Source organism: Nuphar pumila, chromosome 6, assembly GCF_984573655.1.
Source record: "Nuphar pumila chromosome 6, dmNupPumi1.hap1.1, whole genome shotgun sequence".
Classification (NCBI taxonomy): domain Eukaryota; kingdom Viridiplantae; phylum Streptophyta; class Magnoliopsida; order Nymphaeales; family Nymphaeaceae; genus Nuphar; species Nuphar pumila.
In genome coordinates, this window is record NC_143254.1 from 102,556,754 (window position 1) to 102,690,385 (window position 133,632).

At 39.1% G+C, this 133,632-nt stretch overlaps 3 protein-coding genes across 4 annotated transcripts; 2 read left to right on the plus strand and 1 right to left on the minus strand.

Moving 5' to 3' along the window:
* The first annotated feature begins 1,563 nt into the window (after window positions 1–1,563).
* LOC149835458 (reticulon-like protein B21) lies at window positions 1,564–6,251 on the plus strand. The gene is made up of 9 exons (XM_090009588.1): window positions 1,564–1,973; window positions 2,076–2,185; window positions 2,462–2,564; window positions 2,666–2,740; window positions 2,824–2,974; window positions 3,092–3,161; window positions 3,303–3,368; window positions 4,852–4,974; window positions 6,100–6,251. The coding sequence occupies exons 1-9, from the start codon at window positions 1,564–1,566 to the stop codon at window positions 6,249–6,251; spliced, it is 1,260 nt and encodes a 419-aa protein (XP_089865714.1).
* Window positions 6,252–63,496: 57,245 nt separating this feature from the next.
* On the plus strand, window positions 63,497–65,894 carry LOC149835459 (BTB/POZ domain-containing protein At2g24240-like). Its single transcript, XM_090010538.1, has one exon. It carries the CDS (start codon window positions 64,293–64,295, stop codon window positions 65,649–65,651), a length of 1,359 nt encoding a protein of 452 aa, XP_089866664.1. The 5' UTR covers window positions 63,497–64,292; the 3' UTR covers window positions 65,652–65,894.
* A 720-nt stretch (window positions 65,895–66,614) lies between these two features.
* LOC149835460 (omega-6 fatty acid desaturase, chloroplastic-like) lies at window positions 66,615–121,686 on the minus strand. Of its 2 annotated transcripts, XM_090008533.1 has the most exons (10): window positions 121,361–121,686; window positions 121,184–121,238; window positions 119,775–120,013; window positions 119,552–119,695; window positions 119,308–119,459; window positions 76,636–76,758; window positions 76,330–76,507; window positions 76,025–76,143; window positions 66,941–67,055; window positions 66,615–66,826 (listed from the first exon to the last, which is right to left on the minus strand). In XM_090008533.1, exons 1-10 carry the CDS (start codon window positions 121,397–121,399, stop codon window positions 66,665–66,667), a joined length of 1,326 nt encoding a protein of 441 aa, XP_089864659.1. In that variant the 5' UTR covers window positions 121,400–121,686; the 3' UTR covers window positions 66,615–66,664. The 2 variants fall into 2 exon arrangements, with proteins under 2 accessions (XP_089864659.1, XP_089864658.1); XM_090008532.1 differs by lacking the exons at window positions 66,615–66,826; window positions 66,941–67,055; window positions 76,025–76,143; window positions 76,330–76,507; window positions 76,636–76,758 and adding an exon at window positions 113,269–114,340 and having other exon boundaries at window positions 121,361–121,673.
* Between the last annotated feature and the right edge of the window lie 11,946 nt (window positions 121,687–133,632).

Here is a 133,632-nt window from a genome sequence, read left to right on the forward strand (position 1 = left end):
GAGGAGGAGAAACGTGGATTGGTCAGTCAAAAGCACAAAAGGACTGCAAGTAGAGCAACTATAGAGTTGGCTCTTGTGCAGGACAAAAATCATGTGTTGAAGGTCGTGCTTGCTGCAAAGGATTCCATTACATAAAATCAAGTTGAGCATATTAATTATTATGCTAGAGTCATCGAGGAGCAATGAGTGTACCTGAGGAGCTATGAGTGAGTATATTCATTTTTGAATAAATGATTGCTAGGTTCATTTTTGAATAAATGAATATATAAGTAGGTTTACTTTTTAATAAATAAATTAATGTATACATGAGCAGGTTTATTTTTTGAATAAATAAATGTATATATGTATGAATAGGTTTATTTTTTAATAAATGAATGAATGTATGTATTAGCATGTTTATTTTTTAATAAATGAATAAATGTATGCATGAGAATATTTATTTTTTGAATAAATAAATAAATATATGTATAAGCAGGTTTATTTTTTAATAAATGAATGAATATAAGTATGAGGATGCTCATTTTTTAATAAATGATTGAATATATGTATGGACAAGTTTATTTTTTGAATAAATGAATAAATATATGTATGAGCAGATTCATTTTTTGAATAAATAAATAAATACATATATAAGTAGATTTTTTTAATAAATGAATGAATATAATTATGAGGATAATTATTTTTTAATAAATGATCGAATATATGTATGAGCAAGTTTATTTTTTGAATAAATGTATGTATGAATTGGATCAATATTTAATAAATAAATAAATGTATTTGTGCATATTTATTTTTTGAATATATGTATGAACATATTTATTTTTTAATAAATAAATATATATATGAATAAGTTTACTTTTTAAATAAATAAATAATTAAAAAATTAAGTAAGAAAGTGTGTTTTGAATTGCTATTTTTTTTTTTACTTTGTTTACTTGATGTAATACCTATTTACTCTCTCTCTCTCTAAGTGTTGTAATAGACTTTGTTCTAAAGTAGGCTACGGAGTCGTCGTCCGTTTATACCCTTCCAGTATAAACTCTTTGTAAAAAAAAAAATGTATTATGTCTTTTGGCTCTTTGATTAAAAGTTGTCAGTGCACGTCGCCTTGTGGTGAGACGTTGCACGTCAAAACCAGTGGTACGTTGAATAATATCTGGCCAGCTCGCCTTAAAAAAAAAAAAACTAGCACACTACAAAACAAGGGAAGCATTGTGGTCACGACGACGCTTGTAAGGCACCCCAACTCTACTCTTCTTCTGTCATCTGCCCTTTTGGCACTCCCATGCATGTGCGACTTCCAGGTGGAGACCCGCTTTGTGAATCACTCTCTTTCTCTCTCTTCCCAAATCCCTATATGGCTTTTTTTTCATCTCCCTCTTATAGAGGAAAAGGGGGTGGTGGCGGCCCACAGGCGGGGTTCTTGGGAGCCCTCTCCTTGACTTGACCCCAACCCTCAATGCTTTGCATTCATTACCCATAGAATCCCATGTTTCCTTTTCCATAAGGCACAGAGCCGTTAAACCCCGCTTGTTGCTATCTGATCTCTGTTGAACGAACACCATGAATCAGGCTTCTAAGAGAAGGACAACTGTGAAAAATGTGGGTGGTAGGAATGGGGTTCATGAGATCAGTGAAGGCAAAAAGGGTGGTGTAGGTGGTAATTCTCCTTCCCACGGTAGTTTGGGGAGGAATTCTAATCTGGGTAGTGCTGAAACCAAGAGGAAATTATGGTCAGTGAGCGTTGATGGGGGAGAGAGAAGCCCTCTGCATCCCAGCAAACTCCGATCCAGTTCTCATAATGAGAGGAGTTTGCACGGCTCCAGAGAGATTGGGGTGTGCAGGGAGAGCAAGGTGGTTTCCAGGAGTTTGAGCGCCAGATTTCTCAAAGAAGAGGTTGGATCTGAAGAGATTGACTGCAAATCTAAAGAAACGACGAGGGACGTGGAAGAGAAAGAAGATGAGACACATGTGCATGAAGAAGAAGAAGGAGAAGGAGAAGAGGAAGCAGAAGCAGAAGCAGAGGAGGAGGAGAAAAGATTGGTGGTTATGGAAGTCAATTTATCGGCATACAGAACAGCGAAGGTCGTTGAGGATATCAAGAACACCCAAATTCCAGCAACTGCCACCGTCGTCAAATCCCACCCATCTGAAATATCTTCTGATTTTGCAAAACCAATTTCGTGTAAGCGGTTTTTCTGCGTCACCAAACTGGCCTCTCTCTCTCTCTCTCTCTCTCTCTCTCTCTCTCTCTCTCTCTCTCTCTCTCTCTCTCTCATCTACTTTGCAATTCAGGTCAAGAAGCATATGAAGGCGCACTAGAAACCCAACAAAGAATGCAAGCCCTAGGTAGATTTTTGGCCTTTGCGCTATTAATTCCTCTTGTCCTTTTTTCAATTTCTGCGTTTCTACATGATCAGAATTACCTCTCATCCTAAAAAGTGCTGCTTCTTTCCTGCAGTGGACGTGGTATTGTGGAGAGACATTTCAAGATCAGCTTTCGTGTTTGGATCCGGCACATTTCTACTGCTGTCATCTTCTTATGCTACAGATCTCAATTTCAGGTGAGGTCCCTCACATTGTCTCATTCCCTTACTAATTCTCCCTGGTGGCTGAAAGAAATTAAAGTGTTTTCTCTAATCTGATTTTAATCTCCTAATTGCAGCTTCGTTTCTGCAATTTCCTATGTTGGTCTCCTCTACCTCGCCGTAGTCTTCATCCACAAGTCCATTCTGTGCAGGTTAGCAATCACAGACATGTGTTTAGATTCTTTTTTACCAATTTTCTCTGTACACATTTAAAATTATGATGAGCTCTGTTCAGGGGAAGCATGAACATGGATGAGATTGACACCAGAAACGCACTGAGTGAGGAAGATGCGGTCTGGTTATTGAGACTCGTTCTACCTTACTTGAATGAGATTCTGTTCAGAGTGAAATGCGTTTTTTCTGGTGATCCTGCAACCACCATGAAGGTAAAAACAAAAAACAAACAAATTTCCCCTATTTCCATCCCCACCCTTATCATCTTAATAATTTCTGAATTCTGCCATTGTCGTTAAAAAGTGGAAGCGTGTCGGTGGATGTTTCAGGTGGCAGTGTTGCTGTTTCTTCTAGCGAGGTGTGGGAGCTCCATAACAGCGTGGACATTAGCCAGATTTGGTAAGATCTCATCTTCCATTCAATGACATCCATGCACCAGACATTTAGTCCCTTCTTCTTGCCCCCCACCCCTTTCTTTCTTTTCCTTTTGTTTTTTTGTTTACTTAATCAGGGCAAGTTGATGCATATGATCATGTGCAGGTTTCTTTGGGGTGTTTACGATTCCCAAAGTTTGTGCCTCCTACTCTGTCCAGCTTAGCAGATACGGTGAGGATATCATTTCACATTCACATGCTCTCTGTAGCGTCGTAGATACATGTCTACTGTTATGTTACCCTTAAAAAAAAAGAAATTACCCACCACGGCCCTCTTTCCTTGAAATTACCACTCACTAAAAGCCTAAAGATTAGGTTCCCGTTGTAAACGGTCATATTTTTTGCAGCGGCGCTGCATGCGCTGCTAATCACAAAGAAATGCTAAGATGGGTGGCTGTCAATCAGGTCACCAACGCTGCATATAATGTGAACACTTGTGAAAATTTGCCAACATTTTTTTTTTTGATAGGCAAGCTGGGGCTAGGCAGATCCCACCAGTTATGCATCATACCTTTGGGATTTGAACTTGCAACGTCCCAACACAAGGTGACGTGCACTAACAGCTCCTACCAAACATACGGAGCCTCGTTGGTAAAATTGCCAACATTTGAGTTATTACATTCAACAGCTTACTGTATTTGAAGGCATTTCAGATACCCACCTGAAGAACATGAGCTTTTGGGTGCCCGGCTTGTGCTGCTTAAGCTCGATAAAAGTTGCACCCATCCCGGCACGACTAGTAAACAGGCCCGAGTCTGAATAGATGCAAAGTGGCAACTCAATGTAGTCTGGCCTGGACCGACCCGTTTACTAGTTGGACTTAGGGCCCAGCCCAAACCTGACCTGACAACAGTTGGGTCCAACTTTAAGCGGCCCAGGGGGTGGGTCGGGCCAGCCTGATGTCTGCCACTACTTGAGAGGTATACACTGACATTTTGACCTTTTTAATAGAACAGCTGATTTGATGTTTTCTTGTGATGTTTTGTTAAGGAAAACCGTTATGAGGGAGTTTTGTTAAATATAATAACTGAAATGTTAAGCAGTTTTTTTGTAAATAGCTAATAAGATAGACAGCTTTATAAATTACTTTTTTTGTCTCTCGTTCTTGAAAATGGTCGATATGGTTGGAACCAGAATCACTTGGATTTATTAGTTTTTGCAAGAGCCACATTCTTATTTTTTTATGATGAAGAACCCTCACCCAAAACCGGGTCACTTAATGGATCCGCCTCCCTGCAAGGTGAACTTTTGGGTGGCATCACTGACACTCAAGTCCTTACGGAGCCTACCAGTTAAAGGGGTGCACATTCGGTGGGAGTCGAACCTGGGATGGTGGGAGCTGCATTCATGTTCATATTCATCATTACACAGTATATCACATGTTTGGATATGGATCATACCCATTTTCCGGGCCGTCCAATCTCCAAGATTGGATGGCCTCCGCTTATATATATTAACAATGAATTATGCTTACCATGAATCAGACTTTGATTTACTTCACCAGGTTTCTTCAAAAAGTTTCATACTTAAAGGAAAAAATACAGAAATCAGTAACCTGAACATTCCTCTGATACAACACCCTCTAATCGTCTTAACTAATTTAATTCTTGAGTGCTCAAATGGCAAAATACTTATTTTGGCCCTTTTCATTTCAGGGAGATTTTGGATTGGTCGTTTTCGCGATGCTTGGGATTCCTGTTCCCACAAGAAAGCTGCAGCAATCGCTATTTTTACAGTGATATGGAATTTATCATCTGTTGTTGCTCGAATTTGGACTGGTACGTGTGATGTATAATTAGTAGGTCCTAACCCAGTTCATCCATCCATCCATCCTAATCGTCTTGACTGATTCCAAAAATAACTCATCAGATTCGAACCCCTTTGGTTTAATCTATACTTGCAAAGCTATTCTCTATAGCTTATTAGCTGTAACATATCTTAGATTGGGTATATCTCATGCTCTATTGAGTTCTTAGCAAGAATTTTAAGGAACAATGGCTTATATTATATTGCATCAAAATTTTGAGAAAAAATCATGTTTTTTTAGCTAATTTGATCCAAAACATGTAGAGTAAATAATATAAAAAAGCATGAACGAGGGTAGTCTTTGCCAAAAAAATTGATTCTTTATAACCTTTTTTAAATGATATTTCGTGTACACATGTATATGCAATTGTAATGTAATTTTAAATTTGTTTGGGCATGTGTATTGAAAAAACAAAAAAGTTTCACTCACTTACTACGCCTGTCATTTTTGAAAACTCTCTCTCTCTCTCTCTCAATGGTCACTTTTGGAGAGTTATCATTGAAATTAACATATATTTGGCATGCTTTATTTAATGGCCTGATTATTTTTTTCTCATAAAAATTTTAATGTAAACAGGACTTATCTAGGGCCCGGTCATATGGATGGGCCGTTAAACTTTGCTAATTGTTTAGTGTAGAGAGAGAGAGAGAGAGAGAGAGAGAGAGAGAGAGAGAGAGAGAGAGAGAGAGAGAGACCCACATCTATAAATGGTGATTATACAAATGATGTGGGACATGTGAATAGTGTACCAAGTGGTGCGTCCATGTGTGGTGTCGTGTCTCACAGAGATGGTACCAAGCGTGTCTCCAAGACAGACAGAGAAATGAACGTGTCAGTAATCATACACAAGAGCGACACTCTTTATCAATTGGAAAAGAAAATACAAAATTTAAATTGGTTTGTACCGATATATATATATATATATATATATATATATATATATATATATATATATATATATATATATATATATATATATATATATATATATACTTTAATTACGGGGCCGGACAAGAAACAAGCAAGCTGATGCTTGCATGCACACGTTATAAAGCTACAGTAGTGGTTGACGGATACGTTTTGGTGTATTGTGCAGCGTTCATCCTGATCGTGGCCGTGCGACTGTACCAGCAATCCTTGAGCTCCGACTGGCACCAAGAATCGGCAGCAGACGCAGACAAGTGCGAGGGCCAGCAGAGCTTAAACGACAAGAAGAAGCCCCACAACCATGCAGCTGCTCTCGGTTAAAAGTGTGAAGGAAGCTCTACCAGTAGCTCTTGATAAGGAGTAAAAAGATGAAAACAAAGGTTCGACAGCCTCATTTTGCTGGTGGGTTTGTGGGGGGAAAAGTGTAAATGGGAGAAAAAAAGGTCACGTGCCCATGTGCCAATGTCCGGACCATTATTCTTTTTTTCTGAAATAATGCCCTCCTGACGTTTCAATCAATAAGAATCCCCCACTTGTGCTCTCGGCTTCTCTCTCTGCGTCCCTTTAGTGTATCAAACTAAAATTTAAAAAAAATAAAAAGCAAGAAAATATGAGGGAGAGGGGGGTTGGGTTCATCGAGGTTGCTGACGCCCAAGGCCACCACGTCAATAAATTTAAATTTAGGCTACTCAGCTTGTCGGTGGGTGGGCTCTGACTTGGCTCTAGTGACATGATTGTTTACAGTGGTACGAAATAACTGACCTGATTTCGCTGGTTCCATAATTATTAAAGACTTATAAAGAGTTGGCTAAGCTCAGTTTTTTTGTTGCTGACATATGCGAGCGCTGTGATGGAAGTGCATTTGTGAGGGTTTTTTTTTTTTTTTTTTTTGTGTGTGTGTGTGTGTTAGGCAGACGCCGAGGTGATATCTCTCATGCACCGACCACTGGCGGATCCAGGATTTTGCTTAGGGGGGGGGGGGGGGGATTTATAATAAAATAAAATGTAAAATTAAATTATCCAGGATTTTGCTTAAAGGAAGCAAATTTATAATAAAATAAAATATAAAGGGGAGCAATATAATTTTTTATAATAAAATAATAAAAAAATTTGAAACTTTCTTAAAGGGGGCAAAAAATTTTATAATAAAATAAAATATAAAACTAAAATATATCCAGCATTTTGCTTAAAAGGGGGCAACAAAATTTTATAATAAAATAAAATATAAAACTAAAATATAAAATGAGGTAATATAAATTTTTGTAATAAAATAATGAAAATTTTCAAAACTTTACTAGGGACTTGAGCCCCTCCTCCCACCCTCGGATCCGCCCTTGACTGCATGGGTATTTTGTATATTTACATAAATTGTCAAAACTTGATCAGAGACATATAAAATATCATCTGTCCGAATTTCGGCAGAGAGGTATTAGATTGGTTGCATCAATCTTGAATTCCATCCCAGGGAACCAGAGAGACATGCCACTAGTGTTCAGTCAGCCACACGCCATCGACCTCGACACAGGATGAGCTTAATTAGTGTGCTCTACACTGTTGGTTCTGATAAAGAAGAGGGCATTTTTAAGCAAAGAGAACTTGGAAGGTCAGAAATAGAAGGCCATAGTGAACGTAAGCTCTGACAGGCAGATTTAGACTCCAAGCGCTTAGTTGAGTAGCCTACAGTAAAGCCAGCTTAATTAGAGCCAATGTTTACAAGCTGCAACCATCGCCTCATGACGAGAAACAGGAAAATACGCCCGAGTTCTGTTCTCAAATTCATCAACTGGAACTGAAGAGAAGCTATTTTCAGTGGAGGAACATTCAGCTTCCACTACATCATCCCATAAACGACGAGGGGATGGTGGTGGAAATGGTGTCATAGTTTAAAAAATCGATGATTTCATGCCAATGTAGACAGACTGCGTACGTTTTCCACCGAATGTGTTAGGGTCTAGTATAATACGTGCGGTTTACAATTCAGTGCTACGGTCGCTATTGTGCGTGTGCGTAAAGCTTACGTAATTGCGATCTCTTTATTCTTCCCTTTTTTTTTTTATTAAGGAGTACGGGTGTCAATGGGTCTGGTTTATCGAGACCAAACTCTATAGGGTCTGGGTATGGTGATAAATAAGAAGACTCCATTAAGACCCCGGTTCAGACATGAATGTTGGATTAATACATGGATCCGGGTATAATTTATAAAATTTTATAGCAGACTGGGGGCCGACTCGAGTTCAGATTAAGACCCACAATTTTTATGGTCCAGGTGTGGTTCATGTAGTTCTTATCAGGTCTGGGTATGGTTTTCAATTAGACCTAAGTCCAGACCCAATACCATACCCAAAAATCAGGTCCAAAAGTCTGATTCTACCTGGGTCCAAATCAAACCCGACCCATTGACACCCTTAGTAGTGAGGTGTTGTTGGGGGGCCTATACCACTTTTATCAGTATCAGTGTGTATCAGCAGATACTTTATTATACTGACCTTTTATTTATTTACAACCCGAAGAAACTGCACTTGGCATGAAACTTCAAAACTAGGACCCCTGCCCCCGAAGCCTATGCTATGCATTAGCTTGCGCAGAGAAGCAACACCCATGAGAATCGAACTTTGACTGCCCAGTTAAGCCAAGGCCCCACCCCCATTATGTCAAACCCCCTTGGGGCTTTTTATAGTAACTTGAATAAGCTATCTTTTAATAAATATAAAAAAATAACTTAAAATTAATTATTTTAATAGATTTAACATGTAATATTTTTTAAATTATTTTTTAGCCAATTCAAAACGATTCAGTTGTGAATCGGTATCGGCTGATTCACCCGAATCGTTGGCCAAACGATACCGCATATACTGTAGATTCTCACATGGCCAGTTTGTCACTTTGGGTGCAGAACATGGACCGACGCTAGACTCTTTAATGCGTTTAACCAACCGAGCCATCTCTATCACGTGCGTTCTTTAACGCACGTGACGGAAGCTGTCTAATCCACGACCCAACGTTTTTCCACAAAGTGCCTGCATCGCACGTGACAAGTGTTTTAGCCCTACATTTAGCCAAACTCGTCCTCGGGAAGTCTCTTCATCGCCAAATCGTGATTAATCGGCAAAAGAATCGGCTAACCTTGGCATTCATACTCTTCTATTGATCGCGATTAATCACAAAAATCGCCATTCACATTTTGACAATAAAAAAGACAGTATTTGGATATGGGGTATAAGAGAACTCTTGAAAATTTTGTAAAAATATAACAGCTAACGTAAAGAACATAAAAGGTGTAAAAAGGCATACAAAGTGTCAACATTATATTACAAAACCTGGCGTGCTAAAACAAAAGCCAAGGATTTCACTGGATGAATTGGTGGATCCCTTTGCTTTGCAATGACTTGGACAGAAAACATGACATAAAAGAATCCTTTAATTTTCAACTTTAATGCATCACAGAATTGACGGTACAGTCTCTTTCATATGCCATTAGAAATGGCATTTCCAATATTTTTCAAGGGAGAAAAAAAAGAATTCCATTAAAAACTCACCAAAAGGATACAGACAATCAGGTGGTAGAGAATCCATCCTGTAAATCTTTCAAAAATAACATTTTCAATCTTGAAACTAAAGAGAAAAGAGGAGAGAGAGAGAACAAAAGAAAATGCATGATATACTTGGTTTGGATATGAGTATCCTACGTCCGTGGCAAGAGAGGAAACTATTTTTGATATTTTGATAGAGGAGTGTGCATGTGCTTAAATAGAAGAAAACAATAAAACATCAAGGCTAAGAGAGTCCATAGATCGGTTTTCTTTTGTGGTAATCGACTCCTTCACTTGTGTAATCGATCCCTCCATTTTTGTTTTGATAATATCAATATCCATCATTTTAAGGTTTTTGATAATAGCCAAATTTTTCATATGAAGCTTATTGTTCTTGACGATAAATAACCCCTTCATACGTTGAACTAACCCCTTCATATGTGGAACTAATCCCTTCATTTGTGGAACCGGTTTATTGAATTGAGGTTTATCAATAGTCGACATACTCATCTTATCGATAATTAGTTCAGGTTCAACCATCTCTTTCAATAATCGAGTTTTTATGGTTGGTTGTGATTTCATATCCACAGAAGTAGCCACAAATGTAGCATTTGATTTAACCAAGCCTTTGACATCTTTTTTTCTATCCAACATATTGTTATACTCCTCATTAACGTAAAATCTTTTAGTCTCTCTCAAACTAAGCTGACTGCATATGCCAAGTTTGCCCCTCAAGACTCTGAAATGAGATTTTCCCAAGGCCTTGGTAAAAATGTCTCCAAGTTGTCTATCCGATTTCACGAACTTTGTAATGAGATTTCCATAGGCAACCATCTCCCTCACATAGTGAAAGTCTATCTAAATGTACTTAGACCTGTTATGAAAAACAAGATTAATGGACATATGAAGAGTACTAATGTTGTCACAATAAAGAGTAGGTGGCTTTACAACAGAAACCTCAATGTCACACAATAAGGAAAGCAACCAAGTGAGTTCAGCGGCAATAGACGCCATGGCATGATATTCTGCCTTAGAACTTGATCTGACAACTGTGTTCTGCTTCTTTGCACTCCATGAGATACAATTGCTTTCGAGAAATGTACAAAACCCAGTAGTAGATCACCTTGTGATAGGATAACCTGCCCAATCTGCGTCGCAAAAAGCATATAACTTCAGGATGCTGTGAGATAAAAATTTCATCCCGAAATCGATGGTGCCCTTAACGTACCAGAGGATTCACTTCACTGCTTGAAAATGTCCAATTTTTGGTGCATGCATGAACAAACTGATATAGTTAACTCCAAAAGAAAGTTTTGGTCTCGTGATGGTGAGGTATTGCAGGGAACCAACAATGCTTCTCTATAGAGTAGGATCTTTAAAATCTTGATCACTTTCATTGTTCACCTATCCCTTGGATATCATGGGTGTGTTCATAGGCTTGCAATCAAGCATTTTAGACCATTTTAGAATTTCTTTAGCATATTTTGTTTGACAAAGAAATATACCACCTTCAGTATAGATCACTTCGATGCCAAGAAAATAATAAAGGTTGCCAAGGTCTTTGATAGGAAACACCTTTTGTAGTTCACCAAAAAAATTGTTAAGAAGATTATTGTTGTTACTCGTCAAAACCATATCATTGACATAAATCAACAAAATCATGATGTCCTGCTTGGAATGGAAAGTGAATATAGAAGGATCTGACAAAGCTTGAAAAATCGTAGGTAAACAAGAAATTTCTCAGTCTTTCAAACCAGGCACGAGAAGCTTGATGCAGACCATATAAAGCCTTTTTGAGTTCATAAACATACTTGGGATATTTTTTTTAAAAAAAAATTGGGTGGTTGTTTCATGTAAACAACATCATTCAGGGCACCATGGAGGAATGCATTTTTGACATCTAATTGTTTGATATTCTAGTGTTTGACAGTGGCCACCGTGAGGACAACTCTAATACTGGCAAGCCGAATAATAGGAGAAAAAGTCTCTTGAAAATCAATTCCTTCGATTTGATTAAAACCACAGGCAACCATATGTGATTTAAGTCTATTCAAACTTTCGTCAACCTTCATTTTGGTTTTAAAAACCCATTTTGAACCGACTATATTCATGGACGGTTTCCATTGGACCAAGTCCTAAGTGTGGTTAGCAGCTAAGGCTTCAATTTCTTCATCCATGGCAAGTTTCCATCCCTTATGAGTCAAAGCCTCTTTGATGGACTTTGGATCACGGGGAATAGAGTCATACAAAATGTGAAGATTAAGGCATTTGGGATTATGCTTGATGATACCTGTCATACTTCAAGTTACCATATGGTGTGGAGTTCAAGGTTGATCCGAAGTAGGCAAAGTAAGAGTTGTACGGTTGGCTGGTTCATCCTCACTAGTATGGATCAACACATCAATTTCAATAGGCAACTCATCAATAGTAGGGATGTTACTTCCATGATCAAGACTCTCATAATGACTAATAAGAGGTTGATTGATGTCATTCTCCGCTCTGGTGCCATCATGAGCGAGGCTATCATGACCCTTCATATTCTCAGGAATTTGATCATAACAACTAACATTATGGGGGTCAATGGTCGATAAATCTTCAATACCCTCAAGAGATTTAAAATTTCTATTGGTCACCCAGTTTAAAAAAAAAAACTTCTGGTTTTCATTCTTTAATAACAAAAAAATCTCCAAAAATATTTTCATCTTTATATAATGAGGTCAGGTCATGATAAGGCATATTATACTCATCAAAGACAACATGTCTTGACATGTATATGCACCCAGTACCAGGGTGAAGACACTTGTATCCCTTATATTGGACACTATATCCAAGAAAACGGGATGTGATCCAAACAAACAAAAATAAGGGGAGTCCATGTTTAAACTGGATGAAGGAAGGCGATTAATAAAAAAAACGACCATAGAGAAAGCTTCAACCCAATATCGTTTTGGCACAGAACTATGAAAAATCATAGTAAGTCCCAATTCAGTGATATTATGATATTTTCTTTTTGCAACACCATTTTGTTGAAGAGTCATGGGACACAATATTTGGCGTTTTATACCAATATCATTAAGATACTTAACAAATTTGCAATTGGTAAACTCATCATTGCCATCCGATTGGAACACTAATTTTTTTCTCAAACTGGTTTTCAACATGTTTATGAAAATGAACAAAACTCTCATAGAAATTAGACTTTTGCTTTAAAGGATATATCCACTTGAATCCGGTATAATCATCGATGAAGATCACATAATAACTATATTTATCACGAGACAGCACAAGGGCAGGTCCACATATATCAGATTGGACCTTTTCAAATGGTTCAAGAGTTCTATTATCTGAGTCCAAAAGCGGTAGGCGACAAGCCTTACCAAACTGACAACTAGCACAAATGGTGCTTTTATTACTGGAAATAATATCAATAAGTTTATTTTTATTCAAAATCTCATGATACTCATTTGAGGATGTCCAAGTCTTTCATGCAATTTTTCTTCTGAAACCTTTTTGAATCAGGTAGAGAAAAATGCCTCTGGACTTGCACAAATCGCCTTTCCTACTCCCCTTGGCCACTATTCTCCCCATTTTTCTCATTCTTTATCACACATTCAGATGAAGAAAATTCAAAAACATATGGCAAGTCACTTGTCAGCTGCTGACGAACATAAGATCTCTCTTGAGAGAAGGAACATATAAGACATTTTGTAAAGGGATGAAAACATAATTAACATTTATACTAGCGTTTCCAGTGTGAGTGATAGGCATTTTTTCACAATTCCCTACCATCACAAGATCATAACCAGTATAAGGTTTCATGTTAAGCAATTTACCTGAGTTTCTGGACATGTGCGTCGTGGCCCTAGTGTCAGCAAATCATTCATCATCCTAACTTTCTTTTATTGTCATTGCAGCCAAAGCTTGAGGCGCATCTTTAGGTTGGAAGGTAAGATTGAAATGATTGAATCACCTCAATTTGACAAATGACACCTGCTTCTTTTCCTTTCATTTTATCATTTTATATTTGAGGTTCGCTAGTTTTTCTAAAATCATTAGAATTTTTATTTTGAAAAAAATGCCCCTTTGAATTAAACTTGAAATTGTTATTTCCATTCCTTTTTCCTTTGTTTGATGCATGTTGTCTGTAGAAAGCCATTTGTGGCTGACTAGCCTCATGCATCTTGTTTCGCTCTTCTCGACTTTGCAAGAGAGGAATAATTTTCTTATATGAAGGAACGAGTGGCTTCGACATGGTCATTATAAATGACTCGTATTCAGGACCAAGCCCTTGTAATAACCAAAAAACCTTTTTGTCATCTTTGACAAGTTTGCCAATGGCAGCAAGATCATCGCAAATGGACTTGAATTTTTTAATGTAAGGGTCTATCATGTGTGTACCTTTTTTATAATAGCCATCATGTGTATAAGGTAAAACTCCCTTTCTTGAGATTCCTGAGTGAAGGTGTCAACCAATGTTACCCATATTTCCTTTGATGTTTCTAATCTGACAACTAGGAACACTTTCGAACAAGGTTCCAGTGATCTAGCCTTTCAAAAGGCGGTCTGACTTTTTCCAAGCCAAGTATTGGGGATTGTTTCAATTCAGGATTAGTATCAGTGCTAATATGAATCATTGTAGGCAACATAGGTGTCTCATCGAAAAGAAATCCCAGCATGTCTTGGCTTTCGATCAAAGCTATGATTTGGGTTCTCCACAAAAAAAAAAAATTGGAATGAGACAACTTCAAGGAAATGAAATTTGACACATTCAATATCGCAGGATATAGGTAGGTCAACGTTTGAGATGCAGAGGAAGCCATGAAAGATGAGATGCACAAATCACCTTGATGGCTCTTATACCATAAAGAGAAAAGAGGAGAGGGAGAACAAAAGAAAATGCAAGATATACATAGTTTGGATATGAGTATCCTACATCCATGGCAAGAGAGGAAACTATCTTCGTTATTTTGATAGTGGAGTGTACATGTGCTTAAATAGAATAAAACAATAAAACATCAAGACTAGGAGAGAGTCCATAGATCGATTTTCATTTGTGGTAATCTACTCTTTCACTTGTGGAATCGATTCCTCCATTTTTGTTTTGATAATATTGATATCCATCATTTTAGGGTTTTTGATATTAGTCGAATTCTTCATATGAGGCTCGTTGTTCTTGACAATAAATGACCCCTTCATATGTGGAACTAGCCCCTTAATATGTGGAACTAATCCCTTCATTTATGGAATTGGTTCCTTGAATTGAGGTTTATCAATAGTCGATGTACTCATCTTATCAATGATCACTTTAGCTTCAACCTCTTTTTGGATAACCGAGATTTTATGGTTGGTTGAGATTTCATATCCACAGAAGTAGCCACAAATGTAGCATTCGATTTAACCAAGCCTTTGATGTACTTTCTTCTATCCAACGTAGTGTTATAATCTTTATTAATGTAAAATCTTTTAGAAACATCAATAGTCATTTGCCAAAAGAATGAAAAAGAATTAATAAAGAAACAAATAACAGAGAACTGAAAAGCACATCGATATTTCTTTATACAGATGGTATTTTCTCAAAAAAACACAAAGTATTTTGGGAAACAATGAATGTTTTCACACCCATTCAAGATTTTAGAAAGAAAAATCTTAAAAACGTGATTTTTTAATCAATATTTAACATTTTTCATTATTTCCTTACCTTTTTTTAGAGAAAACATTATTTTTTAGGTGAATGGCGATAAATGGTCACTTTTGCAGTCTGATTTATCGCAGAGTTGCCATTAAGGCAATTTATGCATAAAATCGGGAGTTTTCCCTCGGTTGGACTTCCAATCATGGCTCCTCGACGGTTTAAGTGATTTATCGTTGATGACAACTATATTGTGGGGCAAACCTTGCCTCATGTCATGCTCAATCATGTGTTCTCAGCTATACTACGAGACTTGCGGTAAAGATTGAAAATCGGCAAAGATGACATTTTCATGGGCCCCACCTTGGTGAGTAGGAATGCAAAACAGTTTTAATTTAGGTTGGATGTCGCTAACACCAGCTCATACTATATCCAATTTTTTTTTACATGTGACTGATTTTAAATATGTATCAAATTTAAATATTTGTTGAATTCACTAGCAAAAAATCAAAACTATATTTGTTTGTACTAGATTATAACTGGATACCATTTTAGCATACCAAATTGGATATCAGACAAAAACTGATTCATTGACATTCTTATTGATGCATCCCACTAAGAGTTATGCTAAGGTCAGAACTAGAGTCATTCCATTAGGTGGTGTTTGGATGCAATCACTTATCCAGATGAATAGGAGAAGTTGGGATCTTCTGTTATGAATGATAATGTGATTTCTTAACTTATCCTGGTTATTTAGGAAGTGGGTGCACCCAAACACCCTCTTAGAGTAAGAAAAGAAAAAAATACCTCCGATCACCACCATCTGTAAGAATTAGAATGATTGGATGCAGAATTGTTATGGAGTGAAGAACACGATGTTACGCTCGAAATCGCTAGGGCGGTCCACACTCTCAACTCAATTATAATTTGAATGCCTTTTTTGTAACTGTATGTTTCCATACCATTTAACTGCATTTATAAACTTGTAAAGAGTTCAAGTTTGGGACACGTCCCTAGAAGAAATCTCTTCAGCCCCAAGAGACACGTTTATTTATATTTTAATCATTGTGACTATTGAAATAGCCCCCAACAATCACCTTATGGCCATATAGCCTTACATCTCCCACTTGGCCATAAGGGATTTCCTATGTTTATATGCTTGGTCTCAACCAAAACCTTGCATACACACTTTCTTAGTGATTTTTACTCACTCACCACTTAGACATATCTAAGTCCCATCTAACGCATATGTCTAGTGAAAACATCCTCAGGCCTTAGTTAGCGAATCTACTACCATGTCATTTAAAGGAATATAGTCCACTGTTGTTTCATTTTTCATAAACATATCATGAATATATTGATATTTAACTTCAATATGCTTACTTTTAGAGCTATCAACTCCTGTTTGTATTAGTCTTATAGCAGCTTTATTGCCACAATAAAGTTGAACTAGATCTTTTGGAACATCTAATTTTAACTCATTTAGGAAACAATTTATCCACACCAAATGTGGTTGCCATGTTACAAGCAATATCCTCAGCTTCTTGGGTATATTGTGCCACACACCCTTATTTCTTGCATGACCATGCAATTGTCCCACCTCCTAACATAAATACATAACCAGCATTGGACTTTGTTTCGTCTCTATCACCGACAAAGTTAGCATCTGAATAGCCTACAAACTTTAAACTATCAGACTAATAACATAGTTTGAGTTTCTTAGTTATCCTTAGATATCAAAAAATCTTTTTCACTGATTCCTAGTGAGAGAGCTCAGGATTACTTTGATATCTACTCACTAAACTTACAACAAAACTTAAATCAGGTTTAATGCAAAGCATTGCATATATCAGGCTTTTAACTGCCTGAGCATAGGGAATATTCAACTTTTCTTATCCATCTTTTGGGTAGTCATTCTTACTTAAGTTTGGAACTTTTACTACAAGAGTACCATTTGCCTTGATACTTTTCATTCTAAATTTCTTTAGAATATGGTCAAGATATTTTTTTAACTTAGACATAGCAATCTCGATTTTTTGTCTCTTTATATCTTAATTCCAAGGATATATGAAGCTTCACCCATATCCTTTATTTCAAATCAAGAACTTAACCATGATTTAATCATATTTATCATATATATATCATTTCTTGCAATTAATATATCATCAACATAGAGGGATAATACAGTAAACTTGCTCTCACTGTTCTTGGCAAATACATAATAGTCCAAACTATTTACCTCATAACCCAATTTGGTTATAGCATTATGAAAAATTCAATACCATTGTCTTGGTGACTGCTTAAATCCATACAAGAATTTATTCAACTTGTATACTTTATCCTCTTGACCTTCAATTTTAAAACCTTCTGGTTGCTGCATAAAAATAATTTCATTTATCGCGCCATTTAAAAAGGTTGTTTTTCACATCCATTTGATATAGGTTAAGATCAAAATAAGCTACCAATGCCAAAATAATTCGAATAGATACCAGTTTGGCTATATGAGAATAAGTTTCTTCATAATCAATCATTTATCGTTGAGAATAGCCTTTTTCTACTAGTCTTGACTTGAATTTATCAATAGATCCATATGCCTTGAGTTTTTTTTTTTGAAAACTCACTTACCACCAATTGTTTTATATCCATTAGGCAAAGTGGTTGGTTCTCAAACTCCATTCTTTTCTATAGAGTCCAAATCATCTTACATTGCTTCCTTCTATGGTTCAGACTCATTGGAAGCAACTGCATCTTCAAAACTCAAGTTGTCAGGAGTTTTATCCAAGTCCATGGAATAACATAATTCCTCACACATGAATGTATAATAATTATTCAAATAGGATGGAGAACTTCTTGTTCTTTTCTGCGCAATTATTGGTTGTGAGTTTTGCTCATTATTCACAATTGGATTGTTATGCTCTAAATCTTGAGTAGGTATCCTAGGATCATTTATGATATTCAGAAAGACACCATCATCTTCAGGATCAAAATTATTTTCTTTAGTTTTTAGGAATTCTACCTCTACTTTCTATAAATTCCTTTTCAGGATTATATAGACGATATCTCTTTTAAACTTTTTAGTATCCCATGAAGATGAATTTGATAGTTTTGTTATTTAACTTGTCTCTCATTTGACTAGGAATCAACACATAAGCAGGTGATCCTCATTTTTGCAAATAACTCAAATTTGGCTTCCTACTAGTTCATAATTCATGGGGTGTAAGCTCTATAGCTTTAAAAAAAACCTTATTTAGGATATACATGGCAGTGCAAATTGCTTCTCTCTAAAAAAATTTAGGAAGATTTGTATGTGCCAACATGGACCTTATCATATCCATTAAGGTTTTATTCCTTTGTTCTGCTACACAATTCTGTTGTAGTGTATAAGGTATAGTTGTATAAGGAGTTATATTATTATCATTGCAAAAGGTCTTGAACTCATAAGAGTAATATTCACATCCTCTATCAAATCTAATAACTTAGATTTTTCTTCTTAGTAATCTTTCAACTTCATGTTTATATGCCTTAAACTTTTGTAGAGCTTCAGTTTTCTTAAAGATTAGGTATATGTATTCATACCTTGAATAGTCATCTATAAATGTGATGAAATATGACTTTTTTCATGTGTTTCTACTATTAAGGGTCCACATATGTCTGTGTGTACTAAAACTAGTAAGTCACATGATCTACATTTCTTAGGAAAATGTTTTATAATCATTGTACATAATGTGCATGGTTCACATTTTTTAAATTCTATATTTTTAAGAGAAGGTAATAATTCTATGCAAATTATTTTTTTTTATTTTATTGACATTTACATGTCATAACCTTAAATGACATATATATACATCAACATTAAATGCATAATCATTATAACCAGAAATATTCATTGCATTATTTATAGAAGGAGTTACATTTAAACGGAAGAGACCATGGTTAGTATCATAGCGACTCTTGAGCTTCATTTTTTCATCTTTCCCAATAATGACTTTGTCACCTTGGAAGCGGATTTCGAAGTCTTTTTGAGCAAAATCTCCTACTGCTAAAAGATTTCTTCTTATAGAAGGTATATAAAGTACATTTATTAGTAGGAGATTGGTCCCTTCTACTTGAAGCTTGTATGTCTTATGCTGACCACATTTGTAATGCCCTAAAAATACCATCTTGAAAATCTGTGATTTTTTTTGTAAGGTTGCACAAGTGGAAAATCAAAAGGGAGAAACAGTTGGAAATCTTTGAGCGGGTTACAGGCCTAGAGTTTGGCAAAAGGAAAAAATACAAAATGAACTTTCTATTACAAGATTGAGACAACGAGATATACAATTCTTTTTTATAAAATTGTCTCTCACATTGGGACATTCCCCTAAAATGATTGCCAAAATCACAAAAGTTTAGAAGTGTGGGTCCAGTCCTCAATGCGCATCTACCCCCATCGCACAACCTATCAAACATTACCTGTACCTCATAAAATGGGGTCAGTACTCTTGCGAGATGGTGAGATAAAATCCATAACTTGTCATTTTATGAAAAGCATAAGCATAACTAGCATGATTGAACATTTAGAAACATTTATACATTTCAGTAACTAATATGTGAGCAATATAACTGTAAGCAGGAAAGTACAACTTTAGCAACATGATCAAAGATAAGCAGTAAGAAACATTATCAAGCGGCTATCATACTTATGTGATTAAAATCAACATTCAATTGCAATAATGAATATTTCAGCAATTATTACTATGAGCAGAGAAATACAACTTTAATCACAGAGTTAACACTAAGCAGTGAGTGACATCATCGTGTAACAAGCATGTGTCTCGATTCATAACCTGGTGTAATTAAGCAATTATTATATTATGTCCAGATAGATGGCATGGATGGCTAGATGCAACGTTATTATGGACACAGTAACCAACCTTACTAAAGTTGTGTAACAACAAGTGGTTGCAATGTAACATATGGGTGCGAACCTCCAACATGTGGCCCAATATAGGCAAAACATAGGTGAGGTCACCTATAAGCACTTTATGGAAATGGATCCTTCTGCTTTTAAGGGTAAGACGAACCCTAAAGCTATTGAGACATGGATGCGTGAGATAGAACATATTTTTCGTGTTTTGAATGTTTCAAAGGAGCAAAAGGTGAACTTCGGTACTTATCATCTGAAGGACCACACTGAGAAGTGGTGGGACACAATCTATGCGGTTAAGTTCCAAAATGGTAATGTTATGTGGGACGAGTTTGTAGAGGTTTTTAACTCCGCATATTTTCCTAAGCATGAACGAAGTAAGAAGATGCAAGAATTTTTAGACCTACAACAAGGGCTAACAACCCTAATAGACTATATTACTAAGTTCCGTTGTCTGGAGCGATATTGTTCAAATGTGTACATCCTGGAAGAGGATCGAGCAATGAAGTTCGCTCGTGGGTTAAAGTCAGCTCTGAGGACCAAGGTATTCACTCAAGGGCCAAAATCACTCGATGAGTCCATCAGTGTAGTGACCATGTTGGAAGAAGACTAGGTCGAGGAGTAGAAGAACCAGTGGAATAAACCCGAACAACCGACCAAGGTTCATATGAGTATTAGTGAGAAGAATCCTAGTGGAAGGGAGTTCACACCACCTGCTAAAACACAAAAGCGTCAGGAAGGCTACTAGGACCGCTAGCAACAGAGGCAATCGTAACAACCAAATGTCCAACAAATGTGTTGACGGTGCAATGAAGATCATCCTTTCAGAGTTTGCTTTCTCTATATTGGCAAGTGTTTCAAGTATGGGCAGCCAAGGCATATCGCTAAGTTTTGTCTGAAGAAGTCTACTGAAGATTTAGTTTATACTGATTAGACTCCATCAGAAGAGAGGACTCGACAATAACCAAGAAACCTATCAAGATCGTTGATCCTCGAAATCAAGTTTTGCGTACCAAGACCATTGCTTTGGTCAAAGTGTGTTGGCAACACCATGACATCGAAGAATGCACATGGAAACCCGTAGCGAGTATGCAAGAGAAAGACCCTGACCTTTTTGTTGATTGATATTTATGAATTCACGGATGAAATCCTTTTTAAGGAGAGTAGGATGTAAAACCCGTGAATTTTTTGAAAAAAATTAATACATGATGGAATTTTAGAAATTCTTATGTAGATGAACATATATATATATATATATATATATATATATATATATATATATATATGAATCCCAAGAATAAATACATGGATTCATATTAATCGAGAATTATTTGAAAAACCTAAACCTATTGTATTTTACATAATTGGACAAAAAGTGGTTTTTAAGAAAAAGCTTGAGTTTTTCTGGAATTTAGAAAGACTTTCCAAAACCTCTCTGTAACTTCAAAAGAAAATAAATAAAATAAAGTGAAGTGAATGAAATAATGAAGTATAAGGGGGGGCCTTCATGAATAGTGCATGAATAGTGCCCTACAAGGGTACTATTGAAAGGTGTTTCAAAAAAAATCAAAAGAAATAGAGGGGTTATTTATGAAGGTGACTTATGAAAGTGCCACTACCTAGAAGGGTGTGACACTTAAGTGAATGAACCACAACCGTTCATTCTCTTGATTAAGTCCCAACTGTCGGATTGAAACCCTAAACTTATAAAACCCTAAGAAGGAGAGAGAGAGAGCTCATTTTATCTCCTCTCTTTCTCTCTCCTTCTCTCCCAACCGTGGGATTCACTCTCTCCCTTTATGCTTTTGTGTAGTGGTGGGTACCGATTGGGACTCCCCTCTACACTCTAAGCAAAGGGGAGTCGTTGCCTTCCTCACCCTTTTGAAAAGAATCGTGAGGTGAGATTTTTTTTCCGTAGATCCCATTTCTTGAAAAAAAAAAAAGGGATTCAAATGCTAGCATGAAGAGCTCACCAATGCATTTCATGAACGCATGGGGGATAGGCGGATTAAAACTCTTTATGGTTGTGTTTGTTCTTTATCTTATGTATGGGATGCACATTGTAAGAATACACATGTGCAAGATTTTTATTTCAATGCATTTCGTTCTTTCCTTTTTGCATTTGTATTATTTTTTACCCACACCATGGCTGGGTGCCCCATGACCTCTCCATGGTCATGTGGACCCCAAGCTCATGGGACAAACGTCAGTGGGGTGGCTGGAACGCACCTTTGCTGCGTTGAGAGCAAGGGATGCCATTTTTGGCACCCTAACATATATATATGTATATATATATATATATATATATATATATATATATATATATATATATATATATATATATATATATATATATATATATATATATATATATATATATATAACAAAAAAGGGGACTAGGTTTTCTCTTTTTTTAAAATTTTTGCATCATACAAGTAGGCCTTAGTGGTTGAGTAATGAAGTTGATGTTTGTTTATGTTCTTAAGCACCATTGAAAGTCATTCAACCTCCTGCAAGTTGTGATTGTGTGTGTCACTGTTTTCTGTCATGGAACAGATCCCGGTTCTGGAGTTGTCATAGATGACTTCAAAGAATCGACCGTGTCGGCCTCGATACTGGTCGAATTCTGACGTTCTTGGGCTTTCTGAAAAGCCAAGACACAGACCTGCAACTTTTTTGTTAAGGTCGCAGTCTAATTCAGCCGACAAGATTCCAAAAAAACCCTATCAAGCCATCGGTCGGACAGAGCCTATCAGCTTCTGGCTAGTTTAGAACACTACAAACAGTGTTTCGTATTTTGGAGATTTCTCATGATTCTCTCCATAAAAGTTGGATCCGTTTGATCTTATGGAAAGTTAAGACACAGATCTATAACTTCCATGTTCTAAAGTGGACAGGAGCTTACAGGCTCTGTCTGATCGATGGCTTGACAGGGGGGTTTCAGAATTCTGTCGGCTGAATCAGACCGCGACCTCAATAGCAAAGTTGCAGGTTTGTGTCTTGTCTTTCCAGAAAGCCTAAGAACACTGGAATCTGACCAGTATCGAGGCCGATACGGTTGATTCTTTGGAGTCATCTCTGACAACTCTAGAACCAGGATCTGTTCCTTGATAGAAAACAGTGACACACACAAGCATGACTTGCAGGAGGTTGAACGACTTTCAATGGTGCTTAAGAACATAAACAAGCATCAACTTCATTACTCAGTGTCAGGCAACACCCCCGACGACAATGATGAAGGGAACCACCATTATTTTTTTCTTTTATTATTTTTTGGCAATGCGACCCCTGCCATGAAACTAAGTGGTCCAGGCCAAAAGAACCCCTGTCATCGACGCACAATGAGAGAGAGAGAGGAAGATCGGGCCACCACTGGTGGTGGTGATCTCTTCCTTCTTTACCCGAAAAACAAAATTAAAGAGGGACGAACCCTCTTCCTTTCCGCTTTTTTTTTTTGAGTTTTAGCAAATTGGAACCCTTGGTTCACTGATTTGTCTAAAACATAAATTAAAATCGACCTTTTTGCTCTTTTTGGCTTTTTTTTTTATGTTCCTATTTTCCGATGATGAGTCCCTATCGTGAAAGGGGTGTTTCGGTATGGTGTCATTGACATTCGATTCTTGTATCAATACATCCGTATGCACAAACTGCTTCCGACACTGTTAGGGATTTGTTGAACCCGCTCTAATACCAATGTAAGAACTAAAATACTTGGATGCAGAATTGTTGTAGGGTAAAGAACACATTGTTACGCTCGAAATCGCCAAGAAAGTCCACCCTCTCAACTCACTTACAATTTAAATACTTTTCTTGTAACTGTATGTTTTCATACCATTTAAATGCATTTATAAACTTGTAAAGAGTTCAGATTTGTGACACATCTCTTAGAGAAATCCCTTCGGTCACAAGAGACGCGTCTCTTTGTATTTTAAACATTGTGACCGTTGGAATAACCCCCGACAGTCAACCACCTTATGGCCATATAGCCTTACACCCTCTCTCTCTCTCTCTCTCTCTCTCTCTCTTGGTAAGAATTAGTAGGGTGGTGGTGGCTTTCACCATTTCTTTCATAGATGCAATGCCACCAATTTTTCCATCCCTCCCCCTGTTCTGCTGCATGCTATAGATAAATCCACTGTCCTTTTTTTTAATATAGGCAAGCTACGGTTAAGCAGACCCCCACCAGTTACACAACGTACCATTGGGTTTTGAACTTGCAACGTCTCAACATGCACTGACAGCTCTTTCCAAACAAGGGGAGCCCCAGTTGGTGATAAATCCAGTCTTTTCCAAACCCATTGTCATTTTTTTTAATGAGGAAGGAAAAGCCCTATCAGCAACTGGGCCTCTTGATGGGCCTGCATTCCTACGAAGTAATCCTCTGGGTTGAGGATATACCACCCAACCTTGCATGTTTCAACCTTGATCAAACAAAGGCAGCCCCATGCACCAAACTGACTCAAAACTCTATCTAATTTATCATTGTATTTTTCATTATATACAGTGCTAGATACTATTTGATATAGTAAATTTGATGTAAATCCGACTCCGAATCCAATTATCTTACATCCAACTATATCTGACCTGTTTACATCCCTAGGTGTTCAGGTGGGACATTGGCGCATCCAGTCTAAAATGAAGTGATTGGCATCCATCCCTGAACCAGATCAGGTCTAAAGGTTCCACTTAGTGCCTGGACCTAAATCTAATTTGGGTGTTCGAGTCTATCCCGAGATTCGGTCAAGAGTTTAAGATCTTTAAGGTTTATGTACGAATTCTTTGAAAAGTTTTTTTCTAAATTAACTGGGCCTAGTTTTATAACCATTGACCCAGACCTGATCCTACCTAAGCCAGGTCTGATAAAAGCTGAACCCAAACACAGAACATGCACTTTAAGCCCAAACCTGACCAGTTGTCAGTCTTACCACGATCCTAAAATACACGGATCCCAACTTAATCTGAAATACTGATTGGAGGTTTAAGTGGGTTGGCTAGACGGACCTAGTTTTGCCCAAGGACTCCTTTTACTATAGTTTTCAAACCTAAGCCCAGGTACAATCAGCTAATGCCAATGGATTTGCCATGGTTACATTCATATTTAAGAGATCAATTGTAGCTCAAAAAAAATTTATAGCTGCTAGGATCATGGTTACATTAACACTACTACTAGGGCTGGTAAATGAGCTGAACCAACCAAGGTTGTTAAATACGATGAGGCGAAGCGAGGCGTTGAGCCTGCGGCCTTTGAGGCGTACGCCTCAGGTACTGAGGCGTACGCCTCTCACAACCAAGTCTTGCAGTTCTTGCTGTTTTGGTTAATATAAATGGATGTCTAAACACGTGGGTCCTTTGTTTAAATACCACTTTTCTGAAATCTATTGATGTTTCAACTGTTTGGGGTGTGGCCTTTCATATAATAAAAGTTACCTGAATAATCAGATATTTACCTTAGGAGCATCACTGCAACGCCTCAGTACCTTCAGCGTGCGCTTCGCCTCTGAAGCGTACGCTTCAGGTACTGAGGCGTACACCTCTCACAACACTGGAACCAACAGAATAAACGTCGTTCATGCTCAGCTCATTCTTGTGGTGAGCCGAGCTGAGCTTGAGCTCATGGCAAGCTTGGCCGATTTAAATAAGTTGAGCTTGAGCAGGATGGTTAACGAAAATACTTTTTATAAAATTAAAAATAATGAAATTGCATTCTATATCTTTTGAAGCAATCTCAAAATAACTCATTTACAAAATCAATACATTGTCTATAAGTTGGAATTGCAATAAGATTTGAACTTTAAACTTATCGCTTGCAAGCCAAACACTTCAACCACCTAATACTATTTGATATAAAATACATGTAAAATATATTTATTTCTAGATAACGAGCCTATACGAGCTGAGCCGTGCCGAGCCGAACACTCATTCTTTATATTCAACTTGTTGAGCACATTTTATGAGTTTGAACAATCATTTTATGAGCCGAACATAAGTCAAACCATGAGCAGCTCTTTTTGTTTACAAGCTCGGCTTGCCCAAGCAAATATGTATACAGGCTCAGCTCGCTCGGCCCAAGCATTGGTGTTCTGGCTTGGCTCATGCAAAGTTCGGCTCAGTTTGTTAAGCTCGTCTTGAGCTCCGCCAGTTGGCACAGGCCCACAACCGCACAGGTTATGGTGGTGAGACTGCGGGGAGTGGAAGGCACACGGGTGATGGTACCGGCCTCACTGGCTTGGTGATGGGAGTGTGGTCTGGTGTGCGACAACATCAGGACATCAACCGACGAGGGTGAGCGGCAAGGGAGCCAAGATGTTGTTGCAACTGCGAGGGTAAGATTATGCGACAACCAAACAGAAAAAGGGGCGACACAAACCCAAACCCTAGTTCAGCAGACTGTCGGGAGGGAAACGCACAAGGGTGATGGTACTACCACACCGGGAGTGTGGTGGGCGATGGCACCAGGGCGAGGGGGCATCGGCTGATGAGGGTGAGGTGAGCAGGAGCCGAGAGGTTGTTGTGACTGCGAGGGTGCGATTATGTGAAAGCCGAAATGAAAACCCAAACCCTAGTTCAACATGGCTAAAGGGGCAGGGTGGGTGAGTCTGAACAATCCGTAATTGCATGGTGGGACGGGTCTGAAATACTCGTTTAAGTGAACCAAGTCTTATCAAGCTTGACTCGTCGATCAAGCTAGGCTTGTTTGCTCATCCAAGCCTCATATCAACTTATAAGCTCGCTTTGTTTACAACACAGACAAGCCACGAGTCGAGCTTTAACCGAGACAGCTTGGTTCTTTGTGCATTCCAAATTGTTTCCCAGCCCTACTCGCTACCCATTATACAAAGGTCACATGGTGTCATGGGCCTATTTCCTTCCTTACCGCCGTAAGCCTACTTGTCAACTCGTTTGCTAGTCGCTGAAGCTTGTAATCAGAGAGCAAGAGAGAATAGAGGGAGAAGAATTGCAATCACAAGAAGCAATCACAATGAGGGTCAACAAAAGAAAGCTCAACGCATTTAATTCATTCACAATTTTGCCCGAGGGCTATTACAATTCAAGCATGTGGGCTGCCCCTTTGGGGTATTAATTCACCTAAACTGGACAGCTTATATCAGAGTCAACAAAAGCAAAACAGACTCTAAGCGCAACTTTACAATGTAAGTCGCAAGGGAACATGCTCCCCCCTTCAAATCATGTGTCATCCTCGGCGCCATCTGTTTCATGGTAAGCCCTGACTTCAGTCGGGTAGCGGCTGTTCATTTAGAATGTAGACTCCCACGTTAGTTTTGTTGTTTCCTCCTACTGCACTAGATATTTTTTCGCTTCTCCCAAGTAGTTGACCTTGTGATGAAAGATCTTACTGAGGTGTTTCTCGGCTTGTTGTGCTGTCGGGGCCCTCTGTATGATAGGAGCGCTTTGTGGCACACTGCGTTCCAGATTTCCATCGTCTAGATAGAACTGTTTGAGGTTGCACACGTGGAACACCGGGTGCACCTTGAAGTCTGGGGGCAACTCCAGCTTATACGCCAGCTTGCCCACCTTTTTTGTGATGGTGAACGGTCCTTCATACTTTCTGAGTAGTCCACGGTGTCACCCATGGAAGATGCATGTGCGTCCTGTATATAATTTCACCAACACTTGGTTTCCAACTTTGAACCCAGCGAGCCGACAATGCTTGTCCGCCTACTTCTTCATTCTCTTTGTTGCCTTGTGTAAGAATGTCTTCGTCAACTCATTCTGCTTATGTTAGCCGTGAACAAACTGATAGGCGAAGGATGGCCTTCCCTTTTCTTATGCGGCAAGAGTGTGTGGGGTCAGTGGTTGCTGCATTGTGGTTATCTCAAACGGGTTGTGGCTTGAAGACTCACTATTCTGCAGATTGTAACAAAACTATGCCACGTCGAAGCGCTTCACCTAATTTTTCTGATTGGCATTAACAAAGTGCCTAAGATACTGCTCAAGTATCCCATTGATGCACTCTGTCTGACCATCTGTATGTGGATGAAAGCTTGTTGAAAGTAGTAAATCAGAGCCAAGTAGCCAAAATACTTCACGCCAAAACTTGCCTGTGAAGCGAGCATCACGATCACTCACAATGCTCTTTGGTATACCCCAGTGCTTCACCATATGCTTTACAAACAACTCTGCAGGGCACTCCTTAGAAGATGAGATGAATGTGACATACTTTGAGAAATGATCAACCACAACCAAAATAGAACTGAGACCCTCTACCTTTGGCAGACTAACAATGAAGTCCATAGAGATGCTATCCCAAGGACATTCTGGAATTGGAAGAGGCTCAAGGAGACTGACAGCCTTCTGGTTTGTCCCCTTATCTTGCTGGCAGATGAGGCATGTCCGCACATACCCCTCAACATTGTCTCTCATCTGTGGCCAATAGTAGCCGTGCTCAAGGAGTGCTAAGGTCCGCTCTTGACTAGGATGTTCGGCCTATAGTGTGTCATGGCACTCCTTAAGCAGTTCTCGACAGAGGCTTCCCCACCGCGGCACGAAGATACGTCTCTCTTTTGTCACGAGGAGGCCATTCTGTAGTCAAAATCGTTGAGTCTTCCCTGCCTGTGCTAGAGAAACAAGGAATTGTGTTGTCGGATCCTGTTGCATTTCTTCGCGTATGTGGCTCAATAATGAGCCCTCCAAATGCACTTCAGAAGGCTCTGTGCATGCAACTGCCAGTTCAGTCATGCGGCTCAAAGCATCCGCAACAATATTAGTCTTTTCAACCTTGTACTTTAAGGCAAAGTCGAACTCAGCCAAAAACATCTGCCACCGAGCTTGTTTGGGCGTCAGCTTCTTCTATGTCTGAAAATAGCTCGTGGTCATATTATCCGTCTTGACGACGAACTTGACACCCAGAAGGTAGTGACGTCAGGTCCTAAGGCAATACACGATGGCGGTCATCTCACGTTCATGCACCGTGTAACACCTCTTTGTATCCTTCAGCTTCTGACTCTCATATGCAATCGGATGACCCTCCTACATAATAACTCCGCTAATGGCAAAGTCTGAGGCGTCTGTGTGGACCTCAAAGGGTTTTAGTGATCAGGCAATCACAGCACTGGCTCCCTCGCTAAGGCTTTCTTCAAGCCATCAAAATTATCTTGGCACGCTCTTGTCTAGAGCCATACTCGATTCTTCTTTAACAAATCTATGAGGGGCGCAACAATGAGAGAATAGCCTTAGATGAAATGTCGATAGTAGTTTGTCAAACCAAGGAATGACCATAACTCTGGCACTTTGCTTGGCGGAATCCATTCCTGAATAGCCCTTATCTTCTTCCCATCCATGCGCACCACACCACGCCCCATAACGTGGCCAAGGAAGTTGATCTTCTCCTGCCCTAAGAGACACTTCTCTCGTTTGACATAGAGGTCATTCTCCTTCGGCACCTAAAACACTATTCGCAAGTGCTCGACATGTTTCTCCATGTTGTTGTTGTAGATCACGATATCATCCAGGTAAACTACCACGAACTTGTCTAGGTAAGGGTAGAAGATCTGGTTCATTAAAGTCATGAATGTGGTTGGAGCATTCGTCAACCCAAATGGCATTACTAAGAATTTGTAAGCACCATAACGGGTGACATAAGTTGTCTTCAGCTCATCACCTTCAACAATCCTCACATGCCAATAACTCAATCGCAGATCTAACTTGAAAAGGATACGGGCACTACCTAGCTGATCGAATAAGTCAGCTATCAATGGCAATGGGTACTTGTTCTTCACTGTGACTTTATTCAAAGTACGGTAATCCACACATAACCATTTAGAGCTATCATGTTTCATCTGAAAAAGGATCGGGGTGCCAAATGGGGCTTTCGATGGATGAACGATGCTTGCGTCCAACATCTCGTCTAGCTACTTGCGTAGCTCCTTCAGCTCAGTTGGTCCCATGCGATATGGAACCATTGCGGGAGGCTTCGCTCCCAGGGTCAACTCAATATTGTGGTCGACCTCACGTCTTTGTGGAAGACGCTTTGGCAATTCTGGGGGCATCACCCCCTAAAACTCCTCTAAAAGTGGGGCTAGGGTCGGCGGCACTGCTGAATCTACCTTCTCTTCTTCTGTATGCACAACAACTAAGAATGTCTGCTCTCCATGCTTAACACCCTTCTTCAGCTGCATTGCCGATAACACTGAAGACTTGCCTTTCTGCATAAGGCACTGCAGTGTGTGGGATAGGTTTGGACCCATAATCGTCAACGTGTTAAACTTTAGCAGCATCATAACATTCTAGCTCCGCAGAAACTACATACCAATAATCATCTTGAAATCGTCCAAGGGCACCACAAAGAAGTTGGCTTTGTCGGCCCAACTCCCCACTTGGATAGCCACATCTCTTGCTTCACCAAGGATGGGCTTGACCTCAGAGTTTACCGTTTTGATGCTTCACTTCTTTGGCTCGGGCTTCAAGCCCAAACACTTTGCCTTTTCTCGCGAGACAAAGTTGTGTATGGCCCCGGAGTCTACTATAGCTGAAGTAGACTTTTCATTCGTAATGACTTCGAGATACATTAGTTCTTTGCTAACCTACATGTTCTCAACTGCGCAACTTCTAGCTGCATTGATTGATCGCATGGCTCTCATCCGCGATTTCATAGCCTCAATGTCACTGCATTCAGTATCACTGTATTCCTTCTGTGTTGCATTGGCTTGTCCGTCGTCCTTCACGAGGCGCTTGGGGCATTGCCTGGCGATATGCCTATCGCCACAGAACCAACATGTCACAACTGCACCCTTGTTGTTGTTGTTGTTGTTATACTTTGGGTAGTTTTGTTTCTTCTTAAAATGATAGTGTATCGATGCCTCACCTTTGTCGTTGCGCCGCTCGACTTTCTTGCCTTCGTGGTCAGGCTTCTTTTTTACTTTGGTTGATGGGGTGAAAGGCTTACGTTGAGTGTCAACTAAGTGCTCAGTCGTCATATATGCATCTTCCAAATTATGGGGGTTGCTCATTTTCACTTCAGACTGTGCCCATGGCTGAAGTCCCACAATGAACCAGTTGAGCTTGTCGTCTTCTGACATGTTAGGCACCTCTAGTATGAGCATCTGGAACGTTCTGACATAGTCTTACAATGAACCAGTATGTTTAAGCTCACGAACCATCCGGTATGCCTGCCTCTGTGCATTCCTTGGCATGAAGTAGTTGCACAACTGTGTTTTGAAGTCGTCAAAGGTGTCTATCACGTATTGACCATTCTCCATGTCATTGTGCTTCCGCCTACACCAGGTGATAGCATCACCATCCAGTAACATTGTTGCAGCCTTTATTCTGAGATTTTTAAGTGTCACATTTTGAATATCCAAGTAGTCCTCTACTTGGAATAAAAAGTTCTTAATGGTCTTGTTGTCTCGAGAACCATTGAACTTTACTGGTCTTGGCATATCAATCCTTGATGGCCTCTCACCATTTTTTCCATTTAGTGTCACTGACTATTACAATGTGCAATTTTTCAATTGAACCTCCCCTACTTCAGTCTGCAAGTCGACCACTGTTGTCATCAACGAAGTAACTTGCCCCATCAGTAAGTTCACCTGCTCTTGCAGGCTCGCCACCACATCATTCAGTCCACCAAATGATTCAATTGCACATGAAATTACTTTCTCGTGCAAAGTCACATCTTTCATCAGCTTGATGATAGTTGCAGTCATCTCCTTTTGGCCTCGAGGTGAACCCATCTCCTCAGCTTCGGCAATTGCCTTGCCTTTGGTGTTGTGCAAGTTTTGATAAGGCACCACGATGTCTTGCTCACAAATCACAACTTATCGGCGTGTCTGTCGACACCAACTCTGAAGTCCCTTCCCCAGCACGAGAACGGACTCTGGTACCACTTGTCACGGGCCTATTTCTTTCAATGGGCAAGTGTAGTGCGACAGTCCTTCCTTACCGTCGCAAGCCTACTTGTCAGCTCGCTTGCTAATCGCGGAAGCTTGTAATCAGAATGCAAGAGAGAATAGAGAGAGAAGAATTGCAATCACAAGAAGCAATCAAAACAAGGGTGAACAAAAGAAAACTCAATGCATTTAATTCATTCACAATTTTGACCAAGAGCTATTACAGTTCAAGCATACTGGCTGCCCCTTCGGGGTATTGATTCACCTGAACTGGGCAGCTTACATCAGACCCAACAAAAGCAAAACAGACTCTAAGCACAACTTTACAATGTAAGTCACAAGAGAACACATGATTTGGCTTGAATATATTTGATTGCATAAGTAGATAAGAACTAGTTCTAAAGCCACACAATTCTAGAGCAGGCTGATCAGCATATCTATATAAAGAGATTTGGCGTCACTTAATTACTATCGCCAACAGATTTAACAAAAAGAAAAAAGGTTTGACTTCACTTAATTATTATCACCAAAAAAATTGAATAAAGAAGTCTGACTACACTTAATTACTATCACCTTTTAAACAACTGTCCATTGAGATCTAAATAAAATTAACTCAAAGCTAAAACTATAAATTGTGCCAGCCCTAAATTAAACTATACATCTGCCATCATTTTGTGATCATATATGCCTAACAACAAGATAGCGATATTGCTAGAAATTAACTTTTTTTTTATTGAGAATAATTTCATTCAAAATAAGTGTATGACGCAGTCATACATACAACCAATTAAACCAGTATACTAGGCCATTTCTTTCGTGCCCTCCAAGCAATTTCCTATTTCAATAGAAATATGAGCTGTTCTGGAGATCGCTGCGCCCCCTTGAAAATCCTGACATTGCGCTCCAGCCAAGTGAGTCTCCATGCCGTCGGCCACCATACTCTCCAAACATAAGTCCAGGCTTTGCGCCGATGCCTAAAATGACCCGCAATCAGCACTCCTCGTGGAAAGAAGGCATCGTTCCATGCAATATGGAGGTCCTCCCAAGCGTGAGTTCGCATATGTATGATGTAAGGGCAAAGGAGACACCTTCTCCCAAGCGTGAGTTCCCAGAAAATGTGTCGAACACTCATAAGCAAAGGAGACACCTACTCGCTAAGTGGAAGCCCCGGCGCTTCAGCCACTCATCAGTTTGCACTTTCCCATTCAGAACAAGTCAACCTGATAAAGAGGCACAATAAGGAAGACCACCCCCCCCCCCCCCCCCCATAGCACCTCTTTAGGCATCCAAACTACCGAAGGTCTGCTCATGGCCAAATATAACGAGTAAGTGGACCATCTGCCATCATTAGTGAGCTTCCAAGTCACACACTGTATGAAGAAGTGACATGAGATTACTCTATGAAGACATCTTTGACCAAGGCAAAGTGTCTTCGGGCAGCTTGATATAACTCCGGAAATTGAAGCCTAAAAGCACGGTCACCATACCACACATCTTGCAAAAAAAGTGTTTGTTCTCCATTATCAATGTCCACCTTAAGGAAGTTGCAGAAAATGCCCATCACCTCTGCCCCACCCCTTCCAAATACCCCTACCTCCATGCCACCTATAATTATTTACCCAATTCTAAGGCCAACACCATAGAGATTATACTTTTTTTCTTACAAATAACCCATAGCCATTTAGCAAGAAGTACCAAGTTGAATTTATAAATTTCATGAATACCCAATCCTCCAAAAATCAAGGGTTTGGATATATCGCACCAACTCGTCAATGCTTTTTGCCTTTCCTTCCAAGTTTTTCATTCTAAATATACTTGTTATGAATCTCATCTCAACTTTTCTTGGCATTTTAAAATTTTGAATATAATGTAAAATCATAGTATAAATACTAAATTTTACCAAAGTGATAGGCCCCTCCCTAGACAATAGGTGTACAAGACAGTTCTTGCTTTTACCCGGTCCTCCACCCTACCTCAATGAAGCTTTTTAGATATCTCAAGGTGAAGAACTCCCGCTCCCCAATCAAATATATGACAAGCCAAAGATTGTTTACATCCCCGGGCATCATCATTGAAAACCAAAACTTGGCCCTTACCCTCATTCATCTTCAAACCTGAAATATCCCCAAAGCACCTAAATAAAAGCCACATAACTGAAATGTTTGCTTCGGTGACCTCACCAAACACCAAAAAAATCATCCACAAAAAGTAAATGGGTGATGGAGATAGAATTGGATACCTTGCATCCTTGAAATACGTCTTGGGCTGAATTAATCTCCGATAGCAAAAATAAACAATAGGGGTGAGAGCGGGTCACCTTGCCTCAATACCCTCTTAAGCTTGAAGGGTTCACCTTTATCGCCATTAATGGTAATGGCTCGTAAAAGACCTCTCACCTTAGTGCTCCATTTCTCACCAAATTTCATACATCTCAAACAATGCAATAGAAAGTCTCAATCAAGAGAATAAAATGACTTTTCATGATCAATCTTACCTGATTGCTTGATGGAAGGTATTGATTCATGTGTCAATGTGCATTCATCATGCAGTCTTCTCCCTGAAATAAAAGCACTTTGGGAGGAGGAAATAATCAAATTTATATACACCTTAATTTAACCTGGACGCAAGAGTCTTAGATATTGCTAGAAATTAACAGGAGCCACTAAGTGTACTACTGCTCATCTAACTTCATTACAACAAGAGTCATCTATTTATCTACAACGTGACTACTCATCTAATTAAACATAATCTCAACTACAAAAGTTGGTGCACCAATTAAAAATTGTGCCCATCTTGAGGAAGATAAGACTTCTTTTATAGATACCAGGAAAACAACCAGAAATACTATCTGCCCATTGGTTAGGCCATACTAGGGATAATTATTGGTAATCAGCATTTTGGTAGACCCGCTAATCAAATATTAGCACCAAGACACTTCTTTCAGTACGGATCCAAATTTTGCAAAACTCAAGCCATTGTTTGGCTGTTGCCGGATTAGGGTCAGGTTTGCAAAGAAGGAAACTCAGTCATTTTAATAAATAAATAAATAAATACTTTTCGGTGTAGCAACTAAAATCGATGACACAAGAGGAGAAACTCACGATTTAACGTGGTTAGGTTCAGTTATGAACCTACGTCCACGAAAAGCACTAGCTCAATCTCTACTTGTTGCAGAGAGGGAACTAAAAAATTATTTAATAACAGTTCAGATAATACAGCCACACGATACACCAAAATCCCTATAATGCGAGAGTTTTTGCTAAGATTGTCGAGTTTCCAATCCTCTCATGCATAGGATCAGGATCACAAGAATCAGCTCTCCATATATCTTTCCTTCTTCTTCATGCAATCTGCCTCATCACTTTCATGTTTCATCTTATCGTTATCTTCATAAGATTTTGGTTACTCTTTATTTACCATAGAAATCGACCTTCCTTCTAATGTGGGTTTGGATGTGCTGACACTCTTTGATGTTTGAGAACTTGCTGCTCAAGATTGAAAACTGTAGTGCTGGCAATGGCTTTGTAAATATATCGGTAATCTGATCTTTAGTCGATATATATCGAACAATCATCTCTTTCTTAGCAATCTTGTCTTGAAAAAATGTATGTCAATTTCAATATATTTACCCGTGCCATGAAACATAGGATGAGTAGCCAGATAGGAGGCTCCCACATTAACACACCAAAGAAATAGAATCGATTTTAGAACAACACCAAGCTCATTCGGTAGGTATTTAAGTCATGTCACTTCTCCAACATTATTAGCCAAAGCTCAGTACTATGCTTCAGTATTAGAATGAGAAATTGTGTTTTGTTTCTTGAAACTCCAAGAAATGAGATTAGATCCAAAGAACACTGCATAACCTTGAGTGGACTTTATGTCATCTGCCCAGACAGCATTAGAGTAAGCATTGATCTCAAAGTTTGTTGATGATGAGATTTTAAAGCCCATGTGTAGAGTGCCATTAAGGCATCTCAATATCCATTTAACTTCTATCCAATGACTCTCAATAGGGCATATACTGACAAACTCTGCTGGACCTGGCACTACAAGAAAATTGTTAATTAGCGACGGAAATTAGCGACGGATTTTTTCCGTCGCTAATTAGCGACAGATTAGCTAGAGATAGAATCTGTCGCTAATTCGCGACGGATTAGCGAAGAAATAAATTTTATCGCTAATCTGTCGCTACTTAGCGACGGATTAGCGACTAAATTTTTTGTCGCTACTTTTTATTACAAGAACACCATTTTAGCGATGGATTTAGAGAGGGAACTCTGTCGTCGCTAATCCGTCGCTAATTAGCGACGGAGTAGCGACAGAATATATTCCTTCGCGGTTTTTGTATTTTGATTTAGCGACGGCTTAGCGACGGAATGTTTCCGTCGCTAAATATCGCGTAAATCCCTAATCCCATCCCTCTTTCTCTTTTTCCTGTTTCGCTGTATTGCTCCCGCCCGCCGCCCTCTCCCTCCCGCCGCCCGTCGGCTCTCGCCACCGTCCGGCCGCCGCCGCCTCGCCGACGATCCTCGCTGCCGACCTCCCTGCTTGGCTAGCGGCTGCGCCAGGGACCCCGAGCACCGGCGACCCGCCGCCGACCTCTTCCTCCTCCCTGTTGTTCCTCCCTGTGGCTGCTGCCGGGAGGTGTTGTCTCCCCTTCGCCGGCGACTCGCAACCGGCGTCCTCAGCCGCCGACGACCGACGATCCTCCCTGCAGCCACCTCTTCGCCTCCGCTCTGAGTTCCGGCGACCCAGTGGCCCCCGAGCTTCGCTCCAGGTCTCCCCCTCTCTGCTATCGACTGCGCCGGCCACCGGCGACCTCGCCGAAAACGCAGGGGGTCGACCCCCCCTGCCGTAAAGGCACGGCAGGGGGTCAACCCCCCATGCCGGAACTGCCTTTTCGGCAGGGGGTTTAACCCCCTTCCCTGCCGGAAAGGCAGATGGTTTAACTGGCTAGGTTGAGATTTAAAATTCAAAAAAAAAATTAATTATAAAAAAAAAATTCAAATCAAAATCAACTGGCTAGGTTGAGATTTAATCAACTGTGGTTAGTTAGAGTATTTCATAAATTTTTATCAATTTGTTAGTTTGTTCTAGTTAGAGTAGTTCATAAATTTTTATCAATTTGTTAGTTTGTTAATGTCTACTGGTAGTTAGTTTTACTTCAATTTGTTTTCTTGAAATCTGGTTAGTTAGAGTATTTCAATCTATTAGTCTTTTATAATTATATTTTTCTTAGATAGATTGGTATTTAATGTTCTAACAATCAGTTAGTTAGATTAGGGCTATTTGAATTCTTTATGATAGTGGTGGTTAAACGGAGTTCACATCTTTTCTAGTAAACTAATTGATTGATTTACTATTCCTTTGCTAAGTAGTTCAGATTAGAAATTGTCTATGACTTTATGTTAGTCGACTGGTTCAACATGTTATAGCTGGTTTGTTAAATTAGCATCTTCTAGTTAGATTTGGCTTAACATATATACTATTTTTCTTTTCTCTTCTTTCAATTAGTTAGAGTTGTTTTAATTTGTTTTAATTTTTTTAGTTAGTGTTTCATCTTGTTTCATGATTAGTTAGTTTGTTACTTAATTTGTTTTGTTTTTGTGCAGATTTTTCAACGGAACCAACTCGTGCTCGGCCACCTGTGGTAAGTAAATGACAAAAACAATGCAAATCGGGTAAATACCCGTGGTGAGTAAGTGATGCAAACGTATCACATGTTATTTAATTTATTGAATGCAACACTTTATTGTTCACACACTCACTTAGTTGTTGATATCTAGGACTGCTTTGTTAGAGTTCGGAGATCATGCTGAGCATGATTTTAATGTAGAAATATGGAAGTGTTCTTATTTTTGGAGTACGGAGTCCATGCTAAGCATGGTAGTAGTTAGTGAGATATTGAAGTGTGTTTGCTGCAGGTACATGTTTGCCATTTATTTGATATGAATGATTATGATGTATTGCAATGTTTGATTTAATTGTATCCATGCTTGCATGTAGTTACTTTCAATTTGATTTTGACTTCCATGTGAAATTTTATAATAAAAGCATGCTTCAAATGATTGTATCATGTCATTAATAGTTTGCACATGAAAATATTAAGTTATCAATGCATGCATCAAAATTCTTGTTATTGTTTGACATAGTATATTGCATGATAAATTTGATATTTTCTTCATCGTAGCATTCTGATTGTTTTTTTCTTAATTCGTTAGGATACTATTCGTAACATCATACGACAGAATGACTGCAAACCGTGAATGGATGTACCGTAGGATAGTGGACAATGAGTTATCGCATGAATATATGGATGGTGTCGATAGTTTTATTGAATTTGCAACAGCGAGTGTCAGTACGGTAGATCCCACAGGTCGGATTAGGTGTCCCTGCAAGATTTGTAAGAATAATCGATTTGTAGAACCTCATGGCGTTAGACATCACCTATACAGGAAGGGTTTTGTGAGTGATTATCAGAACTGGGCGTTTCATGGAGAAGAATTTAGAAACGATTTTGATGCACGGGTGAATGTGGTGCACGATAATCCATATACGAATTTGATATTTGATGCTGCAGGAACAGAACTGGGTTCTGCTATGAGTTCTAGTGATGTAAGAACTGTCGTAGATGAAGAATCACCAAACGATGCAGCTAGTAGATTTTATGATTTACTTAAAGATGCTGATGAGCCACTTTGGAACGGTTGTGAGAGTCACACTATCTTGTCTGCAGTTCTTCAACTAATGAATTTGAAGTCCGAGTATAATTTGAGTCAATCATGTTTTGACCGTTTGTGCATGATTGTGAAGAGTATGTTGCCTAAAGATAAGAAATTGCCACAAAATTTCTATCGTGCGAAAGTTATGGTCAACGCTCTAGGTATGGGTTACAAAAAGATTGATGCTTGTCCAAATCACTGCATGTTGTATTTCAAGGAGCAGGAAAACGACATATCATGCCCGTCATGTGGGCATCCTCGGTTCAAGCCAAAGACAAGAGGCAATGGTAGCACGAGATCAAAGGAAGTTTCATACAAGTCGCTCCGCTACTTTCCTATCACTCCTAGATTGCAGCGATTGTATATGTCTTCAAAGACAGCTAAACACATGAGATGGCATGCAAATAAAGTTCGACACGATGAAAACAAGATCACGCATCCTGTTGACGCTGAAGCTTGGAAGCACTTTGATCGTACTCATCAGAACTTCGCAATGGAAGTGCGAAATGTTAGACTCGGTCTATGTACAGATGGATTTAATCCATTTGGGGGTAGATCAACTCCATACTCATGCTTTCAATTATCTGAATGTATTATAATTTATGCAATTAACGAATGATTTGAATTAGTGCAATACTTGATGTCAATGATTTGAATTATTTGAATGCATTGCAATGCTTGATGTGAATGACTTGAATGCATTGTAATACTTGATGTGAATTATTTGAATGTATTGTATGACATATGTTATTTGTTAGAATATGGTTCGTGGAGGTTATAGTGGTCGCTTATCCAGTAGTAGTCAGGCTCAACCTTCATCTTCACGGGCTCCTGTGATAGGTATATCATATAACTAATTAGATGCTTGATTAGTTCAAATGCACATTCTGAGAACTTGGTGTGTATTTTTTTACAGATGATGTTGCGCCTGTACACGACCCACCTACACCAGTTGATCGCACAAGTCAACAGCCAACACAGGAAACAGGGTCTTCTCAGGCTGGCACAAGAAGACTCATTCGAATAGTGTATATCGATAATCGACCGTAAGTATTTTGTTTTCAATTATTGCATATCTTTTAAATATTTTATATTGATATTTACTGTGTAACAATTCATGTGCAGCACGAGGTTTGAGCCACAAGAAGTAGTACGGGAGATTAGGAATTCACTTCTTCAACATCTACCAGGACCAGTTGCTCAATGGAAAGAGTACCCAAAGGAGGTGTTAGACAGATTGTGGTCCTCATTCATGGTATACAGTTGTTCCTCATAGTTAATGTGTTTCATATTTAATTTATTTAAGCAATGTCTACTAACTTTCTGAAAATATTTGTAGGCTTCGAATCGCTTTGCAACTACGGTGGAAGAAAATGATGCAAGGAAGGTGTGGCAGAAGGTGGCTGTCAATCGATTTGCAGACATGCTGCACACTATGAAGACTGCAGCAAAAAAAGCATCTGGCGTAGTAGATGATCCATTACTGTAGAAGGGCCATGGTCCTATTACTATCAGGAGAGATTACTGGGATGAAATGTGCGATATGTGGGCGAGAGATGCATTTAAAAATTGCTCTGCGAAGGCTTCACAAAATCGATCGAAGATGCTCGAAGCCCATCTACACACAGGTGGATCTAAGACATTTGGGAGCCACCTAAAGAAAATGGTAACTCATCAATATATAATATTAATTTTATAAGTATTGTTGCAAATTTGTGTACTAAATCTTTTGTCATTTAACTTCGCAGGAAGCAGAAAAAGGAGGCAGTGTACCATATAAGGATGTGTTTGTAGAAACACATAAACGGAAGACCACGGAAGTCTTCGTATCAGAGAAGGCGAGAACGACAATGGTATGTATTAATTCTATTAATAATCATTGCAATATATATGCAAGTCATCATAATGTTATCATTAATTATTAATGAATACTTTAAACATTATTTTGTAGGAGGCATATGAGCAACAAATGGTAGAGCGATATGGCAAAGACGCTACTCAGCATCCATCATTTGATCCTACAGCATGGGTGACTGCAGCAGGTGAACCCAAAAAAGGTCGCGTGTTCGGGTTTGGGAGTAATATGAACACTTCACCAGTTATTGGTTCTTCAAGTTACGGCTCACCAACTTCTTGCGCCGACATAAGCTCCAAGCAGCCGACTATTCTTTCCGGTGATGATGTACGCGAGATCATTAATGAATCACTGAATAACTACTTCCAATACACTGTCGCCCCCTTTCTCCGAAATGAGATCAAGGCCGCTATTCAGGATAGGGGATCTTCGATTCCAGGTCCCTCTCAGGTATAATCACATATATAGTTTTTTTGACTGTCTTAAAGCACATCTGAGCATGGTAGAATCACATATAGAGTTTTTCTAGATGCCTTAGAACACATATGAACATGCTATAATCACATATTCAATTTTTTTACTGCCTTAGCACACATATGAGCATGATAGAATCACATATATATATATATATATATATATATATATATATATATATATATATAACTTTTTGTCTGTCTTAGAGCACATATGAGCATGATAGAATCACATATAAAGTTTTTTTTATTGCATTAGAACACATAAGCATGCTATAATCACATATTCAGTTTTTTTACTGCCTAAGAACACATATGAGCATATTATAATCACATATTCTGTTTTTTGACTGCCTTAGCACACATATGAACATGCTATAATAACATATAGAGTTTTTTAACTGCCTTAGAACACATATGAACATGTTATATATCATTTATGATAGAATCACATATAAAATTTTTGGCTTTGCCTGCCTTAGAGCACATATGAGCATGCTATATTCACATATTCAATTTTTTTACTGCCTTAGCACACATACGAGCATGATCGAATCACATATATAGTTTTTTGCCTGCCTTAAAGCACATCTGAGCATGGTAGAATCACATATAGAGTTTTTTTATATGCCTTAGAACACATATGAACATGCTATAATCACATATTCAATTTTTTGACTGCCTTAGCACACATATGAGCATGATAGAATCACATATAGAGTTTTTTTATTGCCTTAGATCACACATGAGCACATGATAGAATCACATATAGTGTGTAATTTATTTCATTATATTTTGTTTATCAATACTGACTGTTCTTTTCTTGTGTAGGCTGCTAGCGATAATCAGGGTAGTGGAGCTGAAGGGACAGATAAAGACAATGAACAAGAAGACGCACAAAATCTTGGCGATGATTAGAGGACTGTGTTGAAGAAGTTCTGTTTTTTTTATTTTTCCTAATTGTAATTGTTGAATTGTAAATAATTAAACTTCTTAGTTTTAAGGTGGAACGATTAATTATTATAGATACTTGTTATATGAATTTTTTTGTGTGGTTTGTTTTTTATTTACAGGAAATATAAATTGTACAGGAAATATAAATTGTACAGTTCTCGGTAATTAATTTTTAAATAAATTTTTTTTGATTTTTTTTCGTTTTTGCGATGGATTAGCGACGGATGATTCCATCGCTATTCATATTAATCTAGCGACGGCTTAGCGACGGAATTAAATCCGTCGCCACGCCGTGGTCGCCGTTTAGTACCGGCGGATTGGCGACGGAATATAGCGCTCGTTATTCCGTCGCAATTAGCGACGGAATTATTCCGTCGCCAGTTAGCGTCGAAATATTCGCGACGTAAGCATACTGTCGCCGCGTTGTCGCTAATCCGTCGCTAACATGGTTAGCGACGGATTAGCGACGGAATGTGGTCGTCGCTAACATGGTTAGCGACGGATTAGCGACGGAATGTGGTCGTCGCTAATCTACTGCTTTGTTGTAGTGTGGTCATGGTGGCATAATGAGTGCTGTGTATGATCTTCAAAAAATAGAGTAGGAGAAATAGCCATGGGAGTGGGCACAGATTTAGCTCCAACCATACCAACCCGAGTAAGAAGATCAAGAATATATTTTTGTTGGCATAAAATCAAACCCTAATCTGTAAACCGAGACTCTATGCCCAAGAAGAAGTGTAACGGACCCAAGTCCTTAAGAGAAAACTACTTCCCCAATTGTTTGATTAACTCTTGAACATAAGCTGTGGAGTTGTCTATGATGATTATATCATCAACATAGATTAAAGTATAAACTTCATAGTGCTCATTTTTAGAGTGAACAAAGATGTGTCAGGTTTTGGCCCTCGTGAAACTCAAGGTTTGCAAACATGAACTCAAATCGAGTGAACCAAGCACATGGAGCCTGGTTTATAAACATAGTTGGAAAATTTAGAACTTTCAAAACCAGTTTGTTGATCCATATATATTTCCTTTATCAAATACCCATGCAGGAAGGCATTATGAACATCCAATTATCAGATGATCTATTTATGCATGACAGCAAGAGATAAAACCAAGCTTATGGTGGTAGGTTTAATAACTGGGCTCAAGGTTTTCAAATAGTCCACACCTTTTTGTTGACTAAAACCCTTGGTTGATACCTTTCAAGGGTCCCATTGGCTTTTCTTTTTATTTGAACAAACCACATGCAAACTAGTACATGTTTGGTTTGATTGGGAGGAACAAGTACCCATGTATTATTTTTGCCAAGAGCTTCATATTCATTTTTCATACTATTCTTACAGTTTAGGTTACCATAGGTTTCTTTGAAGAAAATAGACTCGTTATCTTGAAGCAGAGTGTCAAGTAGGGCCACGGATTTAGGATATTTAGTGGCTTGAAAACCCCTTGGTTTTAAGGTTCCATCTTAAAACCGAGTCACCATATGATGTATTCTACCAAGAGGATTTGAGCTTGGTTGATTTGGTGACTCATTGTTTAGGTTGATTGGCTTACTTGATTCGGGTGACTGATTCAGATCAAATCCATTTCCGTTGGAAGATGTGGATGATGAGGTCATGTGAGGGTCATTTTGACCATCTCCCTACAAAGTAGAACTCTCATTTTCCTTCCAACTAGGTGGCTGACTCAGTGTCATGGGAATATAAAAGATATTAGTGTCCTGAGAGGATTGTGTTATGACTTTGGCAACTTCATTATTAAGGTATTCAAACAAAAACATGTTTCCATCAAAAAACTACATTTCTAGAAATAAATATCCTTCCCATTTTAAAACTCATGCAATTTTAGCCATGATGCTTGGGAGCATATCCAAGAAAAACACACTTTTCTTACTTAAAATCAAGTTTTTGAGATCGATAATATCTAAGGCATGGATTACACAAACATCCGAATATTTTCAAAAACGTGCAGTCTCGTTCAATCTTGAATCATTTTTCCAATGGTGTCATACCGTTAGTGACTTTAGAAATGGTCTTATTAATGAAACAGATTGTCATAGAAAAAGCTTAGGACCAAAATTTTCTTGGTAAACTGGCTTGAACCATGAGAGCAAGATCGATCACAATTCTGTTGATGGATATGTGGGCAGGATATTCTGTGCCCAATACCACATTCATCAAGATAGTTCACCAAGACCTGATATTTAGAAATATTTTTTTATTGAACTATGTTAAGGGAAGGGTGGCCCACGCGCTTGTGACAATCTTCTATCGATACCTTTTCTCTTATTGGTGCTGCTTTATTCATCAAATCTACCTCTCCTTTCAGTTTAAAGAGCCCCTCAAAAATTGATGTGTGCATTATAATGGTCCTTGTGTAGAGATCCTTTACAAAATAGCATTCAGGGTGAAATTCAAATATATCATTGTCTTTCAAAAATCTCTGAACTGAAAGCAGATTTCTAGAAATATCAGGAACATGGATAATATCTTTAAGCAGAATTTTTTTATCAAAAATATATGAACCCACATTCTTAATATGAAAAATGATCGTACTATAAGCTAAAAAATGACACATTTCCTGAAATGACCTAATATTTTTGAAATTCGCTCTATGTCAAAAATCAGAAATAACTGACTTTGTTAGGACCTTTTTACCCTTTGCATATGCGAAACTCACAAAGTTTGCGCAATATATAGCTCCGCTCATCAAGTATCGCAAACTCTCACTTAAAAAGAGGTCCACACATTTTTTTTTTGCAGACATCATGAAGTTCGCATAATCATAATTGTGAACATCCTGTTACACTCAAACCTCAAAACTTCATAAATACCTGACTAAGTTTGCAAACCTTTTTACCCTTTGCACATGCAAATTTTCTCTAGATATGCAAACTTCCCTCTCAAATATTCAAATACGTAAATTTCCTTCTTTATTTATGAATTTTCTCCCACACATTTGTGAATTTTCTCTTAAAATATGAGAACATGTGAATGTCCTCTTAAATTTGCAATTTTTCTTCCAAAATATATGAATTTTATACTATATTTTGTGATTTTCTTCTAAATATGTGCTTTTGAAGTAGCACTTTTGAAGTATCGTTAAATGTTCATTGTGCTTTTGAAGCATCGCTAAAGAATTTAGAGGTAATTTTGAAGTGTCGCTAAAGGTCCATCATGATTTTGAAGTATCATTTTTTTTTCAACAAACTCTGTTTACTAAAAATTGCATAAGGGGCACAGACAAGAGGACGTTCGCAAATGTGTGAGAACATTCACGTGAAAAGGTCAGGACATTTGCAAATGTGGAAGCATGTAAGAGGATATCCGTAAATGTATGAGCGAAAATTTGCATATTTGGAAAGAAATTCTCAAATATAGTAGAAAATTTACATAATTGGGAAAATTTTGCAAATATATGGAGGAAATTCGCATATACGAAGGGTGAAAATTAGGGATGCACAATGAGCTGAGCTAGCTCGGGCTCGACTCGTTTAAGCTTGGCTCGAGCTAGTTTGAAAAATAAATGAACCAAGCTTGAACAAAGATTTAGGTTCAGTATACATAAATGAGTTGAGCTTGAACAGGTAGTCTAGCTCGATTAGGCCCGATTAAGTTCGGTTCACATAGTTATATAAATAAATTAGACTTTATATATGTATATTATTTTTCATTACATAAACACAAAAAAAGATGTTACTTCACTATGTAAGTCTTTGGGCTCTTTTAAAAGTGACTTTGGTTCAAATCTCACCACTCAGGTTTCTTTCAAAAAGTGCTTTTAACACAAATTTAAAAAAAAAAACTCATTTTTTATGTGTTCAGCTCGAGCAAAGTCATAAGATGTGCAAAATCAGTTTTTTTTCTTGAGTCGAGCCAGCCCAAGCTTGTCTTGTGTGCATCCCAAGTGAAAATATCCTTTTACAGATGAAAAGTTGCGATTTTGGATATAGGCGGATTTTAAAAAGTTGTAGGTTTTTAACCAAACCTGAACCATCTCCAATTTTCTGAGCATCATGGCCTTGGTATTCATAGGAGATCCACAAGTTGTTGATGTTGTTTGTGACATGGTAAGTGGCCCCACTGTCTAAGTACCAGTTGTCATCAACATAAGTTTGTGATGATGATGATAAGGACTGAGCAAACATGATAGGCTTGGGTAGATGGCGCCTTTTGAGCAAAGCATGAAAGTTGATAGCACTAAGTAGAGGTGTGGCGGACTTTGTCACATAGTTGAGAAAACTGGCTTTGGTCTGTCACCGTTGGACCAACCACCAGATCTGCCTCTATTCTTGGGTCCACCACGGTACCCTTTACAATGATCGTTAAACCGGTTATGTGATTCGGACTGTTGTTTGTCTGCAAAGTTGGCCGATGCATTGATCGAGTCAGGCTCAAGATCTTCAGATTCAGCCGTGTGACTTTCTTAAATCAGAAGCATCCCATGCAACTGACTCAACGAGATGGGATCTTCCCGGATTTCTATAGAGAGGTACGAAAAGCACTGTACTCGCTTGAGAGTCATCACAAGACATACATAACTAGTTCTTCATCATCAACTGACTTTGAAGCGACAGCCAATTGATGACAAAGGCTTTTGATCTGAAAATATTCACCAATTGTTTTATTTCCCTTCTTTATGTCTATCAGGTTTTATACACAAAATATAGGAAAAGTTACATTTAATTGCATAGAGTGACGACTCGATGCAAGTTACATCACTTGTTGAACAGTAGGAAGTCTGATACATCTATTCTTTTCTAGAGGGTGGTGTATGTTCTCCTATGATTCATTGAATCTCGTGTCTGTGTTCGGGTCTGAATGAGCACCACGTATAAGTGGGGCTTATATTCCCCTGTATGTTGACATCACTTAGCATTAGAGTCTGGTGTGGTTGCAAAGACTTAAGTACCCTTTCTTGCTATTTTTCTCATAAAGCGATGGTTTGCGAAAATGACAAAAATGCCCTTTATTCAAAAAAGAAAAAACAAACAGTTCAAAAAAAGGACAAACATGTCCTCTATCCAGAAAGTCGAGGATGATGTTGACCCTTCAAAGTCTACACAGCGAAATAAACCTTAATCATTTCGTCGATGGTGATCCGGCGAAACGATGGTGAGCCGACGATCCGATGGTGAGTCGGCGATCCGATGGTCATCCGACGAAACAAACCTGAGCCATCAAAAATGTCTGTTTGAACTTTTCATCGTCATCTTCTTCTTTTTCCTTCTTCCTAAAATACTGTAAAACCCTCTCTCTCTCTCTCTCTCTCTCTCTCTCTCTCTCTCTAGAGAAGAAATCAAGGGAAGCAAAGAGTTTCCCCTGGAGAAGGTCATGAACATCAACCCTCTCATTCTCTCTCCCTTCTCTCTCTACTCCTGTGTACATCCAACAGACGATCCTACATTGCTCCATCAAACACCGACTGACCTGCCACTACAAGAAAATCGTGGATTAGCGACGGACTATATCCATCGCTAAGCCGTCGCTAAATAGTTTAGCGACGGCTTAGCGACGGATTAGCGATGGATAGAGACCATCGCGAATTTTTGCTCGCTAATTAGCGAAAAAACTTATCTGTCGTTAATTCCGTTGCTAATTTGCGACAGATTAGCGACGGATAATGTCCGTCGCTAAATTTAAAAAAAAAATAAAAAAAAAAATTTGATCCCTGTCGGGCGGTATTCCGGCAGCAATAAGCCGGACTTATATCGCACCCGACAGGCATTGCACAGAACCAGTGCTCTCCAGCGTCGCCGTCCTCCGTGAACCGACATCATCGTCCTCCGTGAATCGATGCTCTCCGGCGTCGCCGTCCTCCGTGAACCGGTGTTGTCATCCTCCGTGAACCAGCGTCGCCGTCCTCCGTGAACCGGCCTCCCGCACCGATGCCTCGAGGTTAAAGTGGTTCGAGTCTCCCTCCGACTTCACCCCGGACGGAAGGACGATCGCAGAGGAAAAAGACAGCATTCCGTCTTCAATATTGTCGTTCCTTGACAGTCCAGAGGCCGACCACTTCTTCTCATCCACTGCAGCTGCTGGCACCGCCATCTTCGGCTCCAACGAGCTGCCAAAAGCTGAGGTTCCGGCCACCGCTTTTGCGTCTGCCTCATCGTCGTCCTTCGTGAAATGGCATCCTCCGTGAGACGACGTCCTCCGGCGTCGCCGTCCTCCAGCGTCCTCCGGCGTCGCCGTCCTCCGGCATCGCCGTCCTCCAGCGTCTTCCGACGTCGTCGTCCTCCGGCGTCGCCGTCCTCCGTGAAACTGCCTCGTCGCCGTCATGCTCTTCGACGTCGTCGTCCTCCAAAGAAGTCGGTTTAAATCGAGCGCGACCGATTTAAATTTCGAACGGGGAGAGAGGGAAAATTTCGCGCTCTGTTAAATCGAAAATTAGCGAGGGATTTAGCGAGGGAATTTTTTCGTCGCTAATTAGCGACGGAAAAATTTCCTCGCTAAATCCCTCGCTAAAATGTTTTTCTTGTATTGAGAATTAGCGATAAAAAAATCATTGTCATTAATCTGTCGCTAATTAGCGACGGATTAGCGATGAAACAACTTTCATCGCTAATTCGTCGCTACTTAGCGACGAATTCATGAAGAAAGTTTTCTCTAGCTAATCTGTCGCAAAGTTGCGACGGAAAAAATCCGTCGCAAATTTCCGTCGCTAATTAACAATTTTCTTATAGTGTGCACACTGACTGTAGCATCGTTCAACTTGATGAGTTGTGGAGCCTGATTCATAGTTTTTGCCCTTACAGAAGGGGGTTTGGGGGCTCCTCCCAGCGTAGGTAACATCATTCAACTTGATGAGTTGTGGAGCCTGATTTAGAGTTTTTGCCCTTACAGGAGGGGGGTCGGGGGGCTTCCCCCCGGCGCGGTCAGCGGGCGGAGGTCCAGGGGAGGGGGGCGCCCCTAGAGGGGGGCTCGGGGGACAGCGCCCTCCCGACCAAATTTTTTTAGGGCCTTCCAACAATGATTTGTAGTATTATCAAGCTTTTCTACAATGATTTGTAGTATTTTCGGGTCTCCAACGAGCCCCACAACGATTTATAGTGTTATCCAGCTTTTCAACAGTGATTTATAGTGTCTTCCGCAAATCACTATAGCAATTTATAGTGTTTTGGGGTGTCCAACGAGCCCAACAACGATTTATAGTATTGTTGGATCTTACTATAGCGATTTGTAGTGTCTTCTGCAAATCACTATGGCAATTTGTAGTATTTTTGGGTCTTCAACAAGCCCCACAGCGATTTATAGTGTTGTTGGATCTCACTATAGTGATTTGTAGTGTCTTTCGCAAATCACTATAGCGATTTGTAGTGTTATTCAGTAAGTAAATCGTTGTAAATTGCTACCCGAATTAGGACCAACTTGTCAGGGTCATGTCTCCCTAACCGAAGGTCATATTCCAAATTCGTAAAAAGTAGTGTCTTCGTTATTAAGTCTAGTTTATTTCTGTAAATTTTCAGCGATTTCTATTGTCATTTCATTCCTCATTTTAACTAAAAACCATACCCCTATTATTCTATGTTATTTGAGTTGCACAACACCATTCTCGCTTGACATCCACATCTTGATTTTGACATGCTCCTTGTTGAATTTTCTATTGATTTTTTACAACCTTGCTTGGAACAAACATATGTCTTTCTCACCATAACACCCTGTGCATTTTTTGACCACGACACCCGGGACCCGTACCGGGGGGAGCTCCCGGACTCCTCTTCTGTAAGGGTAAAAACTCTGAATCAGGCTCCACAACGAATCAAGTTGAACAATGCTACCCACGCTGGGAGGAGCCCCCAACCCCCCTCCTGTAAGGGCAAAAACTCTGAATCAGGCTCTACAACGAATCAAGTTGAACGATGCTATCCACGCTAGGAGGAGCCCCCAAACCCTCCTCCTGTAGGGGCAAAAACTTTGAATCAAGCTCCACAACTCATCAAGTTGAATGATGTTACCCACGCTGGGAGGAGCCCTCAGACCCCCCTTTTGTAAGGGTAAAAACTCTGAATCAAACTCCATAACTCTTCAACTTGAATGATGCTACCCACACTGGGAGGAACCCCCAGACCCCTCTCCTGTAAGGGTAAAAACTCTGAATCAGGATCTACAACTCATTTAGTTGAATGATGCTACCCACGCTGGGAGGAGCCCCCAAACCCTCCTCCTGTAAGGGTAAAAACTCTGAATCAGGCTCCACAACAGTCAATGTGCAGGTCAGTCGGTGCTTGATGGAGCAATGTAAGATCTTCTGCTGGATGTGCACAGAAGCAAAAAGAGAAGGGAGAGAGTGAGTGAGAGGGTTGATGTTCATGGCCTCCTTCAGGGGAGATTTCTTTCTCGGATAATCCTGCAGTGCAGAGACTGAGTCTTAAATAATCATCTTCGGGGCACTTAAGTCTTTACAATCACTCCTTTTCTAGAATCGTCATTTTTTTTGCACCAATGGAGGAGAGGGTACTTAAGTCTTTGCAATCGCATCAAACTCCAATGCTAATTAATGCTGACAAACAAGGGGATACATGTCGGTCTGCATCTTATACGTGCCGCTCTTTGGGAACCCCGAACATGAGATGGAGCTATCGGTCCTGTTCGGGGGGGGGACATATAACCTGCTTCGATTCTTTTCCAACGAAGTCTAGCGAGGAGCTCACGCTTAGCAGCATGAGCAATGGTGAAAATTTCCCCTCTTTATGCAGTTGTGATTTCAACTGCATGATTTTAGATCTCGAATGGGTGGCATAAGATTGTTTGAGAGAGGTCTAGACATCAAATGAGGTGCTCAAGCCAACCACCTGGCTGTACACTGTTTCAGAGAGGGAGGACAACAACAAACTAAGAAGTAGCTGGTCAGTTTTGCGCCATTGGACATAATCCAGATTCAGTTCTGTATAACCTGCTTTATACTCAGCAAGGGCAAGTCTACTGCCGTCGACAAACCCTACCAAATCAAATGTATATAGGACGGGTTTGAAGTGGGATTCCTACAGGAGATAATTGTCTCCTGTGAGTTTGAAGGCCAGAAGATGATGCAGGTTATTTGGGGCCTGCAATGAGGAGAACGGTGAAGACATACCAGGCACCGACGAGGATGATGACTGTGAACTTGACAAAGCCATGACTGAATCCCTGAAGTTCTGATACCATAAAATCAATTACACAAAAGGAGAAACTCACAATTTAATGTGGTTCCGTTCAACTATGAACCTACGTCCACGAAAGGCACTCTCTCAATCTCTAATTGCTGCAGAGAGAGAGAGAGAGAGAGCCAAAAATTATTTAATAACAGTTCAGACAATACAGTCACACGATACACTAAAATCTCTATAATGAGAGTTTTTGCTAAGATTGTGGAGTTTCCAATCCTCCCATGCATAGGATCAGGATCACAAGAATCGGCTCTCCATATATCTTCCCTTCTTCTTCATGCAATCTACCTCATCACTTTCATGTTTCCTCTTATCGTTATCTTCATAAGATTTTGGTAACTCTTTATTTACCATAGAAATCGACCTTCCTTCTAATGTGGGTTTGGATGTGCTGACACTCTCTGAAGTCTGATGCAGATCCATACTTCTAACAGCAACATAGAATCTCTTATCCCAAGTCAATTAGAACATAGAACTCAGTCAAAGGTTTTCATAGGATTTGAAGTCACACCCCCTCTTATGTGATTTTAGTTCCAACGGAAGTTTTTTCTCACTCGTAATTTGTGCCTAAGTTCTCTCTCTCATGGATATGGATACATGGGTATATTACATATTGAAAATGCAAATACGTGATTTTTTATGCTAAGACAGACATGAAAACACATATTCTCAAACATTTAATATATCATAAATATAGTTGATAATTTTAATGCATAAAAGTATTTATAAATAATCTAATGCAAAAGCTGTTAAAAATAAAAATGTCGTCGGACACATGTCATGTAGTGCCCCTTAGACATGTAACCCCAAATAACGCCTCTTGAAGTAGCTAATAAGTCTGTATACCACTGATGCTTTTGGAGAATGGCGGTCTGCAGGGGCTTAACCTAGATTGCACAGAATGTGGAAACATGGATCCATGTCTACTCTGCTCAATTAAGATCCACTTATATTCTGCTAGATCTAACCCATCAAGGTCCTTTTTTCTCAAGCTTAGGGATAGGCCCATGCATTTGGGATCCTTTTTTTGCTAAAATAAATGCACATTAGCCAACACTACAACAAAGTAGTAGATTAGCGACGACCACATTTCGTCGTTAATCCGTCGCTAATCCGTTGCTAACATGGTTAGCGACGGATTAGCGACAACGAGGCGACAGTATGCTTACGTCGCGAATATTTCGACGCTAACTGGCGACGGAATTATTCTGTCGCCAGGTCCGTCGCTAATTGCGACGAAATAACGAGCGCTATATTTCGTCGCCAATTCGCCGGTACTAAACGGCGACCACGGCTTGGCGATGGATTTAATTCCGTCGCTACGCCGTTGCTAGATTAATATGAATAGCGACGGATGGTTCCGTCGCTAATTCGTCGCAAACACGAAAAAAATTTTAAAAAAAAATTATTTAAAAATTAATTACCGAGAACTGTACAATTTCTATTTCCTGTACAATTTATATTTCCTGTAAATAAAAAACAAACCACACAAAAAAATTCATATAACAAGTATCTACAACAATTAATCGTTCCACCTTAAAATTAAGAAGTTTAATTATTTACAATTCAACAATTACAATTAGGAAAAATAAAAAAAATAGAACTTCTTCAACACAGTTCTCTAATCATCGTCAAGATTTTGTGCGTCTTCTTGTTCATTGTCTTTATCTGTCCCTTCAGCTCCACTACCCTGATTATCGCTAGCAGCCTACACAAGAAAAGAACAGTCAGTATTGATAAACAAAATATAATGAAATAAATTACACACAATATGTGATTCTATCATGTGCTCATGTGTGATCTAAGGCAATAAAAAAACTCTATATGTGATTCTATCATGCTCATATGTGTGTTAAAGCAGTCAAAAAATTGAATATGTGATTATAGCATGTTCATATGTGTTCTAAGGCATCTAAAAAAACTCTATATGTGATTCTACCATGCTCAGATGTGCTTTAAGGCAGGCAAAAAACTATATATGTGATTCGATCATGCTCGTATGTGTGCTAAGGCAGTAAAAAAAATGAATATGTGAATATAGCATGCTCATATGTGCTCTAAGGCAGGCAAAGCCAAAAATTTTATATGTGATTCTATCATAAATGATATATAACATGTCCATATGTGTTCTAAGGCAGTAAAAAAACTTTATATGCTATTATAGCATGCTCATATGTGTGCTAAGGCAGTCAAAAAACTGAATATGTGATTATAATATGCTCATATGTGTTCTTAGGCAGTCAAAAAACTGAATATGTGATTATAGCATGCTCATATGTGTTCTAATGCAGTCAAAAAAACTTTATATGTGATTCTATCATGCTCATATGTGCTCTAAGACAGACAAAAAGTTATATATATATATATATGTGATTCTATCATGCTCATATGTGTGCTAAGGCAGTCAAAAAATTGAATATGTGATTATAGCATGTTCATATGTGTTCTAAGGCATCTAAAAAAACTCTATATGTGATTCTACCATGCTCAGATGTGCTTTAAGGCAGGCAAAAAACTATATATGTGATTCGATCATGCTCGTATGTGTGCTAAGGCAGTCAAAAAATTGAATATGTGAATATAGCATGCTTATACGTGCTCTAAGGCAGGCAAAGCAACTTTATATGTGACTTTATCATGCTCATATGTGTGCTAAGGCAGTAAAAAAATTGAATATGTGATTATAGCATGTTCATATGTGTTCTAAGGCATCTAGAAAAACTCTATATGTGATTCTACCATGCTCAGATATGCTTTAAGACAGTCAAAAAAACTATATATGTGATTATACCTGAGAAGGACCTGGAATCGAAGATCCCCTATCCTGAACAGCGGTCTTGATCTCATTTCGGAGAAAGGGGGCGACGGTGTATTGGAAGTAGTTATTCAGTGATTCATTAATGATCTCGCGTACATCATCACTGGAAAGAATAGTCGGCTACTTGGAGCTTATGTCGGCGCAAGAAGTCGGTGAGCCGTAACTGGAAGAACCAATAACTGGTGAAGTGTTCATATTACTCCCAAACCCGAACACGCGACCTTTTTTGGGTTCACCTGCTGCAGTCACCCATGCTGTAGGATCAAATGATGGATGCTGAGTAGCGTCTTCGCCATATCGCTCTACCATCTGTTGCTCATATGCCTCCTACAAAATAATGTTTAAAGTATTCATTAATAATTAATGATAACATTATGATAACTTGCATATATATTGCAATGATTATTAATAGAATTAATACATACCGTTGTCATTCTCGCCTTCTCTGATACGAAGACTCCCGTGGTCTTCCGTTTATGTGTTTCTACAAACACATCCTTATATGGTACACTGCCTCTTTTTCTGCTTCCTGCGAAGTTAAATGACAAAAGATTTAGTACACAAGTTTGCAACAATACTTATAAAATTAATATTATATATTGATGAGTTACCATTTTCTTTAGGTGGCTCTCAAATGTCTTAAATCCACCTGTGTGTAGATGGGCTTCGGGCATCTTCGATCGATTTTGTGAAGCCTTCGCAGAGCGATTTTTAAATGCATCTCCTGCCCACTTATCGCACATTTCATCTCAGTAATCTCTCCTGATAGTAATAGGACCATGACCCTTCCACAGTAATGGATCATCTACTACGCCAGATGCTTTTTTTGCTGCAGTCTTCATAGTGTGCAGCATGTCTGCAAATCGATTGGCAGCCACCTTCTGTCACACCTTCCTTGCATCATTTTCTTCCACTGTAGTTGCGAAGCGATTCGAAGCCTACAAATATTTTCAGAAAGTTAGTAGACATTGCTTAAATAAATTAAATATGAAACACATTAACTATGAGGAACAACTGTATACCATGAATGAGGACCACAATCGGTCTAACACCTCCTTTGGGTACTCTTTCCATTGAGCAACTGGTCCTGGTAGATGTTGAAGAAGTGAATTCCTAATCTCCTGTACTACTTCTTGTGGCTCAAATCTCGTGCTGCACATGAATTGTTACACAGTAAATATCAATATAAAATATTTAAAAGATATGCAATAATTGAAAACAAAATACTTACGGTCGATTATCGATATACACTATTCGAATGAGTCTTCTTGTGCCAGCCTGAGAAGACCATGTTTCCTGTGTTGGCTGTTGACTAGTGTGATCAACTGGTGTAGGTGGGTCATGTACAGGCGCAATATCATCTGTAAAAAAATACATTAGAAATTCTCAGAATGTGCATTTGAACTAATCAAGCATCTAATTAGTTATATGATATACCTATCACAGGAGCCCGTGAAGATGAAGGTTGAGCCTGGCTACTACAGGATGAGCGACCACTATAACCTCCACGAACCATATTCTAACAAATAACATATGTCATACAATACATTCAAATAATTCACATCAAGTATTACAATGCATTCAAGTCATTCACATCAAGCATTGCAATGCATTCAAATAATTCAAATCATTGACATTAAGTATTGCACTAATTCAAATCATTCGTTAATTGCATAAATTATAATACATTCAGATAATTGAAATCATTCACATCAAGTATTACAATGCATTCGAATCATTCGTATCAAGTATTACAATACATTCAAATAAAATTTTTAATCATTCACACCAAGTATTGCAATACAACTCACATCAAGTATTACAATGCATTTAAATAGAGGTTTGTAGTATAAGATTTTGCTCACTAGCTTGAGAATTCTTCCTCGTCACTAGTTTGACTTTCTTCTTCTTCTTCTTCTTCTTCTTCTTCTTCTTCTTCATTGTTTGCCCATCCACTTGGTACATCATTTGGATCACATTCCTCTATGAATGTTTCATCGGCCAATGGAGATATGACATGCATATCATGCGCAACATCGTGACCATAAGCGAAGTCACAGACATCATCTGATTGATAGTAATCACTGTCTTCAGCTAACTCATTTTCTTGTAACTGATCATACTCGGGGTATAGTTTGGATTTCACCTTGCAAACTGCCCACCATTCATTTCTATCTGACTTTTTTATACTCGGATATGAAGTATAATAAACTTGTTGAGCTTGCGAGGCTAATATGAATGGTTCATATGTTCCAAACCTGGATTTATGATTCACCTCCACAATGCCTGAAGCTTTGTCGAGTCTTGTTGCAGTTGGATCAAACCAATGACACTTGAATATCGTAACCCTGTTATTCATGCCTAAGTAAGTCAACTCCATTATTTCCTCTATAACACCGTAGTAATCATGTTCATTTTCACCGTAGCTACTACCCTTGACACACACGCCACTATTTATCGTTGATTTGTTTATACCGTAGTCTTTTGTATGGAATCGATAACCATTTACGATATACCCGTTGTAGCATTGCACAACTTTTGTCGGACCATTTTCTAAATCACATATTCCTTGATCTTTAACATCACCATTGCGAACCTACGCACAAACATAAACAATGATTGTGATCACGATCAATTAAGTAACTTAGTGTTGTTTATAAGTACAAAATTTATGTTAGCTTTTTTACCAACTGTTTCAAGCATGGATACAATCACATCAAACATTGCAATACATCGAAATAATTCATATCAAACAAATGTCAAACATGTACCTGCAGCAAACACACTTCAATATCCCACTAACTACTACCATGCCTAGCATGGACTTCGTACTCCAAAAATAAGAACACTTCCATATTCATACATTAAAATCATGCAAAGCATGATCTCCGAACTCCAACAAAGCAGTCCTAGATATCAACAACTAAGTGAGTGTGTGAACAATAAAGTGTTACATTCAATAAATTAAATAACATGTGATGCGCTTGCATCACTTACTCACCACGGGTATTTACCCGATTTGCATTGTTTTTGTCACTTACTTACCACGGGTGGCGGGGCACAAGCGAGTTCCGTTGAGAAATCTGCAAAAAACACTATGTTAAAATGAAGTCACCACTTGCCGAAAAAAAAACAAGAGGCAGATGCAGTTTCACAGAACGCAGAGGGCGGCCCCTTTGCCGAAAACGCAGGGGGGCGACCCCCTGTCGGAAACGCATGGGGGGCGATGCGACCCCCTGCTGCCGGAAACGCAGGGGGTCGACCCTCTGCTGCTGGAAATGCGGGGGGTCGGCCCCCAGCCGAAAACACAGGGGGGGGGAGTGGGGGAGACCCCCTGCTGCCAGAAACGCAGGGGGGTCGACCCCCTTCTGCTGGAAATGCAGGGGGTCGACCCCCAGCCGAAAACACAGGGGGCGACCCCCTGCTGCAGGAAATGCAGGGGGGTCGACCCCCTTCTGTCGGAAATGCAGGGGGTCGACCCCCAGCCGAAAACACAGGGGGGGCGACCCCCTGCTGCCGGAAACGCAGGGGGGTCGACCCCCTTCTACCGGAAATGCAGTGGGGTCGACCCCCTGCATTCCGGCAGGGGGTCGACCCCCTGCCGAAAACACAGGGGGGGGAGGGGGGGCGACCCCCTGCTGCCGGAAACGCAGGGGGGTCGACCCCCTGCTGCCGGAAATGCAGGGGGTCAACCCCCAGCTGAAAACACATGGGGCGACCCCCTGCTGCCGGAAACGCAGGGGGGTCGACCCTCTTCTGCCGGAAATGCAGGGGGTCGACCCCCAGCCGAATACACAGGGGGGGGCGACCCCCTTCTGCCGAAAATGCAGGGGGGTCGACCCCCTGCCGGAAATGCAGGGGGTCGACCCCCAGCCGAAAACACAGGGGGGTCGACCCCCTGCCGGAAATGCAGGGGGTCGACCCCCAGCCGAAAACACAGGGGGGGCGACCGGGCAGTGGCGGAAATGATTACCTGCGCGTCGTCGGGCGGTGGCGGGAGGCTGACGGCGATCGGCGGCTGGCGAGCGGTGGACGGTGGGGGCCGGATAGAGGCCGACGGGCGGCGGGAGGGAGAGGGCGGCGGGCGGGAGCAAGACAACGAAACAGGAAAAAGAGAAAGAGGGATGGGATTAGGGATTTACCCGACATTTCGCGACGGCTTAGCGACGGAATTATTCCGTCGCTAAGCCATCGTAAATCAAAAATACCAAACGAGCGACGGAATATATTCTGTCGCTAAGCCGTCGCTAATTAGCGATGGATTAGCGACGACATAATTCTCTCTCTAAATCCTTCGCTAAAATGGTTTTCTTGTATTAAGAATTAGCGACAAAAAAATGATGTCGCTAATCCGTCGCTAATTAGCGACGGATTAGCGATAAAAGTTGTTTTTTCGTTAATTCGTCGCTAATTAGCGATAGATTCATAAAGAAAGGTTTCTCTAGCTAATCTGTCGCTAATTAGCGATGGATTTTTTCGTCGCTAATTAACAATTTTCTTGTAGTGCAATGGTTGGCCTAGATTGACTACTCAAAGATCTGACCTGGACCTAACGTGTCTGAATTAGAACATATATCTTTTTTCAGACATCAAGGTAGTTAGATGGAACCAAACATTTGTCAGAACGTGTCACTTAGGTGTGACTCAAGTCCATAGTCATAAATATCACGACATTTTGAATTTATGGCGATTTTTATTGTGATATCCTCACAATCCAATAAAATCCCCCAAATCATGCTCAATATATTCTGATTTTATTATGATATTGCACACATTTTGAAATTTACTTATATTTGTTCTTTGTATTTTAGATTTTACATATATCAAACATCTTCTCTTTCTCAAGCAAAAAGATATATATATATATATATCGTGATATTTTTCTCCCTGAGAAAACCCCAAGACCGAGATTTGGGTCATTGCTCAACTCTTATCTATCGTACCCACAAGTTGAGCGAAGTTATAAACGGGGCTCCGCTTGTCTGGTAGGAGCAGCTAGTGCACTTCACCTTGTGTTGGGAGGTTGCAGGTTCAAAACCCAATGGTATAGTTGTATAACTGGTAGGGGTCTGCCCAGCCCCAGCTTGCCTTTCAAAAAAAAAAAAGTTCATTGGCCTAAAGAGACTAGCACCTGTGAGTGCCTTGGATATTTTATAGGTTATCTTTAATATCTTAACCTATCACCTTTTTCCTCCCTAAGTACCGGGTCACTTAATGAGCACGCCTCCCTGCAAAGTAAACCCCAGGTAGGTTTACAGACACCTAAGCCCACACCAAAACTTGTCACGTTTTTCAACAGCAGGTTTCAAACTTGTGACATTCATAAATGGAACCTCCTTCTATGGTAACAAAATGGGGTCTTGTTGAACTTGAACCTTGAAATGTCTGCGCATCCGAAACGATCTGTTTTTTGTGCGAAGCAGCGAAAAGCCCAAATTGTGCGTGACATGCAAATGTGCCCTTATTCTGTGTCTTGGACAATCTGGTAGGTTCAGTCCCTTGTCCTGCTGGTCGACAACAGCATATTGCAAGCAACAAGCATTTGTCTTCAAGAATAACGAGTCATGGTGGTTGATAGTTGTTTTTGTTGTTTTGTCGTGTGTAAACATGAATGGTCTCCACTATGATTTGGTGGTGTCAATGAGTCAGACTTTCACTACAGTCTACACCTGGGTGGTTCAGATCCAGATCCAGATCCAACTTTTGAGGTGTTGGTACTGGGTCTTGACCAGATTTACCATATGAAAAATCAAATTGGGATCCTATAACATAAACCAGACCCAGTCTATACTTAGTAAAATAATTTCTTTGATATTTTTAATATTAAAATTGTGTAGCTTAATTGGAACTTATGACAGAATAATGGGACCCTATGAGTTTAACCCAGACTGCTGAATCGAACTCATGACATCACCGAACATCCCGCCGCTCGCCCTAACCAACTAGCCGAAGTCGGGGCTCTCTGCTGTGTTTGATAATTCATGAGAATGCCAAAATTAGTTGTATCACATGCACACCTCTACCACTTTTACTTTCTTTTCGGAATCAAAATTAAGTGGTTTGAGACAAAATGGTGATCAAGCCGTTTTAACAAAAATATCCTCAAAGTTTAATATTCCTAGATTCTCTAAGAAGGCACTCATATATAACACATACGAAAAATGGCACTGGAATTCACTACAAGAAACCTGTGGATTAGCGATGACCTAAATTCGTCGCTAAACAGTTTAGCGACGAATTAGCGTAGGATTAACGACGAAAAACTTTCATCGTGAATTTTTTGACGCTAAGTAGTGCCAGAACTTGTCCGTCGTTAATTCCGTCGCTAATTTGTGATGGATTAGAGACGGATATGATCCATCGCGAGTCCTTCGCTATTTTAAATTAGCGATGGATAATATCCGTCGTTAAATTTAAAAAAAAAAATTAAAAAATTGCTCGCTGCCGGCGCGTTCTTCACGACGGGGGCGCTTAGCTTCAGCTGCGACTCCACGCAGATCTTCGTGAGCTGCAGGGGAGGAGCAACGAGTACGGCATAGGGGTGTGGGAAAACCACATCGGGAAGCAATCAAATTTCTACTATGAGACCCCCGGCTGGTCCGTCGGCGACTCCGACAGGCTCCAGTGGCTCCCCAACAGCAACCTCCTCTTCGTCGCCACTCTCTACCCGAGGACGGAGAATTGCTACATCACCATGCTGGATTTCAGGGAGAACAGGGTCGTCTGGTCCTGGTCGGACATCAGGGCATCGGTGACGGTCGATGAGAAGCTCATGCTCAATGCCATCGTCATGGAGGAGGACAATTCTATCTGCGTCTTGAACCAGTACGACGATCTACGGGTTCATGGATCTTAGGAGCAATCTCGGTAGCATGAGGTGGAGCACGAGGAGCAGGCTGCTCAAGGTGGGCAACGCCGACGAGAGGTGCTACCCCAAGTTGGCCGCCCATGGAGGCCAGCTCTTCTCCTCCACCAACGACAGCATCTCTGTGTTTTGTGGGTCGGATTGGGTCTTGACGTCTCGGCTCCAGCGAAGCCACGACGGCTCCATATACGACTTCTCCATAGATGGGGATCGACTCTTTGTAGAGGAAGGGCGGGGCTTCTGGCATCCTGAGAAGCGCCTCAAGTGGGGATGGTTTAAATCGAACGGGGGGAGGGAAAAACAAAGGGAGGAAAATTTTTGAACGCGGGGAGGGAAAATTTTGTGCCTCGGGTGGGACAAAAATTAGCGACGGAATTAGCGAGAGAGATATTGCCATCGCTAATTTTGCAAATATTTCAAACCTTAGCGACAAATAGTTTTAGCTTGCTAATCCGTCGCAAATTAGCGATGAAAAAAATCCGTCGCAAATTTTCGTCGCTAAGTAGCATTTTTCTTGTAGTGATTTGTCCTTGATTTTTTGCAGTTTACTGAGTTTTAAAATTTTCTTGCAAAGCAAAAAAGAATAAAGGTTCACCTGTATATTGTATGTCTTCATTTTAACTACTAGAATTGTATGTACCTACATCCAATACAGTGGTAGATTTAAAACATATAAATCTGTAGTTTTGTAAATATAGGCATCCTATAACTGTAATCTTAAAAGTTTTAAGACTTAATTTAAACTCGAAATTTCCACATTTTCAATGTTCACAAGGCATCTGATTTTAGATCAAGAGCATGGTTTCATATATGACATCCATCAGTAAGACTTCATTTTATAAGTTGCAAACAAACCTATACACCTTGGCTGGACTTGAACCAGAGACATTGCCAGTGAAGTAAATTATAGCACCTATGATACAAACAAGTGCAACATTACTTAATCTCTGTTTGCATCCTTTCTTTGATTTAGGTATGCTAATATGTTCTAGTTTATGTAGCCATAAGAGTAGTAGTGCTATTTTGTGTATGAGAATCAAAATGATAAACTCTTTTCTTGACCTCTTCACAGGTTTCTTGAGAAACAACCAAATTCTGAACCTTCTCTTTTTGTTTTATTTTCTTTTGATTTTTCACCACCATGAGAAAATCTTTACAAAGGATGGTTCCCTGAACAAAAAGCAACAACTTGCTTTATTTTTTAAGAATCAAGTATTATGATTTTCTTTGCGTAGAAGTCTAACAAGAGTTCGATGATGCCTATTCTAAAAAAATGTCCTTTATTTGTTACTTCCAGTTGGGCAGGGGTGGGGGGTTGCGCTTAAGGGTTTTACCAATTAGAGGTCAGCTAATGTGTGACAGGTGATTGAGGGGGGCAGGGTTTAGATTTCCTTTGGCCTAGCCAAAAAAAAAAAACCTTTATAATCCTCTCTATATGTTTTGTCTAATCTGCTCTGGAGAATATTATCTTGGATAAAACATCTCCAACTTGTTTTGAATATTTATAACCTTAGAGTCATGCTTCTCTAGGCAACCGAGACATTTTTCAAAGGGAAAAAAGTGCCAATTCTCCCTACATTTTATCAGCACATCAATGGTCACAAGACTGTTTCAAAATTTTCACCATTCAAATTTGTACTGGCTAAGGCTTAATCTTAGGAATCATTAGGAGAATTAAAGGGCTTTAATTGGAACCCTAGAGGTCATTGAACTCTTTAACACCATCATTGATTTTCAACTGTTTCCATTGAATGTTTCCTGAACCTCAATTTATAGATGTGATCGGTCTAGGTTTTTGTTTTTTGTTTTTTTGAGCTGAACTCGAGTCTTTTTTTAGTGGGGAACATGTGTAGGTTTGCGTGTGCAAATCAATGGTCAAGACTCAACAATGTACCATTGGAAAAAAAAAAAAAAAGGAAAACAACAACAATTTTATATCAAAACATTTATAGATACAAAGTATGTTTCTTACTGAACAAGCTATGGCAACTCCCTGCAGGGTAAGCCCACCAAGTTTTATGCTGCCAGGACATCAACCGTAAGTACGGCAGGCAGAGCAACGCGACTAGGTCTCTGATCCTGGGGTGGTTTATCCGTGTAAATAAATAAATAAAAAAACTATGATAAACACATGCATTGGTTCTGTTTGAATAAGTATTACCTGTAGCCATGGGCTTCGACTATACCCTCGAGGATACCAGATATAGCATTGTATGTCCAAAACCTACCCTCGCTAACTTGGCTCCAACTCCCTAGGTCAAGATCAAAGAATGACGTTCACCTCACAATGAGCCTCATGGAACCCTGACCGCGTGTGAATAAAGGTGTAGGAGAGTGGATCAGGTCAAGGGTACTGGCAAGGAAGGGTCCCTCTGATGTTCATCCGTGTGATGAATGGCATCAGACACACCCATGTTCGGTACCCGTTTCAAGCCACCCCTTGTTGATGTCTTAGATGTTGATCATCCACAGCATCAACAGCTCCGAAAAATTTTGTGGTATCCATGTAGAACACAAGCGAAGCAGTCCTGGTGCCCCTGACATGATCCGCTCTCAACGTATAGATGGGCTGCCGCTGCCATGTGCGTAGCAGCGTCACCCATTCTGCTACTTGATCTGTCTTAACACCTGAAAGTCATGATCAACCTAAAAGCTGAATACTAACTAAAGGGAAAAGAAAAAGAAAAAGAAAAAGAAACTAAAACAAACTAGAGGAGGAGCAGCACCCAGCTTACATGGGATCAATGATGATGCGTGTTGGGCTAAGACTGTTTCTTCTCAACTTTATTTGTTTTCTCTCTCTTTTCATTTTTTTATAGCTTTCACCATCAAACTGCCTAAGCATTATAAGATATTAGAGAGAGAGAGAGACTGTCTATTTTTAAAGGGTTAATAGTAGTTTCCTTTTAGATGGATATGTATCTCAATGGAAAGAGAGACGCGTAAGACGAGACGAAGAAGCGGAGCCGTGTTTGTGTGGGGGGTAGAAGACACGCTGATTGTCTTGGGCAGAGCTGACTTGGTGGACGACCTCCGCCGGCTGACCTTTCTTTGAAACAACGGAACCAACGAAATCCCCTTCTATTTTCAAACTCTTTTGGGGCCCCGAGAGAGAGAGATTCCAAATTTTTTCCTTCTGACCAACCAACCACAATCCCAACTCTCTCTCTCTCTCTCTCTCTCTCTCTCTCTCTCTCTCTCTCATAATCCCCCTTTTGTTTGTCTTTGTTGGTTGGGTGTTTACACCAATCCATCGACGATCAGGATCTTTATTGTATGCTTTGTTTTCGATCATCCCGCTTTCCAACTCAAACATTCAGGCCACCTAATCTTAAGTTTTCTAATCCCATTTTTCCTCCAAGCCGTATTTTGATAATCAAATTCGTTCACCATCACCCTTGTCCGCATTTTCTTGATTCTTTTTCACGCTTTTCTAATCGACCCTTCTTTAAATTTCCCAACCCATCTCTCTCTCTCTCTCTCTCTCTCTCTCTCTCTCTCCTCTTCGAAAATGTTACTGATGGATATGTAGTCGTGGTGGTTGTTGATTTCTGGCCGATTGAAAACCCCTCGATCGGCAGATTTTATCGACATGACCGGATGAAAATCCATGGGAATCGTGAAGGACAGGGTCAGGCTCAATGTTGGGGGGAAGATCTTCGAGACGACGACGACGACGCTGGCGAACGCCGGCCGGAATTCGTTGTTTGGCGCTATGCTTGATGACGATTGGAACCCTAGAGGAGCCGCCACCGCCGCCAGCAGCAGCCGCAGCGGCTCGGACGAATACTTCATCGACCGGAACCCGGCGTGCTTCTCGGTTCTGCTGGACCTGCTGCGCACTGGCGAGCTCCACATCCCGGCGAACATGCCGGATCAGCTCCTCTACAGGGAGGCCCTGTTCTATGGGCTGCTGGATCACGTCCGCGCCGCCAGGTGGGGCGCCTTCGACGGCAACCGCGTGAAGCTGGCGGCGTCCGTGAGCGGCCGGGCACCGGGCGACGGCACCGCCATCCGCGGAGGCCCCGACGGTGGTTGCGTGGTGGCTCACGGCAGCATGGTCCACGCCTACGACTGGACGCTGGAGCAGCTCCCCTCTCTCAACCTGAACTACCAGAGGATCAACGATATGGGGTTCGTGGACGCCCGCCGGGTGGTCGTCTGCGCCTGCGAGCGGATCGACAGGGGCGACGGCGGCATAGGCATGTTCAATTCGTCGACGGGGGAGCTCCTCTTCAAGTTCCAGGTCTGCCACGAGAACCAGCCGAAGAGCTTCACGGCGGGGGCGCTCAGCTTCAGCTGCGACTACGCGCGGATCTTCGCGAGCTGCAGGGGGAGGAGCAACGAGTACGGCATAGGGGTGTGGGACGGCCACACCGGGAAGCAATCGGATTTCTACTACGAGACCCCCGGCTGGTCCATCGGCGACTCCGGCAGGCTCCAGTGGCTCCCCAACAGCAGCCTCCTCTTCGTCGCCACCCTCTACCCGAGGACGGAGAATTGCTACATCACCATGCTGGATTTCAGGGAGAAGAGGGCCGTCTGGTCCTGGTCGGACGTCGGGCCGCCGGTGACGGTCGACGAGAAGCTTGTGCTCGACGCCATCGTCATGGAGGACGGCAATTCTGTCTGCGTCGTGAACCAGTACGACGATCTGGGGTTCATGGATCTGAGGAGCAATCTCGGTAGCGTGAGGTGGAGCACGAGGAGCAGGCTGCTCAAGGTGGGCAGCGCCGACGAGAGGTGCTACCCCAAGCTGGCCGCCCACGGAGGCCAGCTCTTCTCCTCCACCAACGACAGCATCTCTGTGTTTTGTGGATCGGATTGGGTCTTGACGTCTCGGCTCCGGCGAAGCCACGGCGGCTCCATCTGCGACTTCTCCATAGGTGGGGATCGACTCTTTGTTCTTCACAATGAAGAGGACGTGTTCGACGTGTGGGAGACTCCTCCTTTGAGAGCTCTATCATGACCACACCCGACTCCCCATCGCTTCTTTCAGCAATTCATATTATGGTCCTCATGTCTCTCTTGTAATTAACCTTTTCTTGGTACCTCTCATGCTTTGTATGCAGAAACATGTCCCACAGTTTTTTTTTTCTTATTGCTACCCTGCCGAAACCAGCAGGTACAACTAATTGTTTACATATGAGGTTGAGTTTGGATCGAGGAAATTGATCACCTGGCTGATTATTGTTTTCTGGAGGGCTTCTCTGTCATCTTTAGCTTCTTGATTTTCTCTATTGTTGTTTTCTTCCGCTTCATAGTTTGTCAAAGGAGCTGGTTCAACGTAGAAGGGAGTCATTAACACAATGCCACAAACAAAAATAACTGGTACCGTCTAATATTTCCAACTGACTAGACCTTTTTTTTTTATGGAGGTCGTTGCAGTGGAATCTATTTTTCTTTTTCGGGTAAGGAAGCATAGGATAGGGCAGACAGTCTAAATCAACTAAAATGGAAAACTGTGACTATTTCAAATTATTTGGGACATTACCCCCCCCCCCCCCCCTCTCTCGTTTGGCAAACACTTGTGTTGGTGAAGTGTTGTGGATGGGCAGAGGTGGTTTTGCATCTACGACAAATGGGTTTCAAATCGCACCAACTTAGCTGGTGAATGTTCCACGTGACACATCTATTATTTCTATCTACTTGCCTTCCTACTTGGGGTTATAATCATGAATTAGTTTAAACCATGGAATAGATTTCACAAGGGAGGCGCTCTAAAGTGGATAACTTTGCGGTGAATTTCAAGCTAGAACTTCCTTATTACTATTAGCAGTTTCAAAAATCTGCTAGCAGTGTTTACAAAACCTTGCGTTGGGACGATGCAAGTTTGAATCCCAATGGTATGGTTGTATAACTGGTAGGGGTCTGCCAAACCCCAGCTTTCTCTGTCAAGAGAGAGAGAGAGAGAGAGAGAGAACTTAAGACATTTCGACCTAAGCAAATTCAAATGATTTCAAATAATTCCAATAACAATGTCTAATAAAAATCAGGCATGAACTTTCTCAAGAATGTTATGGGTCGGGAGTCCTCGGGAGCAACATCGTCAAACGGAACATAATTATGCTCTTGATTGTAAATGTGGCACGTTGTCATTATTGTCTTCATTAGACGCCAGTTCCACGTGGCTTCGTTCATATACTATTCATCAAGGACCAAAAGAAAAACTTCAGAAAAGAATGCAAAACACATAATGGAGAAATAAAGGCCAAAACAAGTTTTGAGAATGTATTGTTCTATCAGCTTGAAATGTACCTTGCCCCAATTTTCTTTAAGGGATTGGTGAGCAGACCGCAGATTATAGCTTGGTATCCTTGGAGAAATATGATGTGGGATGTGGACATTGATATCATGACAGAGAATCTCTATCCTGCGCATAAATGGTTGAGGAAGACACAAGAAACACTTCAAAAAATTGTATTAGTCCATTCTATGGTCAAGTTCCTTCGCATGTGAGAGCACACATATTAACATACAAGAGCATGTACAGATATTTTGGTGATTATGCACTCATGTCCATCTGTTTTTTCCATAGTCATCAGCATTTACGCCACTTCTGATTGGTTCTATAAAATTAAAGACAACTGGCTCATATTCAATATCATATTTTTATTAGCTAAATATTTTATCATATTTAATTCTTCACTATAGAGAAGGAAAAAAAAAGAGCAAGACGATTATTAGCAAGAAATGTACATAAAAAGGAGCCTCTATTCATTTATTATGTCTACAATGAAATAAAAAAATTAACTGATAATTCTCATAAAACTGTTGATTCATGTCAGTGCATCTTTCTCCTTGAGAGTGCATGAACCTAGGGATTCAGTGTCTTTTCTCCCTTTCCAAGGAAATGCATCATAGAACTCAGTTATGCATCATACATTAGCATTGCAGAAAAAAGACTTCCATCACCATGCAAATGCTAGCCAAGAACATGGCAATTCACTGAGCTTACTCCAGATGAAAACTTCCTTGGTAACAGGCCAGATACTCATAAGAATTTTTTCAGACAATAGGCCAGATGTTTTCCAAATTAGTCAGATAAGCTTTTTGCTTGAGAACCAGAAACACCATGTAGCAAAAATCTTAACCAAACATACAGAAACAAAATTGGATCCATATAAAAACCAATAATTTTAGAACATGTGATAACATGCAAGGATGAACTTATGAGATAATGTGTGTGTGTGTGTGAGAGAGAGAGATGAATGAATCAAAATGTGGGAATTTGTAGCATGTGGCCAAAATCTTATTGGCAATAGGGACAAAATGCTAGGTGTGGTGTTTTAACAGTTTACCCTTATATAGAAGCGTAATATATGAACCCATTAGCATATTACATGTATCACAGAAGCACTGAACAGTGACTACCTGTTGCCTCCATTAAAGTATACGCAAGAAAGAACTACAGATAGATTATGTTTCAATAATCCACCCTTGGAAAGATATGAGTGCCTCGACAAAACAATTACTGATTTGCAACTTGATGTTCATTACCAATAAATTATAGCAAATCACAACCTTAAATCTTCTCTAGAATGAACGGTTGAGAAGTCTTGATATGTTTAGGTATACCATCTTGAATGAATTGAAGGAGATGAAAGTAGAACTCACATAATAGTAATCAGTAGATCTATTCCCTCCCAACACTTCTTAGCCTTTCATGGAACAGTCACTGATGAATACCAAGATAAATATGGTACCTAGAAATGAACTTTTCATGCATGAGACCCTAGTACAGTCTACATTTCCTCAAACAAACTGTAGGCTTAGTAAATTAAGTGAATTTCACATCAATAACTGTTACGAACCCTTTCCTGCTCTGGGTACAGCCAACCAGATCCGCCCCAGTTAGGACCTGCCAAGCTGAAGTCCCGCTCATTTGGGACTGCGGAGGCAGAGTTTCTCTTTATCCCAAGACTTCCAGAGAAACCCGTCCAGCCTAGAATCCTAACCAGGCTGGGACTATGGTGGGACGCTCCCCTAGAGTCCTTTCTAGGGTGGGAACTGTGTGTATTTTTATCTTTTTGCTATCTTATAAATCTATATATAGATGTATCCTGCTTAGTTTATTTTTAATAAAGTTTATTTAGAGATTTTTCTAAGCTTCGTTCTTGGATTGAATATTGATTTACTGAGAAAATGTATTTTTCCCTCTCCTCTTTTTCACGCCCATCATCGACACAGAGGGAACGCCTTTTCTCTCTCCCTTGTCGTCGACCCCCCATCCACCTCATGCTTCCCTCTGTAGCCGGTCAGGAGAGATGACTCTCACTCTTCCCTAACGTTGCACACCCCTTCTACTTATGGTGCATGCCTCTATCTGGGGTGGTGCCTCACGCCTAGCTCGTGGAAATCTATAGGACCATCTTTTGTGGGAGTTTGGGTCCTAACATTAACAGTGGAAAGATTATAACCATTCGTATTTTTATATTCTTTTATTTATTACTTGATATAATGTTGTCTATAATACTAAATAAATCTTTTTTTACAAAACAATGTCCAAGTTTACACACACAGGTGTATAAATAGTGTACAAAACCAGGCTGAGAGCTTGGTTGATGAGAAGTCTGTCATGAGAATGATGTGAATCCCGATGCACTCCAAAATGGATCACGAACCAACAAATACAATGTAGTTGAATACATATTCATCATAAAAATAACAATGAAACACAAGACTTAAAAAATAAACAATTTCATTAAGAATGAAACTCAAATAATACAAAAGAAATGCAAAATTATAAAGAGCCTCACTACAGTCACTCAATATATAAATATATATATATATATATACATACAAAAGAATACATCCATCTTAACAAAGTCACCCAACAAAGAACGGAAGAGAGGTAAATAAGCCTTGAAAATCAGCTCCAATCGCGACACACCTGGCATGTACTACTTAAGGCTAGTCATGCAGAAAAAATCAACCATAATGTGCCTATAAAGTTACGAACCAGAAAAGCACTGGACCAAATCTTTTTGAAAGTATGATTATTCTCTTCTTTCCCAACAGCCCACCAGGTTGTGAGGAGCCAACACCTCCAAACATAACTTCACCGTCTGCTGACCTTTAAAGTTTAAGGCTCCAATAGTAAGTTTCTGATTGTAATATCGCATATTTTCGTACTGAATCATTTTGAGATTTTTTTTCAAAAATTTGCCTAAGTATAGAAAAAAAAATCGGTAGATTCTCGATTTTAGGCCGGATGCTTTTGAGTCTGAGCTTAACCCAGGTCTCATTGTCAAGGCCTAAACGAGCCACTTAAAATGTGAGAAAGAGTTTTATTTCAACCTTTAAATTCAAGCGAAATTCAGGTTATTTTCAGACGAATTTTAGAGCTAAAATTTGAGTTATATATCGTCGGATGTGTCTCAAAATTCTAAGCACAAAGATATTTTACTTTTCTGAATTCGGGCTCCGGTTGGTCCAAAAATTGTGTTTTTTCGAAAAAGGAGCAGTTTGTCGGTTCGGATCCGAAATTGGATCGGACTGAATCTGATGGATTTGATCCAAATTAATATGGATCTAGACTCTATCCAAGACCCATATTAATTTGATATTGATCCAGCTCAAGACCCATTTGGATTTTTGAAGATGGATTTGGATCTTGGATCTAGATTTAAATCCAAATCCATGCCTAACGATTTTCCAACTTTAAATTCATTAGATAGCTTTAAATTGGAGTTATTTAATGTTAAGAAGTCTCCCAAGTTAATATGGCAACTTTTGGAAGCTTCTGAAAATTTATTTATTATTTAATATTTAATAATTAATTAATTTTATTTAGGTAGGCCTAGGAAGACTTGGATGGAGATGATAGGAAAGGATATGAATGCTTTGAACCTCACCGAGGACATGGCGTTGGATAGAAATGATTGGAGGAAAAGGATTCATGTGGAAGACCCAAAATGAATTTCTTTTTTGGTTTATATCGCTGACCCCAATTGTTTTGGGATGAAGGCGTAGTTGTTGTTGTTGTTGTTGTTGTAATTCCAAATTTTATTTTTATGATTGTTTAGGACTTTTTAATAGAGTCCTTATACATGCCTAAAAAGACTTAAGAAGGTTTGAGAAAAGACTTCTAAAAATTGAAAACTTTAAAAAAATCAACATAAGAGAGTTTTGAAATTTTTGGAAACTAGAGAGTGAGTCTCAAATTAAGGAAACTCTCTATCTCCAGCCCCATCTAGAAAGGGCTGGGGGGGTCACCCCCACACTTGGCCTATTTAAACCTCAAAAGAAAAAGGGAAAGGAAAGAAAAAGAAAAAGGGAAAAAGAAAGAGGAGAGAGGAAGGAGGAAGAAGAGGAAGAGGAAATCTATTTCTCCAGCCATCTATATTTTCCACCATTATTTTCTTATTCTTTTTCGATCTACGATCAAGGTACGGGTTTCTTCTCTTGAATCAAGTGAGAAATTGAATATAGATTGGATTCCCATGCAATATTTTGATGAAAATCTATGAAAAAAGAGAGTAAATATGGATGTTTACTCTAAAGTATATGGAAGAGGATTCATGGATCCTCTTCCATGGATGTAATTTTTTTTATCTTTTCAAAAATAAAATTCTGTACATGTTTATTTTTATGCTAAAACAGAATTTATTTGATGATAAAAATAGCTTGTTGTGTTTACATTATGATATTATCGATTTCCATGGATGATTCATGTTATGGACAGTTAGATGCATGTAAAAATGTGATGGAACAATATTGTATGCATGCAGTTTTCATTAAAAGTTTGTGTAATGGTGTTGTAGTTGAGAAATTTGAATATGCATGTGTTCTTGAATAGGCATATACATGCAATCTAAATGTTCATGTTATGTTTCTGAATATGCATGTGTTTTTTTTTATTTGTTTTGGGAGCATATGTAAAGATAACTATGTGTAAGTATGTGTATTTGAGCCATGATGCTGGTAAATGCATGTATGTACAGATCTACAGAGGTTTATGACATGTTATATTCAGCTAAAGCATTCATTGTCCATACATAGTTTCTCTCAAAAAAATTTATTTTTCTTTGTGACCCTGCAATCTGGCCGACAAACCAATCGACGGTGCTCGGTTGGCCAGGTCTAGCCAGACATGGCAGTGCCCTGACAGGCCTGCCAGGTTCGGCTGGACTGAGTCCTGTTGGCCTGGCAAGGCCTGCTGAGTTGCAGGGCCTAGCCGAATGGCTTGGCTGGCTGCACCCCAGCCGACTTTGTAGTCGGCTGGGTGTAGGCCCTTTGAAAAAAAAATCTGAAACCAAAGTTTTTAAATAAAATTTTGTGTGTGTGATAGGGAGGTGACCTGTTGCACCCAGCTGATTGGGATCAGCTGGGTTGAGGGTTGAGCCCTAGCCAACGGGGTCGGTTAGGCTCGGTCGGCCTACCTTAAAAGAAAATTTTAACACCCTTGTGTGTGTTCAAGTCTGGGTTTCAAAGTTCATAAAGTATGTAAATTTCCAGATTTGTTAAGTGTAGTTGTCTTAATTCTAACACATGCAAATGAATGAGATTTACACATGCTTTTACATACAAAACATGCTTGCTCTCGTTCTAAATAAGTTTGACTACCATATGCATACACAAAACTGTGTGTTTACAATATGTGCTTATGTGAGAGTGTGTTCTCATGTTTGCTTGATTCATGAATGAAAGCATGTATGTGGAATGATTACATAAATGCATGTACATGGATAGCGTGGACACATGCATATGAATGTTGTGGTTTGTGCCATGGTTTTAAAACCCGTGACTCGGAACTCGACTCGTGACTTGGCGGGTCAACTCGGTGTCTCGGACCGGGTTTTGTTAACTTTTGATTTTAAAAGAAAAACAATATATAATTTGTCTCAAACCATGTTTTTCAGTAAACATATAGTCTCCAAATGTCTGTAAGTGCAAAGAGCTATAGAGGTTTGCTTGAATTTGATATCTATACAAGCACTTTGACTAATTCATGACTTGAATTAGAGGATGTGGTCACCATGAGTTCAGTCTGCTACTACCTACCGTTCCTGAAATGGCCAATCATATATGCTAGCTTGTTTTAAAAGTTTCAATTCCCTCTCTAACAAATCCATAAATGTAAAATAGGGATATATGTGCATATTGAAAGTGTAATAACTATGAAAAATAGGGAGATTTGGGTCTTGGATCCCTTCACCGGATCCAAATGGAGTAGGCAATAGGGTACAAACTATATGGGTTGGGTCGAATCCCCGTGGACCCAAATGGATCCATTTAAGGATTTGCCCAAGTGGTGTCTTTTTGAACCCACATCATGGAGGAGCCAAGGGGTGGAGTGGGTTAATAATTTGTTATAGATCCGGATCCACGGTAAAATGGATCCGACATTGTAGGTTATCGGGTTTGGACCCGGACCCGTTTTGAGTTTTATTAAAACTCGAGTTTCAGAATCGTGCTTAGGGCACGATTCTTACTCAAGAAGTGGAAATGGCAAATCGGGGGAGGGGAGGGGTTACAGGAGGTAACCGACTCTCCTGGTCCATCGGAGATGGGGGATCGCCACGATAAAGGGGGGGGGGGGGGGGGGGGGGCTCGCGTTTCTCTCCTCTCAAATTCCTTCTCTCGTCTCTCGCCTCTCATCCCTCTTCTCTTGACGATTTCAGAGTCGGCAGCAAGAAGCACAGTGTTGGGGGGGGGGGGGGGGGGGGTACCTGAGCTCGGTCGTCAGCCTCGTTCTTCTTCGTCCGTCGCCGGAAAAGAAAAGGTAGGATTCTGCTCTGATATTGTAGGGTATCGATTGATTCGAGGTGAGGTCGGGTCGGCAAAGGGACACGTGATGGCTGTCCATATTTCAGGGTTTATTTTTACCCTGCTTGCCGGAAAAACCATCCCAAGGGCTGGAGATTTCCGACAAGGGTCGCGAGGGTCATGAGGAAAAAGGGGTATGGCTGGCCAAGCCCTAAATCTTCAAGTCTGAACGGTGGGGGTCATTTCTTTTACTGATTTGATTCATTCTCTGGAAAACATTGATTTTCTTGATCGTATATGCTTTTAATCAGATGGGTTTTCGGATTTGTTTCCTTCTCCTAAGCTTAATGGTTTCTTGATCATATATGATGTTGGTCAACTTGATTATTCTTGGTTAGATTGATTTCTTTTAACCTATTGCGTTGGATTCTAAATAATATGTGAAGCAGGGTGTCTTGAATCTGTCGGTTGATAATTTTTATTCAATCAGGACAGCCTAACATAGATTCCTTTAATTTCTTTAACTTCTTGAAATAACATGGGTTCTTGATGCCTCCGTCGGATTCCAAATTAACTAAAATCTGTATATGTTGTATCATATTCCATTTTGTTTTATAAGCCCAGAATTTCGTGGGTTGTTGTAGATTGTGATTTCTCTTTTGAAATAATGTATTATGAAAGGGAAACAATAGTAAACATACCTTCATTGAGGAACTATGTCTTGCTTGAACAGTCTTACGTATCTTATATTGGGTGATCCATACAGCATATCTCACATTATAAAGAACACGTTAAAATTGTATATCATTTCACACTGCATGCAAGGTTATTTTTAGGAGTAGTGGTTTCTGTTCATGTTTGATTTTCACTAGCGTTGTCAATGGTATATTATTGAAATTACCCATCAAAGGTCTTCCAAACACCCCACTACATCAAAGGTCTTCCAAACACCCCACTACAAGGTTTGGCCGAAAGAAAACACTGGCATATTATTGAAACAACTAGAACGTTTCTTATTTCAAATAATGTGTTCCCAAAAAAAATTGGGCCGAATGAGCTCTTACCATGGTGTATCTTATAAATAGGATGCCATCAAACTCTTTGCAAAATATTTCTCATATTAAAATACTTTTAAAAATATTCTGTATTTAAATAGATTAAGGGTTTTTTGATGTAAATGTTTTGTTCTCTTTGATAAGAATGACAAACTCTTACCCAAAGCTATTAAATGTGTTTTCTTGAGATATGCAGAAAACCAAAAGGGATATACGTGTTATGACGTAAAACATAACAAACTCTATGTTTCAAGGATTGTCACCTTTCTTGAAAATGAAAATGTTTTTGACTCAAGGAAGTCAAAGGAAGAAACCAATATCAATTTGATCCAATAAAAATTAATGGACCCTGTCATGCATCACGAAGCTTGGGTTATGGGATTTCATTTCTTTTGCATTTATTAAAATTCATAGATAATGGTTACATTACCTATGTTCGACCATGTCCTGCATTGGTTGTCAATTTTTTTGTTCCCCGTGCAATGCACGGGCTTTGTACCAGTGTACGTGTGCATGTGCGTGTGTGTATATATATATATATGGGGAAAAAATTGGTACCAATGAAGGTATGTAACTATTTATCTGGAAATCATAGGTGTAAGCAGTATCAACTCAATCTAACCACATAGATGTGTTCAACATGGTTTGTTTACTAAGGATCAAGCCTTGGATTGTGTTTTTCCTATGTAAAAACATGGTTTTTTGAGTTATGTAGTTTTGGCACATTGTAGACCGTTGATTTTATAATCCCTTTAAAAACCTGCTTTCTTGTCATAATCATGTGATTAAAAATACATTTCCTGTTAAACAAACCATGTAGATCACATTTGTAACATTTGATAAAAAAAATGAAGAAAAGATTGATTTCTAATCAATAGTTTTGTACCTTCATTAATATCAAATATTTACCCTATATATATATATATATATATGATGCTATTGAAGGCATGGAACTATTGAGTATGAATCACCTTTTCATATTTTTTAGGGTTTTTTTTGTAGATTGAACGATATGGATGTGATCTACAATGTTTGTTTAGTAGAAAATGAGTCTTGAATCATATGATTGTGACATGTAAGCGAGTTTTTTAAGGGTTTAAAAAATTAACGACCCATAATGCACTGAATGCCACAGACTCAAAAAATATTATTATAGATTGAAATAACACGATCCAAAGTTTGATCCTTAGCAAACAAGCCATGTTGAACACACACACACATATATATATGTGTGTGTGTGCGTGTGTGTGTGTGCGTGTGTGTGTGTGTGTGTGTGTGTGTGTGTGTGTGTGTGTGTGATCTCCTTGCAGGATGACAGGCATGATCATCGCTAAATTTTACCTGTACAGGAAACACAAAGGAACCTCCCAAATGCACATAATGTAGCAGCCCATCACAGTATTCAAAACCATGATATATCAGCTAGTGATAATAAAGAACAATTAACATGACAACAAAAGAAAAACAAGTGAAGTGGTTGACATAATACCAACATATTGGAGGCTAGTTTCAGGGAAAAAAAATAAGCACAACAGACGCTACTTTTTGTCCAAAAGGAAAAATATAGATCAATTACCAACGAGGGTAGTTGCAATGAACAGTTCCTCCAAGCTGGGCCTGAGCTGCATTCCACTCATCTGAAGTTTTAAAAGGTATATGAGGAGCTGTATGGTGAACCATCGTGAACGTGCTCATCTAAAAGTAAAGAGCAGATTAGATAAATATAAAATATAATATTTCATGTTCCAACTTAAAATAGCTGCAATTTTATTAGAGTAGATGGAATAGAAGTAATCTACTGACACTTTCATATCTAAAGATATGCATGAATCATCAAGAATTAACACAAAGAATGATGTAACTTCTGAAAGGATGCCATACCCAAAAGTGGTAACCAAGCCATGGCATCAACCAGAACTTGATCCATCCTGTAACCCCAGAGGCCCATAAAACTAATGGCCATCCAATCACCATGAACGAGAAGACACAGGCCAAACTTAACTTCACCCTGTTAAGCTCACTGGGTCTGAACTTCTTTAAATCAAAGTGACACACTAACCTGGTAAGATCATCAAGATGCTCAAAGAAACAATAGCATGTGGTTTTTCTTTCACTTACTAAGCAGTAGCAAAAACGTATGATGTTCAGAGCATTGTCCAGAAAAAAATAAATTCAAAGGTTTGGTACCAGTGAGCAATAGACATCCACGGACGTAATGGACCAAATCCTACTACGATTGACTTGCGTAAGATCTTAGAAGATTCTAACTTCTCTTTCCAAACAGGGTTCCATGCAGTATCTTCATATAACCTGGGGGAGAAAAAAATTAAATTGTTTGGGATGAAGATGGAAAACTAAACCAGATCAATTTGACCAGTAAGCACATGCATATTTCAAAGCATGACTTGACAAAAGTAAAGGACATGCTGATGAAAGCAAGGAAACAGTTCTGATAATTAAAGGTTTGTAACTGATATGATCGATTGATTGTTATTAGAGAAGTTGAGCATGCAAGTCAAAGCCAAAGAGGATCAAGCAATTATATGCCTCACAGGAAAAGGCATTGTTGTTCCCAAGGTACCGACACATGTGGAACGGCATCTTGACACAAATAATGGTTATACCTCACAAAATATTTATCATAACTTGGTGTCCTTTTCAATGAAGCCTTAATACTCAGGACCATAGTTATCAAAAATGTGCCTCAAGGCGCAAATAGCGCCTCGCCTTGAGGCGCATGTAAATAGCGCAACAAAGAAAAAAAAGAAAAAAAAAGGAAAAAAAGAAAGGAAAAGAAAGAAAGAAAAGAAAAGAAAGGAAGGAAAAAAGAAAGAAAAAGAAAGAGAGAGAGATAGAGAGAAAGAAAGAAAACTATTTATATTTGCAATTTTCTCTGGAAGAAGAAAATATGTCAATTTCACTATTTATTTGCAATTTTCTGTTTCTTATTGATTGTTACTTTATCAATAAAGCATTTCTATTATTTATTTGTATTTGTAGATATTTTTAAAGGTTTTTTTAAAGTTAAAAAATATCTGAGGCTTACGCCCCTACGCCTCGCTTCAGTTTTTGGTGGGAGCGATATGCTACACCACAACGCTTTTCACAACAATGCTCAGGACAAAATTAACAATTTTTCCTTCTCCGCATATAGGATAGTAAGAAATTTAAGAGGGTTTTCACTTTTTGCACCTCAACATGTCAAGTTTGTAGTAATACTGAAAAACCTTGGAGCATTTGAAATAGCCTTTCAATTTCTGGCCTTTCATTTCCTTTTTTCTAATACTGCATTTTGTAAGATTTTCCATTCTTCTAAATGCCTAGTACCAAATTTTGGCAAAAACTTGCCGAGTAGGAAGAAAAAAATGTGGTTTTGAACATAAATAATGTAAATAGGCAACTGCTACATAGTTTTATTAGAGTTGAAAAGGAAAATCAAACCAATTACGTAACAGCATAAGCCAAACCGTTGTTTAATTTTCTTGCAAATGAATGAGAATACAGAAAAGAGATTCAAGTAAAGACATTCCAAGTGGAGTACAAAGCTCCAAGGGCTCAAACCACATATTTGGAACACAAATACGGGTTACAAAACCAAAATATAAATGCATACACTAGCTGCAGATGGCTTGCTTAGAGGGTTTGTAGAATCTTGTTGCAAGTGATTCCTCCAACCATTGTACAAGAAACATGACAAATAAAGGCATAACTTTTCTCTCTTCAACTTGCATAATTGTTACTCATTATGGATGGAATGAGATTGGGCAGTAATTGTTTTATGACTCATCCAAGAGTTGCCTAGTACAAAACTAGGAGTTGAATGTGGTAAATCACTGTACCTTTGTCACGACACATACATGAAGAAATTAAAGAAACTTGATGGAAAGATGAAAACTATGTCGAAGAGCTAAACTGCACTGTAATATAACACCCCAATTTTACCTAATTATAAGCCTCAATTATACTGTAATAATCAATCAATGTCTTTATCTATTAAAGTGCTTATAAAGGGTGACCATAAATCAATAAAAAATTCAACTAAATTATGAAAAATTCTCTCCTAGTCAACAGAGTAATCATATATCAAGATATATTTTATAAATTTTAAAATCAAAAAATGCCTAAGCCTTGGAGATGTGCAATCTTGGGCTGATTTATAAAATTCTAAAATGTGTACTAAAACCATCGAGATTATTTACATGTAGTATCTTAAGTAAATAAAGAATAAAAATAAAATAAATATAGTATAGATATAAATGGCATTATATGTAAATAAATTGTGAGACCAAGGACGAAAAGTAATTTTGCATTATTAATAAAATAATGTTAATCAACTAGGCCCTCTCCCTTGCCATGTAACCCCCTCTATAAATACCTCTAAGGGAGGGGAGAAAGAAAGAGGAGAGAAGAGAATAGAGAGGGCTAGGGAGAAATAGTTTTGATGATTAAGATTGAGTTGGTCGTAAATTATTTTCTTGTAAGTAATTAGTCATAGTTTTTTATTTTTAGGGCTAGGTTTTCTTAAATTAGTTTCATAAGAATAATAATTAGTTTGAATAATTATAACTAAGTTTATCATAAGTAAATTTCTCGTTAGTATTTGACTTTAGTTAGAGTTTATTGAATTTAAGTAACTTGTGTTTTGAATGCTTTATGACAAGTTGGATACCAAAGAGGGCGAGAAGGATATTTATAGGCTTGCAAAGATGAGAGATAGGAAATCGAGGGATTTGGGTATGGTTAGATGTATCAAAGATGAAACGCAAAGGGTTTTAGTCAAAGATGAGGAGATTAAGGAGAGATGGAAAGATTATTTTGATAAGCTATTTAATGAAAGTCATGCTCAAGATCTTGGAGACTTGTCCATTCCTTTTCAGGAGATGAATCGTGACTTCATGCGCAAGATTCAAAAGAAAAAAATTGCAGAGGCTTTGAAGAAAATGAAATCAAGGACAGTTGGCCCAGATGGTATACCTATCGAGGCTTGGAAATGCTTGGGAGAGAAAGGTTTAGAATGGTTGACAAATCTTTTTAACAAGATTTTGCGGACAAATAAGATGCCTAATGAGTGGAGAAAGAGTGCTTTGGTGCCTCTATATAAGAATAAGGGTGATATACAAGATTGCACAAACTATCGTGGTATAAAACTCATGAGTCATACTATGAAACTTTGGGAGAGGGTGATTAAGTCTAGGTTGAGGAAGGTTGTCATGATATCGGAGAATCAATTTGGTTTTATGCCTGGAAGATCAACTATGGAAGCTATACATCTTCTTAGACAACTTATTGAGAGAAATAGAGAGAGGAACAAAGATTTGCATATGGTTTTTATTGATTTGGAGAAGGCATATGATAGAGTACCTAGGGACATTCTCTGGTGGACAATGATGAAGAAAGGTGTTTCTCTTAAGTACATTAGGATAATTAAGGATATGTATGAAGGAGTAGTAACCAAAGTCCGCACTTCTGGAGGGGCGACAACCAATTTTCCTATAACGGTTGGGTTACATCAAGGATCTGCTTTAAGCCCTTTCCTATTTGCTATAGTGATGGATGAGCTTACGAGATCAATTCAAGAAAATGTGTCGTGGTGTATGTTGTTTGCTGATGATATTGTTTTGATTGATGAGTCTAGAGCTGGGGTTAATGCTAAGTTAGAATTATGGAGACAGACATTGGAAGCACGAGGTTTTAAGTTGAGTAAGAGTAAGACAGAATACATGGAATGTTGGTTTAGTAAGCAACGAAGTAGTGATGGGAGTGTAGTGAAGCTTGGTGAGCAAGAAATACCGGTGGATGATTGTTTCAAATATTTGGGATCTATCATTCAAAAGTATGGAGAAATTGATGGAGATGTAAATCATAGGATAAAGGTTGGGTGGATGAAATGGAAAAGTGCAACTGGAGTATTGTGCGATCGTAGAATGCCATTGCGGTTGAAGGGAAAGTTTTATAGGACGACTATTAGGCCCGCTTTACTATATGGTACAGAATGTTGGGCTGCCAAGAGACATCATATTCAAAAAATGAGTGTAGCTGAGATGCGTATGCTGAGATGGATGTGTGGAAATACAATAAAAGATAAGATTAGGAACGAGGAGATACGTACGAAGGTAGGTGTTTGCACCCATTGAAAATAAGATGAGAGAGAATCGTTTACGGTGGTTTGGACATATTCGGCGAAGGCCTAATGATGCTACAGTTAGAAGGATGGAGAAATGGGAAAATATATTAGTTAAAAGAGGTCGGGGTAGGCCTAGGAAGACATGGATGGAGGTGATAGAAAAGGATATGAATGCTTTGAACCTCACCGAGGACATGGCATTGGATAGAAATGATTGGAGGAGAAGGATTCATGTGGAAGACCCAGAATGATTTTCTTTTTTGGTTCATATCGCCGACCCCAATTGTTTTGGGATGAAGGCGTAGTTGTTGTTGTTGTTGTTGCATTTTGAATGCTTTGAATGCTTAAAACATAATCTTCTCCTTAAATAGGTAATTGGTAAGCAAATCTAGTAAGGTAAATAATTGATCACAACTTCCATGTCTATTTGATTATTTTCTCAATTTTCCAAATTTTTATAACTTGTGAAGTTTCTTTGATAACCTCTTTGTAGATTAAATTGATTTTCCAAATTGTTTTCAATTGTATGCACATGTTATTTAGTTTTGATTTTATCTTCTTGAATTCATTAAAAATTGTGTTTAGAAATTTTGATTTAACAATGAAAATCAAGTGAAAACTTATTTCAAAAGAATTGTAATGCATGTTTCTGAAAAAAAATTGCCTTCATTGAGCTAAAATACCTATATTCTTAAAGTATGTACGCTCACAATATGCAAGTGGCCTGTTGGTAGATGGTATATGTTAAGATGTGCATCTAATATATATATATATATATATATATATATATATAAACCGAAATACCCCTGATGGGTATTTCATTTATTTTACCTTGTAATAGAAGTCAACCGATTAGGGGCTGACTTGATAATTGTTATTTTTTGTATTTTTGTTTTTTTGATACAATCGATTGGGACAGCTCCAACTTGTTGTTTATGCTGCTCCCTATCTCTCTTGTTATAAAGAGGGATTTAAGCCCTTGTAAATGTAATGAGATATTGGGGAAATATAAAAAGTGCATACAAGCACTTACAACAATGAATAAAAGAGACAATATCACAAGTCCACAAAGGGACAATACAAGCACAAGCCTTTAAGAAGGCAACAATATAAAAAGCCTCTTATTGAGAAGAGAGAAAGCTCTCAAGAATGAAAATACACAAGGGATTCACCCCTATTTATACAAGAGGGAGAGGAGGAAAAAGGAGGGCCAAAGGGCCTCAAAAAAAGAGCCAAAAGGGGGCTCCTATGGAGTCGTTGGGAGCCCCCAACGGTCACATTTGTGACCGTTGGGGGCTCCAACGACTCTATGGTTGGAGCCCCTCTTTGATTCTAAAAAATACAAAAATAAAAACAAAAAAATAAAGAAAGAAATTTACAATTAAACAAAATAGTTGTTTTCTAAAACAACTATGTAAAATTACAAAAATACCCCTATCGGGTATTGATGTAATATATATATTTATATATACATATATATATATATACGTGTATATATATATATATGAGGTACATTTTAACACCCCCCTCAAACTTTACGGGGAAAAGACGGAAAGTTGGCCAAGAAGAAACATGAAGCGGGGAGCTGGAAGAGCTTTAGTGAAGAAGTCCGCCAACTGATATTCTGAAGTGACATATGGTAGAGCAATAGTTCCTCGTAAGAATTCGTCACGAACATAGTGGCAGTCCATTTCGATATGCTTTGTACGCTCATGGAAGGTATGAGTGCTCGCAATAAAGATGGCACTCTTGTTGTCGCAACATAATTTTGAGGCTTCGGTAATATCAACCCCCATGTCTTTAAGTAGACTGCGAAGCCATACAAGTTCCATTGTCGTGGTTGTCATAGCCTGATACTCAGCTTCAGTGGATGATAGTGAAACTTTCTGCTGCTTCTTGCATCGCCAGGCAATCAAAGAGTCCCCTAAAAAAACACAAAAAACAGTAGTTGAGACTCAATCATTGGGATTACCTCCCCAAACGGCATCAGTATAAGCAAGAAGATTTAAGGAAGAAAAGGAGGATAGAAAAAGCCCTTTATTGATGGTATTCTGAATGTAGCGGATGATTCGGAGAACAGCACTCATATGCACAGTGGTAGGAGCATGCTGAAATTGGCTAACAGAGTGAACCGCATGGGAGATATCTGGTCTAATGATGGTTAAATAGGTAAGAGACCCAATGAGTTGTCTGTAAGGCGTGGGATCTTCCAGAAGAACCTCATCCTTCAACCGTAATTTGCCATTAATAACCTCGGGAGTTTCTACTTTCTTGTCATCAGAAATCTCAGACTTAGAACAGATATCTGCAGCAAACTTCATCTGTGACAAAATATATCCTCGAGAAGAATATGCAACTTCAATTCCAAGAAAATATCTAAGAAAACCTAAATCAGACATATCAAAATTATTTTTTAACATATTTTTAACATCAATAATACTATTTTGATCATTTTCAGTGATAATCATGTCATCAACATAAAGTAACAATATTACAATACTCGTACCTGCATTTTTAACAAAAAGAGCAGTGTCAGTATAACAAGAATGAAATCCTAACTTTATCATGATATCACTGAAACGATCATATCAAGCCTTAGGAGCTTGTTTAAGACCATATAATGCCTTTAAAAGCCGAAGTGTTTGACCTTGCTTAATATTAATTCCGGGAGGCGGATCCATGTAAACTTCTTCACTTAAACTTCCATTTAAAAAAGCATTTTTTACGTCAAGTTGATAAATAGGCCATTTTTTGGTTGATGCGACAGCTATTAAGGTGCTGACACTGGTCATTCTAGCTACGGGAGCGAATGTTTCTTCATAATCAATGCCATATTCTTGGGAGTATCCCTTAGCGACTAATCTAGCTTTATATCGTTCTAAAGAGCCATCGCTCTTAGTTTTAACTTTGAAGACCCGGCGACAACCAATAGGTTTTTGTGTGAGGGTAGATTAACTATTTTCCAAGTATTGGCTTTTTTTAAAGCATTTAGTTCAACTTGCATTGTTTCAACCCAATGTGGTATAGATTTAGCTTGATTATAGTGAGCTGGTTCAAAATAAGAATGTAGGGTTATTATGTAATGAAAAGAGGCGGAAGCACCAATAGAGCAAAAGTCACTCTTAAAGAGTGACCACTAGAGCCAAGAACACAAACACCAAATGTGCACACACAAAACTCTCAAATATAGAAAATGACTTAAAGTCATAAGTTGGATATTATTGAAGAAAGGAAGAGAAGGGTTAAAAACCCATGCTACAAGAGGAGAACACCTCCTCTATTTATAGAGGAGGGAGGCTCAAAGAAAGGACTACAAGGGGGCTCCCTTGTAGTCGTTAGGAGCTCCAACGGTCAGAAATCTGACCGTTGGGGCCCCAACGACTACAAGAGTGGGGCCCCTTGTGGTCATCCAAAAGAAAGAAAAATAAAAAGAAAAAATAAAAAAGAAAAAAGGAAAAAAGAAAAAAATGAAAAATACATTGGCTGATTTACAAGAATATCCCTATCGGGTATTTCAATAAAAGAGAATACGTATATATATACATATATGTATATATATATACTTATATATATACGGATGTATATATATAAGTATATGTATATATATATATACATATTTTAACACGCCCCCTCAAACTTTACAGGGAGAAGACCGAAAGTTTGCTAAGGAGAAACATAAAGCGTGGAGTTGGGAGCGCCTTGGTGAAGAAGTCAGCTAGTTGATATTCTGAAGTAACATATGGTAATGAGATAGTCCCTCTGAGGTATTCGTCTCGAACATAATGGCAATCCATTTCGATATGCTTGGTCCGCTCATGAAAGGTGTGATTGTTGGCAATGTATATCGCACTTTTGTTATCACAGCAGAGCTTGGTGGGAGTGGAAATGAGGACGCCCATGTCAGCAAGGAGACTTCTGAGCCATACAATTTCCATAGTTGTCATTGCCATGGCCCGATATTCAGCTTCAGTGGATGACAGTGAAACCTTCTGTTGCTTCTTGCATCTCCACAAAATGAGGGATTCACCTAAAAAAATACAAAGACCCGTTATTGAGATACGATCATTGGGATTTCCTCCCCAGTCAGCATCAGTAAAAGCAGTTAAGTCAAGAGATGAGGAAGAGGATAAGAAGAGTCCCTTGGATATAGTATTTTTGATATATCGCACAATTCTCATTACGGCTGCCATATGAACCGAAGTAGGTGCATGTTGAAACTGGCTTGCTGCATGAACCGCATGAGCTATGTCTGGACGTGTGATGGATAGATAGGTGAGAGATCCGATTAATTGACGGTAGGGGGTTGGATCCTCAAGTAGAACACCATCTTCAAGTCTCAGTTTTGCATTAATAACTTCGGGAGTCTCAACTTTCTTTTCATCAGATATTCCTGACTTGGTACAAATTTCTGCAGCTAATTTCATTTGAGATAAGATGTATCCTCGCGGGGAATAAGCCACTTCAATCCCTAACAAATATCTCAAGTAACCAAGGTCAGACATATCAAAAGTTTCTTTTAACATGGACTTTACATCATTTACTCCCTTTTTGTCATTCCCAGTAATGATCATATCATCAACATACAGTAGGAGCATAATAATGGAGTCACTTGTCCTTTTAACAAAAAGAGCAGTGTCAGTATAGCAAGAAGAAAATCCTAAATTGATTAATACGTTACTAAACCTATCATACCAAGTTTTAGGAGCTTGCTTAAGTCCATATAAAGCTTTTTTTAATTTCAAAATTTTCCATTTAAATTCATACCTAGAGATGGTTCCATATAAACTTCTTCATTTAAATTTCCATTCAAAAAGGCATTTTTGACATCAAGTTGAAAGATTTGTCATTTTTTAACTGAGGCTATAGCAATAAGAGCTCGAACACTAGTCATTCGAGCAACTGGGGCAAAAGTTTCATCATAATCTACCCCATACTCTTGGGCATATCCCTTGGCTACCAACCTAGCCTTATATCTTTCCAATGAACCATCACTCTTAGTTTTTACTTTAAAAACCCATCTACATCCAATGGGTTTCTTGCCATTGGGAGGATCAATGATTTCCCAAGTTTGTGCCTTTTTAAGAGCATTAAGCTCTAATTCCATAGCTTCATTCCAATGAGCATATTGCTTAGCATCATTGTAATGAGATAGTTCATGAAAGGAGTGAAGAGCAAGTAGGCATGCTCGAAAGTTAGGAGAAAATGAATCATAAGAAACAAATCTATTTGGTATTTTGGAAATCCGATTTAATCTTCTTTGAGAAGTCTCATTGATGGATTCACTTTAAGAAAACTTTTCAAGGGCACAAGGAGGATTTCTTTAATTCCTTCTAGAGTAGACTTGAATTTGTCTTGAATCATTTTCTTCTAAGTTTTGATCATAACTCGGATGTTCAAAAAGATCTTCACTAAGGGATTCACTAGGATCAATATCATCATCTATGATGTTTTCTTTAGGCAACAAGTCAAATAGAAAGGAATAATCAATATTTTCATTTGGTTGGTGCGAAAAACCATTTTCCTCTTCAAGGAATGTGATATCTTTAGAGATATAAAGCTTGTTTTTAAGTATGTCAAAACATCGATAACCTTTTTGTTTTTCGCCATATCCCAAAAAGATACATTCAATAGCCCTAGGAGAAAGTTTATCATTCTTGTGAGTTAGAACAAAACATTTACATCCAAAAATTCTTAGTCTTTTATAATCGGGAGACATATTGTAAAGTTTTTCAAATGGAGAAAGATTTTTCAACGAGGATGAAGGAGTTCTATTGATAAGATATGTAGAGGTTAGAACCGCTTCGGCCCAAAAGGATTTTGGAATATTTCTTGAAATTAATAACGTTCTTGTAGTTTCAATTATGTGTCTATGCTTTCTTTCCACAAGACCATTTTGTTGCGGAGTGTTGGGGCAAGAACGTTGGTGGCAAATTCCATTTTCTTTTAAATAGTTTTGAAAGTCATTGGACATATATTCACCTCCCGAATCGGACCTAAGAATAGATAGATTTTCCAAAAATTGATTTTTGACCATTGCATGAAATTCTTTAAAGAAAGAGAAAACTTCGGATTTGCGACTTAGGAAGTAAATCCACGTAAATCGAGTGAAGTCATTAATAAAGACCACATGATATGAAAAACCTCCTTTAGACAAAATAGGGGAGGGTCCCCACACATCGGAATGAATAAGTTCAAATGGCCGAGTGGTAAAGTAACTTCTTTGAGGAAATGAGGTAGCTTTAGATTTCCCAAAAATGCAATCATTACAAGTCATGTGATTGTCTTTACAAGTATTGTTCAAAAACGGAAAAAGAAACATTTTTATAAAATTTGGATGGCCAAGTATCTCATGCCATATTCCAATACTTTTGTCTTTTACAAGATTGCAAGATGACTTATATGGAAGAGTCAAAAAATCCATAAAGTAGAGGTCACCCCTTCTATGGCCTTGCCCAATCAGCTTCCCTGACTGGAGATCCTGCACGGTGCAATCTTTAGGTGAGAAAGAGACTTGGCATCCATGATCGGTGATTTGAGACACGGAAAAAAAGGTTTAAATTAATTTTAGGAACGATTCTTACTTTAAGAACGAAAAAGTTTTTAAAATCAAGTGATCCAATACTTTCAATTTTTAATGATGTACCATCGGCCGTTGAAACACAAGAGGATATGGGTTCGGAAAAAACATTTGAAAGAGAGTTTTTATGAGATGTCATATGAAAAGAAGCACCGGAGTCTAGTATCCACATGCCTGGAGGTGATGAAGAGTAGGCGATGGCGGCCCCAGATGTTGAAGGAGAAGCCTTGAGAAGATGTTGGAGAACTTCGGAGATGTGATTTAGAGTTTCTTTGATGTCTCCTTCTTTGGTACTTTCTTCCTTCTTTGGAGAATTTTCCCCAACCGCGGCTACCTTTCCTTTGAGTTTTGGACAAACCGGTCTAATGTGTCTCGGTTCATTACAATAATGGCATATTATTCCCTTTCTAGGCCCATTACTATTTTTGTTAAAATGGGGAGGTCTATATGCTTTAACATTCGATCTGGGCCTAGTAACGGCCAAAACTTCATCACTCTTAATGCTCAAGCCAAGTCAAGTTTCTTCTTGACATATCTCGGCAAGGGCATCTTCAATAGGTAGGGCTTTGCTTCTATGGAGAAGAGATGCCCTTACTTGTTCAAATTTCGGGCGAAGACCATAAAGAAATTGAAAAAAATGTTCCTTTTCAATTTGTTCCCTCCTTAATTCAATATCTTCCGGAGCCACCCACTTAGGCTCAAGAAGAGCAAGTTCATCCCAAAGAGGAGTTAGAGAGCTAAAATAGTCCCGGACACTCATGTCCATTTGTTTGGTGGAACGGGTTTTTTCTTGACAAAAAAATTGTCGAGCAAGATCCTTTTGGGTATACATACCCTTAAGGAAAAACCAAGCCTCATTGGCCCTTCTAAATTTGGCAATATTAGCACAATTTTTAAGGTCAACATTGTTCATAAACCATGCCAAAATTTTGGCATGGTTACTTTCTCAATCCTCAATTTTGGATTGATGATCATTAATAGCTTTGATGCGCTCATCGCCATCTAAAGCCTTTTCAACTTCATTTTTTATTTTGGTGAGAACAAGAGAGGGTTCGGGAGTAGTTCTCTTAACAAAACCCCAAAGTTTCTTACCTCTAAGATGATTTTCCATAGCGGAGGCCCACATGAGATAGTTGGACCCATTTAGCTTAAAAGAAAGCTTCACTTTAGAGTCACGTTCCATCGGCACCAAAAAGTCCTTCCTTTCTTCAAAAAAATGAGAGTCACACGTTCCAAAGAAAAGCCCAATCACCAACCGAGCTCTGATACCATGTAATGAAAAGAGGCGGAAGCACCAATAGAGCAAAAGTCACTCTTAAAGAGTGACCACTAGAGCCAAGAACACAAACACCAAATGTGCACACACAAAACTCTCAAATATAGAAAATGACTTAAAGTCATAAGTTGGATATTATTGAAGAAAGGAAGAGAAGGGTTAAAAACCCATGCTACAAGAGGAGAACACCTCCTCTATTTATAGAGGAGGGAGGCTCAAAGAAGGGACTACAAGGGGGCTCCCTTGTAGTCGTTGGGAGCTCCAACGGTCAGAAATCTGACCGTTGGGGCCCCAACGACTACAAGAGTGGGGCCCCTTGTGGTCATCCAAAAGAAAGAAAAATAAAAAGAAAAAATAAAAAAGGAAAAAAGAAAAAAAGAAAAAAATGAAAAATACATTGGCTGATTTACAAGAATACCCCTACCGGGTATTTCAATAAAAGAGAATACGTATATATACACATATGTATATATATACTTATATATATACGGATGTATATATACTTATATATATACGGATGTATATATATACTTATATATATACGGATGTATATATATAAGTATATGTATATATATACATATTTTAACATATTAAACACGCCCGATAGTTGGGGGTTAAGGAATCATAGGATACAAACCTATTTGGGGGTATTGAAATTCTAGAAGAATGTCTACCTTGTGGTTCCTCAGTGGATTCAGAAATTTGAGAGTATTTTTCGAGGGCACTAATAGGTTTTTCTTGATTTCTTCTTGAGTAAACATTTATATTGGTATCACTATCATGAACATTTATATTTGAATCACTATCATTTGAGGGTGTTATGTCAAGATGGGATACCTTGTGTATCGTTTATGTTTTCAAGAAAATCTTCTTGTATGTCATCAATAAGATCATATAAGAATATATAATCAATTTCATTTGTTTCTTCTATTTTATCAAAATCGTTCTCTTCTTCTAGAAATGTTACATCTTTTGAAATATATAGTTTATCATTCTTAAAATCATAACATCTATACCCTTTTTTATTTTCACCATATCCTAGAAAAACACATTCAATTGCTTTTGGAGATAACTTATCTCTTTTATGTAATAGGACAAAACATTTGCAACCAAAAATACGAAGACGATTGAAATCGGGTGAAAATTTAAAGAGTTTTTCATAGGGAGAAGCATTTTTTAACTTAGAAGAGGGCATTCTATTGATTAGATAGGTTGAGGTTAGAACGGCTTCGACCCAAAACTTCTTTGGAATATTCCTAGAAACAAGTAATGTTCTAGCGGTTTCTATAATGTGCCTATGTTTCCTTTCCGCTAGGCCATTTTGTTGGGGAGTCCTAGGACATGACTTTTGATGGCAAATGTCATTTTGGGTTAAATAGTTTTAGAATTCGTGAGATAAGCATTCGCCACCGGAATCGGATCTTAAAATAGATATGTTATTTTGAAATTGATTTTGAACCTTTTTATGAAAATCTTTAAAGAAAGTAAATACTTCTGATTTATGACTAAGAAAATAAATCCAAACATACAGAGTAAAGTCATCAATAAATGTAACATAATATGAATAGCCCCCTTTAGACATAACCGGAGAAGACCCCCAAACATCCGAATGCACCAATTAAAAAGGTCTTGATGAAAGAAAAGTTCTAGTTGGAAATGGAATAGACTTCATTTTTCCAAAAATGCAATCTTTGCAATTAATTTCTTTTTCCTTACAAAATTTGTTTCCAAAAGGAAAGAGATACATTTTGAAATAACTTGGATGACCAAGTCTTTTATGCCAAGCTTCCATGTTTTTTTCTTGGACATAAGAACAAAAATAATTTGTAGGGAGATCAAGATGGTCCATATAATAGAGGTCTCCCTTTCTATGGCCTTGCCCAATCCGCTTCCCGAACCGGAGATCCTGCACAAAGCAACCATTAGATGAGAAAGATATTTCACATCCATGGTCGGCAATTTGAGAAACCGAAAATAGGTTTAAATTTAGTTTGGGAACAACTTTTACTTTTGGAACACAAAAAATTTGAGAATCTTTAAAAGAGCCAATACTTGAAATTTTTAAAAATGTTCCATCGGCCGTAGAGACACAAGAGTCCTTTGAATTGGTGCAAACATCAATAAGTGCATTTTCATGAGGGGTCATATGAAAAGAATCTCCGGAGTCAAGGATCCAAGAATATGTACCGGGTGATGATGTCGAGGCAATAGTTGCACCCGATGTGGAGGAAGAAACTTTTAGTATTTGTTGGAGAGCCATAGATATTTGTCCAAGAGTTTCTTTGATGTCATTGTTCTTGCCTTCATCTTCTTTGGTGGTGGTTTCTTGAAGAGAGGCCACCTTAGGCTTGAAGGTTCCAATAAGCTTTGGACAAGCGGGTTTAATGTGACATGGCTCATTGCAATAATGACAAACAATCATTTTTCTTCCTCCATTGTAGTTTCCTTGTTTCCCAAAATGAGGAGGTTTATAGGTTCTAACATTGTTACCCGGTTTTGAAACGGCAAGGACTTCATCAACATGCTTACTCATGCCAAGCCTTGTCTCCTCTTGAGTGATTTCGGCAATGGCATCCTCAATAGGAGGAAAAATAGATCTATGGAGAAGTGAGGATCTCACTTGCTCAAATTCGGGACGTAGCCCAAAAAGGAATTGAAACAATCGCTCTTGTTCCATTTATTTTTGCCTTAAATCAATATCTTCCATAGAAACCCATTTTGGCTCCAAAAGAGCCAATTCATCCCATAGTGGGTTTAGGGCACTATAATAGTCTTGAATGCTAGAATCACCTTGCTTGGTGGTTCTAATCTTTTCTTGCAAGAAGTATGCTCTCGCAAGATCCTTTTGGGTATACATACCCTTCATAAAAGACCAAGCCTCATTGGCTCTACGAAATTTAGCTATATTAGCACATACCTTAAGCTCCACATTGTTCATAAACCACGCAAGGATTTTTGCATGATTGCTTTCCCAATCTTCCACTTTTTTTTGATGATTTTCAATGGCCTTGAGGCGAGCATCTCCTTCAAGAGCCTTTTCTTGACCTTCTTCGTCCTTTGTGAGCATAAGCTTAGGTTCCAGAACGGTATCCATGACAAAACCCCAAAGCTTCTTTTCTTTGAGATTATTTTCCATTGCCGATGCCCACATCATATAATTCTTTCCATTGAGCTTGAAAGATAGGTCAATCTTTGCCTCCATGATGTTGCCAAGAAGTGAGAAGATATCCACTAAATATGAGATACACGAACCACCTTTCTTTCAAGAATCGAGTGGCTCTGATACCATGTAATGAGATATTGCGGAAATATAAAGAGTGCATACAAGCACTTACAACAATGAATAAAAGAGACAATATCACAAGTCCACAAAGGGACAATACAAGCACAAGCCTTTAAGAAGGCAACAATATAAAAAGCCTCTTATTGAGAAGAGAGAAAGCTCTCAAGAATGAAAATACACAAGGGGTTCACCCCTATTTATACAAGAGGGAGAGGAGGAAAAAGGAGGGCCAAAGGGCCTCAAAAAAAGAGCCAAAAGGGGGCTCCCATGGAGTCGTTGGGAGCCCCCAACGGTCACATTTCCAACGACTCTATGGTTGGAGCCCCTCTTTGGTTCTAAAAAATACAAAAATAAAAAAAAATAAAGAAATTTACATTTAAACAAAATAGTTGTTTTCTAAAACAACTATGTAAAATTACAAAAATACCCCTATCGGGTATTGATGTAATATATATATATATATTTATATATACATATATATATACGTATATATATATACGAGGTACATTTTAACAGTAAATTGGTATGCTTTCTTAAGCATTTGGATAATACAAAAGCATTTATTTTATTCTTGACCCTTGTGTGGGTGGTGTGGATTGATCAATTAGTGTTCTTGTTGGGTTGGTTGTATTCTTGTAAGCCCATAAGAGACACTTATTTTGTTTTTGCTCTTATTTCATTACATGCTATCAGAGCTTTGGTGTTTTGGGGTTGTTATTCATTCGGAAAGGCCAAGAGGAGGAACGTGAGATTGATGGAGCATCGGTTCGTGGGATTGTTGTATCGAAAAATGCACCATCAAAGATCTCCTCAACAAAACTCTCTCTCTCTCTCTCTCTCTCTCTCTTTTTTATTATTATTATAAAAATGAAAGATGAAAGAAAAGTAATCGTCTCCATTCCTGTCAGACTCAATGATACTATGTGAAATGGGCATCCATAATGAAACATAAAATATAGGAAAAGGGTCTATGGGGTTTAGTTGATGGCACCGAAAGAGAGCCTAAACTTATACTTACGAAGATTGAAAATGGAAAAGAAGTGGCTCTTCAAGGAGAAGAGATATCTAAGGTCATCACTGAATATGAAAAAAAATGAAAAGAATGGAGGATAAGTCATTCCAAGATAATTGAATGGTTTATCAATAGTGTTACATCAAAAAATGTTTTAACTTAGCAAAATTTGATTTTAATAATGATGCATGAAAGTATCTTAAAGATACGTATAGTCTCAAAGATATTGCTCACATGTGAAATATAACGACCCCAACTCGTACCCATGAAAAAGTGGCAATTTTTTTTTAAACAAGTGCAGAAACATTCCTAGAGACTGGGGCCTTTACAGTTATAACAAATTCACAACCACAAGGGATCTTATACTCATCTTTCAAACTAACACAAACTTTAATTATTAAAGTGCATAGAGTCTGAAATATAAGCAAATAAAGTAATAATAAAGCAAAAAGAAGAGTCACATTGTCCAAAAGAATCTGTCAAGCAGTCGTGTGGTCCCCTCGTAGCGCTCTTGAAAGCAAGTCGCCTCACTGGGCCTCTGCGGCTGTAAAAGCAAAAAAGTAGGAGTGTCAGAATCCAAAGAATTCTGAGTACGAATCCCTCTAATGAAACAAATAAGTAAAAAAACACAAATAAAATTCATGCAATATTTTAGAGGAATGCAATCATGACAAATTCATAACTCAATTAATCATTCATAAAATAAGAAACAATTATTAAGCATAAAGGAACATTTATTAAACACCAGAAACCACAATTTAAGCAATAAAGACGTTTAGCATGCATTAAGAAACAAATATCATACATTCACCAATATATAACAATTAAGAGAACAAGTAAATATACATGGTCTAATGCATAGCAGAAATATGCATGATTTCAATGCACATGCATGAATAAATTATTATCGCTTATTAGAGTTTTTTTATATGCATGTCCTTATTAAATGCACACAATTTAAGTTCTTTTTATTATCGTTGCCCGCGGATATTTCAAACGAGTAACATTTTGCGAGGTCAAATTAGATCTCAAGGGCAACTTAGCAGACAAGTTATATTTTATTACTTGGTTCTAAACTTAACTCTCGACTAAAACAGTCTTCGGAACATAATAACAGTTGTGTCTACACACCACCCCACACTACCCCAGGTAAAGTGGCGGATTCTCCCTAAAACCGTAGCCAAGAGAAGAATCTCAATATCGGGTTCAGGGGTAACAACAATGCACATGAAGTTTTAGTATCCTCACGGTTTCCCAAAACTGCAACTCTAAAAGTCTCATTCTAAAGGCAGGATATCTCAGAACGTATATTACATTGTTCTCTTTTTTTATCTTGTTATTAATACTCATTCATTAATTTGCAATTCAGCATGCAAAATTAGTAACACAAAATCGCATATCCAAATACGAGGCCCATCACGAGACCACAACCCATAGAAAAACATAGAACAGTACAATATAATGAAACAATATCAATGTAACTTTTGCGATGCATTAAAACAAGTAAAGAATGAGCAATCCAAGCTCAAGGCTCACACAGCCCACAATGCTCTATTATTTGATCATCAATGCATCATATGAAAAAATCATAACATGTCATATATGCAATGATGTAAACGTGCTTTCTGATGCACATTTATATATGTCAATTTAACGATGTGCATGAACTACAACATTCATATGCAAATGTTCACTATACATGTGCATGTGCTTTCATGTAATCATTCCACATACACGCTTTTATTCATGAATCATTTCAATTAGAACATAAGAACATTCATGCATTTACGTACATGCGAAAAACACATCCATTTCATGTATGCACATGCACTTAAAACAAACTTTATAATAACATATTGCTTAAGCATATCATATCAAGTCCAAGCATGTGAAAACTTTCACTCTTAGCATGTATAAAAAAATAGAATACATACACTTAGCAAAATCTGGAAATTTACATGCATATTAAATTTCGAATTCCAAATTTTAAGCAAACACAAGGTGTTAAAAATTATATTTTGAAGTAAGCCAATCTAGCCTAGCCGACCCCGTCGGTTGGGGTTCAGCCCCGACCCAGCTGAACCCAAAAAGGGTGTTGCAAGCCTACGCCTGTCACAAAAAAAAATCCTTTTATTACATTCTGAAATCCCCTTTTTGTATAAAATAGTCCAACACCCAATCGGCTAGGGCTCGGCTCCAGCCCAGTCGACTGGATCGGCTGGGCCTGGCAGGGAAGCACACAGCCCAGGTTGGGCCTGTGCACCACCTGCCAGGGCCTAGCAGCCAGCCAGCCCAAACTACAAAAAAATTTATGTTATTTCTGGGGGGGGTTTTAATTTGGCCTAGCCGAATTCCACTCAGCTGGGTCCTAGAGGATTACTTAGGCCTGGCAGGCCAAGCCAGGCCAGCTGAATCTGTTCAGCTGGGCCTGGCAAGCCTGGCACGGCTCTACCGAGTCTGGCTAAACCAGGCCAGACGAGCTGAGCTCGACTGGTCTGGCTGCCAGACCCAAAACCTCTAAGGAAAGGCAAGAATAGCCTGCGATCTTTTTAAAACAAAGCATGGACATATGCATATTATACTTAGATGAATAGAAAGTACCATAAACATATATTGATCTGTACATACATGCATTTACAAGCTTCATGGCACAAATATGCATACTAAAGCATAATCATGTTTATATATGCTCACCAAAATCAAATCGAAAACACATGCATGCCATGAACATTTGGCCTACATGTATATGCTTATTCAAGAACACATGAATATCCAGATTTCTCAACTACAACACCATTATACAAACTTTTAATGAAAAATGCATGCATATAATATTGTTTCATCATATATTTACATGCCTCTAACAGTCCATAACATGGATCCTCTATGGAAATCGATAATATCATAATGCAAACACATAACAAGCTATTTTTATCATGAAATAAATTCTGTTTTAGCATAAAACTAAGTATGTACAGAATTTTATTTTTGAAAGGATGAAAGGAATCAAAAACACATCCATGGAAGAGGATCCATGAATCCTCCTCCATGCATTTTAGAGTAAATGTCCATATTTACTCTTTTTCCATGGATTTCCATCAAAATATTGCATGGAAATCCTATTTATATTCAATTTCTCACTTGATTCAAGAGAGGAAACACGTACCTTACGCAAAGATCGAAAGAAAAACACTAGTGGTTGGTAAAAACGTGGATGGCTGGAGAAGATGGCCTTCTTCTCCCTCCTCTACCTCTCTTTTCTCTCTCTCTCTTTATGTCTTTCTTTCTTTCTCTCTTTTTCCTTCTCTTTCTTTTTTTTTCTTTCCTTGTTTTTTATGCTTAAATAGGCCAAGAGGGGTGTGACCCCCCCCCCCCCCCCCTCTTCTCCAGTCCCTTCTAGATGGGTTGGAGATGGAGGGTTTCCCTTTTTGGGACTCTGACACCCACTTTCCTAAAATTTTGAAATTCTTTTATTTTGTTGACTTTTCAAAGTTCCATTTTAAGTAGATTTTCTAAAAAATTCTTAAGTCTTTTTAAGCCTATATAAGGACTCTATTAAAAAGTCCTACACAACCAAACAAATGAAATTCGGAATTAAATAAAATTATTTATTTATTCATTTATTTATTAACTATTAAATAATAAATAAATTTTCAAAAGCTTTCAAAAGTTGCCATATTAACTTGGGAGACTTCTTAACATTAATTAACTTCAATTTAAAGCTATCTAATGAATTTAAAGGTGAAAATTTGTTGGGCATGGATTTGGATCCGGATCTGAATCTATCTCTAAAAATCCAAATGGGTCTAGGGCTAGATCAAATCCAGATTAATATGGGTCTTGGGTAGAGTCCAGATCCATATTAATTTGGATCAAATCCATTGAATCCAGTTCAATCCAAATCTGGACCCGAACTTCCAAATCTGGACCCGAACTGACAAATTGCTCTTTTTTCGAAAAAAACGTGATTTTCGGGCCAACCGTAGCCTGAATGCAGAAAAGTAAAATATTGTTACGCTTAAAATTTCGAGACACATCCAACGATATATAACTTGAATTTTGCTTCTGAAATTTGTCCGAAAATAACCCAAATTTCACTCGAATTTTGCTTGAATTTAAAAGTAAAAAATAAAACTCTTTCTCACGTTTTAAGTTGCTCATTTAGGCTTTGACAATGAGACCTAGGAAAGGCATCGGCCTAAAATCAAGAATCTACCGATTGTTTCTTCTATAGATTGCACTTTTATTGTCATAGTACATCTTTGATGGAGTTGAGACAATGATACCCATATCACTGAGAAGACTTTTAAGCCACACAATCTCCATTGTTGTTGTAGCCATGGCACGATATTTGGCTTCAGTTGAGGATAGAGATAACTTTTGTTGTTTTTTGCACCTCTAAGAAATTAACGAATCTCTTAAAAAAATACAAAAACCGTTAGTTGAGATTCTATCATTTGGATTACCTCCTCAATCAGCATCAGTATAAGCAGTTAAATCAAAAGATGAGGAAGAGGATAAAAAAAACCTTTTAAAATAGTGTTTTTAATATATTGCACAATCCTCATTATTGTTGCTATGTGCACTGTGGTAGGGGCATGCTGAAACTGACTTGCCGCATGAACAACATGAGCAATATCAGGTCAGGTGATGGAGAGATAAGTAAGAGATCAAATTAATTGACAATATGGAGTAGGATCTTCAAGTAGAACACCATCTTCAAGCCTTAATTTAGCATTTATAACTTCTGGGGTCTCCACCTTCTTTTCATCTGAGATTCCTGACATAGCACAAATGTCAGCTAATTTTATTTGAGAGAATATATCTTCTAGAGGAGTAGGTCACTTCAATGCCTAAAAGGTATCTCAAGAAACCCAAGTGAGACATATCAAAAATTTTCTTTAAGATTGTTTTAATTTCAATCACTCATTCTTTGTCGTTTCATGTGATGATCATATCATCAACATATAGAAGAAGAATCACAATAGTATCACTTGTTTTCTTGACAAAGAGAACATTGTCAATGTAGCAAGAGATAAATCCTAAATTAATTAACACATTACTAAATTTGTCATACCAAGCATTAGGAGCTTGTTTAAGACCATACAAAGCCTTTTTAATTTTAAAATTTTTCCATTTAAATTCACTCATGAAGAAGGTTTCATGTAAACTTCCTCACCAAGATCTCCATTCAAAAAAGCATTTTTAACATCTAATTGAAAAATAGGTCATTTTTTAATAGTCACAATGGCAATGAGAGCTCGAACACTTGTCATTCGTGCAACCGGGACAATGGTTTCATCATAATCTATTCCATATTCTTGAACATACCTTTTATCAACTAACCTTGCTTTATATCTTTCTAACGACCCATCACTTTTGGTTTTTACTTTAAACACCCATTTACATCTTATAGGTTTCTTTCTTAGAGGAGGATCAACTATTTTCCATGTGTTGGCTTTCTTAAGAGCGTTAAGTTTAAATTCCATATCTCCATTCCAAAATGGATATTGTTTGGCATCATTATAAGGAGATGGTTCATAGTAAGAGTGAAGAGTTATTAAATATGCTCTAAAGTTTGGAGAGAATGAGTCATATGATACAAATCTAATTGGTGCATTAGAAATACGATTTGATTTTCTAGGTTGGGACTCTTCTAAAGATATGTTTTGAGACAACTTGTCAAGGTCACATGAATGATTACCTTCTCCCAGTCTAGTATACACGTGTACTACTTTATATATGTTCATTCAAATTCTCATGTTGATTATTATCCGTATCATCAAGAGAATGTTCATTATTAGAACCATTGTCAAAAGATTAAAAAACCTCAATAGAGTTAGACTTATCATTTCTTAGTAATAAATCAAATAGAAATGAATAATCAATGTTTCCTCTTGATTCTTTACTTTCAAACCCATTTTCATTTTCAAGAAAAGTAACATCCTTTGAAATATAAAGTTTGTTATTTATTGGATCAAAACATCGATATCCTTTTTTATTTTCTGCATAGCCTAAGAAAACACACTCAATGGCTTTTAGAGATAGTTTATCATTTTTACGAGTAATAACATAACACCTACAACCAAAGATTCTTAGTCTTTTAAAATCGAGTCATTTTAAAAAGTTTTTTAAATAAAGAAACATTGTTTAATGAGATTGAAGAAGTTCTATTAAGTAAGTTGAAGTTAGAACGGCTTCGGCCCAAAAGAAATTTGGAATATTCTTGGAAATTAAAAGTCCTAGTGGTTTATATTATATGTCTATGCTTTCTTTCCACTAACCCATTTTGTTGCAGAGTTCTAAGATAAGACCTTTGATGGCAAATTTCATTTTATTTTAAGTAGTTTTAAAAATCATTAGACATATATTCTCCTCCCGAATCCAATCTTAGAATAGAAAGACTGCTTAAGAATTGATTTTTAATCATTATATGAAATTGTTTAAAGAAAGAACACGTCGGATTTATTATGTAAAAAATAAATCTATGTGTATCTAGTGAAATTATCAACAAAAATCACATAATATGAGTAACCGCCTTTTGACATGATAGGTGAGGGACCCCATACATCTGAATGTACTAATTCAAAAGGTCGTGTAGGAACAAAAGTTCTTTGGGGAAAGGGAATATATTTCATTTTTCCAAAAATGCAATCTTTATAAGTTGTCTTTTTTATTACATGTATTTCCCCAAAAAGAGAAAAAAGACATCTTTGAAAAGCTAGGGTGGCAAGTCTCTTATGTCAAACATCAATACTTTTGACATTTACAAAATTACAAGATGACTTGAGTAGAAAAGACAAAAAATCCATAAAATAAAGATCGTCTCTCCTATGGCATTGTCCAATCAGCTTCCCTGACTGGAGATCCTGCACGATGCAATCTTTATGTGAGAAAGAAACTTTGCAACCATGATCAAAAATTTGAGAAACAAAAAAGATATTTAAATTTATTTTTGGAACCACCCTTATTTTTAGAACTAAAAAATTTTGAAAATGTTTTGAATCAAGTGTTCCAACACTTTCTATTTTTAAAGAAGTTGCATCGGTCGTTGAAATATAAGATGAGGAAGGATTAGAATAAACTTTAGAAAGAACATTCTTATAAGGTGTCATATGAAAGGAGGTACCTGAGTCAATAATCCACATACCTGGAGGAGATGAGGATGATGCAATGGCGGCACCCAAAGTTGAGGATGATTTGAGAAGTTGTTGAAGTGTCTCTGATATTTGATTAAGTGTATCTTTAATATCTCCTTCATTTGTGCTTGTTTCTTCTTTCTTAGGTTTGATTTCACCAATGGAATCAACTTTACCTTTAAGCTTAGGACATACGGGTCTAATATATCTCAATTCATTACAATAATGACAAGTGACACCCTTCCTATAGCCACTATTATAGTTGGTTTAATTTTCATAGTTATTAGGTTTTGCAAAGTAAGGTGGCTTATAGGTTTTACATTGGAACCCGGGCTAGTAACGGCCAAAATATCATCATTCTTATGGGTTATGCTAAGACGGGTTTCTTTTTGGCATACTTCGGCAAAAGCATCTTCAATGGGCATAAGCCTTACTCCTATGAAGGAGAAAAGTCTCGCTTGTTCAAATTCCGGTCTTAATCCATGAAGGAATTGAAAAAAGTGTGGTTTTTCAATTTGCTCTCTTCTCAATTCAATATCTTCGGGAGCCACCCATTTAGGCTCAAGAAGAGCTAATTCATCCCAAAGAGGGGACAAAGTACTAAAGTAATCATGTACACACATGTCCCCTTGCTTAGTGGATCTAATTTTATCTTGACAAAAATATTGTTTAGCAAGATCCTTTTGGGTATATATACCCTTAAGGAAGAACCAAGTTTCATTGACTCTTATAAACTTTGCAATGTCGGCACATATTCTTATGTCAATATTGTTCATAAACCACGATAAAATATTAGCGTGGTTACTTTCCCAATCTTCTACCTTTATTTGATGATCATGAATGGCTTTAAGACGATCATCCCCAATTAGAGCTTTTTCAACACCTTCTTCGGCTTTGGTGAGCTTCAATGATGGTTCAAGAGAGGTTCCCATCACAAAGCCCCAAAGTTTCTTCACTCTAAGATGATTTTTCATAACCGATGCCCACATCAAGTAGTTTGATCCATTAAGCTTGAAGGAGAGCTCCACTCTTGATTCATACTCCATGACAATAAAAAAAAAATTGAGACAAAGAAAGTCATAGTACTTTTGTCACGATCTTTAAACACCACAAGAAAGGCTTCCAAGATCAAGAGAATCCAAGTGGCTCTGATACCAAGTAATGAAGTAAGCGAAGATACAAATACCAAGTGTAAAACAATTACAAGTCCAACAATGGACAAAAACAAAGAGAGTATACAAGCACTTTAAGTGCACACGTATAAATCCACAAAGGGATAATACCAAAAGGCAAAAAAGGTAAATATTATTGAGAATATGAGTGAGAGAACTCTACACAAATGAAGGGGGAACACCCTTATATATATACAAGAAAAAGGAGAAGGTGGGAGCTCCCCACTCTTGGAGTTGTTGGGGAGCTCCCAACGATTATATTTATGACCGTTGGAGCCCCAATGTCTCCAAAAGTGAGGCCCCAATGCTCAAAAAGAAGAAATAACAAAAGGTAAAAACAAGAAAAAAAAAAGAATAAGTTGTTTCTAATAAACAACCTAGTATACAAGTAAAAAGACCAAAATGCCCCTATCGGGCAATACAAAGGAATTAGATATATATATATATAACAATTTTTGTGGATGATTATAATAGACATTCTTGGATATATTTTCTTAAACACAAATCTGAAGTATTTGATTGTTTTAAAAAATTTCATTGCTATATAAAGACTCAGTTTAAAATCAATATTAAAATATTTAGAACTGATTCTGAAGAAGAATTTGTATCAAAGGAATTCAAAAATTATCTTTACTTAGATGGGATTATTCATCAAAAATCATGTCTTTATACTCCCCCAACAAAATGGACTAGTTAAAAGGAAGCATAGAAATATTGTTAAGACTACTAGAACACTTCTTATATCAATAAATATTCCAAAAATGTTTTGGGCCAAAGTCGCTCTTACGGCGGTTTATTTGATAAATAGGATGCCTTCAAAAACCATTGAAAACATTTTTCTTATTAAAAAATTATTTAAAATATCTTTCAATTATAAAAGGTTGAGAGTCTTTGGTTGTAAATGCTTTGTCCTTACCGACAAAAATGACAAACTTTCCCCAAAAGCTATTCTTTGTGTTTTTCTAGGTTATGTCGAAAATCAAAAAGGGTATAGATGTTATGTAATTAAAATGAACAAATTATATGTTTCAAGAAATATTACTTGAAAACGAGAAGGGATTTGGTAAAGAGAAAATCCAAGAGCATTGTGACTATTCATTTCTTTTCGACTTTGTCAATGAGCATAAAAGATGTGATGTCATTCGTGATATACATGAGAGCATGATGCACATGGGAATGTGAATAAGGGTCTTGATAATATAGACCTATCTCATAATGAAATTCAAACATATACTCGACGTACCGAATACTATCCACCATGTGCTTTAGAAAGATATTCTTAAAATCAAGATATAGATTCCTCTAGTGTTAGAAGATCCATGAGAATTTCAAAGACTCCTAATAGATTCATATCATATGATTCTTTTGAACCTAAATATAGAGCTTGTCTAATGGCTATACACTCAAATGTAGAATCATCATCTTACCATGATGCTAAAAATCATCAAGAATGGATTAAAGCAATGAATGATGAATTAGAATCTTTAGAAAAGGCAAAAACTTAGAAAATTCAAACATTACCTAAAGGAAAGAAAACTATAGGATATAGATGGGTCTATAAGATAAAAACTAAAAGTGATGGGATATTAAAAAGATATAAAGCTAGATTAGTAGCCAAAGGATATAGCCAAGAATACGGAATAGACTAGACATTTGCTTCAATCGCTTGAATGACTATTGTTAGAACCCTTATTTTTATAGCATCAATTAAAAAACGGTCAATGTTTCAAATGGATGTAAAAAATGTCTTTTTGAATGGTAATCTCAACGAAGAAGTTTACATGGATCCCTAAAGAGATTTAAGTTTAGCACATGAAAAAATTCTTCGGTTACGAAAAGCATTGTATAGTCTAAAGCAAGCCCCCAAAGGCTTAGTATGATTGATTCAGTAGTGTGATGACAAAACTTGGCTTTAAATCTTGTTATATTGACACTGCATTATTTGGTAAGTCTTCTAATGCAGGAATGATGATATTACTTTCCTACATTCATGATATGACTATCACAGAAAGTGATAAGGAGTTAGTCATAGCAAAAATCTACTCAAAACTAACTTTGATATGACAGATCATAGTTTTTTACGGTATTTTCTTGAAATAAAAGTGGCTTACTCACCTCGTGGTTATTTATTATTGCAGACTAAGTATGCAATAGAGATCATCGAAGGGCCAGGACTCTCAGATGAAAAACGAGTTGATACTCCAGAGGTCATCAATGCAAAGATGAAAAAAGATTATGGAGAACCTCTGAAGGATCCAACTCCATGTAAACAAATGATTAGAGTTATGTCTTATCTCTCTATTACTCATTCTGATATTTCTCATGTTATTCATTTTGTTAGTCAATTTCAGCATGCTCCCACTACATCACATATGAGTGTTGTAATGAGAATTATTAGATATACAAAAAATTCTATTAATTATGGGTTATTTCTTTCATCATCTTCCTCATTAGAAGTTATTGCACATTATGATTCTGACTAGGGAGGGGATGTAAATGATAGACGCTCAACCACTGGTTCTTATATTTTTGTAGGTGATTCTCTAATTTCATGGTGATACAAGCAGCAGAAGGTGTTCCTCCTCTACTGAAGCAGAGTATCATGCTATGGCAACAACTGCGTATGAGTTAGTATGGTTTAAATAGTTATTAAAAGATTTGAGAATTCATATTACAAAACCCTTGAGATTATGTTATGACAACAAGAGTGCAGTATACATTGAAGGCAATCATACATTCCATGAAAGGACCAAACACATTGAAATGGATTGTCACTGCATTCGTGAGGAATTTCTGAGGAAGACCATCACGTTGCCTTATGTTCCATCTGAGTATCAACTGGCAGATTTCTTCACTAAAGCGCGTTTGTCACCTAGATTTCAGTTCTTACTTGGCAAACTCTCGGTTGTTATGCCATGAGTTTGAGGGGGTGTTAAGATGTGCTTCTAATATATATATATATATATATATATATATATATATATATATATATATATATATATATATATATATATATATTAGAAGCACATCTTTAACACCCCCCTCAAACTCATGTCTATACGTATGTAAACCGAAATACTCATCAGGGGTATTTCAGTCATTTTACCTTGTAATAGAAGTCAACCCATTAAGGGGCCAACTGTATAATTGTTATTTTTTTGTTTTTTGTATTTTTTTTTGGTACAATCGATTGGGACAGCTCCAACTAGTTGTTGAAGTTGTGTGACCATTGGGAGCATCCCTATAGCTAGTTGGGATGCTCCATATCTCTCTTGTTTGTTATAAATAAGGCTTTAAGCCCTTGTAAATTAGCATGCTTTCTTAAGCATTTGGGTAATACAAAAGCATTTATTTTATTCTTGACCCTTATGTGGGTGGTGTGAATTGATCAATTAGTGTTCTTTTTGGGTTGGTTGTTTTCTTATAAGGCCATAAGAGGCACTTGTTTGCTTTTGTTCGTATTTCACTACAGTATATTGGAGCTCTGACAACCTTGTTACGCATTATTGGACCTCTGGATTTGGGGTATTAGTTGACTTATTAGACTTATAGTAGAGGTTTTTCAGCCCAGTTGGATTTAGCCTTGTAATTATTTGACCCTTGGTTTGTTGGAGTTGTCAGCCTCTCAAGTGGGCTAAAGTTTATTGGCCAGTTGAGATTATCCATGAGATTATGGATTGTTACATGTGGAGCCCGCACCAGTTCGTACTATTGGTCCATCATAAGTAACAAGGAAATTTTATTGGCCCAAATAAGTTTTGAGATTTATCAATGCTTTGTATCTTCAGTGGGGAATATGAATTAGATCTAAAAGAGAATGCTAAAAGTTTATGAAATAACAAATTGTACAACTGTACTACACTCAGAAAACTGGTTTTATAGCTTTATTTGAATTTGCAAGTGTTTTAAGGTATATCGTTTTGTTTTTTGTAAATTACTTTTTAATTAAAACTTGCAAAATCTTCACAATATTAATTATTAAAGTTGTAAGTTGTAAATTGTAATTAGTTGCTTACTGAGATTTAGCTCATTAATCATTTAATAATATATTCCAAAGTGAACAGTTTATTGGAGGTAGCAATTTAGAGATGCTTACAAGATACATGAATGAGGACACATTGACAAGAAAGTCAGGCATCTTGACCTACAATTGAGTCATATCTGTCAGGTTTATCTTTTGAAAGACATTGTAATCATTTCAAAGTTGTATTTTGACTTGCATTGAAGATTTTAACTAAAGTTAAAGATTTTTCAATTTTCATATTTTTTATTTTTTTATTTTAACTCTATTAGGTTTATCATTTATGTGATTCATAAAGACTTGACAACAGAAACAAATAGCCTGATGGCCACATCATGAGGAATGACTATAGGTTTGTTTTTGAGCGTGATAGTTGTTTCATCAAAATAGGTACTAAATATATGAGCATCATTCAACTTCACATTTGTCGCTACTATTACTAGATTTCAAGCCTGTGGTTCATCAGTCATTCATTCAGTACATGGTTCAAATACTTCTGCAGAAAATAAGTGAGTATATTCATATATAATAAATTTGATTATCAAGTATCTGGGGTTCTATGTATTCCATCTGAACTTATGCCTTTATAGTTTGATCATCTTATCTTTCCTTTCTCATCCATGAGAAAAATGATCGAGAACAGGCTCCCTATTCATTCTCATTTAGATATTGTTTTTTACATGCATATGGAATCATTCAAGGAGAATCGTCATAATTCAGACTGATGTTTTGTAGCAAAAGTGCTGCTAATACATGAATCTTCCAGAAGGGAAGAGATCTGAGATCTATTTGCTGTTTACAATAGGTATCAATGATTACTTTTGATCCTATATTTTCTTCCTTCTATAGTAACTTGGACCACACCACTTTAGCTTCCAACAGTATCTTCACCTATCTATATACATGTGTGTGTGTGTGTGTTCATAAAGATGTTCATCTCCATGTGGAGCAGAGGCATTAACAACAAGTCACACAGCTCCACAAACACAAGCAAACCTGTGCACATGTGCTCTATATTTACCAGGTGTGTGGTGCTGATAATAGATGGTGACCACACAAGGGAAAAAATAAAGGATGAGAAAAGAATCAAGTTACTCCATTTCCAAAAAGCGGCCATAAAAAATTAGATGGGAGAGAGTATCTGCATGAGTGGTTTTTATCAAGAGCAATCAGTGAGACTCGAGAAGAGAAACTCAAAAGAGAGGAAGGATAAAAACTCATATTCCATTAAAACAGAATCAAAAAATACAACCCTTTAAAAGGGAAAGACTTCTTTGTTACACTACAAAACAAAATACAACTATATAAGATTGACAAAAATAGCCCTATAAATTAGAATATGTACACTTATGAGGGGTAGCACAAGAGTTATATGAAAACTATATTATATGTCAACACTCCCCCTCAAACTTGGGATGATGCTAACGGAATCATTCCAAGTTTGGAAAGAAATGTATTAAAACGGGAAGGAGAAAGACTTTTAGTGAACACATCTACAACTTGCTCTTTGGTTCCCACATGTAAAAGTGATATTATGCCATCCTCATAAGCACACCTGGTGAAATGACAATCAATTTCTATGTGCTTTGTCCTCTCATGAAATTCAGGATTATTGGCAATGTGGATTGCACTCATGTTGCCACAATAGAGAGGAGTCTTCCCATGAATGTCTACGCCAAGATCTTCTAGTAGCCATCTGATCCATATGAGCTCTGCTGTCACCAGCACCATGGCTCTATATTCAGCTTCGGCAATAGACAATGCTACTCTTTGTTGTTTCTTGATCTTCCATGAAATCAATGAGCTCCCAAGAAACACGCAAAATCCTGATGTAGATAATCTATTGTAACGCCCCAAAATTTCGACTTGTGATTTCGAAAACCTTATCAAAAAAAACCTTTCAAAGATTTAAAGTTTAATTTTTAAAAAAAAAAAACAGCGGAAGACATTTAGAAAGGAACACAAGTCAACAATCCTGGGTACGTTAGCTGAAAAACCATCATTCACATGTACAACATCTTAAAGGAATTTAAGAAATAAGGCAATCAATTAAAATCTGCAGTTTATTACAAAATGAGCCTTTTATTCCAAAGTTCAATAAATCTAAGAAACAACTCCAAAAAAAAAAGTCCCAGAGCCAAGCCGCCAGCAGAAAGAAAATGAATCTTGATCCACGTTGCACCACGCCATCGGCCGCCAGTGATGTCCTACTCCTCACCTGCCCATGAAATGGGTCAGTTTCATAACAAACTAGTAGGTGCACGAACAGATAAGTAGAATAAACATAAAACAGGACATTCATGAGATAAGCAGTTATGATATTTAAGCAATTAAAGCAGTTGTAGTCTATTCTAGCAAATGTAATAAGTGCAAAGAGAAGCAGTGTAAGTCTCAGTCATCTATATCTATTCCTGAATATATTCTTTAAGTTTTGATATTAACTGGCCTGTGGGTACGCACAGACGCGAAACGTAGAAACAGCCGAGACCGATCCGGGGGTTTATTATGTCAGGTGTTTTCATTAACCCGGATGGCTGACTGAGTCCGCTCCTAAGGGGACGGTCAGTGACCAAGAGAGTAAATCCCCAAAGGCATTCGTGGCCCATGGATGCATCCAACTTCTGCAGAAGTGCCTGGGAATTACCACCTAGGATAATTTATGGTAATCCTAATTCCCCTAACTCCGATGACTGGGGAAAACCGAGTCTTTTGCTCGTGGGGTGGTTGTTAACAACCTGTTCATCGGAGTCTTTGTACCATCCATCCTCTCCCTTGATGAACCGTGAAGATCGGATGGGTCCGACGGGGGTTTCTTAACCGCCGTCCCATCCTACATGCTCTGGTCCATTAGACCCACTCGAGCATCTTGCCTGTGAAGGCGAAATGGTCACCATTTTATGTGATCTCAGCATTTTGCTAATAGCATACATCGAGGTTGCCACAACCTCATCATCCCACCATCGTAACCCACATGGGACGTACTTGTCCAAAAGTACGATCGTACCTTCCTAGAGGTACAACTACGATGAGAGGGCAACATAATGGTTTATGATTCTTTTGTTTCCTACATGACATGTTTTGCTTTTCTGAGCAATTGGCTTGTGGAGACCGATATTATTAAATTCGGTAAAGTATAGATTTCACCCTTCAATACCCTCCATGATCTTACATAAAATTCATATTGTACCTGCCTTAAGGTTTGGTTATAATGGCAATTGCAGTGGTTTTGAATCTCTTCACAAAGTCTATCTCAAGTATGCAGTTTCAAAGGAATAAGCATGCATAATAGACAATTATGAGTTAAGCATTCGTACACGTAAACAGGCATGACAAGTAAACTACTTGATTCTTTTTAGAATGAGTCTACCTAGAGGATTTATATTATGAAATAAAAGAATCACAAAGAGTAAAACATGGATCAACAAATATTTCTTCAGAGTCGCAAATATGCAAAATAATTATTTTATCTCAGAAGTCTTATTTCATTTTGTTCATACACACTATTCGTGCGACTTTTCCCTACCTCGGGATGTCGTGCAGCTGCGTGCGTCTACGCGTGTAGATGATACGAGGCTCGGGCAGCGGAGCCAGAGCGAGGGGTACGATGCGAGGTCTGCAACACTGCTACGTTAATTATCATGCGGAGCAAAAGAAAGACAAACCTGCCTATAGGAAAAAAGAGGCAGCAGAGGTGTGCCCCTGCTGGCCGAAAACAGACAAGCGGCGGGGGAACAAGCCCCTGCCTAAACATAGCGTAGCGGCAGGGGGCCAACCCCTGCCGACAGCCACCAAGTGGCAGGGGCTGAGCCCCTGCCAACGGCACACAGTGGCAGGGGCTGAGCCCCTGCCGACAGCAATGGATGGCAGGGGGCCAGCCCCTGCCGGAAGCAATGGATGTCAGGGGGCCAGCCCCTGCCGGAAGCAATGGATGGCAGGGGGCCAGCCCCTGCCGGAAGCATAAGGATGGCAGGGGGCCAACCCCTGCCAGAAGCACATGGATGGCAGGGGGCCAGCCCCTGCCGAAAGCACAGGTCGGCAGGGGCCAACCCCTGCCGCCAGCACGAAGTGGCAGAGGCTGAGCCCCTGCCGACAACACAGGTCGGCAAGGGCCACCCCTGCCGACAGCACCAGACGGCAGGGGGCCCAGCCCCTGCCGAAAGCACAGGTCGGCAGGGGCCAACCCCTGGCGACAGCACGATGTGGCTGGGGCTGATCCCCTGCCGACAACACAGGTCGGCAAGGGGCCACCCCTGCCGACAGCACCAGACGGCAGGGGGCCAGCCCCTGCCGAAAGCCACGAGGTGGCAGCAAAAAGGGGGTGCCACAGGGGCCACCGGTCCCCTGCCGGCACTCCGGCGAATCGCAGAGGGAGACGGGGACGACAGGGGCCGCGTAGGCCACCTGTCGGGGCCCTGGCGACACAGAGAGGCGGTGGGAGGCCGCGGCAGTGGCTGTGAGCCACCTGCCGGCCTCCCAGCGAGGTGACAGGGAGGGGGTGAGGAGGAGAAGAGGGAGGAGAAGAGAAGAACGGCGTACCTGGGGGGGTTCCCGGCGTCGGCGGCGGGCGCAGCAGGGAAGGAGACCGGCGCGGGGGAGGAAGCTCGAGAGGGGAGGCGTGCCTCCCCTCGCCCCCCAGCACTCCTCATAAAGAGCTCGGGGGGGAAGATGAAAGGGGAAACCTCGGTGGGTTTCCCCAATCAACCCGAAAACGAAGGGAAAGAAGAGGGGGGGGGTGCGGCGCTTGGGACCCTGCGTCGGGTTACTTAAAACCCTAAAATAAAAAGGGGCCCGGGTCGGGTCCGGACCCGACCCGGCCCGGGTCCAAACCGATATTATTTTTTTTTTTTAAATGGGGTTTTACATCCTACCCCTCTTAAAAGAATTTCGTCCGCGAAATATCTATTACCTTGAAGAATCAAAATACAGGTCAGGATATTTTTCCCTAATATCGTTCTCAGGTTCCCAAGTACATTCGTCAATTCCATGATGTTGCCACCGAACCTTTACAAAGGAAATGGTATTTGATCTAAGCACTTGGTCACGACGGTCGACGATCTCCACTGGTCTTTCTTCGAATGTCAAGTCCCTTCGAATGTCCACATCATCATAATGAATGATATGCGATGGATCGTGAACATACTTCCTCAACATGGATACGTGAAAAACATTATGGATCTGAGCATACTGCGGAGGTAACGCCACGCGATAAGCTGCTTCTCCAATCCGCTCCAGGATTCCGAACGGTCCGACGTATCTAGGACTTAGCTTTCCCTTTTTCCCGAACCGAAATACGCTTTTCGTCGGAGATACCTTAACAAAAACCATCTCGCCAATATCGAAGACAAGCTCTCGTCGGCGTCTATCTGCATAGCTTTTCTGCCGACTCTGAGCGGTACGGAGTCGTTCTCGAATCATTTGCACTTGTTGAGTATAGTGTTGCAAGACTATAGGTGCCTCCAATTTTCGCTCGCCAACCTCGTCCCAGTAAACAGGTGATCGACATGGCCTCCCATACAAAGCTTCGTATGGGGCCATCCCGATGCTCGCATGATAGCTGTTGTTATACGCGAAATCCGCCAAACTGATGTGGGAATCCCACTCTCCCTTCCAGTCCATCATACAGGCTCGAAGCATGTCTTCCAAGGTTTGAATCGTACGCTCCGACTGCCCGTCCGTCTGAGGGTGAAACGCATTACTAAACTTTAACTTTGTGCCCAACGCCAACTGAAGTTGTACCCAAAACCTTGAAGTGAATCTAGGATCACGATCGGAGATAATCGAGACTGGAACACCGTGCAATCTCACAATCTCTCTAACATAGAGATCAGCGAGACTATCTAACGATTGGTTGAGACGGATAGGTAGAAAGTGAGCCGACTTGGTGAGTCTATCGACGATCACCCAAATCGCGTCATGCTTTCTCCGCGTCCTCGGAAGACCGACTATAAAGTCCATGGTAACATCTTCCCACTTCCATAGAGGGATCTCTATCTGCTGCATGACCCCACCGGGTCTCTGGTGCTTAATCTTGATTTGCTGACACGTTAAACACTTCGAGACATACTCAGTCACATCTCGCTTCATACCGTTCCACCAATAACTGTGTTGCAGGTCCTTGAACATCTTCGTGCTACCCGGGTGAATTGTGTACCTAGACTTGTGGGCTTCCGCAAGAACTTCATCTCGAAGAACCGGGTCATCAGGAACCCAAAGGCGCTCCCTCAACCATATACTTCCATCCTCCTTCAGACGAAAAGGTGTATCTGCCAATACCGCTTGAGCCTTCAACTTCTCGTAGCGCGCATCAGTCTTCTGCCCATTGATGATTCTCGCTAGTAGCTCAGGTTGAGCAACAAGGTGGGATAAACCGATTGAACCTTGAGTGATTGCGAAAGGTTCCCATGAGGCTAGGTTTTCGACCAACCTCCATCCAGCAAATAAAGCATTAATCGAAACTTCCGGTGCTTTGCGGCTGAGGGCGTCAGCCACGACGTTCGCCTTTCCTGGGTGGTAGGAGAGGGTGAAGTCGTAATCCTTGAGGAATTCAAGCCAACGCCGTTGTCTCATATTCAATTCCTTCTGTGAAAATAGGTACTTAAGGCTCTTATGATCGGTGAATGCTTCAAACTGCTCCCCATACAAGTAATGTCGCCATATCTTCAGTGCGAACACCACCGCAGCTAACTCTAAATCGTGAGTTGGGTAGTTCTTCTCGTGAATTTTAAGTTGCCGAGAAGCGTAAGCGATCACCTTCCCATTCTGCATCAGCACAGCCCCTAGGCCTGACCCAGAGGCATCGGTATAAATCACAAATCCGCCTTTACCAGAAGGTAAGGTCAAAATAGGAGCACTGGTAAGTCGCTCCTTCAATAATTGAAAACTCGCCTCGCACTTCTCGTCCCATAAAAATTTAGCCTCTTTCTTCAGTAACTTTGTCAGGGGTAACGCAATTTTAGAAAAATCCTGAATGAATCTTCTGTAGTAACCCGCTAGTCCAAGGAAACTCCTGATATCACGCGCGTTCTTTGGTTGCTGCCAACCAAGTACAGCCTCCACCTTTGCAGGGTCCACGGACACTCCTTCTTTAGAAATAACGTGTCCCAGAAACATGACTTCCTCGAGCCAGAATTCACATTTAGAGAACTTGGCATACAACTGTTCCTTTCGCAAGGTTTCTAACACAACGGTTAGGTGCTCTCGATGTTGCTCTCGACTTTCTGAGTACACCAAGATGTCGTCGATGAACACGATCACGAAGGTGTCCAAAAATGGCTTGAACACCCTATTCATCAAGTCCATGAAAGCTGCGGGGGCATTGGTCAGTCCGAACGGCATGACTGTGAACTCGTAATGTCCGTATCTCGTCCGAAAGGCCGTCTTAGGAATATCCTCATTCCTAATTCTGAGCTGATGATATCCAGACCTAAGATCGATTTTCGAGAAAACCTTGGCCTTCTGCAACTGATCGAACAAGTCTTCGATACGCGGCAATGGGTACTTGTTTTTTATTGTGGCCTGGTTGAGCATTCGATAGTCGATACACAACCGCAAGGTCCCGTCCTTCTTCTTCACGAAGAGCACAAGAGCTCCCCAAGGAGAAACGCTGGGGCGAATGAATCCCTGATCCAACAACTCCTGCAACTGCTTCTTCAGCTCCTCAAGCTCAGCTGGCGCCATCCTGTAGGGTGCTTTGGAGATTGGTGTTGTACCTGGTAGCAATTCAATATTGAATTCCACCTCACGAGACGGGGGAAGTCCCGACAGCTCTTTAGGAAAAACGTCGGGATAATCGCGAACAACATCCAGCTCACCGATGGGAATAGGCATTGGATCTGACTGGATAACACTAACCAAAAAGGCAGTGCATCCCTTCCGCAAAAAGTTCTGCGCCTTACGCGCCGAGATCCTCCGGCTTGCTCGAACAGGTCTGGGAATTCTGAATTCTACTCTCGAAGAGCCTGGAGGTGATAAAACGATCTTGCCATCACGGCAAAAGATCTTGGCATGATACTTGTGCAACCAATCCATGCCTAGGATAACGTCAAATTCAGTCATCTCCAGCAGGATAGCACAAGCAGGCAAGTGTCGCTCTGCCACAACTACGTCCAATTCAGGTATGAAAGTGGTGCAAACCGTGTTCTTCCCAACGGGGTTATACACGTCTAATGCATTATCAAGCGTTTTTACCGTTATATGCAATTGTTTTACGAATTTTTCTGAAACAAACGAATGTGTGGCACCACAATCAAAGAGTGCAAAAGCTGCTTGATCAGCAACAAGAATGGTACCTTGAACGAGATCTCCTTTGGTCAATTGATCGACCGAGGCTGCATAAACTCGACCCGGCTCTCTGCCACTGCTTGGTTGTGTTCGCTGTTGTTGCTGATGAGGTGGTCGAGGAGGCTGAGATACGTTGCCGGTTCGCTTGAGGTCATCTGCTGCTTTCTTCCGGCAGTCGCGTATGAAATGGCCCATCTTGCCACAGTACAGGCATCCGCCAGTGTCCCGCGGACAAGATTGTCCCACATGAGGCCTCTTGCACCTGGGCCGCCGGAAAATGTCTTCTTCTGCTCGCCACCTGACGCGGTTGACGTCTTGGCTTGCACACTTTTTGAACGCTCCCAATCCTCGTTCAGTAGGGTGGCTACTGCTACTGCCGCTGAAAAAGTCGCGGGCATGCTGGTGAGAACCCTATGCCTGAGTCCTTCCTTCAGTCCGCGAATAAACTTCCCGGCCCGCTCATGATCATCCTCGAATAGGTGAGGACAATAGCGCTCCAACCGTTGAAATTTGGCGATATATTCGTTCAAACTTAAGCTTCCTTGGCACAGCTCCAGAAATTCTACCTTCTTTTTTTCCCTCGCATGAGGAGGAAAATAGTTTCCGAGAAAAACCCTTCGGAAGGCCTCCCACGGAATCACCTCAGCACCCGGAAACTGCACCTCCCGCGTAGTGTCCCACCAGTCGCGAGCGTCGTCCTTCAAACGAAAGGACCCGAACATTGTCTTCTTATCATCAGGAACGGACAACACTTGGAACACCCGTTCCACCTCTTTAACCCAACTCTCCGCCAAGTCAGGATCAACCTTGCCCGAGAAAGTAGGAGGGTCCAGCTTCAGAAATTTTTCATATGTGGCGGTTGGTGCATTCCCAACAAGGGAACCTGAATCCTGATGGGGGCGACCCTGGTTACGAATCGCCTCAGCTAAGGAGTTGAGGGTATCCATCATGAATCCCCTCTGTTCACGCAACTCATCGGCCATGCTGTGGCTTGAGTTTCCCGCCATCCTTAAAAAGCAACCAAGATTAAAGTCAAAAACACTGAAGACGTACCAGTAGGCATAAGTATAGAAACAAAGGCAAGAACATAAATCTTTATTCCGAGAGTCAAATATTTAGAATCCAGCTGTGCTGGTACATAAGCAAAAGTTATATTCCGTAGTTATAAATGAGTTCACAGACTCCAACAAAACTGGGTGTGTGCTACCTCCCCTTAGGGACGACTAGAATACTTCCTAAGATATTCCCTTCTATTGCCTGTGCGCCTGAATCTGCGCTTAGGGGTGAAGGGAAGTGGCTCATCGTAGGAGGGCTCCTGCCCGTAAAGAGGCGTCGCCGGAGTATATTCCGGTGAGCCAAGACTATAATCTGAAGAATCCGTCGCAGGTGTATATGTGGGTGATACACCGCCCACTGGGTCTGCCGGAGGTGGCGGTTGCTCCCCGGCAGTCGAAATTGCGATCTTGTCGTCATGCTCAGCCTTGTGGAAGCAAGCATCCATAGTGTGGCCTGTTTCTCCGCAGAAACCACACTCCTCTGCTAACTCAGGGGGAACAAAATCTCCCGATGACTCCTGTGGTGTCTGATAGTGCACCTGAATGTGTGAAGGCGCGAAACCACCTTCTCGAGCATGCACTTCAGCCCACGCTGCTGCCAAGGGTATCTAGTAGGCGATCGGTAGTGCGAAGCCTTGCTCATCCGTAAAAATGGGTAGAGGAGGGCGGTTAGCCCAGTAACCAGCCCCGAACATCTCACGTCCGCCCCTCCCCCTTACGGAACGGCCACGTACACTACGCGTGCTCCTACCGCGAATACCATTAGAACCAGTAACTGGATCCATATATCCAACGGTACTACGAATAAACAAGAATATCATTTAGTCTAAACATGCTATGAAATATCAAAGATTTACTTACAGCGCGATGGGATGCTCAATAGTCAAGATTCACTTCTTTCTGATCTGGCTCTGATACCAAGTTGTAACGCCCTAAAATTTCGACTGGTGATTTCGAAAACCTTATCAAAAAAAAGCTTTCAAAGATTTAAAGTTTAATTTTTTTAAAAAAACAGCGGAAGACATTTAGAAAGAACACAAGTCAACAATCCTGGGTACGTTAGCTGAAAAACCATCATTCACATGTACAACATCTTAAAGGAATTTAAGAAATAAGGCAATCGATTAAAATCTGCAGTTTATTACAAAATGAGCCTTTTATTCCAAAGTTCAATAAATCTAAGAAACAACTCCAAAAAAAAAAGTCCCAGAGCCAAGCCGCCAGCAGAAAGAAAATGAATCTTGATCCACGTTGCACCACGCCATCGGCCGCCAGTGATGTCCTACTCCTCACCTGCCCATGAAATGGGTCAGTTTCATAACAAACTAGTAGGTGCACGAACAGATAAGTAGAATAAACATAAAACAGGACATTCATGAGATAAGCAGTTATGATATTTAAGCAATTAAAGCAGTTGTAGTCTATTCTAGCAAATGTAATAAGTGCAAAGAGAAGCAGTGTAAGTCTCAGTCATCTATATCTATTCCTGAATATATTCTTTAAGTTTTGATATTAACTGGCGTGTGGGTACGCACAGACGCGAAACGTAGAAACAGCCGAGACCGATCCGGGGGTTTATTATGTCAGGTGTTTTCATTAACCCGGATGGCTGACTGAGTCCGCTCCTAAGGGGACGGTCAGTGACCAAGAGAGTAAATCCCCAAAGGCATTCGTGGCCCATGGATGCATCCAACTTCTGCAGAAGTGCCTGGGAATTACCACCTAGGATAATTTATGGTAATCCCAATTCCCCTAACTCCGATGACTGGGGAAAACCGAGTCTTTTGCTCGTGGGGTGGTTGTTAACAACCTGTTCATCGGAGTCTTTGTACCATCCATCCTCTCCCTTGATGAACCGTGAAGATCGGATGGGTCCGACGGGGGTTTCTTAACCGTCGTCCCATCCTACATGCTCTGGTCCATTAGACCCACTCGAGCATCTTGCCTGTGAAGGCGAAATGGTCACCATTTTATGTGATCTCAGCATTTTGCTAATAGCATACATCGAGGTTGCCACAACCTCATCATCCCACCATCGTAACCCACATGGGACGTACTTGTCCAAAAGTACGATCGTACCTTCCTAGAGGTACAACTACGATGAGAGGGCAACATAATGGTTTATGATTCTTTTGTTTCCTACATGACATGTTTTGCTTTTCTGAGCAATTGGCTTGTGGAGACCGATATTATTAAATTCGGTAAAGTATAGATTTCACCCTTCAATACCCTCCATGATCTTACATAAAATTCATATTGTACCTGCCTTAAGGTTTGGTTATAATGGCAATTGCAATGGTTTTGAATCTCTTCACAAAGTCTATCTCAAGTATGCAGTTTCAAAGGAATAAGCATGCATAATAGACAATTATGAGTTAAGCACTCGTACACGTAAACAGGCATGACAAGTAAACTACTTGATTCTTTCTAGAATGAGTCTACCTAGAGGATTTATATTATGAAATAAAAGAATCACAAAGAGTAAAACATGGATCAACAAATATTTCTTCAGAGTCGCAAATATGCAAAATAATTATTCTATCTCAGAAGTCTTATTTCATTTTGTTCATACACACTATTCGTGCGACTTTTCCCTACCTCGGGATGTCGTGCAGCTGCGTGCGTCTACGCGTGTAGATGATACGAGGCTCGGGCCGCGGAGCCAGAGCGAGGGGTACGATGCGAGGTCTGCAACAGTGCTACGTTAATTATCATGCGGAGCAAAAGAAAGACAAACCTGCCTATAGGAAAAGAGAGGCAGCAGAGGTGTGCCCCTGCTGGCCGAAAACAGACAAGCGACGGGAGAACAAGCCCCTGCCTAAACATAGCGTAGCGGCAGGGGGCCAACCCCTGCCGACAGCCACCAAGTGGCAGGGGCTGAGCCCCTGCCAACGGCACACAGTGGCAGGGGCTGAGCCCCTGCCGACAGCAATGGATGGCAGGGGACCAGCCCCTGCCGAAAGCAATGGATGCCAGGGGGCCAGCCCCTGCCGAAAGCAATGGATGGCAGGGGGCCAGCCCCTGCCGGAAGCATAAGGATGGCAGGGGGCCAACCCCTGCCAGAAGCACATGGATGGCAGGGGGCCAGCCCCTGCCGAAAGCACAGGTCGGCAGGGGCCAACCCCTGCCGCCAGCACGAAGTGGCAGAGGCTGAGCCCCTGCCGACAACACAGGTCGGCAAGGGCCACCCCTGCCGACAGCACCAGACGGTAGGGGGCCCAGCCCCTGCCGAAAGCACAGGTCGGCAGGGGCCAACCCCTGCCGACAGCACGATGTGGCAGGGGCTAAGCCCCTGCCGACAACACAGGTCGGCAGGGGCCAACCCCTGCCGACAGCACGATGTGGCTGGGGCTGAACCCCTGCCGACAACACAGGTCGGCAAGGGGCCACCCCTGCCGACAGCACCAGACGGCAGGGGGCCAGCCCCTGCCGAAAGCCACGAGGTGGCAGCAAAAAGGGGGTGCCGCAGGGGCCACCGGTCCCCTGCCGGCACTCCGGCGAATCGCAGAGGGAGACGGGGACGACAGGGGCCGCGTAGGCCACCTGTCGGGGCCCTGGCGACACAGAGAGGCGGTGGGAGGCCGCGGCAGTGGCTGTGAGCCACCTGCCGGCCTCCCAGCGAGGTGACAGGGAGGGGGTGAGGAGGAGAAGAGGGAGGAGAAGAGAAGAACGGCGTACCTGGGGGGGTTCCCGACGTCGGCGGCGGGCGCAGCAGGGAAGGAGACCGGCGCGGGGGAGGAAGCTCGAGAGGGGAGGCGTGCCTCCCCTCGCCCCCCAGCACTCCTCATAAAGAGCTCGGGGGGGAAGATGAAAGGGGAAACCTCGGTGGGTTTCCCCAATCAACCCGAAAACGAAGGGAAAGAAGAGGGGGGGGTGCGGCGCTCGGGACCCTGCGTCGGGTTACTTAAAACCCTAAAATAAAAAGGGGCCCGGGTCGGGTCCGGACCCGACCCGGCCCGGGTCCAAACCGATATTATTTTTTTTTATTTTTTTATTTTTAAATGGGGTTTTACATCTATCTCTGGTGGATCCCCAAAAATCAGCATCACAATGTTGTAAGATCACATGAAGTAAATGAAGAGAAGAATATACCATACTATATTGTATCTCTAACATACCTAACTATCCTTAGAACTGCAGCCAGATGTACAAATCTTGGTGCACTAATAAGCTGACTAACAATGTGCACAACATATGAAATATCTAGTCTGGTGATTGTCTATATAAAGTAGGATCTTCCAATGTTTCTTTATCCAAAGCCCTTAGTTTTGCATTTGCTTCTATAGGAGAATCCACTCTTTTTGTGTCCTCAGCAAGTCTTGCATTAGTTACAAGTTCTGTGGCATACTTATGCTGGACCAAATAAATTTCACGTCTTGAGTAAGCAACTTAAGAAGTATTTCAGAATCCCCAAATCCTTCATTTCGAATATTTATTTTGGCAAACTTCTCTTTTGTCTCTGCAATCCTTTGAGCATCATCACCTACCAGCCATTTCTAAGATCGTACTTTCCAAGATTAAGGGAACCTTTTGAAAAGAAAGTGCATCTCTTATAAATTACAATGGCATTCTTAGTGAAGCCAAATTTATAGTGAGACGGTGGACTCTCCCATAGGACAATGACAAGGTGGAAGACAATTACTGTATCAGGTAAAATCAGAGACAAGCCTCAACAACTACTCTTTATACCTGCCTTCAATGCCATACCACTGGTAGCTCTCTCTTTTGAAGGCCCTCTTCACAGTAAAAAGTTATTGAAGTTCAACTAAACAATATTATTGCTGCCAATTTTTTAAACAATTTCTATCTAAATATCTTGCAGTTAACAGTACCTTTCCTTTCTACTTACACCAAGATAAAAATAAATGTCAAAAAAGTATATACCAAAAATGGAAACAATGGCTTACTCAGCTTACTGACATGTTGGTTTTTGCATGATGTCTATCATGTTTGAAGCGCCATGGTTCATAAGGATATATGAGGGGCAAAAAAGCCAAAGTTCCAACAACATCCTCCACTATTTTGTTCTTCGAAAATGACTTATGTGCACAATCATGGCCTATAACAAAAAACTTCAAAAAGAAAAGAGTCCAGATAACTATGATGAGAACTTTTAACAAATACCTAAAAAGTTAGTGTTTCTAAGAAAAGAGAAAATGCTTACTCCAGTTACTGCAGTGCCAGTCCATGCCCAGGCTAGAGGAAGCAAGTACCACGGGGATTTTGCAATCATAAAAATCCCCAGTGCATAGGAAGTAACTGATATCAGAACTGATTTCCAAGCCTTATATTCATTGATTTCAAATACCTAACATGAAAGTTGGCAAGCAAGTGAACACCAAACAAAAGAAAGGACCAAGTAAGACCAAAACAGACATCTTCCTAACCTCCTTCGGAAGCGTATCAAGGACATCCTTCAATGTGATATCTTCTGAAAGTGGTTCTCCAATATGTGTGAAACCATATCTTTCTGACATCTTGTTTTTATCCTCCACGCTGTCTAAAGAGGATGGTGAAACTGGAAGTGCGACTGATACTCTAACATCATTCCTCTTCAAGGTTCTGGAAGCTCGATTGACCCTGATATGTTTGTCCAGTGGGCTCCCCCATTTCAGGTTATGAATTCCTGGATATAATAGAATCCATCAGAATAAGAAAAAAAAAAGATGATTACAAATAAGCAGCCAAAAGAAATGTGGCAATCTTGGTAAATAATCAATTAATTATTTCTAACTTAATTAAAAACAACCTAACCTGATGTGCAAGAAAAAGAAAAGCCTCTAAAGTATCAAATCAAATCAGGAAAAAAAAACTCAGAATTGTAAGCTTTAAGAATGATTTGTTCGCAACTATCATAGCTTTCGAATAAAAACACTACAAAAAAAAGAAGCCATTGGGCATAGAGAAGAAGAGAATTACCATACAACTTGGATATGAAACAGGCAGAATATTTGAAGCAAACCAAAGAACTATTTCCATGCAATAGAGAATTACTTGGTGGTGCAAATATCACACACTGTATGCAATCCAGTTTTTATTTAGATATTGGTGTTACATGGAGAAATGTATCGAGCAACTTCGAAGTAAACGATTCAACCTCCCACTGCCATTTCCATACTCATTCTTAAACAATTGCATCTATACTGAAAAGGCAACCAGATTGATCAGGTCATTGAAAATTTACTGCTAAGTTGATAGTATGTCAAAAAGGCCCATCTGTCAAAGTAGGTGCTAGAGATCCAATCGCGAAGGTCTCTAATGCTACCATCCTTCCATACAAGTATAAAACAAGCCCTTCAGGCAGTTCCTAGTCACTACAGTGGGCGATACGCGCGTATTGGAAAGCCAATCTGCATCATTGGATGTCTCGTTGGATCGCAATCTCCATCGGTTGTAACTATTTTCATAATTAATAGTATGGAGGAGTGCTTGGTCCCCCATAATGATCAAAACCAAAAAATAATAGGAAAAAAAACAGAAGAAAAAGAGAACGGCATGTAGACACTGAACAAAGATTTCCATTGAGAGAGTGAGAGAGAGTAATTGCTAATTAAAAACATATAGGCCTGCAAAAAGGAAAAGGAAAACCAACAATAGAATTGAGAAAGGGAATGGATGGTGGAAGAAGGGAAAAGAAACAATCGACCTCTCCCTATGGACAACCCATAGTTGCTAGAAACCGCCACAAGCATTACAGGCACCACTAAAGAGAGAGAGGGGGGGGGGGGGGGGGGGGGGCGTAATGGGTTATTGTTGTTGAAAGGGGAAACGAGAAAAACGATTTTCTTCTTCTTACCAGTTAACCTCGGTAGAGCGGACCGTTTGCGGTGAGCTGCCTGAGCACCCGAGTACTGCATCACCACAACAAGCAAAATAAACAACAGTAATAATAATAATAATACTCTCTCTCAAAGATACAGAATGAGCGGGAAACAGGTGTGTGTAAGAGATGATTAAAGAATGTAGCAATTACCACGTAGCGGAATCCACAGTCTAAGAGTCTGCAAGCCATTTTTGAGAGAGAGAGGTCCTCCCACCCAACAGTTAGCCTCAGTGACACCAGGTGGGAATTGGGAAGAGGACCTCCTCCCTTAACCCCTCCTCTTATGAGCTCCCCACCCCACCCCACCGCACCCCCTTTGCTGCAGTCAGTGCCAAGAGAGGAGATTCCTCTCGCTCTTTTATCTGTGTGTGTCCGTGTAGGTCTCTCTCTCTAGTTTGGGGTTGGCGGGTCCGCCATCCTTCCCTGGCCGGTGGGCGGCCAATCAAGATAACGTGCGTTCTCATTTGTCTTTCCCCTGGTCCATCTCAGCGATAAAAACTAAAACCACGTGAGTCCAAGCCCCCGTTGGGATCCCCACATTATCGTGAGGAGAGCCTTTTTTTTGTTTTTTCCATTTTTCTTCAGTCTTTTTATGATATGTGGAAAAGTCAAAGAATAGGTCTTATTTGAAAATTAGGAATAAAAGTAGGTAAGACTTCGACCATATTTTTTGGTATGGGATTGGGTATGGAAGTCTAATAAAGTCTACTATAAGAAAAATCATACTAAAACCTAATAAAAATTACATGAATCAAACCTGAACTGGAATGCCAAAAATCCAGGACTTGTAACTTTTTATGAAAAAATTGAAAGCTTCGTAATCATTCATTTATCAGAGTTTTTAAATAGTAATTTAGCGAAAAATAGTGTTTGAAAAAAAAATTTGATAAACCTTGAACGCATTACAATGCAAACTTTTTTTCACAACAGATTTAGAACTTCGTACGTTTTAAGAAACCAAAGAGATTATGAAAATACAATTTTTATAGTTTAAGACTTGTACAAACGAGAGATTTTCAAGAAAACCTTTATTCAAATTTATCAAAATGTCCTCAGAAGCAAAATGTCAGGGAAAAAGTCTCATCTCAATTTTATCACGTCATTGTGACATCGCAGTCTGAAACATCACATACCCATAAAATAGGTTAGTTTCATAAAAAACTGATAAGTGCACAAATGAGATAATGTGAAACTGAAATAAGCACTAATCAATTTGCAATACTCTGGAACAAACATGATTAGATGATTTACCCAAGAAAGGAAGTCACCTAAAGTGTAATGACCCCAACTCATACCCCTTGAAAATGTAGAATTTTTTTTCCTTAAACCATTGTGGAAACATCTCCAGAAACCTGAGGCCTTTACAATTCCACTCCCAATTGGATAAAACAACCAACCACAATAGAGCTTATAATTATCATCAATACCAAACCAAACCTTTATTAAAATAATGAATATTAAGTCTAGAGACAATTGCATAAATAAAATATTTAGAGTGCAATAACTACTGAATAAAACAAAAAAAAGAAATAAAAGTAGATTGAGCTATATTGTCCATCTGTGATATGTCTAGCAAGTGCATGAGATTTGTAACTTTCCCAGAAGTCAATCACTTCATTGATCTCCTGCGACTACGAAAAACCACGGAAAGAGGGGGTCAAAAATTCGAAGAATTTTGCGTACAGATCCCTCTAATGAAAATAAATGAGCATAAATAATGCAGAGAAGATTTTATGCAATAATTCAAATGAATGCAATTATGACAATTACATAATTTAGGTAAGCATTTATGCAACAGAGAATATTTATTAATCATGAAGGAACATTAATCAATAACAGGAATTACCATTTAAGTAAGCAGGATATTTAACATGCACTAGAAATTAAAATGTCATGCATCCACCAACATGTCACAATTAAGGGAATAAGTAAATATGCATGATTTATAAGCAATGCATGAATACTTTATTATCTTTCATTAAAGTTTTTCTTTCCATATGCATGCCTTATTAAATGCATGCAATTTAAGTTCATCTTTTTAATTACAGTTGCCTGCGGATACATCATACGGGTAAAATCCCCGAGGTCAAGTTAGGTTCTCAGGGTAGCTTAACACACAAGTTGTATTTTATTACTAGATTTTAAACTTAGCCCTCAACCGAATCACCTTCATAACATTAGACCTCCACATTTAATGTTGGGGACACTAGAGACACTTCACGATCACAAGTGTCACTTTCTTGGTATACCAAAACAACATCTATGTTGAACACACCACCATCAGGTAAAGTGATAGACTTTCCCTAAAACCGTGGTCAGGAGAAGGAACCTCAATATCGGGTTCATAGGTCAAAGTAAAGCACACGAAGTTTTTGTATCCTCGTGGTCCCCCAAAACCGAACCTCTAAGATGCCCATTCTTCAAATGGGAGATCTGAATTTATATTTTACATTATTCTCATTTATTATATTTTTATTAAATATCAATTATTAAGTTTTGCAATTCAGCATGCAAAAGCAAAAACAAACACTCACATCTACCTCTGCGAGAGTCACCACGAGACCATCGCCCGCAGAAAAGCATAGAACAGTGTAAACACAGTGCAATAAAAATAAATATGATCTTTACGATGCATTTAAAAGTAAGTAAAGAAGGAGCACTCAACACTCGAGGCTCACCAGGCCTGCGATAATTCACTTGGATCATCGATGCACCATATGCAAGAACTATACCATAATGCACTATTTTTAAATGCTTCTCAAGGCACACTCATTAATGCCATTTAAAGATGTGCTTAAACGATAATATGTGTGAGCATGAATTTACAACTTTATATTCACTGCATGTTTTCCATCGGTGCATAGATTCAAAACAATTTCAATACTTCTAATCATCACCCATAATCATATCCAACTGCATATCTTCCTTAAGTACATGTTAATGTCAATGCATGTTTTTCATTTAAATAAACATCACGTGCACCTTTTTACCAAGTGCATATGCGACTCTCCATGCGTTGTTTTACTCTAGAACAAACATATGCACATAAACATGTGGCTACTCATGCAGCTACACATATGCAACATAATCTAATATTTCAGGTTTACACATACTCATAATTTACACATGTAACTAATATTGCATTTGAATATTGAGCATGCAAAATCAGTCAATCATATGCATGCGAAATTCACTTTCTGGTCTGCACATAGTTGAGGCTTTCACAAGGGCAGAAAAAAAATCTAGAAATTTACAAAGGCAGCATATAATAACTAAATGTGTATTTTTTTTTGTTACATGACCCAGCTGACCCAGTCAGTTGGGTCTGGCACACAACCCAACCCTCCCAGCCGACTGCGAGTCGGCTGGAGCGCCAAACAGCTTTAAATTGTTGGCTTCTTTTTTTTCTTATAAAAACAAGAATCTCGCACCCTTAACCTTTCTTTTTTGAAAGGTTCACACATGGGGTTCCTAGCAAGCCCAGCTAGCTTGAGTCAGCTGGGTTGGGTTGGTCCAGCTCTGTTAGGCATGTCCCAGCCCTGCCCAAGGGTCGAACTGGGCCAGGCAGGTAGTTAACCAGCAGGGCTGGCCGTGACAGCCCATGCACAGGCCCTAGTATGAGCTTGTGTGCTGTCAAGCTGAACAACCACCATATTTAAAAAAAAAAAACTCAGGCAGAGTCCCATGACTACCTGCCTTACATGGTCCACCTCTGACAGGTACAGACACACCCGTGCGTCAGTGGGGTTCAATCATGTGCTTTCATCTCAACACCCTCACAACCACCTAAACATGCAGTTACAGAGAAATCAACCATAGGAATGATCCATGGGTTATCCCCCAATTCCAGCAAAAAAAATAACATAAAACCGAACCGGTGTCTGATTTCTCATCTAATTTCAAAAGAGGACACCCGTACCTTAAAAAAAATTTTGACGCTTGGGGTGGGGGGGGGATCCCAGAGATGCCAACGGCGAGGAACGGCTCAGGCGGAGGTCGTCAGGGAAAAGGGGTTGTTGACCGAGGGTGGTTGCTGGAGAGCAAGGTCAGAGAGAAAAGGGAGATGGTGACGGGGAGGTTGCTGCAGCGAGAGGAAAGCCGCTTCCACCGACCTCGACTGCTTCGGCACCGCGAAGGGGTTCAAGAGGGAGAGGAACATAGAGAGAGAGAGAGAGAGCATGAAGAAAGGAGAGCAGGGGAAGAGAGGAGTAGAAGAGGCGTTATGTACGAGGGGGGGAATCTCCCGAAAAGGAAGGAGGCGGTTATCCCTCCTTCTCAGTGGTTGCACACTCCCCCTCTCACCATCGACTTGCGTTAAGGTTCATTTTGAACACCAACGCCCACTTTATCGAGCTGGCATAGCTTTAATGATGTGCTTTTTTTTTTACTTGTTGGTTACGCGGGGTGCGGCTTGGGTCCGGGTCTAGGACCCAGGATCCAACTGCGTGTTGGATCCATGGCTTGTCTGCCTAATTGGATATGTGTGTCTCAAGCGACGTGGATCCGCAGGCTGAATCCAATTGCGGATCCCCGTGTTAATGTTATATATATGTATATTTTATGTTTATTTTTTAATATTGTTAACATTATTATCATTTTTTTTTATAGTATATCTATATACATGATATTATGTATTTATATATATGGACCCTAATTGATATGGGTCCTGGGTCAAAAACATGGATTCTAGCCCCAAGCTCAAAATTTTATGCATCATTTTAAAATAAATTCAAGAAAATACTGAAAAATTTAGGGTTATTACATAAAGCATGAGCAATAAATTATATAAATAAACAAGTGTCTCTAATATGAGCAATTGAGTTAAGCAACTAAGCAAGTAGTTGTGAAATCAAGTGAGCGAGTATCACAAGGTATACACAGTTTCCCGTCAAGTAGATACATTAATCATAAGATGCATAAAAAGTGGTTTTATAAATCACCCGATGTAAGTTGTAAGAAGTCATACGACAATAGTTATATTAATCATAAGTTGTAAGCAGCTTATAAGACAGGGAGTTATATTAGTCATTAGTTGTAAGTAGTTTATAGATTACGAGTTGTAAGCAGTTACATTAGTCATAAGAGACTCAAACCAATAAGTACTTTGAATAGGATATTTATTGTTTAGATATTAGCTAGCCTGTGGTTACGTATAGACATGAAACATAAAAACAGTCGAGACTAAACCGAGGGTTTATTATGCCATGTATTTTTTATTACCCGAATAGCTGACTGAATCCGCTTCTAAGGGGACGGTCAGTGACCAAAAGATGATTCCCTAAAGGTCACTCGTTCAACGGATGCATTCAACTTCTGCAGAAGTGCGTGAAGCTACCTTTTGTAGCTCATTTCTCCTAACTCCGATGACTAGGGGAGCCGAGTCTTTTACCTGAAATAACCATGAATGTCCATTGGAGTTTTGTACCATCAATCCTCTCTCTTGATGAACCATGGCAAACAGGCATGACAAAGGTTTCTTAACTGTCGTTCCGTTCTACATGCTCTGGTCCATTAAACTCACTCGAGCATCTTGCGTGTGAAGGTGCATAGTCACAATTTTGTGATTTCAATAATATGCCATTACACGCTTCGAGGTTACCATAGACCTCTCATCTTATTCATCTTAGTACGCAACGTATTTGTTCAAAAGTACAACCACGATGAGAGGGGTCAGGATTTCTCCAAAGAAATCCCCACAACATTGTTTTGTAAAAATACATTGTGTAATCATTCAAGTTTAAATTTGACATGTACGCCATTTGTATATTTCAAAGTTGCCACAACCTCATTATCCGATCATCGTAACACCAATGTGACATACTTGTCCAAAGGTACGACCATACCTGTCAAAAGGTACGACTATGATAAAATGGTAACAATTTTTCAAAAGAAACCCCAACATTTATCTTTTATAAAAGAAGTGATACAATAATTACTCAATTTGACAAAATCAAGTCTTTTAAATTATATTAACAACAATAGCATATTGCACGATACGAGATCGCCTCGGATCTCTCATCGTAGTACTACCATGCCACACATGTCTACTAGTACATTACGACAAAAGGGGTATAGGTTTTCCAACAAAAACCCCAACACAAAAATTACTCTAAGATTCAATGCAAATCAGAAAATGCTCAAATGTTGTATTCACTCTTTTGGAGTGACGATACAATATTGCATGCAGGAGATCGCTACGAATCTTGCTTCCATTTTCTAGAGACACGTCAATTTGGGAGACTTGATTGTTATATCGCAACTCCCAAAACCATCGATCTTGCTTTGCAAGACTGCACACTCAATAAGTTGTAACCCTTTTCAGAGTTTCTGAGTCATATCAAAATATCAAATTATAGATGTACAACATTCTTTTTGAAAATGCCAACTTGGAAAAACTTAATTGCACTTTCGCAACCTGCAAGACTTTCAATCTTTGCTTTTGCAAAATGGTGCATTTGAAAACTGGATTCGCATAAAGAATCCTTTTAAAAAGAACTGTTGCGCATAAGCGCAACTCGCATCCTTTAAAGATGAGCAAAAACAAGATATATAAAAGGCTACATTTACTTGTATACCACAACTGCGAGCATGTGCACATTATAGCGTGATAACAAAGTAGTAAGCAATACTCGATGCACAAAATTGCATATTAAGCAAAAAATGCATAAGCAAAATACACAAGGTACAAAATTGTACCTCGACCAAAAAGATAGGTAAGCAAGTAAATGTGTAAGCAATGCATGAGGTACGAAACCGTACCTCAGCCAAATATCTAAGCAAGCAAGTAAATGTGCAAATAATGCACGAGGTACAAAACCATACCTTGACCAATAAGCGTGCAGGCAAGTAAATACGCAAAGCAGATAAGTACAGGAAAAATAAAGTAAATCTAGGCATATCTAGCATGGCTATTTTAATTATTTCAACTTAATTTGGTTCATCTACTACCGTTTTTGTGTAACTTTCCCCTATATTGGGGAGTTATGGTATTATGTATGCCAACGAGCGTACGTGAGGATGGGCTCGGGCCATAAGGTGCAAGCATGCTCCGTTGCACGATCTACAAAGGTACATCACATTAGTATATTAAAAAGGAAGAAGCAAGAAAGAGCAGGGCAAGGGGCGCGCCCCTGCCAATTGCTGCCAAAAAAAGAGGTAGGGGGGCAAGGTTTTGCCCCTGCCCACAGGTTGCTGGCAGGACTGAAGCAAGAGGTGGGCACAACAACACCCTCCCTCACAGAGAAGGCATGAAAAGTCGGGGCTTGGCCCTTGCTTATGGATCAATCAAAAAGACGTCAGGGGCAAGAGGGGCCTTGCCCCAGCCAGTGGGACCAAGATGATGGCACGGGATTCATGTCTTTGCTTGCAGGTGACAGAGGGCTTGGCAGGGGTGGGTTTAACAACCTGGTCGAGCTCGGCTCAAGCGAACAGAGCATGGTCCGAGCCTGCAGATCCCGGGTCTAGCAAGGATGGGCTTGATAACCTGACCGGGCCCAACCCGAGCTTGATCCTTCCAAGGGGGGGGGGGAAGAAAAAGGAGGCCAGAGGGCCAATGCTCTTCGGTCGGTGCCAAAAGAGAGGAAAAACAAGGAGGGGGGCTGAGCCCCTCCCTTGTCAAACAAGAAAAGAGAGAAAGCAAGGAGGTGGGCTTGCTTGAGCCCAACCCATAGCAAGCAATGGGGAGGGCAGCGACGCCCTCCCCTCTGCCGCACACAGTCGAAGAAGTCAAAGACAAAGAAGTCGAAGAAGATAAAGAAGAAGAAGACATGCAAAGGGGGAGGAGAGGCGATGAAGAGTGGCGAGCGGTTGCGGTGGAGGGTTAGGGTTCTTCTGAGAACCCTAACCTGCACCCTCTCTTAAAAAGAGATTGGAAGGGGGGGGGGAGTGTTATCATTGCAAAATTTTACTTTTGCAAGTCAAACTGACATTTGAAAAAGATTTTGAAAATAACTCACCTTCGTTTTAAAATGCGAGAAAATTATGAGAAATGGGACTTGCCTATCGGTATAAGGTTCAACCGTTCTTGACGCCATAACCAGGGGTAATCGAACCAAGAATCAATCTAGTGCTTTGCTTTGCTCAACTGTCTAAATCGATGTTCTATTCCTAAATACACAAAGAATCAGGCATGTGCTATGACTTAGCAAAATTTTGACTGAAATCATAATGCATGCTTAAAATATTTTGAAAATTCTTGGAAAAAGAACACTTTAAAAATTGCGAATCATATTGAGAGAATACTTTGAAGAGAAGGAAAATCGATTTCTGAATAAATTTTGACGTTTTGAGAAAATTGACTTTTGAAGAAAATTCAAATAACTTTGATAAAGTTGATTTCTCTGAAATGGATTTGTGAAATAACCCAACAAGGAGGGGCATGTGGCCTTATGAAATCTTTTCATGATGCTATCTAAACCTAAATGATGCATGAATGCAATTTGTGAAAGTATTTTCTAAAGAATTTATGGAAAATTATTGATAATTTTTTTTTTGTGGCTTATAGAATTTAGACTAAATATATTTGCCATATATTCCTGACTATGGCCACACATATGTATTGAACAGTTCATTTGATTCTAAAAGGGAAAAATACTTAGAAAACTTTTGAGAATATGCAATATTTTTTTAAGGTAACTTAAGAGTGTGGGCCGTTTGTGGCTTAAAAGAAGACGATAAATCTGGATATTGCTCGTATTCTGACTATGGTCACAAATATGAACTCAATCGAGTTTATTAACTCTTTAGAAGCGAGTGCACGTGCCATTCGTGTTGACCATGGTGGATTTAAAATATGCATGAATCATCATCCATCACACAATCAATATTATTGAAAATAAACTATATGTAATGCAACCCTAATTTAAGCAGGAAAGTAAATTCGTATTCCAAATTTATAATTTGATTTACATCAATAATTGAATTGAAATAAAGAAAAGAGAAAAAGAGAATAAAGAAAAATATAATCTTGAGTGTCCATGCAAAACTAGGAAACTCGTTAGTGGATAAATGTCAGTTTTTTGGGATTTATCCCATAATATCTAAAATTGAGGAATTTATCCGGATATAAGCCTTTTCCTATGTTTTTCTGAAATAAACATAATAAATGCTGATGTAGAATTGAATAAATAATAAAAATAAACAACTTTGAAATTTTGAATTTTGAGAAAAATGACCAAAAATATCCTTGAAATTTGACCTTTATTGCAAAACAGGGTTTCTCATAAAATATTTCTGTAAAATGCTTAATCTGAGGATCAAACAGATTCAAAACAAATCCAAATCGGATGGAGAGCACTCTGATATGATTATGAACATGATCAAACCATAAAAATATAATATTTTTCATAAAAAAATTGAAATATTATAAAAAATTTAAAATTTGCTCGTATTTCAGTTGAATCAAGACTCTGTGGGTACCCTATTTTTATGAAATAACTAAATAATATATCAAATGAATCCCAAAATTCATAAAAATTTACATAGACATTTCTAAAAACCCTAAAATTAAAATTCAATGGAAAAATATAATTTTTGGGATTATTTTGATATAAAAATTTGAAAATATGTGATTTGCCTTCAATCACATACCTTTCACAGTGTTAGACTCGAATCAGATATCAAATAACAATGAAAGTTTATGAATTTTTACAGGGCAAAACTAGACAATTAAACAAAAGTAACATTTTTTACAAATTATAAAATAATCTTTAGTTAGGGAGATATGATTCCGGCAGTGCGTACCTGATTCTGACCTATACGTAACAATATGAAACAGATAGATCCGGTTTCGGGTGTAGGGAAATATAGCAAACAATCTTCAAAATTTATAAAATTTTAAGACATAGTAGAGATTCTGACGGAAATAACTCTTTTTACGGATCATCGATCGGATCTTTGGTTAGGGAAAAATCATTCTGACAAGTTGGCTTTAATTTTAAATAATGAATGATAGTTACAGAAATACAGATCTGATTCTTAACTGAAATAAAATAGCAATCCACCATAGAAATTTAAAAACATTTCATGAAACAAACTAGAGATTCAGACAAAAACAACACTTTTTATGGATCATTGATCGGATCTCAGACGAGGGAGATATGACCTCGAAAAGATACTCTTGAATTTCTATAGTATTATCCCAACTTAGAAAATAGGTTCCGACTTTGATTTTTTAACACAGTGTTACAAACCTCTAAAAATCCTAATTTTTTAAACAAACACCGTAGACACATGCATGATTCTACCATAAAAAATTCAAATTGTATTGACATATAAACTGGCAAAATAAATATATTAACAGACGGCCAAGATCATAAATAACGAATCTAAAACCCTAGAATGAAATAACATGGATTATTCATGCTTAAAACATAAAAAATGTGTAAATAATGCAATGAATCATGATTTGATGCTTGAACAACTAAAATAAACATGAATATGATGAAATAAATAAAAAAATCAGGGAAGCACAGTTAGAAATTTGATTTAGCCATTAAAAGAGGGATTCAACCTATAAAATGGTCGAATCTCTATCTTTTTTAGGCCTTTAACGTAATAATTGATTTGCCAATGATTCCAATAGATCAAAAATGTGGAAATAATCATGAATGATTAGTGGATCATCATCTTTAATGGTGGAGCATGGGCCTTGAACAAAAAAATGAGAAGAGCTCATGCATAGGGGGCGGCAATGACAAAAATGCCTAAAAGAATAATAAAAAATAATAAAATAGAAAAAAATGAATAAAGGAGAGAGAGGCTTACCTAAGAAAGGAGGAAGCTTGGGGGAGAGAGAGGAGAGGAGAGAGCATGCTGGTCGACCCCCCTTGTGTCCCTATTTATATTTTTTTTTCAACTCTTAATTAGAGAGTTTGGTTTTTTTTAAACTCCTCTTAATTAATTAGGATAAATCAAATGTGTGTGTGTGTGGGGTGGCGGGGGGGGGAGGCAATTTTTGCTTGGGTCTTCTAACCTAACTAAGATACTAATTAGCTAACCTAATTGATTTGAAATAACATCAAATGTGGCGCCATCTCTACGGGCCCATAATTGGTTTTTAAAACTTTAAGTAAAACTTAAAAACAAGGTTTAAAAGTATTAAAATGAAAATGGAGTTTCAAAATTGATTTTGACTTTTTCAAAACTTCTAATCTAACTATAACACTAACTAATCTTGAATTAACCTAAATTTTTTCAAATGTGGCACCACCTACTGTGGGCCTCATTTGATTTTTCAGAAAATGATTTTGAAAATCTAAAAATAATGATTTTGAAAGAAGTTAAAATGAAAGCTAGATTTTGAAAATAAAAGTTTTTAAATCAACTAGAGTCCTAAATGAGTTTAAAATCTCTCAAATGTGGCACCAGTTGTGTGGGTCCCATATTCGGGTTTTGAAAAGATTAAAATAAAGATTAAAAAGGGTTTTTGAAACAAGGTTAAAATCACCAGATAAAAATTAAAAGTTTAAATAGAGTCCTAAACTAAATAAAACTCCAGACTAGAGTTCTAAACTGACTGAAACTCTGGGATAAAGTCCTAAAACTTTGAAATTTGTTTTTTTGAAAGATAAATGAAGAGGTTTTAAAAAGATTTTCTCAAAATGAAGTTAGGGTTAGAGTCCTTAACCAACTGAAACTCTAGAACAGAGTCCTAATCTAACTAAAACTCTAGAATTTTGGTTTCTTTTGAAAGGTTTTCTTAAAAACATGTAAAAGTAGAAATAAAAGATAATGTTAAAATAGAGTCCTAAACCAACTGAAACTCTGGGATAGAGTCCTAACCCGACTAAAACTCTAAAAAAGGCCAAATGAAAAAAATGGGCAAGGGGTAAGGCCACTGTTATCATTGCAAACTTTTACTTTTGCAAGTCAAATAGACCTTTGAAAAAGATTTTGAAAATAACTTGCCTCTGTTTTAAAATGCAGGATAATTCTGAAGAATGGGACTCGCCTGTCGGTACAAGGTTCAACCGTTCCTGGCACCTTTACCAAGGGTAATTGAACCAAGGATCAATCTAGTGCTTTGCTTTGCTCAACTTGTCTAAATCACTTTCTATTTCCTAAATGCACAAAGAATCATGCATGTGCTATGAATGCAGGTTTGAAAACATGATGTTTGCCTTAAAGATTTGAAATACTTAGGAAATCTTTGGAAATGATAATACTTTGGAAATCATGAGTCTTATTGAGAGAATATTTCTGAAGAAAAAGAAGATTGATTTCTGAAGAAATTTAGAAGTTTTGAAGAAATCGATTTTTGATAAAACTCAAAATGACTTAGAGAAGATTGATTTCTCTAAATTTGAGCTTTGAAATGGGGAATATAACTTGGAAAATCATGAATTGGGATTGGGAAATACTTAAAGAATCCTTGAAAAACCAAGGGTTTTGAGAAAATCGATTTTGAGGAAAATTAGGGCAAA

What these genes read in the sequence shown, in the direction of transcription:
- LOC149835459 (XM_090010538.1), top strand. Translation starts at nt 64,293, where the DNA reads ATGGGAATCGTGAAGGACAGGGTCAGGCTCAATGTTGGGGGGAAGATC.
- LOC149835460 (XM_090008532.1), bottom strand. Translation starts at nt 121,399, where the DNA reads ATGGCTTGCAGACTCTTAGACTGTGGATTCCGCTACGTG. An exon ending in CGCTCTACCGAGGTTAACTG is followed by an intron (nt 120,014 to 121,183) that starts GTAAGAAGAAGA and finishes TATTATATCCAG; the next exon opens with GAATTCATAACCTGAAATGG. An exon ending in TTGATACGCTTCCGAAGGAG is followed by an intron (nt 119,696 to 119,774) that starts GTTAGGAAGATG and finishes CTTTCATGTTAG; the next exon opens with GTATTTGAAATCAATGAATA.
- LOC149835458 (XM_090009588.1), top strand. Translation starts at nt 1,564, where the DNA reads ATGAATCAGGCTTCTAAGAGAAGGACAACTGTGAAAAATGTGGGTGGT. An exon ending in AAAGAAGATGAGACACATGT is followed by an intron (nt 1,974 to 2,075) that starts GCATGAAGAAGA and finishes ATCGGCATACAG; the next exon opens with AACAGCGAAGGTCGTTGAGG. An exon ending in GTGGACATTAGCCAGATTTG is followed by an intron (nt 3,162 to 3,302) that starts GTAAGATCTCAT and finishes GATCATGTGCAG; the next exon opens with GTTTCTTTGGGGTGTTTACG.